The sequence below is a fragment of the Oryctolagus cuniculus genome, chromosome 7, assembly GCF_964237555.1.
Source record: "Oryctolagus cuniculus chromosome 7, mOryCun1.1, whole genome shotgun sequence".
Lineage (NCBI taxonomy): Eukaryota > Metazoa > Chordata > Mammalia > Lagomorpha > Leporidae > Oryctolagus > Oryctolagus cuniculus.
The window spans coordinates 35,449,681-35,593,859 of record NC_091438.1 but is presented as its reverse complement, the minus strand read 5'-3'; the positions used below and the strand labels follow the sequence as shown (position 1 = coordinate 35,593,859).

The 144,179-nt window shown below is 40.0% G+C and overlaps 1 protein-coding gene across 1 annotated transcript; it reads right to left on the bottom strand.

The window, feature by feature from the left end:
• Positions 1-68,213: 68,213 nt before the first annotated feature.
• RGS5 (regulator of G protein signaling 5) lies at positions 68,214-137,317 on the bottom strand. Its single transcript, XM_070077426.1, has 6 exons — positions 136,769-137,317; positions 98,248-98,358; positions 90,244-90,305; positions 78,677-78,843; positions 71,084-73,717; positions 68,214-70,722 (listed from the first exon to the last, which is right to left on the bottom strand). The coding sequence occupies exons 1-5, from the start codon at positions 136,810-136,812 to the stop codon at positions 73,556-73,558; spliced, it is 546 nt and encodes a 181-aa protein (XP_069933527.1). The 5' UTR covers positions 136,813-137,317; the 3' UTR covers positions 68,214-70,722; positions 71,084-73,555.
• Between the last annotated feature and the right edge of the window lie 6,862 nt (positions 137,318-144,179).

Genomic DNA, 144,179 nt, shown 5'->3' with positions numbered 1-144,179 from the left:
CCAAGGGAGTGTCTGTGGTGGGCAGTTTGTTCCCTATCTGGAATGAGAGTAAAGAAACAGATCCCTCAGTACTTATCACTTCCGAGTTTGAGACATCTCTCAGGTATCTCTGGCTGCCTGTGGTGTCCACATGTGCACTGAAGCCCACAGGGAAAGGAGGGAGGTGAGTTTGGAATTAGCACATATTACCCACTCTTGTTCAGCCTTCCATGTCTGTAACTTAGGATATGTCAGAATAGCCCATCTGCTTCCATTACTGATGCTGTGCTAGAACTAGGCCACTGCCTGGCCAAATATATGCAATCTCTTGGCTTCCATACATAAAAAATGGCTATTCTACGCCTCTTAACCTTGAGTCTTATCTAACGGACCTGATTCCAACAATGAGCCTTCATGGCAAGAGCCTTAGCAAACAGAGATGTTTCGAGCTAGAGTTTGGAGGGAGAGTACCAGTTCTGGTTACCACTTAGGCTGGTGACTAGGCAGGTGAAGGGATAAAGAAACATGGTAAACTTCCCTAAGGGAGGTTCTACATAGGCAAGACCTGGCAGTGGGGACTCAAAAGAGCAGACTCGAGAAACAAGGTGGGGGATACCAGAGACGTGCTGAGACTTGTCTACACAAGTTCATGGTACATGAACTTGGTACACAAGTTGAGGTCACATGGGGAGCTGCATCTAATGGGATTCTAGATCAAAAAACTTGTCTCTCTGCAAATGGGATAATTAGACTTTAACCCAGAACTAATGAATGAAATACATAGGAAGTACCCAGGAAATTGAGTTTGTAGGAATTGAGAAAACCTGATGAGGTACAGAAACATTTAGAGGAGCAGAGAGAGAAGGAGATATTGTCATGACCTGGGGTAAAGTAAAAATTCACTGAGGTGTGGATGCTGAAGCCCATGGCCTTGCTCCAAGCTATGCCCAGTCCCTCCGACAAATTAATCTCCAAGGAAGGAAGAACAGAATGCAGTTTTTGGCCAACACCCTAACGGACCATCAGGGTCTGGAGTCTAGTCAGGGAGTCCCATTAAAATGCCAGAGAGTGGCCCTGGCCTGAATTTCAAGATTATTCCAAGCCCTTCTCCCAGTGCCGTGTTGTCAGGCTGATCCCTGAAAAAGGAAGCTGAGTTGGACCAGCCAACATTCTCAGAGCTGAGATGAGAAGTATGAAGTGTGGATCACTGGCTTTACAGCTCATGAGGACTCCAAAGGGGCAGCGGACTTGATCCCTGCGGGAAAGTGCATTTCCAGGCCCAACACCATTTTAGCTCTCAGGGTCTGGTTCCCAGCCAAGAGACCTCCCAGAAGCACTGGGGTGTAGAGCCAGCCAGAATCCATCAGTTGTCTCTAGGCCTTTTTCCAGTCCCACTCAAAGGGCCTACCACACTGGAGAAAAGAGGGGTTAGAATACAGTCTCAGCTCCAAGGGTTTTCTCTGGCCCTTAATCAGCAACCTTGCCCCTGAGTCTTAAGACCGGCAGCAGCACTCATTGCTTTTAACAGGGTGACAGTGAACCAGTGTTTTTGAAAAAAGAGTTGCTATGAAGGAAAGTAAAGCTCTCTGAGAAAAAAAAAAGCGAGAGCCATCCACATGCATGCCAGTCCTGCAGGATGATCTGATGCTGGCTGGAGCAGAATTCGAGTGGGATCTGTGTCATTTTGGAGTTACAGTCTGAGTCATGGCACCAAAATGTTACTGGTGGAGTGGCAGTGACAAAGAGAAAATCTTGGTTCTTTCTCTCATGCAAAAGAAAAAAAAATTATCATGTGGACAAGGCAGTGAAAAACAGGTAGGATTTGTTCAAGTTGGAAACCTTCTGCCAAGGCAGCAAAGAGGGGGTTTCCAAGGGAGCAAGACCTCAACACCTAAAATTAACAGTCATGATTTGTCAAAGTTGATTTTGCTTTCAAGAAAGATAGTATGTATGTGTATGCGTATAAGTGAATATGGGAAAATGTTAAAAATTGTTAAACTTGGGGCCAGTGCTGCAGAGCAGTTTAAAGCTCTGGCCTACAGGGCCAGCATCCCATATGGGCACCGGTTTCAGTCCTGGCTGCACCACTTCTGATCCAGCTCCCTGTTTATGCGCCTGGGAGAGCAGTAGAGATGGCCCAAGTCCTTGGGCCCCTGCACCTACGTGGGAAACCTGGAAGAAGCTCCTGGCTCCTGGCTTTGGATCTCCTCAGCTCCAGCAGTACTGACCCTTTGGGGAGTGAACCAGCGGATGGAAGATCTCTCTCTCTCTCTCTCGCTCTGTTTCTACCTCTCTCTGTAACTCTGTTTTTCAAATAAGTAAAATAAATCTTTAAAAAAATTGTTGAACCTAAAAATAAACAAATTTGAAAAATAGAAGTCACTGCTGATGATAACGTTTTCACTGGCAAAAATGTGTTCTCAGAGGAAATATCATAAGGTTCTCAAACTGTCTTTATATAGATTTCAAATATTCTCCTCACAACCTTCTGATTATGGATTTAATTGACTTTTCACTTGACCATTGACCCAGTTCTCCAGAATTTTAAAAATTTTCATTTGTTTCTATTATTACTCAGCTCTTGCTGTATAACAATCATTTTAAAGGTTGGGACTCAATGGCTTCAAATAATTATTCTCATTTGACTGCCTGCACAATGTGGAGGATCCTCTTATGTAAAGCAGGACTAATTGGGCTTGTCCTAAAACTGCAATATTGTGCTGAGGTCTTCTCCAGGTGCCTACTTCCTGTTCTTCCTGGCCAGCAGGATGCCATCCTATGCCTTGGGTATGGAGATGGCAGAACTGCAAGATGGCAACACCCATTGTCAAATGTGTTGCAAGTCTTTCCCACATCTCATCCACTAACATCACCCTAACCAAAGAATCACATGGCCAAAGTCATTATGGGAAACCTCCCTAGAAAATACACTTTGCCTATAGTGGAAGACAGAAGTGCTGATAGTTGCTAACACATTATATAAATCATCATATTCTACTCTCCATTTATATTGTCATATCCCTCCAATACATAAATGTGAGACTGGTGCTAAGATCCCTTGGGGGGATCAATCAATTCCAGCTCCAAGATCAAAGTCCATGAAACACTATCATCTACATCATGTTCAGATGAGGTTCTCATCTTTTTGTACACACCTAAAACTTGACAAGACCATCTGCCCTCTGCATACTCAATATACAATGGAATAGGGACAGAAAAACTGTGCTGTACATTCCTATTTGGAAATGGAAAGGATGAGAGGTCCACAGTTGTCACTGCACCGGTTGAGCAAATGTGGTCCATTATCCCTCCACTGAGGGTAGAAAAAAAAAACCCTTTGTTATTAGACATTAGTCCATTGTTCTCCACAGTTCTTGAGTCCAGCTTCTGAGAGCATCTTCTCTTTCCATCATCCCCTTGGCTGTTTCTGAAAAAGGCATAAGTGAACCCCACCTTCTTATCACAGAGCAGCTCTTTCTGTCCACTTTTGTCTGTAGAAATTCAGGAACAAGCAACTTACTTGATGTATCAAACAATATCATCATTTTTTAAAGATTTATTTCATTTATTTGAAAGACAGATTACAGGGACAAGTAGAGAGAGAAACAGAGGTCTTCCATTCACTGAAGGCATTCTAACTCCCCTTTCTCAGTGGCTGAATCCTTATTGTCTCATTTCAAAACTAGACGAGAGATTTGGGAGAAGGGTAATAAAATTCCACATGTAAGTATTCACTGTAGTACATGTCACACACTCAATGCTTCATAATTTAGCAGCATATTCTCATTTAATCTTGTTTTAAATCCATCTCTTATAAAGTTGGCTTAATATTAACAGGCATACTCTAAATAAAATTTTAGTTAGGGTCTAGTCACTCAAGAGACTTGATAAAAATAATGTTTATCTGTGGAGCTGAGAATTAGATCAGTGTTAAGGAAATGCACCAAGTTGCCACCTGAATATGAAGTCCTAAATACCTCTTAACACTTCTAAAAGTGAGCAAGATGTGTATGGAATAGTTTCATAGAAGATTTGCATTTTTGCACCTTCTTTGATTTCACACTTAGAAAATACATTCACAAGACTCTATACCCCTAAGCAACAAGGGTTGCTGACTTGTGCAACTGAAAAGAAGACACTGATACATTCTAGAAAAAGGCACAGATGACTTCATTATTGACTCTAGCCAAATCACTTTCTGAGGCTCCACTTCTTCTTCTTCAATTTAGTGAATGAAGAGTACCCACCATGAAGTGTTACTGAGACTGAGGAAGGCAAGGCAAGATGCTGAGCCCTCATAAACCACCTTCCAATTCTGCTGGCCAGGGCAACTAAAGAATTATGTTTCTTATAACACTTTGCAGAACTTTTTTGATTTTTAAAATTTATTTTTATTTATTTGAAAGCCAGAAAGAGAGAGAGAGAGAGAGAGAGAGAGAAAGAAATCTTCTATCTGCTTCACTCCCTAAATGCCCACAATATTTAGGGCTGGACCAGGCTGAAGCCAGGTGCCTGAATTTCCAACTGAGTCTCCCAAAATGATGACATGGACCACGGTACTATAGATACCAAATATGTACAAAATTGTACAATGTTGGAGTTCCACCAGTTAGACAGAATTTTGTGAGTCTATAATACTTAAAGAAAAGTAGGATGTGACACAGTTACTTTTTGTTGGCAAGGATCTGGCAATGTGGATAAAATTCTGGAACTAGCACCTGGATTCTGGATTCAGCACTTCCTATTTGGAGTGGAGATGGTCTTGCCATGAAACCAGAAACCATGAAAACTGCTTTCATGGTTCTTCAGTCCCTTGAAAATATAGGATAACAGCTCAATGCTTACCAGTGCTTGGATGTGATGTTGAAGTCAATTCAGCAAGATCAGCCTAAGTTTATTTCCTTACCCCTGCCAATGGCTCTGTGAACTCTCTGTTCACAGATATTAATATATTAATATATACATTTTTGCTTATTCTAGCTGCAGTGGGTTGTGTTTTTACAATTAGGAATTATGCCAAATATAGTAAACACTATAAATGTTAGTTATATCTGAAGATGTGTCTCATGGATAGGATCCTTTTAGGGAAAGAATTTGGTAAAATGGAAAAATCATGGCTTTGGAAGCATCATGTGTTCAAATTCAGATGCTTAGTGAGACAGAACATTAGAAAATAATTTCATTTTTGAGAAATTTGAGTTATTCACCTATAGAACATTGTTGCTAATATAAAATAAGGGATTTTTGCATCAATTAAAAATATATATTAGGGACAGGCATTGTGATGCAGCAGGTTGAGCCACCACTTGCAATGCCAACTTTCTCTCTTTCAGAGCCACTTTGAGTCCACAAAGCTCCACTCTGATCCAGCTCCCTTCTGATGCATCTGGGAAGCAGCAGAAGATGGTCCAAGTGATTGGGTCCCTTCCCTGCGTGGGAGACGCAGATGGAGTTCAGGGGTATTGATTTTGACCTGGTCCACCCTCTTTCTCTCTTTCTCTTTCTCTTTTCCTTTTCTCTCTATTCTTCTGACTTTCAAGTAGATTGAAATAAAAATCAATTAAAGTATTTATTAATATTTAATAAACATCAACTGTTAAATATTGTTATTTAATATTATAATATTTGTTAAAAATAGGCTAATGCCTGCTTTCATAGTGCTTATACTTTCTAGTAGGAAGTAGGAGACAATAAGATATATAAAATAAAAAAATGTGATATGTCAAGTGGGATTAAATATGGAGAGAAGAAAAGTAAGTCAGCAGGGGTGGGGGATGTTGAGTGTGATAGGAGGGCAAGTAGGTCCTATTTTATGTAGAGTGGTCAGGGAAGATTTCTTTGGGTTCAGACCTGAAGGATGTAAGGAAGAGAGACATGTGCACGTCTGAAATAAAAATTCTAAGCAGAGGAAAGGCATGCTTTGCACATTTCAGGACAAGCTAAAAAGTCAGTAAGTGATGGGAAGAATGGCTGGCAATGAGGCCACGTGATAGCAGACCATTGTGCTCAGGCCATCAAAAGATGTTTGCATTTTGTTGGGGTTGAAAATGAGATATAATTTGTGGGCCTTCTATCCTGGCAAGTTCCCTTTTCATCCCTCCACCAAGTGAGTTAGTTTATTGCCCATTACATGAGGCCAACCTAGTAGAATTTTCCAGTATGATTGCAGAGTTGGCTTTCTTTCTCTTACGCTTCTTTTATTTGATATCTCTTCCTTTCTTTTTTTTCTTTTGCATTGTTTTACTTTGCTTTGCTTTCACTCCCCTGTCTCCAGGAAGCTATAAAAAATACTAATTTCCACAGACTACCAATCTGTTGTTCTGAGAGCAGAGCAATCTTCAATTACCCAGTGAATATGGGTTGTGTAAAGTAAAAGCAGAGTAGAGAAAACAAACACAAAAATTAGAAGTTGATGTCATCCTCTGGGCTTACATCCTGACACCACAGGGAACAGCTTTGACAAATATTTGTAGCATGAGAGAAAAGTAATTTATCAGCTGTTCTGCTAAAGTCAACAGACTTCTCTGAACAGCACTTCTGACATAGAGCAGGCCCAGCTGTCTTCTCTCCTTGCCTCTACCATCAGACCATCTTGGGAAGCCTTTCTACCACGCCTGGTGTCCCTTCTGTCCGAATGACCCGTCCCCGTTTTTGACAGGCAGACTTTTTCTTTTCTTTTTTAAATGAGGACCTAGTTTAGGTGCCACCTTCTCTGTGAAGCCTTCTCTGACTTTCCAGGGCAGAGCTGGTTAACTTTGCCAGCTCCCACAGCACTTCATTATCTTTATTGTTACATTTAAATGGGTTTTCCTGTCGATCCCACTATGCTGTGAGCAATCCACAACATATTAGGTCTCATTCATATTTATTTACTCATAATTTAAAATGATCATTTTTTAGTATTTTTATTATTAAATTCATTTTTTTCATTTTTCAAAATGTTGACAAATGGAGGAAAGGAAGTAAGAATGAAAGGAAGGGAAAGAGGAAGGAAATTATATTCTTCAGTGTCTGTCTCTCAAATATTTTTGAAAGAGACAGAATGTTTGAAATATTTAAACATAAAACCTTTCAAAAATTAAAACTTATGTGAGTCTTTGGTGTTGATGACAAGTAAGGATTCAGAGACAGAATGTTTTAGGTAGGATCACACTTTCAATAAGGAATAATACTTATTTTCGAAAAATCTTAAAATTCTTAACTGACTCTGCCTGGACTTATGCTAAATTCCTTACGTTGGAAAAGAACAGCAGATCTGCATGTTTTCTGTATGATGAACAGGGATTTTCTACTTCATTCAAATAAAACATTGATTTGAATGGTCTGATTTGCCAAATGAAAAATTGCATGCTAGATAACCTCATTACTTGATATTCTGGCAAATGTCAAAGAAAATTTCTATTTTCCAAGCTGTTTTGTCTTTTCTGAGCTTTATTTTTTAAAAAAATTGAACTGTCTGAACATGGCTAATGACAATAAAACTTGTGTTTACGAAGACCTTTCTTTTTAAAGATTAGTAGATTGAGTATTATCCTCTGATTTTCCCCCAGAAATCTTTTATTTAAGGAATACAAAGTTCATATATTTCATAATTACAACTTTAGGAACATGGTGGTTCTTCTGACCATATCCACCCTCCATCCTACTGCCCCACCCCTCTTCCTCCTCTCCTATTTCCATTCTTATGTTTTACTAAGATCTATTTTTAATTAACTTTAAACACATATGATTAACTCTATGTCAAGTAAAGAGTTTAACAAATAATATGAAAAGAAACTGTTCCTCAACAGTTGAGACAAGGGCTGTTCAAAGTCATTGCTTCTCAAAGTGTCAGTTTCACTTCTATAGATGGCTTTTTAGGTGCTCTATTAGTTATCACAGGTTAGGGAGACTATATGGTATTTGTCCTTTTGGGACTGGCTTATTTCACTAAATATGATGTTTTCCAGTTTCATGTGTTAGGTTACAAATGACCAGATTTCATTACTTTTTACTGTTATGTAGTATTCCACAGTGTACATATCCAGTAACTTTTTCATCCAGTCTTCAGTTGATCAACATTTAGGTTGATTCCATATCTTAGCTATGGTGAATTGAGCGGCAATAAACGTGGGGGTACATATAACTCTTTCATATGCTGGTTTCATTTCCCTTGGGTAGGTTTTATGGTAGGTCTATATTCAATTTTCTGAGGTATCTCCCAACTGACTTCCATAGTTGCTGTACCAGTTTACATTCCCACCAACAGTGGATTAGGGTAACTTTCCCCCACATCCTCACCAGCATTTGTTGTTTCTTGATTTCTGTATGAAAGCCATTCTAACAGGGGTAAGGCAAAACCTCATTGTGGTTTTGATTTGCAATTCCCTGATGGCTAGTGATCCTGAGCATTTTTTCATGTGTCTGTTGGCCATTTGTATTTCCTCTTTTGAGAAATTGCCCATTTCTTCACTGGGTTGTTTGTTTAGATGTGGAGTTTCTTCATCTCTTTTGTAATCCTTTATCAGTTGCATAGTTTGCAAATAATTTATCCCATTCTGTCGGTTGTCTCTTCACTTTCCTGACTATTTCTTTTGCCATACAGAAGCTTCTCAATTTGAAGTAATTCCATTTGTCAATATTGTCTTTCATTGCCTGTGCCTCTGAGCTCTTTTCCAAGAACTCTTTGCTTATGCCATTGTCTTGCAGGGTTTCCCCAATGTTCTCAATTAATTTGATGCTATTGGGTCATATATTTAGGTCTTTAATCCATTTTGAGTGGATTTTTGTGTAAGGTGTAAGGTAGGGGGTCTTGCTTCATACTTCTGCATGGGGAGATCCAGTTTTCCCAGAAAGATTTGTTGAAGAGACTGTCCTTGCACCAGGGGTTGATTTTAGCTCCTTTGTCAAAGATAAGTTGATTGTAGGTGCATGGATAGATTTCTGGTGTTTATATTCTGTTCCACTGGTCTACCCATCTGTTTTTGTTCCAGTACCAAGCTGTTTTGTTTATAACTGCTCTATAGTATGTCTTGAAATCTGATGAAATGTGATGCCTCAGCTTTGTTTTTGTTGTATAAGATTTCTTTAGCTATCCAGGATATCCTGTGTTTTCAGATGAATTTCAGAAACACTTTTTCTGTATCTGAGAACAATGTCCTTGGTATTTTGATTGATATCACATTGAATCTCTGTACTGCTTTCAGAAGAATAGACATTTTGATGATATTGATTCTTCCAATCCATGAACATGGAAAATTTTTCCATTTTTTATATCTTCTACTTCTTTAATTTTTTTTGCTTTGTAATTCTCATCATAGAGGTTTTTGACATCCTTAGTTAAATTTATTCCAAGCTATTCAATTTTTTGTAGCAATGATGAACGGGATTGATCTTAGAAGTTCTGGGGCTGGCACCGTGGCTCACTTGGTTAATCCTCCACCTGCGGTGCCGGCATCTCATATGGGCACCTGGTTCTAGTCCCGGTTGCTTCTCTTGCAGTCCAGCTCTCTGCTGTGGCCCGGGAGGGCAGTGGAGGATGGCCCAAGTGCTTGGGCCCCTGCACCCACATGGGAGACCAAGAAGAAGCACCTGGCTTCGGATTGGTGCAGCACCGGCCATGGCAGCCATTTGGGGAATGAACCAACGGAAAAGGAAGACCTTTCTCTCTGTCTCTTTCACTGTCTAACTCTGTCAAATAAATTTTAAAAAGTTCTTTCTCAGCCTTGGAATTGTTTGTGTATACAAAGGGTGTTATTTTTTGTGTTGGTTTTATATCCTGCCACTTTACCAAATTCTTCTATGAATTCCTATAGTCTCTTAGTGGAGTCTTTTGGATCCCATATATATAAAATCATGTCATCTGCAAATAGGGATAGTTTGACTTCCTCTTTCCCAATTTGTATCTCTTTGATTTCTTTTTCTTGCCTAATGACTCTGGCTAAAACTTCAAAGACTATATTAAAGAGCAAATGTGAGAGTGGATGTCCTTGTCTGGTTCTGGATCTCAGTGGGAATGCTTCCAACTTTTTCACATTCAATAGGATGCTGGTCATGGATTTGTCATAAACTGCCTTGATTGTGTTAAGGCATGTTCTCTCTATACTGAATTTGCTTAGAGTTTTCATCATGAAAGAGTGTTGTATTTTGTCAAATGCTGTCTCTGCATCTATTGATATAATCATATGGTTTTTGTTCATCAGTTTGTGGATGAGTTGTATTACATTGATTAATTTGCAAATATTTTTTAAATTTTATTCTATAAAGAAACTCAACTACATTCTAGCTCTCTAGTTTCAGATATTTCAGAACACATCCTGGAAGCCTTGACACTTGGCAGCCATACATTTTAGAGTGAGATACCACAGGCACTGGAATGGGTGATCTTTCACAATGTCCTCATTGATGCCATTTGGTCTCTCTCTTTTTTTTGCCAGGCAGAGTTAGACAGTGAGAGAGAGAAAGAGAGACAGAGAGAGAATTATAGACAGTGAGAGAGAGACAGAGAGAAAAGTCTTCCTTCCATTGGTTCACCCCCCAAATGGCTGCTATGGCCAGCACGCTGTGCCGATCTGAAGCCAGGAGCCAGGTGCTTCCTCCTGGTCTCCCATGCGGGTACAGGGTCCAAGCACTTGGGCCATCCTTCACTGCCTTCCTGGGCCACAGCAGAGAGCTGGACTGGAAGAGGAGCAACCAGGACAGAATCTGGCACCCTGACCAGCACTAGAATCCAGGGTGCTGGTGCCGCAGGCAGAGGATTAGCCTAGTGAGCCACGGCACCAGACTGATTTGCAAATATTGAACCATCCCTGCATACCAGTGAAATCCCACTTGTTCTGCTCTATTGGCGTAGTCTCATGCTCACCTTCTCTCATCAAAAAAGACAAGTGCCTGTGCACTAGCCCAAGTGGATATAATATTCATATGTGCTGCCACAAGAACCACACAAAGGATCTATGGAGTCCTTTGTGTAAGCATGGATCCCAAAGCAATGACCCTCACTGAATTAGGGATCCCTGAGCATGTGAAGTCACCCACAGTAGCTGCCCAAAGTCCCAACCACACTCAGCACCCTACCACTCAGCCAGTGTTTTCACAGTCCCAGCACACAAGTCTCCCTAGTAATGAGCACCCAGTCACCTGACGATTTTCCCAGCCAGGCTCAGACATCACTGCTGGGCTGGTTTCTGGGCACATGGACGTAGCTGGCACAGTGTTATGTATGTCCAGAATTGTGCCTGCCCTCTATTGGCTTGTTACAGGTAGCTGATGCAGGGTGGTTGGGGAGAGAGAAATGTGCCCCCTTTTTTTCTCCTCTGGTTTGGCAGGTACACTGTCCCTCAGAGGGCTGCAAGCTGGGCCAGTGGCAGATTCTTCCTATGGCTTTATCACGGGTGGCTTGGGCTGCTGTAGACTGGTCTCACCTCACTCTCCAAAGCTGGTGCTGAGGATCTTGGCTGCTGGGGTCTTGAATTGTGCATGTTCACACCCTCCATGTAGATTCACAGTATCCTTCTAATTTGCATGAAGTTTTCTCCACCATTTTCTCCCTGACTCTTCCTGAGACTGCACTCTCCACTTTTTTTTTAAACTATCTTCCTCTAGACTAGAGCAGTAAGCTCCCTTTCTATTCCACCATCTTATATTATTTTTTAAAAAGAGTAAACAGAGGTTCACTAAGTAATTATTTGGTGTGTCTCACTAGTATAGGCATTCATGCAACATTACTGTGAATCTACAATTTTTGTTGCCTTGTAATTATTAGTTCTGTAGTTATGCACCCTGACATATGACAAGGTCTTCTAGGAATGAAAAAATAAGTTCTAAAAAATTCTAATTGTGACATTTATCTAGCTGATTTCAAGCCAGTTTAAACCCTGCCTACCAATATCTAAAAATTGATAAGATGTTACTACAAAACATAAGGCTCTGTTTTCTCTCTCCTTTTCTGATTTGTTGTAGTTCATCACTTATTCTGAATGTTGTTCAGCCATATCAATAACCTCATTTTTTAAATGTGCTAAATAGAAACAGTTGTTTTTTTTCAGGATACTTATAATTATCACCAACATAATTAGTAGATTATGCAATTTTTGTAGAAAACTAACAAGAGCTAAGAGTCACAAAGACTGAGTTCAAGAAATCAGAAGAGATGTGTCATTCAGCCTGAAGTGTCAGAGTTGATAATGTATCTTTCTGCCATGACAGCAGTCCTACTGTAGAGAAAAACACCACTGAAGTTAAGAAAGAACTCCTTGGTGACTGATGTCATTAGAACCCTAAATAATAAGATGAATGGGAAATATTTTAAGCCCTTCCTAGATTCCTGGAAAAGTGTGAAGCACTTTGACAAGCAAGATGTCGTTTAATCAACACTGTTTTAATGAAGCTAATATTATCTATACTTTGTGGAAGTTACAGCTCAGAGTAAGACTCAATAAATTGGCTGATATCACAGGCAGGGAAACAACCCTTGGCATAGTCAGATTCGGGAGCTTCAGCTGGAGAAAGAACATGATACATGCTCCAAAGGACAAGTCAGGATGATTTAATGAGCCAGACGTTTCTAAAAATAAATGTAAAATTACTCAAAAAAAAAAAAAAAAGACTAAGCAAGTAATTGGAGTATTCTCTTCCCATAGACAAGGAAAGTTCAAAATACGAAAGGCAGAGAGCAACTGAAGTCTCCTGTCACCCCCATCTCCATTTTCCTGTGCATTTTAGCAGACTTATAGTTTATAAGTGCTGCACCATGGTTTGTTCTTTCTTTGGTTTCTTATGTCACTGTTATAACTCTTCCTTTGTCATGTACAACCAAGTCAAAATGGAATACAACTTCTTATTTTTTAACCACACACACATACACAGCATTCTGAAGGACACTCTACTGAAGATGTTGGGGAGAATAAGGTTTTCAATGCAAGAATACATGAAATTAAAATTCTATATGTGATATTTCTGTTCTTTTAAAAAATTTTATTAATAAAAACAGAACAGATTTTATGTACTTCATAGCTACAGTTCCAAGAAGATAACCACAATTCCCTCACTTTCTTGCTCCCTCCGATCCCCCTCCCACCCTGCCTTTTCTTTGTAAATGTTTTAAGGACATGTTTTTAATCCACTCTATATAAAAAAGCTTAATTACTCACTAATTGTAACATTCAACAAGTAGCATGTAGAAAGACCACAGTTCCATGAGAGCATAAACAAAGCTAAAAATGATAATCATATCACAAAGTGACCATTTCACACCTAAACATTTTTTGTATTCTATATTAACTGCCACATGTCAGAAAAAACATATTTGTCTTTTTGAGACTGGCTTATTTTACTAAGAATAATGGTTTCCAATTGCATCCATTTTGTTGCAAAAGACATAATTTCATTCTTTTTATGGTTGAGTAGTATTGCACAGGGTGTGTTTGTGTGTGTGTGTGTGTGTGTGTGTATCACATTTTCTTTATCCAGCCATCACTTAATGGACTTCAAGGTTGATTCCAAATCTTAGCTATTATGAATTGAGCTGCAATAAACATGGAGGTGCAGATAACTCTTTAATATGTTGATTTCATTTTGTTTGGGTAAATTTCAAGGAATGAGATGGCTGTATCATATGATAGATCTATTTTGAGATATCTGAGGAATCTCCATACTATCTTCCACAATGGCTTCTAACAATGGATTAGGGTACCTTTAGCCACACAATCTCACAAGTATTCAATAGTTTTTGATTTTTGGAAGACAGTCATTCTAATTGGGTGAGGTGAAACCTCACTGTGACTTTCATTTGCATTTCCCTGATGGCTGGTGATCCTGAGCATTTTTTTCATGTATCTTTTGGCTATTTGAATTTAATCCTTTGAAAAATGCCTGTTCATATCCTTTGCCCATTTCTTAACTGGATTTTTTGTTTTGTTGTTGTTGAATTTCTTGAGCTCTTTATATATTCTGGATATTAAACCTTTATCAGTTGCATAGTTTGCAAATATTTTCTCCCATTCTATCAAGTTCTCTTCACTTTGTTGAATACTTCTGTTGCAATTTAGAAGTTTCTTAGCTTGATGCAGTCCCATTTGCTTACGTTTGCTTTAATTGCCTGTGCTTGTTGAGTCTTTTCCAAGATCTCTTTGGCAGCACCAATGTCTTACAGTTTCTCTGATATTTTCCTCTAGTAATTTGATAGTATCAGGTCATAGATTTAGATCCTTGGTCCATTTTCATTGATTTTTGTATAAAGTGTAAGGTAGGAGTCTTGTTTCATGATTCTGCTCTTGGAGATCTGGTTCTCCCAACACCATTTGTTAAAGAGACTGTGTTTTTTCCAGGAATTGATTTTAGCTTTTTTTTTGCCAAAAATTAGTTGGTTTTAGATGTGTGGATTAATTTCTGGGGTTTCTATTTTCTTCCATTGGTTTACATGTCTGTTTTTGTGCCAGTACCAGGATGTTTTGGTTATAATTGCCCTGTAATATGACATGAAGTCTGGAATTGTGAAGCCTCCAGCTTTGTATTTGTTGTTTAAGTTTGCTTTAGCAATTTAGGGTCTCTTGTGTTTCTCTATGAATTTTAGCATCATTTTTTCCAGACTGAAAAGAATTTCATCGGTTTTTTGGTTGGAATCAAATGGAATCTATAACTTACTTTCAGAAGTATGGACATTTTGATGATATCAAATCATCCAATCCACAAACATGAAATATTTTCCATGTTTTCATGCCTTCTTCTATTTCTCTCTTTATTACTTTTTAGTTTTCATTATAAAGAACATTATTCTCCTTGAGTAAATTTATTCCAATGTCTTTAAATTTTCTGTAGCTACTGTAAATAGAGCTGAACTTACAAGTCTTTTTCAGCCATAATATTGTGTGTGTATACAAAAATTATTGATCTTTGTGTATTGATTTTATATCCTGCAACTTTACCAAACACTCTTACAAGTTCCAATGGTTTCTTAGTGGAATCTTTTGGGTCTCATATACATAGGATAATGTCATCTGAAAACAGGGATAATTTGACTTCCTCTTTTCTAATTTATGACCATTTGATTTCTTTTTCTTTCCTGATGGCTCCAAATAAAACTTTGAAGACTATCTGGAATAGCAATGGTGAGAGTGGGCATCCTTGTCTGTTTCCAGATCTTAGTGAAAATGCTTCCAAATTTCCCCCATTCAATGTGATGCTGGCTGTGGGTTTGTTATATATTTGCTTGATTGTGTTGAGAAATGTTCCCTTTATACTCAGATTCCTTAAGGTTTATCATGTTGTATTTTAACAAATGCTTTCTCTACACCTATTGAGATAACCATGTGGTTTTTATCTTCAATTTGTTAAATGTGATGTATCTCATTTATTGATTTGTGAATGTTGAACCATCCCTACATGACCATGGATAGATCCCACTTTGTCTGGTGAATGATCTTTCTGATATATTGTTGGATTAAACTACCTAGTACTTTGTTGAGCATTTTTGTATCTATGTTCATCAGTGATATTGGTCTATATTTCTCTCATTGTTGTGCCTTTTTCTGGTTTTGGAATTAAAGTGATGCTGGCCATATAGAAGGAGTTTAGGAGGATTTCCACCATTTGTACTGTTTTGATAGTTTGAGAAGAATTGAAATATTGAAATTATTTTTTTAAAAGATTTTATTTATTTATTTGAAAGGCAGAGGCAGAGAGAGAGAGAGAGAGAGAGAGAGAGAGGTCCTCCATCTGCTGGTTCACTCCCCAGATGGCTGCAACAGACGGAGCTACACCAACCCAAAGCCAGGAGCCAGGGGCCTCTTCTGGGTCTCCCACATGGGTATAGGGCCCAAGGACTTGAGCCATCTTCTATTGATTTCCCGGGCCACAACAGATATCTGGATTGGAAGTGGTGCAGCCAGGAATTAAACTGGGGCCTATATGGGATGCTGGCACTGTACTTGGTGGCCTTACCCACTACACAACAGTGCTGGCCCCAGAATTCTTCTTTAAAAGTCTGGTAGAATTCAGCAGTGAAACCATCCAATCCTGGACTTTTCTTTGTTGGGAAGACCTTTTTTATATATTCAATCTCCATCTTGATATTGATCTGTGTAGGTTTTTTTTTTTTTATATCTTCATGACTCAATTTAGGTGAATTGTATGTGTCTGGGAATCTATCCATTGCTTCTAGATTTTTCAATTTGTTGGCATAGAGTTGTCTGCAGTCATTCCTAAAGATTTTAATTTCTGTGGTATTTGTCATCACATCCACTTTTTCATCACTGATTTTATTAATTTGGGTGATCTCCCTCTTTTTTTGGTTAGATGTACCAATGCTGTATCAATATTATTTTTTCAAAAACCCAGTTCTTCATTTCACTGATCATTTGTGTTGTTTAGGTTTCAATTTTGTTCATTTATTCTCTAATTTTAATTATTTATTTCCTCCTACAAATTTTGGCTTTGATTTGTTGTTGTTTATCTTTTAGATTAATAGATATACCATTTATTTGATGAATTTCCAATTTCCTGGTGTAGGTATTAATTGCTAAAAACTTACCTCTTAACAGTGCTTTTGCTGTATCCTCTAAGTTTTGATATGATTTATGTCATCTTCATTCATTTACAGAAATTTTCTCATTGCCCTTTTGACTTCTTTTTCTTTTTCTGGTTTCAGTTGTTAATTTTTCAAACACATGTACAAGCATTAGAATGAAGTGGTTGGAATTTGGCAAAAGTTTACTATATATTGTTTATATTTTTCCCAAAGAAACTTCTTATTCAATGAATACAAATTTCATAAGTATAACTTTAGGAATATAGTGATTTTCCCCACCAATCCTTCCCTCTCACCCCCACTTCCACCCTACCTCCTCCTCCCTCTCCCATTCCCAGTCCCATTCTGCATTAAGGAAAAAAACCTGTTTCTTGACAGTCAAGACAAGGACAGTTCAAGTCATTCTTCTTAAAGTGTCAGTTTCACTTCTACAAGATTGCCTTTTAGGTGCTCTATTAGTTACCACCGTTCAGGGAAAATATATGGTATTTGTCCTTTTGGGGCTGGCTTATTTCACTAAGCATGATGTTTTCCAGATTCATCCATCTTGTTGCAAAAGACTGGATTTCTTTTTAAAAGATTTATTTATTTTACTTGAAAGTCAGAATTACACAGAAAGAAGGAGTAGCAGAGAGAGAGAGAGAGAGAGAGAGAGAGAGGTCTGCTATCTGCTGGTTCACTCTGCAACTAGCCACAACAGCCGGAGCTATGCCAATCCAAAGCCAACAACCAGGAGATTCTACTGGGTCTCTCATTTGGGTTCAGAGGCCCAAGGACCTGGGCCATCCTCTACTGCTTTTTCAGGCCATAGCAGAAAGCTGGATTGGAACTGAAGCAGCCGGGACTTGAATCGGCGCCCATATGGATTGCCGGCACTGCAGATGGAGACTTTACCCATTACGCCACAGCGCCAGCCCCTAAATTTCATTTTTTTTACTGCTGTGTGGTATTCCATAGAGTATATATCCCATAATTTCTTTATCCAGTCTTCAGTTGATGTGCATTGAGGCTGATTCCATGTCTTGGCTATTGTGAATTGAGCTGAAATGAATATAGAGGTGATTTCATTTCCCTTGGATAAATTCCCAATATTGGGATGGCTGAGTCCTATGGTAGGTCTGTATTCAGTTTTCTGAGGTATCTCCAAACTGACTTCCATAGTGGTTTTACTAGTTTACATTCCCACCAACAGTGAATTAGGGTACCTTATTCCTTCCGCATTCTGGCCAGCATTTATTGATTCTTGATTTCTGTATGAATGCCATTTTATCTGGAGTGTGGTGAAACTCACTGTGGTTTTGATTTGCATTTCCCTGACTACTAGTGATCCTGAACATTTTTCATGTGTCTGTTGGCCATTTGGATTTCCTCTTTTGAGAAATATCTGTTTAAGTGTTTGGCCCATCTCTTAACTGGGTTGTTTGTTTTATTGTTGTGGAGTTCCTTAATCTCTTTGTAGATTCTGGTTATTAATCCTTTATCAGTTGCATAGTTTGCAAATAATTTCTCCCATTCTGTCAGTTGCCTCTTCACTTTAATTGTTTGAATAACTTGAGAAGAGTTGGAGTTAGTTTTCTTTAAATATCTAGTAGAATTCAGCAGTGAAGCAATCTGGTCCTGGGCTTTTCTTTGTTGGGGGGGGGGGTCTTTATTACTGATTCAATTTCCATCTTGGTAGTGAGTCTGTTTAGGTTTTCTACGGCTTCATGGCTCAATTTAGGTAGGTTGTACATGACCAGAAGTCTATCCATTCCTTCTAGTATCCCTAGTTTGTTGGCATAAAGCTCTTTGTAGTTATTTCTGATGATTCTTTTAATTTCTCTGGTGTCTGTTGTTACATTTCCTTTTTCGTCTCTAATTTTATTGATTTGGGTCTTCTCTCTCCTTTTGTTGGTAGGTTTGCCATTTTTTCCTCCAAAAACCACCCATTTGTTTTGCTGATCTTTTGTATTTTTTTGTTTCAATTTTGTTGATTTCTCCTCTAATTTTAATTATTTCTTTTCTCCTAATAGTTTTGGGTTTGGATTGCTGTTGTTTTTCTAGATCTCTGGGATGTATCAATAGCTCATTTATTTGGCACTTTTTCAATTTCTTAATGTAGGCATCAATTGCTATACACTTTCCTCTTAACACTGCTTTGCTGTATTCCATACATTTTGATATGTTGTATTGTCATCTTCATTTGCTCCCAGAAATTTTTTGATTTCTCTTTTGATTTCTTCTATGACTCACTTTATTTAGGAGCATGTTGTTCAATCTCCATGTGTTTGCATATGTTCTAGAGCTTCCTGAGTTGCTGATTTCCAGCTTCATTGCATTGTTAATCTGAGAAGATACATGGTATGATTTCGATTTTTTTGAATTTACTGAGACTTGCTTTATGATGTAGCATGTGGTCCATCCTGGAGATGATTCCATGTGCTGGTGAGAAGAATGTGTATGGTGTAACTGTAGGATGAAAAGTTCTGTAAATATCCATTAGGTCCATTTGGTCTATAGTGTCAATTAACTCTGCTGTTTCCTTGCTGAATTTCGGCCTGGTTAATCTATCCTTTGCTAATAGTGGGGTACTGAAATACCCCCATTTCTATTGTATTTGAGTCTATGCTTCCCTTTAGATCTCTTATATTTCTTTTAAATAGTCAGGTGCCCTGTAATTAGATACATATACATTTATAATAGTTACATCTTCCTGTTGAATTGATCCCTTACTCATGACATAGTGTCCTTCTTTGTCTCAACAGTTTTTGGGTTAAAGTCTATTTTGTCTCATATTAGGAAGTCTACCCCAACTCTTTTGTTTTCTCTTAGCATGGACTCTTTTTCTACCTTTTCACTTTCAGTCTGCCTGCATATTTGTTGGTGAGAAGTGTTTCTTGTAGGCAGCAAATAGATGAGTTTTGTTTTTTAATCCATTTAGCCAATCTGTATCTTTTAACTGGAGAGTTAAAGCCATTTACATTCAAGGTGACTATTGATAAGTAACGACTTCGCTCTGCCATTTTCCTGTAAGTATTCTTATTTTTCACTTTGCATTGCCTTTGTACTTTTACTGGGAGCTTTCATTATTTTACCTTCTTTCATAGTGATGACCATGTTTCTGTGTTTCTGTGTGCATCATATCCTTAAGCATCTTCTATAGAGCTGGATGGATGGTGACAAATTCTTTCAGTTTCTGTTTGCTATGAAAGGTCTTTCTTTCACCTTTGTTCATAAACAAAAGTTTGCAGGGTATAGTATTCTGGGTTGACAGTTTTTTTTTTTCTCTTAAGACTTCGAATATATCTCGCCATTTTTTCCTAGACTGTAGGGTTTCTGATGAGATGTCCACTGTGAGTCTAATTGGAGAACCTCTGAAAGTAATTTAGAATTTTTCTTGTGAACATTTTACAATATTTTCTTTATATTTTACTGTGGAGAGTTTGATTCCAATGTGTCATGATAAAGATCTTTTCCAGTCATGTCTATTAGGAGTTCTATGTGCTTCCTGTACTTGGATGTCCATTTCTTTCTCCAAATTGGGGAAATGTTCTGTTGTTATTTCACTAAAAAGGCCTTCTAATCCTTTATCTCCTCTGTGCCTTCAGGAACTCCTAGAAGCCATATGTTAAGTCATTTTCTAGTATCTTGTAGATTCTATTCAGTGTTTCTTAGTTTTCTAATTTTTTTTTCTTGTGTTTGGCCTGACCGTATAATCTCCTGTGCTCTGCTTTCTAAGTCAGATATTCTTTCTTCTGCTTCACCTATTCTGTTGTTAAGGCTTTCCACTGTATTTTTTATTTGTTCTATTGAATTTTTCATTTCTAAGATTTCATTTTGATTTCTCTTCAATTTGCTGGGAGAAATTTTCTTTCATGTCATGTATGGATTTCATTAGTTTGTGCACTTGCTTCTGATTACTTCTAACTACTAGTATGATCAATATTTTAAATTTCATTTCTGAAATTTCTTCAATCTTATCATCTTCACAATCTAGTATTGAAGCATTGTGTTTGTTTTGGGGATGTCATGTTGTCTTCCTTATTCTTGTTTCCTGAATTGGTGCGTTTGTTATTCAACATTTGTGGAGATATTCTTCTTTTTTCTTTTTTTCTATTGTGGCTTTTATCTTTGGACTATGTCTGAATGGATTAGTGGAGTGTCTGCTTTCATGGGGCACTTAGAGATGTGTGGTGTGTGTGGCCAAGGAGCTCTGTTCAGTACTCCAGGGTGAAGGGCATCTCTGAGGTGACACACCCAGGTTTGGTTTGATAAATCTCTTTTTTTTTTTTTTTTTTTTTACTGGGTGGGGGTCTTTCTGTCAGTTGGTGTAGACTCAGTTGAGTGCCTCTCCTCAAAGGAGATCAGTGCCTGGGCTCCAGCCCCAGTAAGTATGTTATTCGTCCACCCTGCCACAAGGACCAGACAAAAGATCTGTGCAGTCCTCATTGTAAGCTTGAATTCCCCAGCAATGTCCCTCACCAGGTAACCAGGGATCCCTAATCATGAGGAGCCTCCCACAGTGACTTACCAATGTCCTAGCCACACCCTGAGTCTTCCCGCGAAGCCTCAGTGGTTTCACAGTTCCTGCACACAAGACTCCCACACCCCCCGTCTGTTCTCCCCACCAGACTCAGGAGTCTCCGCTTGGCTGGTTGCTGGGCATAGATACAAGGTGGTGCAGCTATTACGTATGTCCAAAATGGCACCTGATTTCTGTCAGCTTGTTACAGGATGCCTTTGCATGATGACTGGGGAGAGAGAAAATGTGCCCCTCTTTGTTTTCTCTCCTCTAGTTTGGTGGGTACACTCTCCCCCATGGAGCTCCAATTCAGATTTCCTCTAGGTTCTTCCTGAAGCTTTTTCATCAATGGCTTGGGCTGCTGCAGTCTGATTTTACCTCACTCTCCAATGCTGGTGTGGAGGCTCTCAGCTCCTGGGGTCCTAAGTTGTGTGCATCCTTGCCTTCCTCATAAGTCCACTGTACGCTTCCAATTTGGGTAGAATTTCCTCTGCTGTTTTCTCCCTAACTCTTCCCTGAGATTGCACTCTTTCCACTTTAAAAAAAAACAAAAACTGTCTTTTGGTTTCTTCTATAACCTACTGTTCAATCAGGGGCAAGTTGTTCAGTCTCCATGTGTTTGCATATTTTCTAGAGTTTTTTAAGTTGTTAATTTCTAGCTTCACTCCATTGTGGTCAGAAAAGACACATGGTATTATATCTTTTTTTTTTTTTTTGGGTTTTCTGAGACCTACTTTATGGCCTAAGCATATGTCTGCCCTAGAAAGAATTGCATGTACTGATGAAAAGTATGTGTATTCTTCAACTATGGAACAAAATGTTCTGTAGATATCAGGTCCATTTGGTCCAAAATGTAGATTAGCTCTGTTGAGTCTTTGTTAATTTTCTATCTAGTTGATGTGTCCATTGATGAAAGGTGAGGTGTGAAGTCCCCCATTATTTTGGCATTGGAGCCCATGTCCCAATTAGATCAATTAACATTTGTTTTTAAATAGCCAGGCTTCCTAGAATTGGATGCATATACATTTTATATAATCACATCTTCCTGTTGAATTGACCTCTTAATCATTACATAATGCCCTGCTTGATCTTTGTTAACAGTTTTTGTGTTAAAGTCCATTTTGCCATATATTTGGGTGGCTACATTTGCTCATTTTTGCTTTCCATTATCATGGGCTAACTTTTTCTATCCTTTCACTTTCAGTGTGCATATAAATTTGTTGATGAGATGTGTTTCTTGTAGGTGGAAAATAGACAGGTCTTGTATTTAATTCATTCAGCCAGTCTGTTTCTTTTTTTAGATTTATTTATTTGAATGGTAGTGATACAGAGAGAGGAAGAGAAGGGGGAGGAGGAAGAGGCAGAACAGGAGAAGAAGGGAGAGAAAAGAAGAGGAGAGGAGAGGAGAGGAGAGGAGAGGAGAGGAGAGGAGAGGAGAGGAAAGGAAAGGAAATGAGAGGAGAGGAGAGGAGAGGAGAGGAGAGGAGAGGAGAGGAGAAAGGAGTTATCTTCCTTCTGCTGGTTCATTCCCCGAGTGGCCAGTATGGCTGGGGCTGTGCTGGGCTGAAACCCAGAGCCAGGAACTTATTCTGGGCCTCTCACATGAGTGCAGTAGCCCAAGTGCTTGGTCCTCTCCCACTGCTTTCCCTGGCACATTAGTAGGGAGATGGACTGGAACTGGAACAGCCAGGACTCAATTGGTCCCATACATGATGCTGCACTACAGGAGGAGGCTTAACCTTCAACATCACAGTGCTAGCCACCAGTCTGTATCTTTTAATTGGAGATTTTTTTTACCATTTACATTGAAGGTTATTATTGATAATTAACAATTTTCCCATAAATATTCCTATTGCTTGATTTGGGTTTCCTTTGTATTTTTACTAGGATTTTTTTTGCCTTCACATTATTTCATAATGATGACTATCATTCTCTGTTTCTGTGTGTAGAGCATACTTAAGAATCACTTGTAAGGCTGGACAAGTGGTGACAAATTCTTTCAATTTCTGTTTGTTTTGGAAGGTCTTTATTTCACCTTCATTTATGAATGAGACTTTGCTGAATAGTATTCTGGGTTGACAGTTTTTTTCTTTTAAGACTTGGACTATGTCTCTCCATTCTCTCCTATTATCTAGGGTTTCTGATGAGAGATCAGCTGTTAATCTAATTGAGAATCCTGTGAAGGTAATCTGGGAGTTGTCTCGTGCACATTTGAGAATCTTATTTTTATGTTTTACTGTTGAAAGTTTGACTATAATGTGTAGTGGTGAAGATCTTTTCTGGTCATTTGTATTGCAAGTTCTATGTGCTTCCTGCACTTGAATATTCCTTTATTTCTCCAAATTAGGGAAATTTTCTGCTATTATGTCACTGAAAAGGCTTTCTAATCAATTCTCTATTTCCACATGTTTAGGAACTCCTAAGACCTATATGTCGTGTCATTTAATAGTATCCCATAAATCCCAAACACTATTTTCAGTTTTTCTAATTTTTCTTCTTTTTTCTTTTTGTCTGGCTGAGACATTTCCAAGAATTTCTTTTCTAATTCAGGTATTCTTTCTTCTGTCTCATCAAGTTTATTGTTGAGGCTTTCCACTGTATTTTCTACTTGACATTGAATTCTTCATTTCTAATATTTTTCAGCTTGATTTCTCTTTAATATCTCAATCTCTTGGCAAAATATTTTATCCATATCATGTATGGATTTCTTTATCTCATGAATGTTTTCTTTGTGTTTCTGAGTAATTTTATGATCATTGCTTTGGCTTCATTTTCAAGAGTTTCATCAGTCTCTTCATTTTCACATCTTATATTGAAGTCCTTCTGTGCTCCTTTTTGGGAATCATATTGTCTTCCTTATTCTTGTTTCTTGTATTTCTGCATTTTTAGGCATTTGTGGAAATGCTTGTTGGTTTTTCTCCTCTGATGAGTTATATCTTTGAACTATGCCTCTGTGGCTTAGGAGAGTGTCTGCTCCTTTAGTGGATATCCAGAGCCATATGCCAGGTGGGGCAGAGAGCTCTGTCAGTGCTCAAGAGTGGTGGTAGGGGGAAGAATCCAGGGTGACTTCCAAGCTAGGTGTGGTGTGGGGAGCAACTCAGACTAGACTAAGTTACTGGAATTAAGACTTATTCTATGCATCTGCTCTCCCACAATATGGCGCTGAGAAGGGAGAAACAGCTTCTACACAGCTGCCTCCAGTTCAACCAATAAACAGCAGGACCTACTCCTGATTGGAGGAGAGCAGCGTACTCGGCGTGTGGGTAGCAGAGTTGGGATTGGCGGAAGAGGACTATAAAGGAGGAGAGAGACAACATGCACCAGGAACATCTAAGAGGAACATCTATCTGAAGGAACACCTGTGCAGCCCCCGAGAGAGCCGGCCGGCGGTGTGCCGCTCCCCTGCGGAAGTGGGGAAAGTGGCCAGGGGGAACCGCCCTTCCACGGAGGTGGAAGAGACAGTAGCCAACCCGGGAAGAACCAGCAGCAAACCCGGGGAAGGCCGAGCAGACGAAAGAACAGCGCAGGGTCCTGTGTCGTTCCTCCACGAAGAGGGGGAGCGACAGTGTGGTAGATCCCCTCGATGGTCACCAGGCAAAAGGGTATGATCATGACTGTTGGCATAATCACAACCTCACCTCCTCTCTTTCAAGGTGATCATTGCTTATAGTTAGGCCACAGTTGGTACAACCCCCATCCACACAAGCATATGAACTTCACATAGTATCTGTGCAGTCCTCAGTGTGAACATAGAACCCTCTGCAATGACCCATCCCTAGGCACTCAGGGAGCTCTGAGCCTCTGAACCCAGATACAGTGATTGCCCAGAGACCCAGTTATACCCCATAGCCTATTTTGTAGTCACAAGATTCCCACAGTCACAGTGCACCAGGCTCCCACAGTCACAGGGTGCAAGTGATCCCCTCTCAGCCCCGTGAACCTGCCCAATTCACAAAGAGAGCAGAGGCATTCCCAGAGCCAGCTGCCTGTGGGTGCTCTGCTTTGGCAATTTGAGCCCTGGAACCTGTGATGGGTTGAGGAGATGGGGGCACCTAACTGTCCTAACTGAATGTGCAGCCCCCTGCCAATCTTCTCGGCCAGACTCAAGATCAGTGAAGAACTCAGGGTTTTCCTTCAATAAAAGCCCCCAGATGCGCATGCATGTGTGAGCCACTGTAGCTTCTAGGCTTTGAGATGCTTTCTCCCTGCTGGTTGCCAGGCACCACTGTGGGGAGATAGGGGAAAGAAATGTGCTTTTCTTTTACTGGATTAGGTGCGTACCCTGCCCCAGCTAGGGATCCAGGCTGGACTCAAAGTTAGTGTGGTTTGCAAGGTGCTCCTCAGGCAATATCAACAGTGGCATAGGCTGCCACAGATTGCTCTCACCTCACTTGCAGAAGCTGGTATCTCCTTTGGCCCCCAGCTGTGGGTGTTGTGAGTGGTGTCCCTGCTTGCTACTGGTGTTTGTACTTTCCACACTGCTACATGGCATCTCTCTTTCCACTGGAAACTTCTTTCAAATTCTCCCTTGAGAAAGCACTTACTCCATTTTTTCTTTGTAATTTTGCCCTGGTCAAAATCACCATGTCTTTTCCCTATCCATCCATCTTGATATCCCCTATTTTGTGTTTGTTTAAAATACTTATTTATTTGAGAGACGGAAAAATAGAGCTCTTATCCACTAGTTCACTCTCCACGTGCCTGAGATGAATGGGACCAGGGATGATGTTTGAATCCAGGGACTCCGTCTAGGTCTTACATGTGGTTGTCAGGAACGCAATTATTTGAGCCTTCATCGCCATCTCCCAGGATCTGAATTAGAAAGAAGCTGGAGTCAAGAACCAGAGCGTTACTGAAACCAGGTACTCCAAAGTGAGACATAGGTATCTTCACTGATGTCTTGAACCATTAGCTAAATACTCATCCTGTTTTTAACAAACTCCCTGTTCTTAAATGTACTTTGGCCTGCTACCAAGCTATCTAATAGTATTGTGTCTCCTGTACTCTCCTTTCTTCCCTGATTTCTTCTGAGCCCAAGTCTTAGATTTCTATTTGTTTTGTTGATGCTAATTTTAATCAATTTTTACTTTTTCACAAGTGGCACATTAAGACAGTACTTTTGAAAACAATAGAACATTAGCAATGAAGTTATCTCCAAACCCCAAATATTTTACTTTACTTTACTCTCTAATTCTTGAGCGGAGAATTTTCTCTCTCTATATTTTATTCATTCATTCATTTGTTTATTTTGGTCAACCCATGTTTTCAAGATCTTACCTTTAACTCAACCATATCAAGGTATTTTCTAAGCAATGGCAGTTTTTTCCTAAAGAGAAGCTACAGTAGCAGATCTAAGGATAATTTTCTAAGCCATGTGGTAATCAGAAGGTGTTAGGTGAGCATGAAATCAAAACACAAAGAAGTTTTTTTTTAGTGGCTTAAAAAAGGGTAGATTTATTCTCAGAATTCTGAGGAATCACACAGAGTCATTTATATATTCAAGAATAAATTGAGTTACGTTTTTAAACATACAATAGACATTATCGAAGTTGTCCTCACCTGGCCATTACACCTGCCTTTATCATTCTTCTTTTTTTGCTTCTATTGTATTAATGCTATTCTCCCAAATGAGTTCAAGTCTTTGCGCACAAGGAAATTATAGAGAGTACTGAAAAGTTAGAATCATAGCCAATAGTTCTTCAAAATTAAAGGGAATGGAAGAAATACCAAAAACTGAATACTCTCAAATGTTTATATTATCCAAACAAAAGAAAAGGAGGCTTATCCATGCTTGAAACTACTGAGCATAATACTAAGCCTCAAAAATGTTAAGAATTTCATTAAGCAGATGACGTGGTAAGATCATGCAATAAAAGTAGTCATTACTTAAAGAAAGCCTGGGTTTATAAGAAAGAGGTCATGCAAATAGATCTCATTCTTTTTTTTTTTTTTTTTTTGAAAGATTTGCTGGACCGTATATCAGAAAATGTCAAAGGCATTATATTTGGATTTCAGCAGAATGTTTAATATCATTTTTAAAAATATCTCTGGATACCAGATGAAAAAAATGTGGAAAAAAAAAAACATCAGTTTTAGTTGGTGCCACGGCTCACTAGGCTAATCCTCTGCCTGCGGCGCCGGCACCCCAGGTTCTAGACCCGGTTGGGGCGCTGGATTCTGTCCCAGTTGCTCCTCTTCCAGTCCAGCTCTCTGCTGTGGCCTGGGAAGGCAGTGGATGATGGCCCAAGTCCTTGGGCCCTGCACCTGCATGGGAGACCAGGAGGAAGCACCTGGCTCCTGGCTTCGGATCGGCGCAGCGCGCCAGCCGTAGCAGCCATTTGGGGGGTGAACCAACTGAAGGAAGACCTTTCTCTCTGTCTCTCTCTCTCACTGTCCAACTCTGCCTGTCAAAAAATAAAAATAAAAAATAAATAAAAAAGCATCAATTTAGTTAAGTGAATGTGTAGCTAATTGAAGAGAAAAAAATATATATATATAATTTTGTGTAATATATATATTTATATATAATTTTGGGTGAGAGGGAAAAAATAAATCACAGTAAGTGAATAGGAAGTAACAAGGGTAATTTTTTAGATACAGTAACAAGAAGCCTTACAACTAAGGAAAGGGCATTTGAAGCAATATTTGAAGTGACCTAAGGATTTGAGCCACATGACTATCTGACAGAGAAAAGAAGTAGCTAAAAAAATTAGCAAATTCAAAAGCCTAGAGAAAAGAATGTGGAATCTTTATGAAAGCACAGACAGTTAATAAAGAATGAGTAGGAGAGGAGTGGGAGAAAGAGTTCAGAAAGTGAGCGTTAAATCATCTATGACCATGATAAACATTCGTATTCTATTCTAAATATGATGGAAGCCATTAGAAGTCTCTGAGTTGAATTGTATTTCAGAAAATCTCAGGCTGCAGTGCGAAGAATAAAAATGATGGTTTAAGGAAACAAGGACAAAGATGGAGGCACAAGGGGCACTAAAGAAACTATTTGGGGAGCTCAGAAGAACATATTGGTGTCCTGAACAGAAAACTGTGGAAGTAGTGATAGGTGGTCATATCCTGCGTACATTTTTGAATGCATCATAATAGAATTTATAGAAGGAATGAATATGGAGTTCAGAGAAAAGGGTGCATTTAAGGTTTTGGTCTAAATAATTGTGTGAATTATAAAATTGAAACGAGAAACACTGGAGGAGGGTCAGTAGAGGGATGAATCTGAGAACGAAACTTCTGACAGAGATCTTAATTACATTTATCTGAAACCAATATTGTAAATGACAAAAGCCAACATCTCAAATTAGCATCAAGGGTTGATTATTAAATAAGTGATTTGGAGACAAATGGATGGCCATATGGCAAGAAGCAAGTCTGTCATGGACCATATGCTAGGGTAAATTTCAAATGAATGAGAGTTTTAGTGAAAAGAGGGACTAAAAGTGTGGTCAAAAAATCTGGAAAATTACATCATGAACTTAATTTAGACAAAATCTTTTTAACCATGACACAGTTTTTTAAAATATCAACACTGTCAGTCTCTGCCTTAGCAGATGCAAGATACATTTTTGCTTAGTTTTTGGCCTTATTCCATGCATGTGCACCATAGAAACCTAATGTTGACATGGGAAAAATTCCATTCAGGATTTTAGGATTTTTTGCCTTCAACTTTCTTCCCCCTTAGTGATACTGGCTCCTTTGAGTACTGGTTGTCTCAAGATTTTATCTCTCAGCCAGCGATATTGCTTCAAGTTCTAAGCCACCACTCTCTTTTCAGAATGCATATTCTACGGTAGAATTTCAGAATGTATATTCTATGAATAAAAAAGCAGTAGATGAATATAGGGATTATTTTCCTTCATTGTTATCATTCAATTTCTTATTGGTTTTTAGGGCTTTTTGATGATTCCATACAGCTAATTTTTTTAAATCACTTCCACATTTTCTAATTATTCTCAGCAAGAGGTTTGTATGATACAGGTGATTCATGGATGACTGTATCTTAGTGTTCAATTGATCCCACAAACAACAAAGCAGCAAGGATTTACATGATCTAAATGCAACAATTTATACATTTGAACATTTATAAAATTAACATTAAGGCCAACAACTACATAACTCATATTCTTTTCAGATCATGTTGGAAAATTATCAAGTATTTTGCCTGCACTAGGATATAAGGTAATTCCTCTGAAGTTTTGATGAATTATTTTTAAGGAGACTAGCAACTAAACAACATATTTAAGTTACAAATCAAAAACAAGGATGAAAAATACACTTTTTAGCCATACTTCTAAATAATTATTCACATGCAAAATTATAATTGCAGTGTATAATCTACTTTGAATTAAATGTTATGATAATATTATGTAAGACAATTAAATAATGGATCTAAGCAACAGTTAGCATGTGTATTTTTTAAAAGCTTGCAATACAAAGAAAACTCTAAAAAATTGAGCTAAACATACAACTCCACACATTAAAGGAGGAGAACCAGATAGACCACAAAAAAAATCATAAAGATAGGAGCAGAAACTAACCAAAAAGAGAATAGTTATATCACAATCAATAAGATCAAGTATTTGTCTCTGAAAGACTAGTAAAGTAGACCAAACTTTGGATGGTTGCTTATCTAGAGAAATCACTGTTGAATAGTATTTAGAAAAAGTGTGGATCTTGTGTCTGTTTTGGCATCAAGCAGCAGCTTAACCCTCTAGGCCATAACACCAGCCCCTGTTTGTTTTTCTTAGTAAAATCTGATATACTATTTTCAAAGCTTAAGTGGAAGAATAAGAAGCCCAGAGTAACCACTAAATATCCTTTAATAATTAATTAATTTAAGAGTCAGAGAGAGAGAGAGAGAGGATGTTTTGATCCCTTGATTCATACCTCAAATGCCCACAACAACCCAGATTGGGTCAGGTTCAGAAACAGGAGTCAGTAATACAAACCAGCTCTTTCACATGAGTAGCAATGATTTAATCATTTGAGCCATCACCACTTCCTCCCAGCATTTGCATTAGAAGGAAGCTAGAGTCACAAATGCAACTGGGTACTGAATTCAGGTACCCCAATATTGAACATGGACATCTTTTTTTTTTTTTTTTTTTTTTTTTTTTTTTTTTTGGTCACAGGCAGAGTGAACATGGACATCTTAACGTGACCCTATCTACTAGGTCAAACACTCACCCCTCCATACACTTAGAAGGGAAAAGCTAAAAATAGGAAACTGTTCTGGGCCAGCGCCGCGGCTCACTAGGCTAATCCTCCGCCTTGCGGCGCCGGCACACTGGGTTCTAGTCCCGGTTGGGGCGCCGGATTCTGTCCCGGTTGCCCCTCTTCCAGGCCAGCTCTCTGCTGTGGCCAGGGAGTGCAGTGGAGGATGGCCCAAGTGCTTGGGCCCTGCACCCCATGGGAGACCAGGAGAAGTACCTGGCTCCTGCCATCGGATCAGCGCAGTGCGCCAGCCGCAGTGGCCATTGGAGGGTGACCCAACGGATAAGGAAGACCTTTCTCTCTGTCTCTCTCTCTCACTGTCCACTCTGCCTGTCAAAAAAATATATATATATAGGAAACTGTTCTATGAAGTATCAGTATTGGTTATCTTATTTCAGCAAATCTAGAGTGGCGTAGTTGTAAGCTGCAATATTATTTGCATGTCATTAAGAAAGGAAAAGCACTGTCATTCTAAGCTATGACACAGTATCTCAGTGAGTCTGCATAATGCATGAATTAGTCACACCACTTCATTGTTTTGAAATTTCTTTCATCTAGTTGAGATTAGACTATTTCTCCTGCCAGCAGATGAACTGCTTTGTTTGTAATAGGAAAATTTTTGCATGGATTTTAATAAATAAATGTAAATGGCATCATCTGTTTGTTACTATTTTAATTTATGAGGTTCTATTAAGCACTTGCTGTTGTCTTGAAAAAATAAAGTTGTAGTTATTATTTCAACAAGGAATATTTCTTTACTAATAACTACTTTTTGTACAACTCCTCTGTCTTTGTAATATTATGTATATTTAATAAATTTTCTTCCAAATGATAAATTAGAGTACGTATTTTGAAAAAATTGAAATAGCAGTTGTTAATGTCTATTAATAATGATATATATATAAAACTCAATATTGGTGACTATAACTGGAACATCTATAATTGAATTTGCATCTTTTTAAGAAAAGCAAACTATATTTTGACTCTTATAAAGTTGACAGTGATTACAAGGCATGGGATATCATCAGATGCACCAAACGTAAAATATAAAACTGCATATGCATCATTGAATTTATAAAATATAACATAAGGCTCTAATAATTAATACAACATAGTACTAGCACAGGAGATAAAAGTAGACAAATAAGGCATGAATATAGACTTACTCACGTACAGAAACATAAGAAGATATTAGTGGATTCAGACCAACGGAAATGAGAAACTAATCGATAAATGGTGCTGGGGTAATCAAATGTCCAAATAAGGGCGAGGGGGTCAAAATCAATTCCAACATTCAAATGACACAAGATAAAGTTTTCATATCCATAAATAAAAATACTGTATTTTAAAAAATACATAAAAATACATTAAAAGTATTTTAATGTTTGGGATATCTGTTATATTATGTAAGGGAGACATCAAAAAACAAGTTGAATAAATAAGGAGGGTTCAAAACATTCATGGAAAAGGAATTAAGAAGCGTTTTATTTTGGTGCCAATATCTTTAAATGTATGCATGAATTTTTCATAATACACATTTTCCATGAACTTTTCAAGATCCCTTGTGTGTATTTTTAATAGATCACAGACAGAGATAAAACTTTTTGGAGTTGTTCATATATAGATTGTATTTAAAGTCATGTGAATGCATTATAATCCCATAAGGTAGAGAAGAAGTCCAAGAATGGAGCATTGAGCACTTACTTATTCAAAGGAAAGTTCAAGGCCAAAGGATGCTGAGAAGTGGAGAGTAGAAGCAAAGTTGGTAATATGGCCTAGAAACTAAGTAAACAAAGTGACTGACTGTGTCAAAGGTGTTAACTTTGATTACAGCAATGTCTAAGAACTCACAGTTAGATCTGGCCATGTGGGGATTAGGGGATGATGTTAACAAAATTATTTCAGTGGGGCTGTTAAAATGAAAGCTTGATTGGAATTGTTTCAAAAGAGAATGAAAATAAGTTTGTGGAGACTGAAAATGCTTTTCATGCAGGATGTCATATCTTAAGGAAGATATATGTGGGGCTCCATGGAATGCACAGCCATGGAGCCCCCACGTCAAAGTCGGTCTGATAGCTGTTGCTGTGTCTTTATCACAAGGCGAATGTTGCTAGTTTCGGTTAGGACAATGCTTTCCCACGGTCGGAACTTTCCAGAGGAGTTGAGAATGTCATAAACAACAAGATGGCGCTGAGGACTATGTGGTGAGCCTGCCTGCTGCGTGACACCTCATCTGATTGGCCCGAGGACGCGTGCACACTGCGTGAACAGACAGCGGATTGGAGTGTTCCGTGCATGGACTTGAGCCCACTTGCAATTGGCCAGATTTTGTATATAAGCTATGTGCTGAGGAAGGAGGGGGCTTTCCTGTTCACTCTCCTCCTTTCATTCTTTCTCTGTCCCTGTTATTTTCCCATTAAAAGTCTGCTGAAGACCGATAAGCTGCGAACAGTGTCGTTCCTTTGCGGACAAGGGAGCGGCAATATAGCTCAAAGGAGGATAGTTGTTTTAATTTTTGGTGCTGCCTTTTTAAAAAACATATTTATTTGAAAAGCAGAGTGACAGAGACGGAGACAGAGAGATCTTCCATCCACTGGTTCCCTCCTCCGATGGCCACAATAGCCAGGTCTGGGCCAGGCCAATTCCAACCAGGTCTCCTTTTGAGATAGTAGGGACCCATGTATTTAGGCCATCTGCTGCTGCCTACCATGGAGGTAGTTCAGGGAGCTGGTTCAGAAGCAGAGCAGCTGGGATCCGAATCTTCACTCCAACATAAGATACAGTTGTTTAACCTGCTGTGCCACCACACTGTCCCCAGTGTTGCTGTTATGAAGAAAGGGAGTTGTGCCTTCATTTTTTTTAAGATTTATGTATTTATGTGAAAGTCAGAGTTACACAGAGAGAAGAGAGGCAGAGAGAGAGAGAGAGAGAGAGAGAGAGAGGCCTTCCACCCGCTGGTTCACTCCCCAGTTGGCCACAGTGGCCGGAGCTGTGCCAATCTAAAGCCAGAAGCCAGGTGCTTCTTCCAGGTCTCCCATGTGTGTGCGGGGGCCCAAGGACTAGGGCCATCTTCTACTGCTTTCCCAGGCCATAGCAGAGAGCTGGATCAGAAGAGGAGCAGCCAGGACTAGAACCAGTACCCACATGTGATGGTGGCTCTTCAGGCCAGGGTGTTAACCTGCTGTGCCACTGTGCTGGCCCTGTGCCTTCATTTTTGAGTGCTGATGGAACTGTCCAGACAAAAGGTAAAAATTAATAACATAGGAGAGCTGGGGTATAACTTGAAGGTGAAAGCTGATGATTAAATGCTGCCCAGTCTGATAATTTTCTTAAAGCAAATTTGGCAAAATTAAGAGATGTGGTATTCAAAATTAAGAAGCTGTCTCACTGCTTATGTGATCAGACCTGCGATTCCCACCTGGAGCATTGTGTAGTGGACAGCACCTCTTCCTATTACTGTGAGGGGGACAGGGCACCTCCAAGGTAACATTAAAAATGCTAAGAGCAGGATGGAAATGAATCTAAAAAAATGAGGCACACAACAGTTGATCCTGGAGGAATGAAAACATGATAGAAAAGATGACAGTGACCTTCAAAGAAATTCCATGTGGAAAAAAGTGTGCCGTGGTTTTATAAACATGTCCCTGGGAAGAAAATTAGGAAGAACAAAGCAGAATCACAAAGAGGTAGGTTTGCACCAATTACTTTATTTTTCAAAAGTGTGTCTGCATGGATTTTAAATGTATGAATTCTTAACTATGTAAATTCTTAACTATGTAAATATGTTGTAAATAGAAATACAAAAGTATAGTCATTATTTTCTTCAGTTTTCATTGCATTTTTGTTCTATTATTGCAATATTTTAGTATTATTTATATATTCTGATATATTCTACATCAGATATTTGATTTGCAAACATTTCCTCTCCATCTGTGTCTTGTCACTTCTCTCTCATGTTCATTTTATTGTCTATGTCAGTGTATATTTATTCCTTTCTAATTTTAGTTTTCTGCCTTTCTTGTTCAGTCGTATTAGTCTTTGCAAATAACAAGCCTCTAACATTCTTGATTTTTTCTATTTTACTGTCATTTCTTATTTCATTATTTTCCGTACCAATTTTTATTTTACTTACTTCCATCTATTTTTATTAGGTTTCGAATGTGATATCTTCCTAATCCACTGTTATTTTTGGACATTCTTGCATTCCAGTATAAGCAGCCATTCTGTAAATTATTCTCTAAGGATAAACTTTGCTACATTTCATAAATTTTATATGTCATAGTTTGATAAATATTCAACTGAAGTATTTTCTAATTTTAGCTAGGTTTCTTTTTGATACATGAATTATTCAGAGATACATTGCTTAACTTCCTACAATTCAGGAATTTTACAATTATCATTACTGATTTCTAAATTATTTGTGTGTAACTATATGTTTTAATATTATTGAGGCTTGATATTGTTACCATTTAGGGCAAACTTTGCTGAATGGCCCATGCACACTTGAAAAGACTGTACTCATATGCTTTGGTTTGGGGTGCATCTCTGATTGTGGCAGTTTTATCACATTTATCCCATATATATTCATGGCAAATAGGCACCTGAAAAGATATAAAAACCACAAATTGAAACAACATTGAGGTAACACTAAATACTTTTTAGAATGGCTTAATTTAAAACACCAAATTATGATACCAAATGTTGTTAAGAATATAGAGAATTCATTTATGACTGGTGGGAAATGCAAAATGGCATAGTCATTTTGGAAAAAGTTTAACTGTTAACAGACTAAATTGTAGTTGTTATCCAACATCCTATTGCTATGTATTTACCCAACTGAATTATAACCATACTAAGACCTGTATATGGATATATATAGCAATTTTATTCATAATTGTCCCAATTGAAAATAGCCAAGATTATTTCCAATAGGCAGATAGACAAAGAATTTGTGATCCAGCCATACAATGGAACATTATTCAACAATAAAAAAGACTGAACTATTGGCTCATAACAATATGGATAAACCTTTAATTCATTTTGCCAAGGGAAAAAAAGAAGATACAACAGGCTATATATTGGATAATTCTATGAATGTGTGATTCAGAGGGAGATAGGACAGTGGGGGTAGAAAACAGAGCAGTGGTTGCCAAGATTGGAGAAGGATGAAAAAGTGACTTACAAAGGGATCACATCGGAGAATATTTAGGTCTGTATGGTACAGACACACATGCATTTATCAAGTCATGGAGTGCCAGGGAACCAAGATGATGGATGAGTAAGAAACTCTGGCAACCACCTCCTATCAGCAACATCAATTTAAGTGGCTATGCACACACCAAGTCACCTTCACAAAAGCTCCAGAAGCCATGAGAGGCCACAGTGCTTCATTTTGCTATAAAAAGAATCACATTGGCAAAAGCAAGAAAGAAAAAGTCCCCCACATCACCCATCCTCCGATTTCAAGCAGCACAGGGGGAGAGATGCCTCATGCTTGGAAGAGGGAGAGTGAATTGAATTCCAGTGCCAGGCCTACAAGTGGGTATCTGGAGCCTCCACAGCCAGGCTGCCTCCATCACCACTCAGTGAAATTCCAGCCATGTGGAGGAGCCAGTATAGGGAGAGACCTGCACTCTGGTGAGACAGACTTGTTTGAGTGTGTATCACTGTCAGGCACTTGTGGACCTAGTGTGTTCTCCCAAGACTGTACTGAGCTTGGTGACTGTCAGACTCAGATAGGACCTACCAAGGGCCTACCTGTGATGTGACCCATCTAGGGCTTGCTTTTGCAGCTGAGGCATTGCTTCTAGCATCCCTTCTGCAACCTTGAGGAAACAGCAAGGAATCATAGGACTGTTTTGGGATTCAGTGCCAGGCTGATAAAATCCAGCATTTAGCAGATCCTAATGGTTGCTTTCTCCAGGCCAGTACCTGGAGATAGGAACTCTGGATCTGCTTCAGTGCCTAGTGAAGTTCTCATGGTCCTGGGTGAGTAGCTTTATGCTCCAACCCACACCACCAATGGCTGAAAAGTGCAATATCAGCCAGTAGGCTCATAGCAGCAGACAGACGATAGCAGGGTGGGCTTTGGGCCTACCTTTAGGCTGCACTGGTTTTGGTGGGCTGTGAGTTCAGGATATGATCTTGCATTGAGACATTGGTGGACACAGGAAAAGGAGTCTGGACCTGCCATAGGCCCAGGAAGAAGCTTTTAGGGATGGATTACATTTTTAGGTACTTCTCCAGTTCATACTAAACAATATATCAGCTACAGATTTGGGACAAATTTGAGTTTGGGAAGTGTTATAAGACTGAGTCAATAAAAGCATCAACAGCAGACCTGGAGTACCACCTAGAGCTGAAATCACAGGAGGATCCACATAAACAAATAAAAAGGGTGCCTAGAATTTCTGAAAGGATAGCCATAAATAGTTCCAGATTACTATAAGTAATCTTTCAATGTGCAGATGATGTTATACACCAACAAATGTCAACAACTTCCAGGAACCTATGACCTCATGTAAATAGAAAAAAAAAAAGATGCCAAAAGCCAACCATCTAGGAAGTAAGACTTACAAATGCTAAGGCTAGGATTTCAAAATACCTCTTTTAAAGAAATTCAGTAGAATTCCAAGAACACAGCAAAACAATTCAATGCTGCAACAGAGAGATGTGATAGAGAGATGGAAGTAATTAAACAAAATCTAGCAGAAATTTTCAAACTGAGAAGTACACTAGGTCTAATTTAAAACATGGTAGAAACCAACAGTAGCAAAAGAGATCAAACAGAAGAGATGTGTTCCATCTGGAAAATGGAAATAACAGTTATAAACATATGCACTCAATATAAGAGCACCCAAATGCATAAAGCAAACATTAATAAACCTGAAGTTAGGGATAGACTTGAATACAATAATAGGGGGGACTTTAACACTCAACTTTTAAGAGTGAAGAGATCATCCTGACAAAAAAATCATCAAAGAAACAGCAGAGTTAAATTTCATCCTAGATCAACTGGACCTAACGGACACTACAAAACTTTCCATCAACTGGACCTAACGGACACTACAAAACTTTCCATCCAACAACTGCAGAATACATATTCTTCTTAATAGCACGTGAAACATTTGTTTCCAGAATAATTCAAGTGGTAAGTCATATATCAGGTTTCAACACATTTAAAAGAATAAAAATAATATTGAGTAATTTTCTTACTGCAATGCAAATAAAACTAGAAAATGTCAGTAAATGGGATTTTATGAAACTCCTAAGGAGTTTTTGTACAGCTGAAGAAACAATCAACAGAGTGAAAAGACAAACTATAGGGGAAAATATTTGCAAGCTGTACACAAAACAAAGGGTTAATATCCAGAATATATAAGGAACTCAACTCAATAGCACAAATATCAAATAATCCAATTAAAAAATAGTAAGTCCATACAGACATTTGGCAAAGAAAGACACATGAATGGCCAATAGATACATGAAAAAAATGCTCAACATTATCAATTTACAGGAAAATGAAAATCAGAAACACAGTGAGGTATCACCTCACTCCAGTAAGATTGGCTATTTTTAAAAAGACAAAAGATAAAAAAAGATTGGTGAGAATGTAGAAGACAGAACAGTTGCACACTATTGGTGGGAATGTAAATTAGTATAGCCATTATGGAAACAGTATGGATATTCCTTTAAAAAATTAAAATAGAACTAGCATATTATTCAGTAATCCCACTACTAGGTATATATCTAAGGGAAATGAGATCCATCTGTCAGAGACATCTGTACTCCCATATTTATTGAAACACTATTCATAATAGTTCAAAAATAGATACAATCTAGGTTTCCAGCTACTGATGAATGAATAAAGAAAAATGTGGTACATTTACATAGTGGACTATTACTCAGCCACAAAAAGGATGGCATCTTGTCATTTGCATCATCATGGATGGAACCAGAGGTCATTATGTTACGTGAAACCAGCCAAGCACAGAAGGACAAAAACCACATGATCTCACTTATATGTGGAGTCTAAAAATCTGTTATTTCATAGAGGGTAAAAATATAGTGGTGGTTACCAGACGCCAGGGAGAGAGTGATGAGGAAAGTTTGATTGCCAGGTACTAGATTATAGCTAGAGAGCAGTAAGAAGTTCTGGGATACTGTTGAGCAGTAGAGTGACTGTAAATAGTGTTAATGTACTGTGTATCTCTCTGAAAAAAAGATAGAATTTTGATGTTTTCACTATAAAGAAATGTTAAGTGTTTGAAGGAGTAAATGTGTTTACCCAGATTGAACATTATACATTATACACATGTAATAAAATATCACACAGTACCCCATAAATACATACAATTTAAAAACTTCTGAAGTAATACAACCCGAAGAATAAACTTAATTGTATACAAATTTAAGAAAATTTAATCAGACTTTTAAAATGTAATAGAGGTTTTCTAGTTTACAAAAGTCTGGAAAAGCAAGTACCAGATTTATCTCCCTATCTTAAATAAATGCTAAACAGGATAAAATGTATGAGACACGTATTTTCAGACATTGGACATGGACAGTGATCCTACTATCTTGAAGAAAGTAAAAACACACAAATTAACCTCCACTTTTACCCCAAGTTTCTGCTTAAGAGTATTTTTTCAAACAGCAGCTCTGAAAAGTAGAATCAGAACAGAATGCAGTAATTACAAGGAAGAAAGCAAACAGAATTTGAGATCTCCTCAGAGGCAGGTATTTGCCAAACATGATACTCAAGAGTAGAGAATTGTCCAAAAGAAGCCCCCCCCCCCAAGTATGTAAAGTAGTCTTATAGAGTCCTCAGTGAATTTTGAAGTTTAGCATGCACAAGGGAATGCCCCGTGGGGCTGGTAGAGGTCAGCCACTGGGGGGCCGTGAGCTGGACAGGGTATTGTAGAGTCACACAGCTCTGTGGTTATTAGAGTTTTGAAGACTTGAAAATTCATAGCACAACATGTAGGATACACAGCAAAGACTGTGGAGGGCTACAATTTACAAATACACCTGATGTAGTTCAAAGTATGGAATATGGGGACGAATGTTTTGCTCAGCAGTTAAGAAGAACCCATATCAACATGCCTGAGTTCAGTCTCTGGCTACTGACTCCAGCTTCCTGCCAATACAGACACTAAGAGGCAGTGGCGACAGCTCCAGTGACTGTGTTCCTGCTACTCATGTGGTAGACCCTGACTGATTCCAGGTTTGGTCCTGAGCTGTTGAAGGCATCTGGGGAGAAAACCAATGGATAGGAGCTTTCTGACTCTGTATGTCTCAAATAAACACATTAATTTTTAAGAGATAAAGATGGTATTTTTAAGCCCCTAAGAAAGCTCCAAATAATCCTATATAAAAGAAAGTCAATCTGACAACAAATTCACTGCCTCTCAATAAAATCACAAGACTTTAAAAGAAGAAAATATAATTCAGACTCTCAAAAATGTGACATTTACAATGCTAAGCAAAAAACATAGAAAAAATAGCTGTAAAAGACGCCATGGTAATTTGTACACAAGAGAACGAAGATAAGATTGACTACTTGCCTTTTATAAGAAGAAATTCAAACCAAAGGACAATGCAAAAATTAAAAAAAAAATTTCAGAGAAAACATCTATCAAAAGTGAAGGAAAAATAGGCCGGCGCCGCGGCTCACTAGGCTATTCCTCCGCCTGCGGCGCCAGCACAGCGGGTTCTAGTCCCGGTCAGGGAGCCGGATTCTTTCCCGGTTGCCCCTCTTCCAGGCCAGCTCTCTGCTATGGCCAGGGAATGCAGTGGAGGATGGCCCAAGTGCTTGGGCCCTGCACCCCATGGGAGACCAGGAGAAGCACCTGGCTCCTGCCATCGGATCATTGGAGGGTGAACCAACGGCACAGGAAGACCTTTCTCTCTGTCTCTCTCTCTCACTGTCCACTCTGCCTGTAAAAAAAAAAAAAAAAAAAAAGTGAAGGAAAAATAAAGATATTTTTTATATATATATACACATATAGTTTAACTTCTTTTTTAAAGATTTATTTTATTTATTTGAGAGGTAAAGTTACAGTCAGAGAGAGAGAGGGAAAGAGAGAAAGAGAGAAAGAGAGAGAGAGAGAGAGAGAGAGGTGCATCTGCTGGTTTACTCCCCAGATGGCTGCAAGGGCCAGAGCTGAGCTGATCTGAAACCAGGAGCAAGGAACTTCTGGGGCTCCCACATGGGTACACTTGGGCCATCTTCCACTGCTTTCCAAGGCACATTAGCAGGGAGCTGGATCAGAAGTGGAGCAGCTAGGACTTGAACTGGCACCCTTATGGGGTGCTAATGCTGAAGGCAGAGGCTTAACCTACTACACCGCAGCCAGCCTCAATAAAGAAATTTTAATACAAAAGCTGATAGATTTATTTTTAGCAAGTATCCACTTCAAGAGATGCTAATAGCAGTTCTTCAGATAACTCATATCTAAATTAAGGATGCAGAGTACCGAAAAAGGTGAATATGTGGGCAAATGTAAAAATGAAAGCAGAAAAAAACATGAAACCCTAATCATAAGAAAGCTAGGATTTCTATGCGATAAAGCAGGCACCAAGAGAAAAAGTATTACTAGAAATAAGGAAGGACATTTCATGCAAATACAGAGGTCAGCATTTCAAGAAGACATTCAATCCCAAACATGTGGATACCCAGGAACAAGGATTTCAACACATGCACCAAAAAAAAATGACAGAGTATAGACAAATACAATTTGAATTTGTGACACTCATCAGCCTTAACTGATAGCATAAACAGCCTGTGACTTGGTCCTTGCTTATTTTAGATACAATCTGGGACCAATCCTATCCTCCTGTGCACTTGCCCAGTGACCTGGTAGGAAGTAGGAAGGATGCACAATGGGGAAAGGACAGTTTTTAACAAATGGCTTTAGGAAAACTGGATATCCACACTCAAAAGAATGAAGTTGGAACCTTATTGATACCATAAACAAAAATTAACTCAAAAGGGATTAAAGACTTAAATATAAGTTGTAAAACTTATAAAGAGAAACACAGGGAGAAGCCTCCTTCACGTTGGTCTTGGCAATGATCTTTTGGATATAGCATCAGAAGCACATGCAACAGAAGCAAAGGTAAACAAGTTAGGCTACATCAAACTAGCAAGTTCCCGCACAACATAGGAAAAAAATCAAGTAAATTAAAAGGCAGCCTATTGAATACAAAAATATTTGTGATCCATAAATCTGATGAGATTAATATCCAAAAACATATAAGGAATTAATAAAACTCATAAAAAAACAGACTGAAAAATGTCTAAACCAACATTTCTCCAAAGAATCTAAACCAACATTTCTCCAAAGAAGGCATACAAATGGCTAACAAATAAATGAAAGGATGTGAAACTTCACTAATTATCAGGAAAATGAAACTCAAACTACAGTGAAGTATTACTGTGCACTTCTTAGGATGCCCATCATAAAATAGATAAAATGTAACAAGTGTTGCCAAGGCCTTGGGGAAAAGGAACCCTAGCAGGAATATAAACTGTTATAACTATTATAGAAAACAACATAGAAGCTCCTAAAATTTGAAAAAGAGAAATTACTATATAATCTAGCAATACCTTCCAGATCTATATCCAAACTAAATATAATCATTATGTTGAAGAGATACCAGCATTCTTATGTTCACTGTAACATTATTTATAACAGCCAAGATATGGTAACCACTTAATATCTGTTGGCAGATAAATATATAAAGAAAATGGGGCCGGTGCTGTGCTGGTTCGAGTCCTGGCTGCTCCACTTCTGATCCAGTTCTCTGCTATGGCCTGGGAGGGCAGTGGAGGATAACCCAAGTTACTGGACTCCTGCTCCCGCCTGGGAGACCCAGAGGAGGCTCCTGGCTCCTGGCTTCGGATCGGTACAGATCCGCCCATTGTAGCCATCTGGGGAGTGAACCAGTGGATGGAAGATCTCTCTCTCTGCCTCTCCTTCTCTCTCTGTGTAGCTCTGACTTTCAAATAAATAAGTAAATCTTTAAAAAAATGTATAAAGAAAATGAGGCATATGCATGTAATGAAACATTCAGCTGTTAAAAAAAGAAATTCTGTCATTTGAGACAACATAGATGAACATGGAAGACATTATGTTTGGTGAAATAAGTCAGACATAGAAATGTAATCTCATTTATATGTGGAATCTAAAAAGTTGAAGTTACAAAAGAAGAGAATGGAATGGTGGTTACCAAAGGTGGTGTATAGAGGGTAGGGAGATTGCAGAGATGTGGGTCAAAAGTACAAACTTTTCATTTAAGAAGGAAATGTTCTGAGATCTAATGGACAGCACAGTGATCATATTTAATAATACTGTATTATATACTTAGAAATTTGCTGAGAGAGTAGATCTTGTTTTCTTACCATAAAAACAAACAAAACAACCTGATAACTAAGTGAAGTGACTGAGGTATTAATTATCTTGATTGTGATAATTATTTAACAATGCATTTGTATTTCAAATCATTAAGATGCACATCATTTTGTAAAATATTTATGTATTTATTTATTTAATTTGTTTATGAGGAGGGAAGGTCTGCAATAGTGGACCTTGAAGTTGAAGCTGTGAGCCAGAACCATAATCTGGGTATCTCATGTGGGTGGAAAGGACCTGGTCATTTAAGCTATCACCTGCTGACTTCCAAGGTGTGCATTAGCAGGAAGCTGGAATTGGGAGTGGAGCCAGGACAGGAAGCCAGTCACTCCAAGATGGGATGTGGACTTCCCAAACAGCTTCTTAGCCACCAAGCCAAACATCTGCTCCAAGTCTGCACAGCTTTTATGTATATAATATTTAGATGACAATTATGCTACAATGGAGATAGAGGAATTCTTTTAAATAAAATAGATCAGATTATAAATATAGAAGTGATAACTGTAATTCATATAAAAGTAACTATAAATTAAGCTAATTCTCACTGATTTCTCTTATGAACCTGAAAATTGCCAGAATATGGTTATAAAACACTAGAACAGTGCTAGGGATACTGAGATCTGGGCAAAATTTTCCATTAATTATACTGTATTGTGTTTTTAGTTAGCATAATTAAATTTCAATAAAAATTTAAATAATAAATAAAGCAAGGAAAGGAAGAGAGTAATTGTGCCAATTAATTTGTGAGATCAGGATAACCTGACACTAAATCCAGGCAAAGATAGTGCCAGGAAAGATTACAAAAATATTCTTATGAAAATAGTTGTAAAATTATTAGCAAAATGAGTAATCAAATTTAGTAATACATAAGGAGTTCTCAAAATGTTCATGGAAAGTGCATGTTATGAAAAACTATGCTTAGATTTCAAAAGTATCTTGTACCAAAATAAGTTTAACTTTTAATTCCATTTTTTCTCAAACCTTTTGAAGTTGTCATGTATTAAAATAGCACATCAAAGACAGGCATTTTCCTTAGCAGTTAAAACACCACCTGGGATGCCCACATTCAATATTGGAGTGCCCAAGTTTAAGTTCAAGCTCTGCTCCCAATTACAGCTTCCTGTTAATGTACACATTGGGAAGCAGTAAATGGTAGCTCAAGTGGTTGGGTTTCTGCCATTCACATATAAGACCTAGATTGAGTCTCTGGCTCCTGGCTTCCACCTGGTCCAGCCTCAGCTGCTGTGAGCTGTGAGCATTTGGGAAGTGAACCAGCAAATGGACATATTTCTCTCTCTCCTCTCTCTCTCTCTCTTTGTTTTTCTGCCTCTCAAATAAATAAATCTATAAAACAATAAAATGAAACTTCAGAGTTCTGCTACAAATATAAGATCAGGTGGGTATTTTAATGTAATGTAATTCAAGACATTAACAGAGTAAAAAAAACCACCAATACAATTAATAAAAATTATTTGACAGAAGTGAACTTGCAAATAAAATTAAAAAATCTTATAAATAAGAAATTGCAAAGGAATTACCTACTCTGATAAACAGCATCAATGAAAATCTGTAGTTAACATCTTAATCATCATTAGTATCATTTAATGATAAAAAAAAATCCTGAAGCTGGGATTGAGGCAAGGTGAATGCTCTTCTGACTTGTAGTCAAATATTTTTTCTAGTTAATAGCATGTTCAACAAATCTTCAGTGTCCTTTGAGAGCTTTATAGCAATTCTTTCCCTATGTCAAAATTTACAGTGCAAACTGCTACCATCAGAGAAGGACCCTAACATACAAAGAACATAATGGAATCCCAGAATTTTAGGAACCAAGTGGTGGTATTTACTCTTCAAAAATAAGGTGGATAAAATTATCAAAACAGTGGAACCAAAGCAGCAAGCAGAATATCTAATTTGCATGTATCATTGGAGCTGGCCTGTTGATCAGAGTGTGCCAACAATTGAAATAACTGGACTACCTATTAAAGAATTGCTTAATCTGTATAAAATGGAATTCTAGTGAGCAGGTGTCTGACCTGAATCACCAGAACGGAGAATCCATCTCACAGTGGGCTCAGTGGATCTCTGAACTCAATACATGTTTGTTTTTTAACACTTTAATTTATACTCAACAACTGATGCATTCCTGCATTGATTCCGTAACCCATGATGTAAGGACTATCATGATAGAAGAAGCCAAGACAATTGAACTTCTTTTACTACAAAAAAATAGTAAATCATGAGCAATATGTTTATATTGCCGTTCTAAAGGTATTGAAAAAAGTAGTGCCAATATAAAAAGCTTGAAATATGCAGGGGTGGCAATTTGTAACACACCCCCATTCAATTTGTGCATTTGGTCCATGAAGCAAATGGACATTACTGTAGAATAGCAGGGGATTATCACAAACTTAATAAAGTAATGACTCAAATTGGCAGGCACTATGCCAGACATGGTTTCAATGAGGAAGAAAAATCGACACATCCTCGGGAAGCTGTTATGCAGCAGTTATGTTATGCTATTTTCTATATACCTATAAGTAAAAATGATTAAAGCAGTTTGCTTTCAGCTGGAAATCCCAGCAGTAAATATTCACTGTCTTGCAACAGTGGTATATCAACTCTTTAGTACTATGTCATAATCTAGTTTTAAGGGACATTTATAGATCTTAATTCCATAGGAGATCATGCTTGTATATTACATTGATGTTACTATACTGACTGGCTCTGTTGAGCAGGACGAATTAGCTCCCCTAGACAAGTGATCAGAAAACAGTGGCCTATAGGCTTAATTTTCCCAAATATTTGTGTTTGGAAATAAAGTTTTATTGGAATGCAGCTGCACTCATTTCTTTCCGTATTGTCTATGACTGCTTTCTTACTACATTCAAAGAGTTGAGTAGCTGTGAGAGGAGTTACAGGGTCCAAAAAGCCTTAACTCTTCACTATATAACCTTTTACAGAAAAGGCTTGTTAATTCTTGCCTTGGATGCATTATAAGGATAACACTTATATTTTAAAGGGTGGGAAATAAATTATTCTAAAATTGAGAGGCCTCTATAGTTAAATTGATTTTCTGAGGTCCATTGAGATATTGCTTCAAGAGATACCTTTCTCTGAAGGGAGGAGAGAACTTCCATTTTGATTATGGCCTTGTCTAAATAATGTCAGTTTGTGAACTCAAGAGGCTTCCATAGCTTTGGAAGCTCATGACAAGAGCCTTGGGTAGTTACTGACGGCATAAATAAGAGTGTCAATTGTTAAATCAACAACAGGAGTCACTGTGCATTTGCCTCACATGTAGGACTTCTGTCCTTAAGGTGTTGTGCTATGAGAATTAACGGTAAAATTAGTCTTCAAACAGTACTTTATACTTTGTGTGTCTGTGTGGGTGCAAACTGTTGAAATCTTTACTTAGTATAGAGTTGGTCTTCTGTATATAAAGATAATTAAAAATGAATCTTAATGAAGAATGGGATGGAAGAGGGAGTAGGAGGTGGGATGGTTTGCAGGTGGCAGGGTGGTTATGGGGGGAAGAACTGCTATAATCCAAAAGTTGTACTTTTGAAGTTTATTAAGTAAAAGTTTTCTATAAAAAAGAAGAAACTGTTGAGTGAGTCACGAATGGTTTCTGTTACAGCTGAACTCAATAAAAAAAAAAAAACTCAGTAATACAAAAAAAGAGACATCTGCTTCAAGATGAAGGATAATCTGCTTCATCTGATCATGCTACTACTAAGAAAAAGCATCATGCTTAGTAAGTTCATTCAGATTATAGAAGTACCTGCACTCTACTGATGTGTGTTACTATAACCCTTTCACTTATCAATCCAGAAACCTTTCTGTTGCTATGGAGACTGAGAACCAGAGAAGGTTCTACAATGGCTACTATGAATACCAACTATGAAGCTTTGGAACCACCTCAGATAGCTAGGAAACACAACAAACTTATAGACGGCAGAAAGAATGAAAAATGGATTGTGAAAGAATATAGTTAAAAATACCAAGAAAACCATGTGACTAGTCTGCTACATGGTTGCCTTCAGTCCTTGTCAATAGGTACCAATTGACAATTGCTTGAAGTGTGAGAGGTAGATAAGAATGGTCTTCAGAAACCAGGGCAGTAAAAGATGGCCCAAGTCCTTGGGCCCCTGCACCCTTGTGGGAGACCCAGAAAAAGCTCCTGACTCCTGGCTTTGGATTGGCCCAGCTCTGGCTGTTGTGGCTATTTGGGGACTGAACAAGCAGAAGGAAGACCTATCTCTCTCTCTGCCTCTGACTCTCTGTAACTCTGCCTTTCAAACAAATAAATAAATCTTTAAAAAAAATAAAAATGTCTTTGGAGCCTTTCTCAGTCCTTTATAGATTAATCACAGATAAGACTCTTGAAATTTTGATACAAAGTCATTTCATCCTCTGTGAATAGCTACTCCTTTTGAGAAACAGATTTGGGCTTTTTGCTTGGCCTTGGGCACTAGCTTGTCATGTGACTTAAGCTTCCCACCAATGAACTGAGAGTTATCTGACCTACGAAAGAGTAAAGTTCAACATGCATAGAAACATTTTATCATCAAATGGAAGTGATAAGAAAAATGAGGATCAAGAAGACCCTGGAGGCACAAATGAGTTATGCCAGCAAGTGGCTCAGATAATTGTGGCCCCTGTTCTCACTCAGTTCTTAGTGATGGTCTTAAGGGGCTCTACCTATAACCAGTTGACTGAGGGGGAAAATGGAGTGCAGTTCATAGATGTTTATACATAATATTAAGGTGCCACCTCAAAGACAAACAGTTGTAAAACTGCAGCCCCAGTGTGTAAAAAACAATGGGTAAAGGAAATCACCCTGTGGGCAGGATTTTAAGCAATGAATGAACTGTGGGTAATGGGTAGGTTGAATACTCAGGGTCTTGGAAGTAATATGACTGGAAAATTGGTGACAAGGAGATCTGGTGGGAGAGGTATTTAAATATACACCTCCAAATTGGCATTGGGTGGAGAGATATTTGGATCCCATGAACCTTCATGAAAGGTTGCCCTCAGCAAAGGAGGAAATAAGAATCCGATATTTAAGATGACCTATTCTGTGGACATTAGCCTCCTTCCCCAGTCATCCCATCATTGCCAATTGAACTCATGACCAAATTAGTCATTGTGGCTTGAATGGATAGTATACATGAGCTCAGCAGCCTAAGCTATCATTCACCAAAACTAACCTGGAAAGTCCATTGCTCAGTGCCAACAGTAGAGATTAGTTCTGAGTCCCAGTATGGTAACATTCCCTTGCAGAATTAGTTAGTTGGTAACAGGATCTATATATTGGGATGCTTCCACAGTTGAAAGGACAATTTTGTTTTTGTTTTAAGGAGTAAATTTAATTGGAGTACACATCTACTCTTGATAAGAATTTTCCTTTCTTGCACGTAGCACTGACAAAGCTACCATTCATGGAGTTCAGCATTGTGGCATAATAAGTTAAGTGCTATTTGTGACAGGAGCACCAGTTCAAGTTCCAGCTGCCTTGCTTCTTTTCCAGCTCTCTGCGAATGCCCCTGGAAGGCAGTGGGAGACCTCCAAAGTACTTGGGTGCCAGACACCCACATGAGAGAACAGGATGGAACACTAGCTGTTGCAGCCATTTGGGGGTAAAGCAGCAGATAAAAATTGTCTCTGTCTCTTCCTCTTTCTCTCTTCCTTTCAAATAAATAAAATAAATCTTTAAAAACAACCCTACTATTCATGGACTTGATACTTTATCCATCATCATGGTATTCCGTACAACATTATTTCCACAAAAGAATTCACAGCAAATGGAGTATGACCAGGAAATTTACTGGTCTTACCAAGCAGTTGACTTGATAAAATGGCCTTGTCAGGATCACCTTTAGAAAATTCAATTATAGTATTCAGTTATAATGGCACTAAGGCTTGTAGAACTGGGACAATGTCACACAATTTGAAATATGTACTCTGACTCAGTGACCAATATACGGTCTGTGTCTCCCATAACTTGGTTACATGGTTCCTGAAATTAAAATATGGAAATAGATCCAGTGCCTCTCACTATTATTTCTATTGATGAACTGATTCACTAGCAAAATATTTGCTTGTTGTCTCTACAACTTCATTTTTTAAAAAATACTTATTTTTAACTCAGGTTGTGAAAAATCACTTTATTGACTTATGAAAAAATCTGTACGTATTTAAGACACGTACTCAGTGAATTTGGAGATGAGTTTACATCCATGAGACAATCAGTAGTCTAAAACATAGCCATAACCATTACCATTATATTTGCTCCCACTCTTTTCTATTATTTTTGTGACGTGAACACAATACAAAATCTACACTCCTTAGCAAAATCTTAAGTGTACAACACAAAATTGTTAACTATAGGCAATATGCTGAAAAGTATATTTCTAAGATAGTCAATTTCCATAACTGAAACTTCGTGCCCTTTGGCTAACACTTCCTTATTTTCCTCTCCCTTCAACCCCAGAAACCATTATTTGAATCTATGCTTCTATTGGTTTGACTATTGTGATCCATCAAATGAGTATATTGGTATTATACCAAATTTGTCCTTCTGTGGCTGGCTTCCTGCCCATGGCATAATGTCTTTCATTTTGCATGTTGTCATAAATGTCAAAATTTTCTCCTTTTAAAAGGATGAATAACTGCTATGTTTCCTTTATCTATTTTTTCCAATTATGGACATACAAGTTGTTTTCCTTTCTGGGCTATTATGAATAATGTTGCAATAAATGTGAGAGTGCAGACATTCCTTTGAGATCCCGATTTAAGTTCCTTTAAATCTACCCAGATATGGGATTGTTGGATTATCTGGTAGTTTCATTTTTAATTTTTTGAGAAATTTCTCCACTGATCTCCATAGTACATTCTCACCATGTACAAAGCTTTATTTTATTCACAGGTTTGAAAATATTTGTTATATTTCATTTTTTATAAAGGCATACTAATAAGTGTAAGATAATAGTTCCCTGTGGTTTTGATTTTTATTTTTATGATACCTAGTGCTATTGAGCACCTTTTTATATACCTGTGGGACATTTGCATGTCTTCCTTGAAGAGTGTCTATTTAGATCCTTTATGCAATTTTTAAAATTAGAGAGGCAGATGGATGGATGGGGGGTGACAGAAAAACAGCACTCTTATTTGCTACTTGTTTCTCCAAATAACCTTGGGCCATGACCTTTTTAATATTTTGTAGAGAATTTTTCCATTCATGTTCATCAGGGATTTCTTTTCTTGTATTTGGGTCTGGCTCTGGTATTAGAAAGATGTGGACCTTATAAACAGATTTTGTAACTATTCCTTTTTTCCTATTTTTAGGAGAATTTGAAAAGAAGTGTCATTAATTTTTCTTTACATGTTTGGTATAGTATAGTGAAGCTATTTGGTCCTGAACTTTTCCATCTTGGAAGGTTTTTGATTACTGTTCAATATCCTCAATTGCTTTTGTTCTGTTTAGACTTTTAATTTATTTTTGATTCAAGCTTCATAGATTGCATGCTTCTAGGAATTTCTCCATGACATATAATTATATGTAATAGTCTCTTGTGATCTCTTTTATTTCTGTGACACTAGTTGTAAATGTCTTCTTTGATTTCTAATATCATTTATTTGAGTTTTTTTTCTTTTTCTTGAGTTAGCCTAGGTCAGAGAGTGTTGATTTTTCACTATTGTTTAAAGAACTCTTGTGAATGTTTATTCTACTTAATGGAATGAAGTGTCTCCCAATTTTAAAATAAAAATTAAACTAAGTAAGATCTTTAAAAGAAAAAACTAACAATTATTACAGTCTTTTTTTCTTTTTTCTTTTTAAGATTTATTTTCTTTATTTGAAAGTGTTACAGAGAGAGGTAAAGACACACAGAGAGAGGTCTTCTATCCGCTGGTTCACTTCCCAATTGGCCGCAATGGCCAGAGCTGTGCCAATCCGAAGCCAGGATCCAGGATATTCCTCCAGGTCTCTCAATAGGGTGCAGGAGCCAAAGAACTTGGGCTATCTTCTACTGCTTTCCCAGGCCATAGCAGAGAGCTGGATTGGAAGTGGAGCAACCAGGACTTGAACGGTGCCTATATGGGATGCTGGCATTGCAGATGGTGGTTTAACCCGCTATGCCACTGTGCCAGCCCATCTTTCTGTTTTAATATTTGGTCTGTGACCCTAGTTGCTGGATGATAGTGGCATCCGACACAGTTTTATTCCCTTGGAATTTCCTGGATGATTAACCATCCTTTTTTCTAATGAGAAAACTCTTGCAGGTTCCTGGATGGCCTCATGACAGGGGCTAGTTGACATAAGAATGAATCCTGTGTTTGGAGGGTCAGAATTTTTGACCCCACTCCTCACCTTCAACCTACAGGAAGGGGAAAGGGGCTGAAGGGGTTGAGTTGATCACCGATAGCCAATGCTTTATTTTTTTAAGTTTTTATTTAATGAATGCATTTTTTATAGATGCAACTTTAGGAATATAGTGTTTTTTTCCCCCATAACCACCCTTCCACCCCAACTCCTATTCCACCTCCCTGTCCCTCTCCCATCTCCTTCTTCATTATGGTTCATTTTTAGTTTGATTTTATCTACAAAGGACCAACTCCATGTTAATCCTTTATTTCAACAGTTTGCACCCATATACACACACAACATATAGAGTACAGTTTGAGAACAAGATTTGCAGTCAATTCTCGTAGTACAACTCATTAAGGATGGAGGTCCTACATGGGGAGTAAGTGCACAATGACTTCTGTTGTTCCTTTAACAATTAACACTCTTATTTATGATGTCAGTGATCACCCAATCACCCAAGGCTCTTGCCATGGGCTGCCAAGGCTATGGAAGCCTTTTGTGACCACAGACTCCATCTGTATTTGGACAGGGCCATAAACAAAGTGGATGTTTTCTCCTCCCTTCAGAGAAAAGTACATCCTTCTTTGATGGTCCCTCCTTTCCACTGACAGTGACCAATGCTTTAATCAGTTATGCTTACATAATGAAGCATCCCTAAAACTCCAAAGGTTATGTTTGGAGAGCTCTGGATTAATGAACACATGGAGGTTCTGAGAGCACAGCACACCGAAAGATAGCGTGGAAGCTCCTTGTCTTTGTCCATGCTTTGCCCTGTGTATCTCTTCCAGCTAGCTATTCATCCTTTGTAACATGTAAAATTTTGTTTCCTTGAGTTCTGGGAGCCATTTTAGCAAATTACTGAAGCTAACAAAGAAGAGGGTGGGTAATAACTTGCAGCTTGCAACTGCATATGAAATGGCGGCAGTATAGTTGGATTGAGCTCTTAATTTGGGAGATTTGATGTTATTGCTATGTACATATTGTCAGAAAGGCGAAAAATTGTAGGACACCCAGATGGCATTCATTGGAGAACTGCTCAATGTCCATACATCAGGCCACAGAAATGTTGTGTGTTGAGTATGAGAGTAAAGAGAAAAAGCTTGTTTTTTCCTTTATATGTATGTATTTACATGTGTGCATTTTATTATTATTAATGTTATTATTTTAGAAAAATGTTCCAATGAAAAGACTTTGGAGAGTGTGGGTAGAATATCTCTTTAAATAAATAATTCCAGCTGCATCTTAAAAGAATGGCAGAGATAGATTGGGGGTGGACCAAATTCATGCAGATAAAGAGAAGACACAACGCGAGGGTGAGGAGGTGGATACTGTTGTCTTTGGTGCAGGTAGGAGGTAAATGGTAGAGCTCTGGCCACTTTTCACATTTGTGGGGGAGTTGGGGAACTCTACTGCACATGTCATCTCACTAAATGCCAAGCTCCTTGGAGAATAAAGGCTAGAATTTACTTTATGTCTGTATTCCTAACTAGGATAGAATCTGGCACATTGTCAGGACTCAATATCAAACAGTTATGATGCATGCTGTATAGTCAAGTTTGGAACACATATGACAATGCAGAGAAGTAGAGAGACACTGACTTTGTTGAGTGCTGGCAAAGGTTTCATAAGCAGTAATATCCATCAGGATCAGACTGGGGTCTTTGTGTTTATCTTATTACACTGCCACTTTCTAGGAGAACATTTTTTAAGTATAATGTGACTTGTTCCAGTGATCCTTCAGGATCTAGAAAATTCAGCTATTTATCTTTTGAGTCTGAGGAATGTGTGTTTTTATAGCTGCTGATTTATTAACATAACTATGGTTATATAAGCCTGATCTGCCTGGACTGAGTTACAGCTTAGCTGGAAAATTATATTCTCTAAACTGGACACCAGAACACATAGTCTGACAAGTGTACTTATGGAAAAAACAGAATAGGATATTTGAAACAGCAGCTGCTCTGGGAAAATCTCTGTATTCTCTGATTGTTATTCTCCTTGCCTTGTACTGCTTTAGGTTCTGAGAGTATGTGGTACTCTGTGGTCAACAAGGGTGGATTTGAAGGCAGGTAGGGTTTCATGAAGTTCTACAAAGATGACACACTAATGAAAAATGTATTACTAGAGGGTAGAGAAAACAGATGAGGCACTCGGAACATGGAAAGCATACACCACTGAATAAGTAAAAGAGAAAATTCATGCCTTCTTCAGAGTAAAACAACCTAGTTTGAAGTTCAAAAAGGAGGGGAAAGAGAGTTGAGGGAGGAAGGGAAATGAAAAAAACAACCTTGGTGTCACTGCCTTCCCGGGATCCAAGCTTGGCTCTGTTCTACCTTCATGAACTTGTTGTCATCCCTGGCTTTCTTTGAGTCTTTCTTTCTCATGAAAAATGGAGTTAGAATCCTCATGTCATAAAATCACGTGTGTAAAACACTTGGAACGGCATTGAGCAAGAATATAAGCAAATTAAATATGAATAAGAAGGAAACTCTAGAAACAAAAAGGAAATAATAGAAAGGAAGCAAAAGAACAGGAAAAGTATACTCAACAAAAGATAAGAAACACTGTAAGAACAGATGATATTAGCACACACCCAAATGAGATTCTGAAACACCAGAATCAGAGAAGTTACAAAGACTCTGAGGGAAGGCGAACTGGACATGAGAAGCCAATGCAATAATGTGTAGAAATGATTTGAAAATCTCAAGGACATGTCCAGATGTAAGAAGTCATTAATGTGAAAGGAATATGACAAGAGAATCAGCTTTCACCAGGCTGTCATAAGTGGACACAAAAGCATAACTTTACATGGTAGCCAAGAGCTGCAGACCCAGAAACAAGAGTGACAGATGGCCCAGATGTTGTAATCTGAGAACAAACACCTTTTTAAACAAAGAAATGAGCCGGGGCTTAAGACAGTATTCATGTCTGTGCTCCTTCATCCTATTATTTTTCTCACCTGCTTAAATGTACTGTGAATCTATCCATGTCAACTTCCAATGATAAGTATTTAAAAAGAAAAAAAAAACATTTGTTTATATATAAACACATACACTTTCACACCTTGGATTTTCAGTACAGAGCTTACAGGTATTATTCAAGGTCCACCCTTTCTGTTGCCAACCTTGTAATGATGCTATAGTGCTGAGTTTGCTAGCAGCACACTACAGAGAAAGGAGCTCTAGAAACAGAGCAATAAAATTGTGGGGAGCAACCCGGACTAGACTAAGTTACTGGAATTAAGACTTATTCTATGCATCTGCTCTCCCACAATATGGCGCTGAGAAGGGAGAAACAGCTTCTATACAGCTGCCTCCAGTTCAACCAATAAACTGTAGGACCTGCTCCTGATTGGAGGAGAGCAGCGTACTCGGCGTGTGGGTAGCAGAGTTGGGATTGGTGGAAGAGGACTATAAAGGAGGAGAGAGACAACATGCACCAGGAACATCTAAGGGGAACATCTGAGGGAACACCTGTGCAGCCCCCGAGAGAGCCGGCCGGCGGTGTGCCGCTCCCCCGCGGAAGTGGAAGGGTCAGTAGCCAACCTGGGAAGAACCAGCAGCAAACCCGGGGAGGGCCGAGCAGACAAAAGAACAGCGCAGGGTCCTGTGTCGTTCCTCCACGAAGACGGGGAGCGACATAATGGTGCCGTGACTCGGATAGGAAGCCTAGGCAGGGTTTAGTGTCGTTCCTCCATGAAGAGGGGGAGCGACAAAAATGACCTACAGGAAAGATCTCTGTGAGTGATATCCCAGTGGAAAGAAGGGCCATCAAAGAAGGAGGTACCTTTCTCTGAAGGGAGGAGAGAAACCTCCACTTTGGTTATGGCCTTGTCTAAATAATGTCAGAGTTTGTGGACTCAAGAGGCTTCCATAGCCTTAGCAGCTCATGACAAGAGCCTCAGGTGATCACTGATGTCATAAATAAGAGTGTCAATTGTTAAACCAACAACAGGAGTCACCATGCACTTTCTCCCCATGTAAGACCTCTGTCCTTAATGTGTTGTACTATGCAAATTAACAGTAAAACTAGTCTTCAAACAGTATTTTATACTTTGTGTGTCTGTGTGGGTGCAAACTGTTGAAATCTTTACTTTGTACTAAGTTGATCTTCCCTATATAAAGATAATTAAAAATGAATCTTAATGAAGAGTGGGATGGGAGAGGGAGTAGGAGGTGGGACGGTATGGGGGTGTGAGGGCGGGTATGGGGGAAGAACCGTTATAATCCAAAAGTTGTACTTATGAAATTTATATTTATTAAATGAAGCTTTCTATAAAAACAAAACAAAACAAAAGAAATAGAGCCAAAAGCCCCTTCCTTTAAGCTTAGCTTTACTGATACTAATTGTGTGACCTTGCCAACTCCTTCAGATTTTCTGAGCTCCAGGCACTTATGTGTGAGATGGACATTTTAATCTCACCTATTTTGAACACTCTCACCGAGTTATGGCCATGATCAAGCAAAATAAAATAGAGTAAAGCTCTACAAACATCAGGTAGGATTAGGTCTCTTGGTGGACAAGGGTGGTGGAAGAGTCCAAAGGATCCCAGATGTCTGCTAGACCAGTTAGCTTATAAGTCTGTACCAGCTGGTGTGATTATCGTCTGTGTTCTCAGAACACAAGGGCACACTAAGAAATAAAGCATAGCCCCAGACTTTTAAGCTCACAGTTAGGAATAGCTTGAAGAGAGGAGAAAATGTTGTGGAAATTATGACATATCACTGCTTTCTCTCCTGGTGATGCCTACTGAAGTATTTTCTCTGATTGTGCCCTAATGATTCACACTAGGAACACAATGAAAAGAAGAAAATTGTCTGGATGCAGATCTGAGAAACCAGTCTCATTTTACAGGTTATAAAACTTCTTATATAATTTTATTTCATTTATTCCTCATCACCTGTCTGTGTTATAGAAAATCTAGGTAGCCCTGTTTCTAATGATAAGAAAAAGAGGCTCAAGGTTATTTGTGCTGCAAGAATCTAATTACAGTTCAATGTGACTCTGAGCCACGTAACCCTGAGTCAACTGGAGTGAGACTAAGTTTTAACTAGAAAAGCCATTCTCCTTGCCCTAAAGCCCAATACTACCTACACTGCACTTTTCTGATGTCTGCACTTATAGTTCAAAGAGTCATAGATTTAGATTTTACCAAAATATGCCATTTGTATCTTTGAGATGTCTTTTAAATCTGTTGCCTGTCTTGAGGAGCCAAGATCTGAAATAAATGGTATCATTTGGGTTTCAATTACCTTTATTCTGAGATGCAGACACTTTTGTAGACCGCTGATTAATAAAATAGAAAGCCCCTCACACAAACTAAAAATACATACACTTTGTTTCATCTGTCTGTGCTTAGTCATTCGAAAAGACTAGGCTGAGAAGATATGGCAAGATGAGAGTCATGCAATTCCCTAATGCCTTTAAACTTTTTTAGAAGAATAAAGTGCAGTGCAGTTTCAATGGGGTAGGATTAGCCCTCTATTCCTGCTTACCTCCTACAGTAAAATAGGAATGTATTACTGCAAAAAGACAAATGCTGCCCGCCAGGACATCACCAAGAAAGTTCATTTATTTTCTCCATGTTTTAAGTAGGAAAATGTCTTGGGATGTGCAAAAGTAAAGACCCTGACAGACGTCTGACCTGCTTGTCCAGAAAAACAGCAAAGTCACAGAACCAACAAAATCCAAAGCACAGCTAATTTAAAGGAGATAGAGTGAGTGGCTATTTGCCTGGAGGGATTTGAGTTTATTGGTAGTCCCATCAGCCTCCCATCTGCCTTGGTACTAGTCTCCCGACTTCTCTGGCTTGGTATTTATGACACTGGACAACATCAAGATGTGGGAGGAATATTGCTTCCTGAGGGCATAGTTAGAAGCCATGGCAGTTCCAATTTCCTCGCTTAGCCTATCTTCCTAGCCATTTAGGGAGAGCTTGGTATCTGGAAATTTTTGTGTCCAGACTGTTTTAACAGCGAAAACTGCCAGACCTTAAAAGGGTATCCCTTAACTCTCCCACACAATTATTCTATCTAATTGGCATATCGTTAGTGGAGTCACACCAAACTAGAGGAATGCTCCCATTTTTATTCCATGGGCTCTGATGAGTGGGCAGGAAGTTTCCCTGGAGAGGAGGGTATCTGGCTGCTACTTCTTAAAACCTGTGTAGGTGTAATCCAGGTGAAATGGAGGGAATGTAGTGAAAGGAACTGCTCCATGCTAGCTCTAGAATATGAAAAAGCATGATGCATTCAGAATTCCGCAAGCAGTTGCATGTCACTTGCTGGTTGAGAAATTTCTGTGCATTGGACTATGCTACAGGAGAGTGGCAATCAAAATTCTTGAAGTCAAATAATTTTTTTTATATTTCAGAGTGATTTTTAGGAGATTTATATGAAACAGACTCTACTATTAGCATCTGTTAATTTACAATATTCAAAATGGAAAGATAATATAATTTTTAATATTGTTCATCAGTGTCGGTCTGCTAAACTATATTATCATCATTGTATCTAATATAGTTTTTGAAGTGAATTTGATTTGTGCTATTAATAACAGCACCTGAGTGAGTTTAAAGCAATGAATGGCTTATCAGCTGGCTTTTCATTACTTGAGCTAAAAGACCTGAGATAAGCTCATAGTTTAGAGATTCACAGTTCAGGATCGGGTGGTCCTATAAGTCTGGTGTATAGTAGATGCTGGCCGTGGTGGAGTGGATGCGGAGGAATGATCACAAGGTGATCCACAAAGCAGAGAGAGAGAAACTGGGCAGAACTTGGCTAAAACAACCAAGTCTCTTGCAACACCACTTTCTGTGGTCAGGCCCCCAATGACCTAAAGACCTCCCAGCAAGCTGACCTCTGAGACACCATAATTAGATCAAGTCTTCATCTACAATCCATCAGCTCTTCAAATTGAGACTTCAAATTTTAAACATCTGCATGAGTTTGGGGAGCCAAGTCCTGGTCAACCCACAGCACATGGATATGGGAGGTGTTATTCAGTGAATATGATGCCCATGTAGATTTAAAGACTCCTCTATTCCCTAGGTTTAGAGCCTAGAAAGAGAGAGCAGAAGCCTGGAAAGCCATCAAAAGTTTTAAAGAGAGCCGGCGCCGTGGCTCAATAGGCTAATCCTCCACCTTGCGGCGCCGGCACACCGGGTTCTAGTCCCGGTCGGGGCGCCGGATTCTGTCCTGGTTGCCCCTCTTCCAGGCCAGCTCTCTGCTATGGCCAGGGAGTGCAGTGGAGGATGGCCCAGGTGCTTGGGCCCTGCACCCCATGGGAGACCAGGAAAAGCACCTGGATCCTGGCTCCTGCCATCGGATCAGTGCGGTGCGCCGGCTGCAGCGGCGGCCATTGGAGGGTGAACCAACGGCAAAGGAAGACCTTTCTCTCTGTCTCTCTCTCACTGTCCACTCTGCCTGTCAAAAAAAAAAAAAATTAAAGAAAAGAATAATAAGATTCCGGCAAGATGGCGGAATAGGAAGGGAGCACACTGATAGTCTGGGGAGAGATAGTTTAATAAAAGTGGAGATACTGCAAGTTCAAGGAAGAGTAGGGGAGGAAACAGCAGAAGAAACCCTTCCGGAATGCGTGACTCACAGCGGACCTGCGTGGAGAGTGTGGGAGCCCACAGTTCGGGACACCAGCGGCAGACTCAACACACCAGCGCTGGAACGCGAGGTGAGCCGAACCTCAATAGCCCGAGACACTTGCAGGCAAGCGGAGAGAGACTAGAGGGAACGACCCGCGGGGGGGGGGAGTTCACAAGGCTAACTGGAAGAGAGAGAGAGAGAGAAAAAAAAAAGGGTGACTAGTACGGACACGGGTTTCTCTCTCTCCGCTCACCTCTCAAGGGCGAGCAAGACAAAGAGCAGGCGCCATCTTGGACATACGTCACAAGCAGAGCAACCTCAGGTCTGCACCGGCCCTGAGCCTAGCAGAAAAACCTGACTCTGGGTGGGGCGAATTAACAGGAGATTAGGACCTAGTAAATTTGTGGTGCTACTGAACTGAGACTGTGAAAAAAGAGACGGTGGGGGAGAGAACTCACGGAATTCACGTGAGTACTCTCCAGAGACGCTACAATTCCGTAACTTTGGCAACCCAGTGGGAGGCTGAAGGAGAATTTGAGCCCACTCTGAGGGCCGAACAGATTCCCTGTGGGGTTCTTGGGAAAGAGCTTCTGATCTCTGGCTCCTGTGGGTATATCATTTGCCTGCTAACTACCTCCAACTTCGTTCAGCTGTGCGGAATTACTTCCCTTTTGAATCAAAAAAAAAAAAAAAAGAAAGAGAGAGAGAGAGAGAGATTTACCACGCCTAACCTGGGAGTGTCACCTTTGGCACACCAAACAGAGCTCTCAGGCCACACCCATCTCAAGCCCTAAGGCTCCATCAAAAACAGATAGTCCACTTAATCTAGAGTCATAGTATAACAAGAAAAAGCACCACAGTGAAGAAACCAAATATCTCCAATATGCCAAATAACAAACGCAAAAACCGAGGTAATAAAAACAAGGAAGTCACCATGATGCCCTCAAATGAAAAAGACACCCCAATTCAAGATTATGAAGATGATGAGATAGAAGAAATGCAAGAAGCAGATCTCAAAAAATTGATAAGAACATTAAGAAGTTCTCAAAAACAAATTCTTGAACTACACAAATCCTTAATGGACAAGATAGAAAATCTCTCTCGTGAAAATGAAATATTAAGGAGGAATCAAAATGAAACGAAACAACTAGTACAACAGGAAACTGTGATAGTGACTGAAGTGAAGAATTCAATAGATCAAATGAAAAACACAATAGAGAGCCTTACAAACAGAATGGGTGAAGCAGAAGAGAGAATATCGGACTTAGAAGACAGAGAACAGGAAAGGATACAGTCAGACCAAAGAAAAGAAGAGGAAATTAGAAATCTAAGAGAGAACAACTGCCAGCCCAGAATATTATATCCTGCAAAGCTATCATTTGTGAATGAAGGTGAAATAAAGACTTTTCATTGCAAACAGAAATTGAAAGAATTTGTTGCCACTCGTCCAGCCCTGCAAAAGATACTTAAAGATGTGTTACACACAGAAACACAGAAACACGGCCATCAATATGAAAGAAGGTAAAGGAAGGAAACCAAGGAAGGAAACCTCACAGCAAAAGATCACAGGGAATTCAAAGCATATAGTAGAACTTATCTTTGGCAAATGGCAGGGCAAAGTTACCACTTATCATTAGTCACATTGAACGTGAATGGCCTGAACTGTCCAGTTAAAAGACACCGATTGGCTGATTGGGTTAAGGAACAAAACCCATCTATTTGCTGCTTACAAGAAACACATCTTTCCAACAAAGATCCATACAGACTGAAAGTGAAAGGCTGGAAAAAGATATACCATGGCAACAGAAATGAAAAAAGAGCAGGCGTAGCCATCTTAATATCGGACAACATCAACTTTACCACAAAAACTGTTAAGAGAGACAAAGAGGGACACTATATCATGATTAAGGGATCAATTCAACAGGAAGATATAACAATTATCAATGTATATGCACCTAACTACAGGGCACCAGTTTATCTAAAAGATTTATTAACGGACTTAAAGAGAGACTTAGACCCCAATACAGTAGTACTGGGGGACTTCAATACTCCACTCTCAGAAATAGACAGATCATCCGGTCAGAAGATCAACAAGGATACAGTAGATTTAAACGACACTATAGCCCAAATGGATCTAACAGATATATACAGAACTTTCAATCCTACAGCTAAAGATTTTACATTCTTCTCAGCAGTACATGGAACCTTCTCTAGGATTGACCACATACTAGGCCATAAAGCAAGTCTCAGCAAATTCAAAAGAATTAGAATCATACCATGCAGCTTCTCAGACCATAAAGGAATGAAGTTGGAAATTAGCAACTCAGGAATCCCTAGAGCATACGCAAACACATGGAGATTGAACAACATGCTCCTGAATGAACAATGGGTCATAGAAGAAATCAAAAGAGAAATCAAAAACTTTCTGGAAGTAAATGAGGATAACAGCACAACATACCAAAACTTATGGGACGCAGCAAAAGCAGTGTTAAGAGGAAAGTTTATATCAATAGGTGCCTACATCAAGAAATTGGAAAGACACCAAATAGATGAGCTTTCAATTCACCTCAAGGATCTAGAAAACCTACAGCAAACCAGACCCAAATCTAGTAGGAGAAGAGAAATAATTAAAATCAGAGAAGAAATCAACAGGATTGAATCAAGAAAAACATTACAAAAAATCAGCCAAACGAAGAGCTGGTTTTTTGAAAAAATAAACAAAATTGACACCCCATTGGCCCAACTAACTAAAAAAAGAAGAGAAAAGACCCAAATCAATAAAATCAGAGATGAAAAAGGAAATGTAACAACAGACACCACAGAAATAAAAAGAATCATCAGAAACTACTACAAGGACTTGTATGCCAGCAAACAGGGAAACCTATCAGAAATGGATAGATTCCTGGACACATGCAACCTGCCTAAATTGAACCAGGAAGACATCGAAAACCTAAACAGACCCATAACTGAGACAGAAATTGAAACAGTAATAAAGGCCCTCCCAACAAAGAAAAGCCCAGGACCAGATGGATTCACTGCTGAATTCTACCAGACGTTTAAAGAAGAACTAACTCCAATTCTTCTCAAACTATTCAGAACAATCGAAGAAGAGGGAATCCTCCCAAATTCTTTCTATGAAGCCAGCATCACCTTAATTCCTAAGCCAGAGAAAGATGCAGCACTGAAAGAGAATTACAGACCAATATCCCTGATGAACATAGATGCAAAAATCCTCAATAAAATTCTGGCCAATAGAATGCAACAACACATCAGAAAGATCATCCACCCAGACCAAGTGGGATTTATCCCTGGTATGCAGGGATGGTTTAGTGTGCACAAGACAATCAATGTGATACACCACATTAACAGACTGCAGAAGAAAAACCATATGATTATCTCAATAGATGCCGAGAAAGCATTTGATAAAATACAACACCCGTTCATGATGAAAACTCTAAGCAAACTGGGTTTGGAAGGAACATTCCTCAATACAATCAAAGCAATCTATGAAAAACCCACAGCCAACATCCTATTGAATGGGGAAAAGTTGGAAGCATTTCCACTGAGATCTGGTACCAGACAGGGATGCCCACTCTCACCACTGCTATTCAATATAGTTCTGGAGGTTCTAGCCAGAGCTATTAGGCAAGAAAAAGAAATTAAAGGGATACAAATTGGGAAGGAAGAACTCAAACTATCCCTCTTTGCAGATGACATGATTCTGTATTTAGGGGACCCAAAGAACTCTACTAAGAGACTATTGGAACTCATAGAAGAGTTTGGCAAAGTAGCAGGGTATAAAATCAATGCACAAAAATCAACAGCCTTTGTATACACAGACAATGCCATGGCTGAGGAAGAACTTCTAAGATCAATCCCATTCACAATAGCTACAAAAACAATCAAATACCTTGGAATAAACTTAACCAAGGACGTTAAAGATCTCTACGATGAAAATTACAAAACCTTAAAGAAAGAAATAGAAGAGGATACCAAGAAATGGAAAAATCTTCCATGCTCATGGATTGGAAGAATCAATATCATCAAAATGTCCATTCTCCCAAAAGCAATTTATAGATTCAATGCAATACCAATCAAGATACCGAAGACCTTCTTCTCAGATCTGGAAAAAAATGGTGCTGAAATTTATATGGAGGCACAAGAGACCTCGAATAGCTAAAGCAATCTTGTACAACAAAAACAAAGCCGGAGGCATCACAATACCAGATTTCAGGACATACTACAGGGCAGTTGTAATCAAAACAGCATGGTACTGGTACAGAAACAGATGGATAGACCAATGGAACAGAATTGAAACACCAGAAATCAACCCAAACATCTACAGCCAACTTATATTTGATCAAGGATCTAAAACTAATACCTGGAGCAAGGACAGTCTATTCAATAAATGGTGCTGGGAAAATTGGATTTCCACGTGCAGACTCATGAAGCAAGACCCCTACCTTACACCTTACACAAAAATCCACTCAACATGGATTAAAGACCTAAATCTACGACCTGACACCATCAAGTTACTAGAGAACATTGGAGAAACCCTTCAAGATATTGGCACAGGCAAAGAATTTCTGGAAAAGACCCGGGAGGCACAGGCAGTCAAAGCCAAAATCAACTATTGGGATTGCATCAAATTGAGAAGTTTCTGTACTGCAAAAGAAACAGTCAGAAGAGTGAAGAGACAACCGACAGAATGGGAAAAAATATTTGCAAACTATGCAACAGATAAAGGGTTAATAACCAGAATCTACAAAGAGATCAAGAAACTCCACAAAAACAAAACCAACAACCCACTTAAGAGATGGGCCAAGGACCTCAATAGACATTTTTCAAAAGAGGAAATCCAAATGGCCAACAGGCACATGAAAAAATGTTCAAGGTCATTAGCAATCAGGGAAATGCAAATCAAAACCACAATGAGGTTTCACCTCACCCCGGTTAGAATGGCTCACATGCAGAAATCTACCAACAACAGATGCTGGCGAGGATGTGGGGAAAAAGGGACACTAACCCACTGTTGGTGGGAATGCAAACTGGTCAAGCCACTATGGAAGTCAGTCTGGAGATTCCTCAGAAACCTGAAGATAACCCTACCGTTCGACCCAGCCATCCCACTCCTTGGAATTTACCCAAAGGAATTTAAATTGGCAAACAAAAAAGAGGTCTGCACCCTAATGTTTATTGCAGCTCAATTCACAATAGCTAAGACCTGGAACCAACCTAAATGCCCATCAACGATAGACTGGATAAAGAAATTATGGGATATGTACTCTTTAGAATACTATACCGCAGTAAGAAACAACGAAATCCAGTCATTTGCAACAAAATGGAGGAATCTGGAACACATCATGCTGAGTGAAATAAGCCAGTCCCAAAGGGACAAATACCATATGTTCTCCCTGATCAGTGACGACTGACTGAACACCAAGAGGGAAACCTTTTGGAGTGAGGTGGACACTATGGGAAACGGTGGCTTGATCAGCATAGCCCTGACTGTTAATGAACAACTTAATACATTATCCCTCTTAGTAGTTTTTTTATCTGTTCTACTTAATATGACTGGTTTAGTTCTGTAATTGATGCACAGTTATTCTTAAGTGTTGAAAATTAACTGAAATGTGGTCCCTGTTGAACATGGGAGTGGGAATGGGAGAGGGAAGAGATGTATAATTTGGGACATGCTCAGGCTGACTTGCCCCAAGTGGTGGAGTTGGAAGCATACCAGGGGATTCCAATTCAATCCCATCGAGGTGGCATGTACCAATGCCATCTCACTGTTCCAGGTGATCAATTTCAGTTCACAGTTGGTCATGGTGGAGGGACTGGGAGTCAAAGGGAGCACATAGACAAGTCTAGTACCTGCTAACGCTAACCGATGGAGTAAATAAAGGGGAGAGTGATCCAACATGGGAAGTGAGATACTCAGCAGACTCATAGAATGGCAGATGTCCTAAATAGCACTCTGGCCTCAGAATCAGCCCTAAAGGCATTCGGATCTGGCTGAAAAGCCCATGAGAGTATTTCAGGCATGGAAAGCCAAGACACTCTGGCAAAAGATCTCTGTGAGTGAGATCCCAGTGGAAAGAACAGGTCATCAAAGAAGGAGGTACCTTTCTCTGAAGGGAGGAGAGAACCTCCACTTTGACTATGACCTTGTCTAAACAAGATAAGAGTCGGAGAACTCAGAGGGCTTCCATAGCCTTGGAAACTCATGACTGGAGCATAGGGAGATTACTGATGCCATAGACAGGAGTGTCAATTGGTAAAGTCAACAACAGGAGTCACTGTGCACTTACTCCTCATGTAGGATCTCTATCCTTAATGTGCTGTACATGGAGATTTAATGCTATAACGAGTACTCAAACAATATATTTCACTTTGTGTTTCTATGGGGGTGCAAACTGTTGAAATCCTTACTTAATGCATACTAAACTGATCCTCTGTAAAAAAAAAAAAAAAAGAAATTATCAATTCCCAACTTGACTCTCACTGGGATGAAACATGACAATAGGTCTGCTCTGATTTCATCATCATTTTAAAAAAATCATCTATTATTTTTCACTTTATGTTTCTGTGTGGGAGCAAACTGTTGAAATCCATACTTAATGTATACTAAGCTGATCTTCTGTATATTAAGATAATCGAAAATGAATCTTGATGTGAATGGAAGGGGAGAGGGAGTGGGAAAGGGGAGGGTTGTGGGTGGGAGGGACGGTATGGGGGGGAAGCCATTGTAATCCATAAGCCGTACTTTGGAAATTTATATTCATTAAATAAAAGTTTAAAAAAAAAGAAAAGAATAATAAGATTGGGGTTGGCATTGTGGCATAGTAGGCTAAGCCTGAACCTGTGACAACAGCATCTCCAACAGGTAAAGGTTTATGTCCCGGCTCTCCTTTTATGATCCAGCTCCCTGCTAATGGCCTGGGAAATCAGTGGAAGATGGCCCAAATGTTTGGGCCCCTTCACCCATGTGGGAGACCTGGAAGAAGCTCCTGGCTCCTGGCTTCAGACAGGCTCAGCTCCGACTGCTGTGGCCGGTTAGTAAATCACCTGAGAGGGGAGTGAACCAGCTGATGGAAGACCTTTCTCTCTGTCTCTCCCTCTCTTTGTCCATAACTCTACCTCTCAAATAAATAAATAAAATCAGAAAAAAAAGGAAAGAGAAAGTGTTCTACACTAGGAATCAGATCATCTATAAGAATTAGGACATCACCCAGATGTATAACTTAGGGTAAATCTTTTCAGCTCAGTGGGCCTCAATTCCCTCATCAGTAAAATGGATCTTGAATGCAATAATAATTTAGGATGAAAGAGTGACATTGTGTGTGTCATGATGGCTACCAGCTGCTCACCAGGGACCATTTGGCTGTTCTGCTGGGCCAGGCAAATAGGTGTCTCCTCGCTCCCCAGATTTCAAGTTTTTGTGTCCTGCAAGGGAGCACATCTCGGGTGTGAAGAACCTTTCACAAGAGGTCAAGTGAATCATCCAGGGCCTACTTGACCATCTGTAAAGTCTGTTCCAGCTCTGACATTTTTCTGAATCTTTTTTTTTTTTCTTTATCACCTCTCTCCCTGCTTATTGTCAGCCAAATTGTTAGAGAAAATCAACTTGGCACAGAAGTTAAGCATTCTTTGCTGTATTAAGAAAGAATCAAAATAAATGTTTAGTTAAAAGAAGTAAGAGGACATCCATCTCCCCTCACGCTGGTTCACTGACGCCTCTGGGCTCCGGTTCCACTCTAATTGTCATTTATATTTTCCAAGAAGTTTGCTTGGAAGCAAAGAGGCTTTGGGCATTTAGCAGTACACACAAGGCAGGCATCTATTTCAGTCATGTCACAGAAAGTTCCCTCCAAGGGCAATCATAAGATGTTGGTTTTTCAAGACACAACTAAGGCTTCCAGAGTCACCCAGGAGCATATACACCCCTTCAGGCTTGTGATAAGCAGTATTCTCCAGCAATGGCTGTGACTTGGAAGTGCAAACTTCTTAACAGAGACCCGGCTCCCTGGCAATAAGACCTGACTGCCAAAGCTGGGGCATAGAGTTCCTGCTCATCAGCTTTGCTTTTTTGTAAAATTTTCATCCACATCTCTTTTTATTTTAACAAATTTAAACAGAAAGTGGTAGAGTTTGACTGAAAAGTGGAAACTCATGAGGAGTGCCAGCTGAGATTAACTCATACACAGAATGCTCTGGCAATGGTAGGAAGTCATCTGAAAAAAATAACATATTCAGAAAATGGTTGTGGACAATATAATTTTCAACATACTGCTGATTTAGAAAATATGAAACTAGCAAAGTGTGCTTTAGCAATCTTAATGCTTGGAGAATGTCACTCATCTAACCAAAAGATGATAAGACAGGAGCTCATTTAGCCCATTTTCTCAAGTAAGAGCCAGTAATGCTCATGGCTTGGGCACCACATGTGGTTTCTCTGCCTGGTATAGACAGTCAATGTGATCTCTAACCTCCATTCTGCCACTAACCTGCTTAATCAACCTGAGGATATCACTTCTTCATGGGGGATGGAGAGCAGCGCCAAAGATCTTTGCTCAGGTAGTACTTGTTGGTGGAAACTCAGGGTCTCATCAAAGACATAGTAATTAGAATAAAGAGGAGAGTAGGTGGTACTGAAAGGATTTATGGGCATTGTATCTATACTAACTACAGTTGGGCTTCATGGGAACAGAGAGAGAACTAGGAAACTTGTCAGAGACCAACTCTCTTTCCCTCTCTCTTTACAAAAAAAAAAAATCCATTTTATTTGAAAGACAACGAGATTAAAATATAGAGAGACCTTCCATTTCCATTCACTGGTTCACTCCCCAAAGACCTGCCAACTGCAGGGGTGAACTTAGTCTGAAGCTGGGAGCTCACAGTTCGATTTGGGTGACCCACCAGGGTGGCAGGGACACATGAGCCATGACCTGCTGCCTCCTGGGCAGTAAGTTGGAATTGGAAACATAGTCAGACCTTGAATCCAGGCACTCCAACATGGGATGCAACCATCCAAATTTGGATTATATCTGCTTCACCAAATTCTTGACCCCCTAGCAGTGTTTATATCTATCTCCATCTCCACATGGGTTCTCATCACCATTTCTCCCTGTAAATCTGCTCTTATATATGCTTCCTCTTGTATTCAAGTTTTCCCACTAGTTCTATGATCCAAACACATTGTCTGAATTACTCTAGTATTGAATCTAAGGTCATAGAATTAAGCTGTTTACAGAGGGATCCAGATTTCCTATCTCTCACCATGCAGGAGAAGAACGGAATTAGTATGATCACTGAATATTGTAGGATCCAAATGATATAATGTGCTCAGCCAGTTCCTAGAAGTGGTGGCAACTGGGTCAATGAATTATTGTCACCTGAATCCAAGAGAAAGTCATCGGAGTATGAAAATGGGCACTTTGTATCTCTCTTTCTGAATTTTGCATGCCATGCCCTGTTCAAATGGGCGCTTATTAAACATCCTCTCACCTGATTAGGGTTCATCTGGTCTAAGAAGCATGTTGAAGAAACAAATGCACGTGCAGGAAGAACTCAGCATGTTAAAAATGCTTGGGAGTCAAGAAAGACTCAAATGAGGCTGTTACATAGTGATACAGATTTATATTTAATACAACATATGTGATCATGGTTGTAGATACATATTTGGTGCTTTATTTATCACAAAGCATGAGTTGCATAGTACAAATGTATTGAATACAAAAAATCAGAAGAGGAATATAGTTATCTCTAATTTAAAATTATGAAATAAATGCTGGCAAATGTATCCATAGACCTTTCATTTCTCCTTGCTGTCTTCTGATAGCAAATTACAAGTTGTTTCCCAAATTCTGATACTATATAGCAAAAAACAAGAAGTTTCCCCAAGTTCTAGTACTGCATAGCATAAAAAGAACTTCTGGCAAGAGTTACTTCGATCACAGTCTCCACTGGCAAATTTCTCAGCATTTCTCTTTTTTAATTTTGATGCCTTAACCTCTACATTTTCCTACATAAGAAGCAAATGTTTCTAATGTGCTTATTGCAATTATAATTCAAACTATATAGAGAATATTGTAATTAAAATGATATTTAGACTCATCTATTGTAAATACTCCCTACTGCAGAGAAGAGGAAGAGAGGTAGAGAGGTGAGATGGAAGGAAAAACATCTCAGGTAAGAGAGTAAGTAACTCGGCAATGCTTATTAAGCTAGATATGAATGTTAAGAGGTTGATTTGCAGCTACTCTACTAGAAAAATAAGATTATTATTAAACTGTGATTTGAGGATAATAGCCTAAACAATTTTATCTATCACTCTGCTATGCATTTCTATTTAAAGCTATGCATACCTCCTCAGTTGGAAGGATTGGTCTTCTCATTTCTAGGATGGTTAACTGATCCTGGGGAAATTCTTTTTGGATAAATTTTGGTCTGGTGAAATGTGTGTTTAACACAAGAAACAGATGCTAAATTGTTAACTGAAGAGCCTTTCACCAAGCAAATAAAAAAAAAAAACATGTTTGTGTAATACAGTATTCAGAAATCCAGAGAGATCTACAAGTCATTCCGTTGAGATGTACTAAGACTTTATGTCCGAAACCCACATAGAGTTGCCTAGCCCTTGGGTTTGGATGGGTGAGTGTTCTCTCTGCTTCCTGGCACATGCAATCCAAGTGGGAGAAAGAAGATCCCCTTCCCCCAGTTCTTTCTTTTCTCTAGCCAAGACTCTCCAGGACACTAACACAAAATTTTTCATTTAGCCACATTGTGAGTCAAGAGATACTTTGCAAGTCTGGAAGACGACAGCACAAAGAAGTGTGATTTCCAACCAGGCTGAGCTGCTCCCCTAGCAAGTGGATTAATTTCACAGGTCTGAGTACTTGCTCCCTCACCACTTCTCTCCTTTCTCTTCTTTCTCATGACCCACTTTCTCCCAACCCTGCCAACTTCCCAAACAACAGGGGAAGTGACCTACTAATGGGAGCAGTTTCAAGAGTAAAAATCATGTCCCTGAACTCTAACTATCCTTTCCAACGAATCTCAAACTATCAAATTTGTGATGATATAAATGGTTTTGCAAAGCATTAGAACATAATGCTTATTAATTTATCCACTGATCTGTGAATGGTCGTTTGTTTTGAAACTTCTAGATACCTAATATTCCTTCAGGGAAAATTCATAGGTTTGTCGTATTCAAATGGATTTTGTACAAAGTGGAGAAAAAAACCTCACCAACCAAGTAAAATGCATAGCTTTGTAGATTCCAAAAATAAAATAGTGTTTTTTATTAAGTGCTTTCCTTTATGCATTAAAAGCTAAAATCTACTCAGAGCATAATTTATATAACAGAGTGTAGGGAAGGGGACACAAAATGTTTCCATACATTAGACTCTATTGATTTGAAAGCATAGTCTCAATTCTGCATTTCAAAAAGTGACATCTGGGAAGAAGTTATCTGTGTGTGTGTGTGTGTGTCTGTGTGTGTGTGTTTGAGAGAGAGAGAGAGAAAGAGAGGATGAGAAAGAAAGTGAGCGAGCAAGGGAGTGCAGGAAAGCTGTTCCCATGGATTATCACTGCTTTAACAAATGAACATGAGACAAAACTTGCTAGTTTATTCTAGAGTTGCTACTCTCTTTGTCCTGGTCTATTTTAAATCTTCACTTGAGCCCAGTCCCACCTATATTAAACTCAGGTAGAAAATCTTAGGTTATGGGTCAGTCCTTGGGCTAAGCTCTCATAAGTGAGAAGCATAAACTCCTGTTTTCATTTACCACAGTTTGGTTTCACCGCCTCTACTTCCGAAGTCCACTTACAACTGTAGTTACATTTACACAAGGGAGGAAAATGCAAGCACCCCAGGGCCCTTACAGTAGGTTTCATATTTTCCCAGGCCATTTACTCAAGGGAAAGAAGAGATGAAGCGGGAAGAGGGGAAGGGAGTGATAAATAAATAGACATTATAAACTTTTTCCTGGAAGATCACCCCACATTTTCTGATTTCCCAGAATTAAAGAAATGCTATTTTCTTTGTGTTAACCTAGAAATTACTAGCAATTTAGGTTTTTTTCCTTTTCTCTTTTTGTTAAGTTTCAACACACTTTCAAAGAAATTTTCTAGGACAATTTTTTTTTAATAAATGCTTTTCTTTTTTTTTTATTTTTTGACAGGCAGAGTGGACAGTGAGAGAGAGAGACAGAGAGAAAGGTCTTCCTTTGCCGTTGGTTCACCCTCCAAGGCCGCCGCAGCTGGCACACCACGCTGATCCAATGGCAGGAGCCAGGTGCTTTTCCTGGTCTCCCATGGGGTGCAGGGCCCAAGCACTTGGGCCATCCTCCACTGCACTCCCGGGCCACAGCAGAGAGCTGGCCTGGAAGAGGGGCAACCGGGACAGAATCCGGCGCCCCAACCCTGACTAGAACCAGGTGTGCCGGCGCCGCTAGGGGCAGGATTAGCCTAGTGAGCCGCGGCGCCGGCCTTGGACAATTTTAATACATTTACTTTCTTATTGGGGGCTGGAATGTTTGCATTTCTTTGGATTTCAGAATTTCTTGTTTGAGTAGTTTATAGGATATGTATACTTCAAATATAAAATTATAGATGATAGGGGATAGATAGACAATATAGATGATAGATTGGTTGATATATGATAGGTTGATTGATAGATGATAGATAATACAATGTCACCCCCTGGAAGGCATTGCTTCTTACATTCTTTTTGCAGCCTTCACAGCACTGTTCTCATAATTCCCTTGCCTGCCATTGACCTCCTGGATTCAGCTCACGTGAAGGTGAAGGCTCTTGTTACCCTCCCCTGACAAGTCTACTCACTTACTTAGGGTGTGCAGTCAATTTGTGAAGAGCTAGCTGGAGTCTTTGCAGAATCAACTATCTGGAGATACGTGGTATCTACTTACCTCTGTGGACACTTTCAAATATCTATGAATTTCAAATAATGTGAACAAAGTATTTGACTTTTAATTAATCTTGAAAAATGTTTTGGCATTCAAAGAAAAATGAATCACCTAGATTCCAGAGTTCCTACCATTTCCGACTGCTTTAGGAAGTCAAGAACTGGCACTTTTTTGTTGTTTTTACTGATTTTGGGCACAATAGATAGATGCTGAGGGAGATGATGCCCAGAGCGTTTTCATTGTTTTTATCTGAGTTCCTTGTCAACCTAACACAAACGCATTCAATGAGAATGTTTTCACGTTTACAATTTTGATGGAGCCTAGCTGTGGACTGCTTGATGAAGGAGCTTATTTAAAATAGGCAATAGTGACAAATCTGAGTCAATTAAGATGTCTTGTCATTGCTGGCAGCATACACAGTCATTTCAATCTGCTTTCAGAAGGTGAAATGGTGAGTATTCAGGAAGGGAGCATTATCCTTTGAAATCACAAAAATGGGCAAAATCAGCACAAGCCCAAAGAAGAGCAACATGGCTGCTTTGCTGCTGATATGCCTAGGAAATGGCTAAATAAATGAGCTATACATGTGGAAAACCAGGAGCATGTGAATTAAAAAGGGAAACAAAAGAAGGAAATTCGAGACTAAGCAATGTTGTCTTCTACTTAAATGTTTTGGATTTTTATTAATACTGTTTTAAAAATATCCTCTTTCTCCTCCAATAACCCCACATCCTAACATTGACTACTTTCATACATGGTTCGGTTTGATTCTGTGTATAGCTAAGTTGTGTAAATCACTACTTTAATCAAATGTACGAAAGACAAGGAAAATTTTCTAAGACTTATAACAGTGAAACACAGAATTAAAAGTTTAAAACTATTAGAAATACCATGACTTATCCATAGTTGTGCATGAGGTGTGTCAGGAATATAAATCTGTGCTTTTCATTTTAGGTACAATTTACTAATGCATAAAGCAAAATAGTGAGGGAACATAGCATTGCAAAAGATCATATTATATTGCAAAAAGCAGAATTCCTTAAAATTTTGTCTCATTTAGAAAGCCTCTACGTATAACCACATTAATTTTTCCAAAAGTAATTTTGCATCTTGAAGGCAATTGTCATTTACAAAAACAATAATAGAGGGATTCATGGAATAATCATTTTAACCTTGACAGTATTTTTCCACTTTAGTATGCAATCCTGATATTGAATATCTCCATGGATACTTTTATTTTATATAATCAGAGTTAGAAATCTGGGGGTTTTATGTTCACAAGGATATCAAATATCTTGATAATTAAAACTTTGGTTTATACCCTAGGGCCATAGATATATTTGTTATGTAGTCCATTGTTGGTCTTAGATCATTGATTTAAAACAACTTGGTAACTTTCTTGTGGGAATAAGGGCAGGAGGTAAAAAGACACAATGAATATGAATGGTGTTTAGTTGATTTTGTATCAACACAATAAATTTGTGATTGTATCTCATTTATAATATCCAAGCTAACATGAAGATGCTCTAAGGGAAAGATTGTATTTTAAACAATGAATTTGCTTTAAAAAGTAAATAGTGGCTTCTTTAAAAATAGAGGGATGATCTTCCTTGGTCAGAAGTAAAACAAGTGAGATCAATCAGGCCCCTTTGAATCTGATGTTTTCACATCCGTATTCTTTTTCAGATTAGTGTAAATTGAGATTTATTTCCTAAATCCAGAGATATAATATTACTGCCTTGTATTTCTTTGCCTTAGCATGGTTTTTCTGTGATTCAGATTGAGTTTGACAAAATTGTGTGGAATCCAATTAACAATGGGGCAGGAAGGAGAAAGGAAGGAAGATGAAGGAATTCGGACCCTGTGTAAGCCTCCAAGACAAGGTTGGCAAAAGAATGGGCAACATTCCTTGGGAATTTTCCTGTTTGGGTATCTGAGCAAAGCTGCTATGGGAAGATATGTAGGTTACTGGAAAACACAGGGTTATTATGGAGGAAGAAACTCACTGAGTGCCTTTCATAGCCTGACCAAATTACTACTTGATTAACTCCAGATAAAATTCAGAGCGCACGAAGCGAGGCAGGGAATCTTTCTCCATCAGAGCATGGATTCTCTTCTGGGCCACATCAAAGCTGCTCAGGGAAGGCTCCACCAGGTTCTTCACTGTGATGTCCTTAGTGAAGTGGTCAATATTCACCTGTGGACCAGGAAACAGGGTTACTGAGTCACAGGCAGCAGGAGTTGATGAGGGGGGTGAGGGGAGGCAGAATTCCTTACTAGTAACAGATATGGAGGAAATTCCCCAAAAGTGAGAAATGTTGCGTCCATTGTATGTGAAATTGGGGATGGTAACTGATGCTCCAATAAATAAATAAATAACTCAGATTATATAATCACATGAATGTCAGACACCCACCAGGTATCAGATGGTTCACCAGTAACTTACTCATATATATCTTATTTAATCCTGACTACATTAAGATTCTTTCCTCACACACACACACACACACACACGTATGTATACAGAGAATTAAGTGGTTTCTTCAAGATCATAGATTCAATAACTGAATTTGAACCCAGAGATCAGATTTCGAATCCAGGTGTAATGATGCCTGTTTTGACAATCTGTACCATGCGTTTGGTTTCATGCCCAGTGGAGGGAATGGAGAGGGAAAAAGATTCTGCCCAGCAGTTCACGACCTTTAATCTGACTGCAGAGGAGCATGCACATTCTATCTTTCCTAAAACAAACCAAGAAACAATATATCTGCAGGAAAATTAATATAACAGCTAGTGGATACTCATATTTATTAAGCATTTAGTTTGCATCAGGTGCTGGGCTGAAGCCTTTACAAGGATGAACTCACTTAATCTTACAAATCTGTGAAGTTGACACCATCCTCCACATTTCCAAGTTGAGGAAACAGAGGCACGGACATGTCATGTGATTCACCCAAAATCCTTAGAGGGAGACAGAGGGTTCAGAAGCCCCACGATGTATCTCCAGAACCTGAGCTTTCAATCTGTGTTGGAAGGCACTGTGTCTTCTGGGTCCTGAGTGCTGGACTGCTACATGGCACAATCCCCTGGAGCTGGCTGGCTACACCCTGAAGGAGTTTGCCTGACTGATTTGGAAGGAATATTTATACCCCCCAGTGTATGCTTTCATGACTGTCAAGGAGTCTGAGTATAAAAGATGAAGAAAGAGAATTCAAGCAAGACAATGATTTTAAATCAGAACATTAGAAAATGTGCCAGTTCTCTCCTGAACTGTTAAAGGTCCCTGGCATTGAAAATAGCTATTTGGCTCAGATAATTATGGAACAGTTGAATGTTTATCTATCATCTATCTATACATATATATATATACATATACATATATATATATGAGAGGTAAAGGAAAAAAACAGATCGTGGGGGAGATTGAGGATTGAGAGAGAGACAGACAGAGAGAGAGAGAGAGAGAGAGAGAGTTCTTATCTGCTAGTTCACTTCTCAAATAACCAACAATGATTGGGGCTGGGCCAGGACTGAGCCTGCAGTCAGAAACTGGGAATTCAATCCAGGTCTCCCCCATGGTTGGCAGGGATCCAACAGCTTGAGCTATTACTCTGCTGTCTTCTAGGTTCTGTCAGCAAGAAGGCTGAATGAGGATCTGGGGCTGAGAAGCAGACCCTGGCACTGCAAAGTGCCACATGCCCTGCTCCTGCCATTTCATGTTAGGGTCAAAGACAAAGGCATGGCTGGGGAGTTCCAGCAAGACTGAGCTGTCTTTGAAAGCCCAGGGCGTGTGCTTCAAGCAGGCAGGGTGGAAGACCAGACTGTCAGGCTTGAGAGCAGCTTCAGAGCTGATGAAGTCCAAGGCCCGCCTGTCCTGGTGAAGACTCTAAGGTCCGACAAGATCGAGGTATCCGCCCAGAAACAGATAGTGTGGGGCAGAGGTGAGGCTGTGATATAGACTTCTGTATTCTCAATTCTATTTTTCTTCCTATTAGATGAAGATAATGCTTCTTCTTTCTCTTAAATAATTATGTATACTAAGCCAGCTAGGCAATTTTACTCCAAATGAATGCATTCCTAAAAATTATAAAAGTATCTTCTAATCTCACTTTTTAAAAGAAGCAATGTATTTAAAGCCCTCCAACACCGAGTGCCCACCAGCAAATAGCAGCTGCTTCTCTTATTGTTTTTATATGCACAGGCCTCTTCTAATGAGTCATTCTGATATATATGCATCTGTTGCTTGAGCCAGGAAAATATGATTTCATTATCTTTAAATACAGCCAAATGATAATTTGAAATGTATAAATTATCTACTTATTGAGCTACACATGATCATGTCCCTTTGTGAATCTTGATTACAATTCTTTCCACCATATCTCTCTGTCAGTTCTGGTAGTAAGGAGCTCAGGTAAATATTCAAAGGAAAAAATAAAAACCTTTAGATTCCTGGTTAAATTTGCTACATAGGTCAATACCCTTGAAATGAAATAGGAAATACTTAAGTCAGCACAAGAGTTGGAAAAATTGTAGATATACTGCAGGTGTACATCTAAGTACATACTGATAGGTGGGAAATACTTAGAATTAAGAGAACACAGGATTAGAAAGATTTAATTGAAGACTTGTCCAGAGTCACACACCTAGGATGGTCTGGATATAGATGTTTGCACTCATTTATCTCACAAGTGTTATTGAAGTCTTATTATATGCCATCAGCAGGATTCACCTTCTCTCTGAGGCCAAGCTTAGGCTCAGTACCCTGGCCTTTCTGCATTTGGAGGGCTTATGTATATGATTATACTCCTGCACAAGCAGGCATTATTTAGAATGGAGACCAAGCCTGTTTTATTACAGCATTGCAATTGATGGCCAGAATTTAATTGATCTAAAATCTCATTTAGAGAGAGTTTTATTTTGAAATTCTATTTTTCAAATATTCTATTTTTATAATTGCTAAGGATGTTTTAATAAGGAACACTGAGAACAATGCTTTCCTAAACTCAGAGCAACTAATAAGTGGATGGGTCTCCATTATGCAGATATTTCAACAAATCCTAGAATCCAGCAAGAAGGAGGAAGGTAGGTTAGGAATAGGAATTCACATGAAATAGGACATGCGTGTCCAACTTAATACTAAATTAATATCCTTGTTAACATATCCAGGAGAAACGCAAAAGAAAGGGTTGCTAAGCACAATGGCATCAAAAATAGGGAAAAGCTAACATGTGCTTGGGCTGGGAGATTAAGAAGTACAAGGGAAGATCTGTAGATAATTCTGAAATTAATGTCCATAGCAAGACTAAACCTAGTTCCACTTTATGACCTTTTCATTTTCTCAACTTTGACCCCAAGCACCTGCACACTCTTATACTCCTAATCTCTGGCCTGTGAGTCCTGAAGGGAACATATTTGTTGGTATCAAGGTATATAATATTCACTAAAATATATTTACTCTTTCAAAAAGGTTAATGAGGGATAATTCTCAACCAAAGGAAGAAATGGTAGAAATCCAGGAGTCTAGCACACCTATGGGAGAAGAGGTAGTGGGAATTCTCTCCTCTCTATGTATCTTAAGTAGATCAATGCCTACCCACAAGGTTTCCTCAGACCACACTTGTGCTTGACTGCAAACCTTGATGAAACATACAGTGTTCAGATCAGATTAAGGGGGACAATGTGTAACTAAGGTGCCTTGGCCAGAACATGGTGAACACATCCGGCTATGACTCTCCCAAATGCTACAATTTGGTTTCAAAAATGTCCAAGAAATGAGCTTATAATGCTCTCCAAATCTTTTTGAAGTCAACACATCTGGCCTTTAGTAGTCTCTCAGTGGTATATTGGTTTTAAACATCCCTAGTATTGCTATCATGTAATATTTTATTTTCATGAGTAGATGTCCTGTTGCCCCAACTAAACTGTAAATGGCAGAGACTAGAATGAGGGGGAATGCAGGTTAGAAGAGAGTAGAGGGGACAAGCAGTGTGCCATAGTGGGCTAAGCCACCGTCTGTGATGCCGGCATCTCACATGGTGCTGATTCAACTCTGGGCTGCTCCACTTCTGTGGCAGATCCCTGCTAATGTGCCTGGGAAAGCAGTGAAGGATGACTCAAGTCCTTTGGTCCCTGCCTCCAACATGGGAGACACAGATGGAGTTCCAGGCTCCTGGCTTTGGGTCGGCCCAGACCTGGCTGTTGCAGCCATTTAGGAAGTATCAGCAGATGGAAGATCTCTCTGTCTCTCTTCCCCTTTCTCTCTTTCTCTTTCTCTGTTTCTCTCTCTCTAATTCTTCCTTTCATATAAATAAATATATCTTTAAAAGAGAGAGAGAGAGAAATTAGAGGAGGGAGAGAAGAAAGAGGAGTTTGAAGGAAAGAAAAGAGAAATGTAGTGAAAGTACAGGGGAACAAAGAAAAGTGGTAAGAATATTGTAGGCATTGCTTAGTTGAGACAAATGCATGCTTTGAAATCCACTCTGCTTAATTTAACCTTCACAGCATCTGGACAAAATAGTCTCCATTATTCTCATTTTTATGAAAAAGAAACTAGCATCAGAGACTCAACAATTCACCCAAGATCAGACAGGTATCCGTCCCACATGAAGTTATGAACTAGTGGCGTGGAACCCATGTAACAAGTATGTGGTCTGAATGGGATTCAAATTCATATCTGCTTTGTACTCAGCAGGTGCTCAGACAGGAGTAGCTGTTATCTCAAATGCTTAACTTTTTATTTTTTATTTATTTATTTTTTATTTGACAGGTAGAGTTAAAGACAGTGAGAGAGAGAAGAGTGAGAAAGGTCTTCCTTCCATTGGTTCACTCCCCAAATGGCTGCCACGGCAAATGGCTGCCATGGCCGGCACTGCGCCGATCCGAAGCCAGGAGCCAGGTGCTTCCTCCTGGTCTCCCATGGGGTGCAGGGACCCAAGCACTTGGGCCATCCTCCACTGCACTCCCAGGCCACAACAGAGAGCTGGACTGGAAGAGGAGTAACTGGGACTAGAACCTGGCACCCATATGGGATGCCACTGCCGCAGGCGGAGGATTAACCAAGTGAGCCATGGCGCCGGCCCCTCAAATGCTTACTTTTCCTCCAGATTTATCAAGCTGACCCTTGGTTCACCACACCCACCCACCCAGCAGAACCAACCTCTTTAGGGGCCTCCGTTTGGATGAATTCCTCATAAATCTGTTTTGCCTTCTCCGCCATCTTGGCAGGGGACTTGATCTTCTTGTACTCCTCACAAGCAATCCAGAACTCAAGGTTTTCCTCACTGAATTCGGACTTCAGGAAACTTTTGAAACTGGCAAGTCCATCTAGCAAGGAAAAAAGGCAATTGAGGAAATGTGCTAACTTACGTAACAAATACTACACCCACTGTACAGCCTCAGCTTACTTACTATACAAGTATATCTCAGTAATTCACTTACAAACCTGTGAACTCATTTCACCTTCATTACAAACCTAAGAGGCAGGTTAATATCGATATCCCATATTGCAAATGAGATCAGAGAGGTCAGAGACTTGCCCATATATTACCAACTGGTGTCAGAGCTGGGATTCAAACCCAGGCAGTCTGACTCAAGAGCCCATGCTTTTATCCATCATCCTAAACTGCTTCTCAACAGAGGTATGATTCAGCTTCTTGGAACAGAAGCTTTCCAGGAATGGCTGCCTGATTTACTGCACCTGCACAGAGAGGAAAACACAGGCTAGCACAAATGTCATGTTCATGAGAGAACAGAAAAAGACTTACCAATGTCGACCTATGGCAGACTTAGTTAACTTTATTCATGACTGCATTCCCCTTACCCCTTAGTTCTGGTGGAGGAGGGACAGGAGAGAGATGTGGGGAAATGGCAGAGACTCCAGAGCTGCAGCCCTGCTTGTCATTAAGAATCAGAGATCCTGGCCCTGGGCAGAGGGTTTGCCGCATTGTCTTTTTTTTTTTTTTTTTTTTTTCCTTTTTTTCCCCCCCCACAGATAGAGAGAGAGAGAAAGAGAGAGAGAGAGAGAGAGAGAGAAAGGTCTTCCTTCTGCTGGTTCACCCCCCAAATGGCCGCTACGGCTGGCGCTGCGCCGATCTGAATCCAGGAGCCAGGTGCTTCTCCTGGTCTCCCATGCGGGTACAGGGCCCAAGCACTTGGGCCATCCTCCACTGCCTTCCTGGCACACCGGGTTCTAATCCGGTTAGATTAGAACCTGGTATGCCGGCACCACAGGCCGATAATTAGCCAAGTGAGCCACAGCGGCGCCAGCTGCCACATTGTCTTTTAAAACACCTTAATATATTTAGGTGATGAATGTTTACCTAGTTATGTGTCAAGGAACGCTACTCACACCAACACTTTCCTGTACATTCACCAACTACTGAAGAGGGAAATACACATTTAAAACTTGCATTGTCTGTGTACGCAGTAGTGACATCAAGAATCACGCACACATTCCAAACAGGTGTTTTTATTTTTCTTCTATGGGTGATTTTTGAACAACTACTATGTTTCAGGCACTATGAAAAGGAAAACAGATGGTTCTGTCCTGATGGAGCTTATGGATTCTGAGGGAAGTAGAGAGAAAATGAAGAGACACACAGAAGATTTACAAATACACAAAGAAGGGAAAACTATTTGAAAGACAGTCATAGATTCATTGGGGAAGAGGGAGTCCTAACTTCATTTTAGGCTTGAGGAGAGTGAGGAAGTAACATTCAACTTGAGACCTGAAGGGGGAGTAGGAAGGCATTAATGAAATCAGCATGTGAGGGTGCTTGCTATGTACATCAGCTGCACACCAGGGTTTTTTTTTTTTTTTTAATTAATTTATTAACTTGAAAGGCTGAGTTACAGAGACACAGAAGCAGAGAAACAGAGAGGTCTCCCATCTGCTGGTTCGCTCCCCAGTTGGCCACAATGGCCAGAGCTGTGCCAATCGGAAGCGAGGAGCTTCCTCCACATCTCCCATGTAGGTGCAAGGGTCCAAGGACTTGGGCCATCTTCTACTGCTTTCCCAGGCCTTGGCAGAGAGCTGGATTGGAAGAGGAGCAGCCGGGACTTGTAGCAGCACTCATATGGGATGCCGGCACTGCAGGCAGCAGCTTTACCTGCTATGCCACAGCCCTGGTCCCTGCACATCAGTTTTTAGAACATCAGATTTACTACAACTGTTGTGATTCTGTTTTCCGTGTGTTATTACTCACACATAGAGACTTCAGTTAATAGAATAGCTAACGGTAATCGGTAGGAGTGAAATTAACATTTTGAGACTCAATGATTACATCCCTTGCCTCAACTGTTGAGGGACAGCGTGTTTTTCTTCATGCCATTTGTTGAACTCTTTACTTAGCCTAGAGTTAATTTTTTGTCATTATTCTTATTAATTTGTTTTTAAAAGTTTTGATTAGCATGAGATAATTTTGGGGTACAGTGTGACATTTCAACTGATATGCACAGCGTAATCCAAAAACCATCCTAGGCGATTGGCCCTTCACTTTTTTCATTGTGAGCTATCATTACTCTACTCTCCTGTGGAACACCAGAACCCATTGCTTGCACCCAAGTACAGTGCTGACTGCCTCTGAATGAAGTTAGAAGGAACATCCAGATAGCCTTGGCTTGCTTCTTCCCCTTAAGGTAATCTACTTCTCCATGAAGTAGCCCCTTTCTGTTCTTTTTTTTTCTTCTCTTTTAAAATTTTATTTTAGTTACACAACTTTCATATAAGGTTAATCTTATGAGTATAAAGCAAACTGAAAATAGATCTTTGTAAAAATTAAGAATGAGAATAGGAGTGGGAGGAGGAAAAGGGGGAAGGTTGCAGTGGGAAGTATTACTATGCTTCCTGAATATGTATATAGGAAATACATAAAATCTGTATACATTAAATAAAATTTTAAAAAGGAAACTTCAGTTAATCATTTTAAGAAACAGAGCCAGTGTTGTGGCATAGCGGGTAAAACAGGTGCCTGTAGTGCTGCCATCCCATATGAGTGCCTGTTTGAGTTCCTGCTGCCCTACTTCCAATCCAGCTCCTACTAACATGACTAGGAAAGTAGCAGAAGATGGTCCAAGTGCTTGGGCCCCTGCACCCACGTGGGAGACCCAGAAGAAGCTTTTAGCTTCTGGCTTGAGATCAGTCCAGCCCTGGCTGTTGTGGCTATTTGGGGAGTAAACCAGAGGCTCGAAAATGGATCTCTTTCTCTCTCTCTCTCTCTCTCCCCACTCTGTGTGTGTGTGTATGTGCCCCTGCCTCTCCTTTTCTGTAACTCTTTCAAAAAAATCTTAAAAAATAATAATAATCTTACAAAGCATATATATAATTTGTATACATATTATATATATGTATATATATAAAATATGAAGATTCTTGGCCCTGATCCTTTTGCTTTTTTTTTTCTTTTCTACTCTTCTAGAACTGACTCTCTGAAGTGTGGATGAGTAAAAAGACTTTGAAGATAAATAAAAGGAAATACCTTAATCTACACTATTTTCCTGCTATTTAATACTGACCATATACATCTTTTTATACAAAAACCCTAACAAATGTGCATTAATATGGAGATAATCCACATCAGTCATCTAAGGAAAGAAAGGATTTGTAAAGGGAGGAGAGAGAACAAGTAGTTTTCCACAGGCTGCATCAAAATCACAGGCCTCCCCTCAGTAACAGTGCTGGTTGGCCACTTTGCCTCCCGCGGCAGAAGACAGGACTGGCTGTCACCTGGATATAAGGGCTTCGTTTCCCTCTGAATTGCTCCCACCAGGAGACACTTCTGCAATATATTAAGTTCTGCTTAGGGAACATATTCATGTTCTGAATTCATTTTCTTTGACCTAATTTCAATCTATTTCTGTTTTTCTTGAACATTTCTCCCTGAGCCTTTTTACAGACAAACTTTTCATCATTGGTCATTGCCTGATATCTGGATTTCATGCAACAGGCACAAAACAGATGTAAAGATTAAATTGGGTATATGCCTTCCGTTTTCAATTTACCCTCTATACTTTTTTTATTTATTTTATGCTCTTCATGGTACCCTGCAATAATATTTAATTCTGGAGAAAAACAATGGCCAAGTGATAATTAGCTTAGATTAAGGTTACCATGGCTCAGGATACAAATGAGACAATTCATAATTTAATCTAATTTAATCTTCTTTCCTTGCATTTTTACCCTAAAAACATTTCAATTGATCAACAACTAAAAACATATCTCGGAACAATGATAAGCCTGATAAGCAATTATCTCTAGAAGACTGAGTGGAGGACTGCTTATGGAGGGGGGTGCAGTATTGTGCTGCATCAGGTTAAGCCTGCACTTACAATGCTGACATCCATGCACTTCTGATCCAGCTCCCTGCTAATATGCTTGGGAAATCAGCAGAAGATGGCCCAAATGCTTGGGCCCCTGCCATCCCTGTAGGAGACCTGGATGGAGTTCCAGGCTTCCACTTGGCCCAGCTCCAGCCTTTGAGGACATTTTGGGTGTGAATCAGCAGATGGAAGATCTCTTTCTCACTTTTTCTCTCTTGTGCTGTCTGTAACTCTGCCTTTCCAATAAACAAATAAAGATTTTTTAAAAAATTTATTTGACAGATAGAGTTAGACAGTGAGAGAGAGAGGCAGAGAGAAAGGTCTTCCTTCCGCTGGTTCACCCCTCCAAATGGCCACTACAGACGAAGCTACGGGGATCCAAAAAATAAAGATTTTTTTTTAAATTGATAATATGGACCTGGATAAAATCAGCTATAACTTATTTTTCTTGCTACCCATATTTCTACTCTATTTCTAGCACTATCTGTCATAATTTGATGAGGCAGGAATCAACATATATGTTGGAAAAAGAAATAAGGTCAATTTTTCTTTCTGTTATGGTTAAAGTTTTCATTGTTTCTTAACCAAAATGTATCAGGCAGTCCCTGTTGAAATGGAAAAATTCTCAGGCCCTTTCTAGTTGCTAGGAGGTGAATCCTTTGGGTTCTCATACAGCTGGCTTGAAGACTGTAGAGGAAGAAATAATTCCACAGAGCAATTGCTTGGAAAATGTATTCTCATTAGCCCCATATTCCTACAATCTGCGCAATACCCTGAATCACTCATGCTGTATCTTCATAAAATATAATGGTAAAATCCTAGTCCTCCAAGCATTACTTATGATATGAGGACTCGTGCCAATATTCCACAACAATATTAGCATTTCCTACCTATCTATGTCATGATCTTGGAAAACAACTTCCCAGCAGTACAGTGAGCCCATTTCCTGGGAACTGGTTTCATCAATCTCATTGAATTCCACACTATTATTTCAGGGCTTTTTTTAATGTATACTTTTTAAGCCAAGACTCATAACATTACTTCATTGGTCTGAATGATTTTTTATAAAGACTTATTTATTTATTTGAAAAGTAGATTTAGAGAGAGAGAGAGAGAGTGAGAGAGAGAGAGAGAGAGATCTTCTATCTGCTGGTTCACTCCCCAGATGGCCACAACAGCTGGGCCTGGGCCAGGCTGAAGCCAGGAGCTTCCTCTGAGTCTTCTACTTGGGTGCAGGGGTCCAAACGTTGGGCTATCCTCCACTGCTTTCCCAGGTGCATTAACAGAGAGATGGATTGGAAGTGGAGCAGCCAAGACTTGAACCTGTGTTAAAATGGGATGCTGGCATTGTAGGCACCAGCCCAACTTGCTATGCCAGAGCATGGGGTCCCGAGTGATGTTTAACACCATTCTTTCTCTACCCTGGCTTTTGAGCATGCTCTGTGCTTCACTGGGATCCCCTCAAACCACTCTGGAGTCACTTTCTCCTCCTTAGCCTCTGCTCTTCTATGGGTCCATCACTCAGAGACCTTCTTGATTGACTTCCCATTACTCCTTAGAAGGTCCTGTTGGGTGAAAGCCAGAGGACAGGGCAATTGCCTATTAAGGGCAAATGTCTCTATTCTGCAAAGAGCACACATTTCTCCTTTGCCCTACCCCAATTCTGCTCATCACACACCCAGAAGAGCCCCGGCACGTATCTGTCATGAATCACCATGTTCTTCTCTGCTAAGCCTGTATGAAGCCCCAGAATACCTTTCAACATACATTTCCAGGCATCCACTACTTAGAAGGCAGAGGAAACTCACCTGATCCTCTGTCCTTGTAGAAATACTCGGGTCATGACCCTCATTGTAATCCTGGAGCTGGCTCTATTGCATGGTATCCTTTTTAACATCCGTGTAAAATATAAGAAAATATCAAAAAATTTATAAGGGCTGGCATTGAGGCTATAGTGGGTGGAGCTACTGCCTGCAGCACCAGCATCTCGTGACATCCCATATGGGAGCCAATTTGTATCCTGGCTGCTCCAATTGCAATCCAACTCCCTGGTAATGGCCTGGGAAAGGCAGTGGAAGGTGGCTCAGGTGTTGGGCCCCTGCCACCTCCATGGGAGACCTGGGTGAAGCTCCTGGCTCCTGGCTTTGTCCTGGCTAAGCCCTAACTGTGGAGGTTATTTGGGGAGTGAATCAACGGATAGAAGATCTCCCTCTATATGTCTCTACATCTCTCTCTCTATAAATCTGACTTTCAAATAAATAGATAAATCTTTTCAAAAATTTGTAGTAGCATGAAATTAAAAGATAAGTTTATTTTGGTGCAAAACACAATTTTATAAATCCATGCACAGTTTTTCATAAAACGCAGTTCCTATGAACTTTTTTAAAAAAGATTTTATTTATTTCTTTGAGAGGTGGAGTTACAGATAGAGAGAGACAGACAGGCCGAAAGGTCTTCCATCCACTGGCTCACTCCCCAAATGGCCTCAATGGCTGGAGCTGAGCTGATCGGAATCCAAGAGTCAGGAGCTTCATCTGGGTCTCCCACGTGGGAGCAGAGGTCCAAGCACTTGAACCATCTTCTACTGCTTTCCCAGGCCTAAAGCAGAGAGCTAGATTGGAAGAGAAGCATCCAGGATACGTACCAGCACTGCAGGCCAAGGCTTAGTCTACTATACTGCAGTGCCAGCCCCACTATAAACTATTTGAAGACCTTTCACAGAGTGGCAGCCCTAACATGAGAACATTATGAAACCACTTTGAAAATAAAGGGAATAATAGGGGCTGGTGTTGTAGAGTAGCTGGTAGAGCTGCAGCTTATGATGCCGGTATCCCCTGTGGGCTCCGGTTGGAGTCCCACTGTCCCACCTCTGATCAATGCTCACTAATAATAGCCTGGGAAAAACAGCAGCAGATGGCCCAAGTGTTTGTGCCCTTGCCATCCACGTGGGAGAACTGGATGAAGCTCGTGGCTGCCGGCTTCAGCCTGGTACACCACTGGCCATTGAAGTCATTTGAAGAGTGAACCAGAGGATGGAAAAACTCTCTGTGTGTGTCTCTCCCTCTCTCTCTGTAACGCTGACATTCAAATAAATAAATAAACAAACAAAAAAAACCAAACTCAATAAAGAATATTAGACAAATCTAAATCAATTTGGTATAAAAATATAGTGAAAACCAGACTAGCGTGAATCTCTTCAACCAGTGTTTGAGGGTGGAGAACATGAAATGACTTTGTTAGTTGATGAGCATCATTATATAACTTGCTGATTCAAAGCACAAGGTCTAGAGCTAAAACTGCTTGGGGAGATTCCTAGCACAGCATGTTACTGCAATGTTTGAGCAAGTTATCTAACTTCTCTCAGCCTCTGTAGCCCCATCTGTTAAATAGGAATAAAAATGGAACGTACCTTATAGGATTGTGTTAAAGATTAAATAATTCATATAAAGCTTCAGCATGTTGCCAAACAAACCTAATTATCACTTTGTAGCTCAGTACATGCTATCATCACTATTATTCATAACAACTTTTAAATCATCTTTGTTGTCATTCAAAATCCAATTCAAGTGCTCCTCCATCTGCAAGGTAGTCCTTACCTACAATGAACTACTTGTTCTTGAGCATCTTTTTTCTTCTTTTAAAAAAAAAATCACTTTGCATTTTGTTGGGATTTTTTTCTTCAATAACTATATTTTTCATGAAGCTATTAATTCTTTGAATTCAAAGTCTAAGTTGCATTTATCTTTGCCTTCCTTTTACATCCTACTTCCTAGCCTCAATCTCTACACACATTTTTTTTATAGAGATTTCCACTGAATTAAATAAACTACATTAAGGGAAATCTTTCCTTTCAAGTCCCAAACTGAATAACGCAAACCATAAAAAAAAAGTTAATTGGGGCCTGCACTGTGGAATAGTGGGTAAAGCCACTGCCTGTAGTGCCGGCATCTCATATGGGGGTCAGTTTGAGACCTGACTGCTCCACTTCCGATCCAGCTCTCTGCTATGGCCTGGGAAAGCAGCAGAAATTGGCCCAAGTCCTTGGGCCCCTCCACCCACATTGGAGACCTGGAAGAAGCTCCTGGTTCCTGGCTTCTGATCAGCGCAGCTCTGGCAGTTGTGACCAATTGGGGAATAAACCAGAAGACGGAAGACCTCTCTCTCTCTCTCTCTGCCTCTTCTTCTCTCTCTGAGTAACTCTGACTTTCAAATAAATAAATAAATTTTTAAAAAAATGTTAATCTACCAGCTTTTCCATTGCTGTGTATTTTATTTCATGGGCATATTATATATCCTCTCTGCATCTCATTTTTCTTTTTGAAAACATAGGAATTGCTATTGTATTTAAGTCCTAAAATTATTTCAATCTTCAAATCAACTAATTTATGCAAAGTGCTTTGGATGATGCTTGTCCTATGATAATAATTGTTAGTTATTGCTTTCCTAAGTATTGTAATTGTCTTAAAGGAAATTGCAGTTTCCAGGGAGGAAAACATTGTTAAATGTGAGCCAGTAAAGAGAAGAAAAAATTTGGAAACCAAGGAGATAGAAGCAAAAAGAGAATGCAAAGATGGAAACTAAACCATGGGCCTGGATCCAGGCTACTCCACTCCCCGTGGAAGAGTTCTAACCTCAAGTGTTTCTCAAGGAAATGTGCTGACCTTTCAGGACTTCTGGGAAAGGGGATCCTTATAAACTCCTGTTACTCTTGGACTGTGTTTCATTTTGCTCTACTCTTTTTCTGAAAAAGATTTATTTATTTATTTGAAAGTCAGAGTTACACAGAAGGAGAGGCAAAGAGAGGCAGAGAAATAGAGGGGGGGAGACTGTCATATTGACCCATGGTTTTACCTCCCTTGGGGGATGCCTTGCCTTGGTTTCTCTGCAATCTCTACAACTATCCCATCCTTGTCTTTTATACTTGGCCAGTTATAATATACATTACATACTATTAAATAAAATATTATGACTCTTACTTAAACATATATATGACAAACAAACACAAAGATATCCATATAGATGAATGATCTTCAAACGTTCATGGAGAGGCTGGCATTTGGCACAGCAGTTAAGAACCTATCTGGAACACCCACATGCAGTATCAGAAAAACGTGTGAGTTCAAGACCTTGCTCCACCTATAATAGTTTCCTGCTAATACACACCCTGGGGAGGCAACAAATGATGGCTCAAGTAGTTGAGTTACTTCCAACCATGTGGGAGACCAGGATTGTGTTCCAAGTTCCTGGCCTTGGCCTGGCCCAGCCCTGGCTGTTGAAGCATTATAGGACTGAACCATTGGTTCGCTATCTCTGTTTCGGTTTGTTTTTCTCTCCCATTCCAATAAACAAAAATAAAATAATAAAATTACTTAAAGTTCCTGGAGTTGTAAAATATGGAAGAAATACATGGATTTCAGAAGTTTTTTACACTAAAATAAAAATCTTTTAATTTTATTTTCCATGAACTTTTTAAAGCCTCCTCCTGTTTTCCTCTCTGTGAGAATCTCCAGCCTCAAGGTAACAACAGGGCAATCATCAGCTTGCAAGCCGAAAGACTGAAGTCCTTCAACCAATGCTAATTTAGGGTTAGCACTAACTGCCTGCAGCTGAACTCCTCTTCCCTCTAGTTTTCCTTTCCTAGGAGCTCTCTGTTCCCTAAAAAGCCTGAAACATAACAGCACATGGCTCCAAACACTATTATGACTGAAAAAGATTGTATCTGGCACATGGATATTTATCCACCTCTTTAATGGCTTTGAAAACATGAAAGTAGCTCTGTTAACTCAGATTTCTTGTCAGCAGCAATAAATACCCATACCCAGAGTAGTTAGCATCTGTAATTTTTCAATATGTCATCTGTCAAACTGCTTTGGCGCCAAGACTACTAGGGTAAAACAATAAATCAATTGATAAACATAAATATTTTTCCTCTAGGTGACTTCATGGAATTTCTAGCCCCAGCAAGCAAAATTAATTACTTAATTCAAGAAATGTTTATTGAATATATATGTATCAGGACAAGGAACTCTGTTTAGAGTACAAGAAGTAAAAAGAGAGTCAGAAATGAGTAAGGTTGCATGAAAGATCTCTTGTGAGTGAGCTCCCAGTGGAAAGAGGTACCTCTCTCTGAAGGGAGGAGAGAACTTCCACTTTAAGGCCCCGTGTAAAGACTGACGGAGTTTGTGGACTCAAGAGGCTTCCATAGCCTTAGCAGCTCATGACAAAAGCCTCAGGTAATCACTGACATCATAAATAAGAGTGTCGATTGTTAAATCAACAACAGGAGTCACTGTGCACTTACTCCCCATGTAGGACCTCTGTCCTTAATGTGTTGTACTATGAGAATCAACAGTAAAACTAGTCTTCAAATAGTGCTTTATACTTTGTGTGTCTGTGTGGGTGCAAACTGCTGAAATCTTTACTTTGTACTAAGTTGGTCTTCTGTATATAAAGATAATTAAAAATGAATCTTAATGAAGAGTGGGATGGGAGAGGGAACAGGAGGTGGGACTAGTTAGCACCTTTGCATGTCTTGAATGAAGATGTGAAAGGCACATTCCTCAAAGAGGAAATGAAGACTGGAGGAGACAAAAATCTATTCCGAGTGACAGGAGCAATTGCTAGCACTTTGAACTACGACATACTAACTCATGGCTTGCTCAGTGATCTCTACATTGCTATGTCCAACCCTGTCCATACTAATTTTCCTGGCTGAGCCAAGAAAGGAAGCTTCTCTGTTTTCCTGATGAGAATACACAGAAGCACATGACTCAAGCTGTTTGTTCTGGCTCACACGTTAAGTGGGACAGTTAGGAACACAACCTAAAAGACAACTCTTCAGGACACCTTATTTTCTTTCTCCACAGTGTGTGGACCTCCCTCTTCTAGTGATCTCGATAACCACATTTCCATGGTATGCTTTCCTTGCTGAGATCACGTTGAAAAATAGAAGAAATGTCAAAATTGGGGAAGAAAAGGCCGGCGCCGCGGCTCACTAGGCTAATCCTCCCCCTTGCGGCGCGGGCACACTGGGTTCTAGTCCCAGTCGGGGCGCCGGATTCTGTCCCGGTTGCCCCTCTTCCAGGCCAGCTCTCTGCTGTGGCCTGGGAAGGCAGTGGAGGATGGCCCAAGTACTTGGGCCCTGCACCCCATAGGAGACCAGGATAAGTACCTGGCTCCTGCCATCAGATCAGCGCGGTGCGCCGGCTGCAGCGCGCCGGCCGTGGCAGCCATTGGAGGGTGAACCAACGGCAAAGGAAGACCTTTCTCTCTGTCTCTCTCTCTCACTGTCCACTCTGCCTGTCAAAAAAAAAAAAAAAAAAATTGGGGAAGAAAGACATGGGCAACACAAGGTGTTTCGTGTCTCTGTCCCTCCCCTGGGCCTTACAGAAAACAGGACAAACTTACAATTGTTCTGCAGGAGCTTGTCCAGAGAATCACGCCACTGCAGGGCCTCCTCCGGCAAGGGTCTAGATCAAAGAAGAAAGAAAGAGAAGGGTAATGGCATAAACAGAGAGTTAGCCACATATACCAACAATGACAGGGTCCTGCTTTTCTTGAATGGAAACAATGTGAACAATGGCCTGTGCTCAGGACAGGGAGGTTAGATATTTTCTTTCTTATAACTGGGTTGTATAAGCTGTTTGATTTCATACATCTATATTGCATAGCTTCATCAATTTTTGAATAATTTGGTTAAGTCTGTCCTACTTTCAAAGTGGGGGCTATTTGTCATGAAGCAATGTCTTGATATTTTTCCAAATATAACTTAGTGAAATCCAGTTTTCCCATTATGGGGATTGAACTCATGTTCTCTGCCTCACCAACGCCACACTTAACCACATGATTTAATCAGCAGAAGCCATTTGGTTCCACATTCACATTCCAAGGCCATCTCATTAAGGGCAGTGAAAGATGCTTCGTGCAATGCTGCCTCCTGTACCTGATGTAGGGAATGTGAACCAAGTGTGTACTAAAAACAATGAATAAATCTAGGCTCATTTTCCTGCCCAGCTAGGACAGGATTACACATACGTGGGTGGGTACATGTGTGTACCTTAAGTTTACTGGTTCTGAGAAAAAATGTACATGATTTCTCCTAAATAGAAATGTTGTACACAGCTATTTGAGATGCAGACTCAAAAAGAAGAAGGTAATAACCAACGTATAATTTCCCCTTAGGCAGTTTTTGTTTTCATATTTATGTATGCAGAAACCCAGCGGCTATTTCATTTCAACCACCAATTTTTCTGGCACAGCAGGATGTCTCAAGTGGAGCAGTTGTTGTCTGGGACAATGGCTGACTGAAATCTCCCCGGCTCACCCTGCTTGAACTTTTGCATTATGAGCTGAGTTCTTCACTGTCAAATCCAAATAGACTGACAAGGCATTCATGAGAATATTAAGGCCAAGAGGAATGTTTGTCCTGTATCAGAATTTCCTTAGCTCTTAGATTGTTTATTAATAACTCAGACAATCCAGGAACATTCCTGCTTCCAGTTTTTATAAAACAATGTTTGAAGACTTTTAGTTATTCAGGTTAGCAGCTGTGATTGATTATCGTATTTTTCATTTTTTTTGTCCCAGGCTCAGATTCAGCCTCATTTTATTTATGTAAACATGTAAATAAATTCACTTTCTGTATGTAAGGAGCCCAACGGTCAGTAGATTGTTTGGCTAAAGTATTATGAATAATACCCTCACTTCTCTATTCTAGGTTCAAATTGTGAGTTTCGCATATATGATCTTTCGTAAAGTTTTATGTGTTCATTCTTTTTTTTTTTTTTTTTTTTTTTTTGACAGGCAGAGTGGACAGTGAGAGAGAGAGACAGAGAGAAAGGTCTTCCTTTGCCGTTGGTTCACCCTCCAATGGCCGCCGCGGCCGGCGCGCTGTGGCCGGCGCACTGCGCTGATCCGATGGCAGGAGCCAGGAGCCAGGTGCTTTTCCTGGTCTCCCATGGGGTGCAGGGCCCAAGCACTTGGGCCATCCTCCACTGTACTCCCTGGCCACAGCAGAGGGCTGGCCTGGAAGAGGGGCAACCGGGACAGAATCCGGCGCCCCGACTGGGACTAGAACCCGGTGTGCCGGCGCCGCTAGGCGGAGGATTAGCCTAGTGAGCCGCGGCGCCAATGTGTTCATTCTTTAAAAGTCAACTCTGGCCGGCGCCGCGGCTCACTAGGCTAATCCTCCGCCTGTGGCACCGGCACCCCCCCCCCCCGGGTTCTAGTCCCAATCAGGGTGCCAGATTCTGTCCTGGTTGCTCCTCTGCCAGTCCAGCTCTCTGCTATGGCCCTGGAAGCCAGTGGAGGATGGCCCAAGTTCTTGAGCCCTGTACCCACATGGGAGACCAGGAGGAGGCACCTGGCTCCTGGCTTCTGATTGATGCAGTGTGCTGGCCACAGCGCGCCGGCCATAGTGGCCATTTGGGGGGTGAACCAACAGAAGGAAGACCTTTCTCTCTGTCTCTCTTTCTCACTAACTCTGCCTGTCAAAAAAAAAAAGTCAACTCTACCAAAAGTTAAGACAACAAACCTTGTAAAACAATCTTAGTTGTTTGTTTTCTGTTTTCCTGTCTAGAAACATGGGTATCATAGACTGAAAATATCCAAATTGCTTGGAAACTTATTTCTAACAAATGAACTACCTTCCCTCTCCCTTCTTCTCTAATACACAGAGTACAGGAAGGAGAAATGGCATGCATGAACAGGAGATTACACATGTGCCCCTATATTTCCTGCTTTATTTTTGTAAACAATTTATTATTTGAAAGAATTACAGAGAGAGACTTTCCATCTATTGGTTCATTCCCCAAATGGCCACAAGGGCCAGTGCTGGATGAGGCCAAAGCAAGGAGCTAACAGCTTCTTCTAGGTCTCCCACATGGATGCAGGGGCCAAATACTTGGGCCATTTTCTGCTGCTTTTTTCCAGGCAATTAGCAGGGAGCTGGATCGAAAGTGGAGCAGTTGGCATATGAACCAGAGCTCATACGGGATGCTGGAGCTGTAAGTGGCAGCTTTACTGGCTGTGCCACATTCTCATTATTTCTAATGATAGAAGGTTCTATTTTCTAGAGATCAATAACTCCTTTTGGATCTTCCATATTACCTCATTTTGAGATCTTTTCCTATAGCCATACTATTTCATACCTACATATTTAAGACAAGGCCTTATATGTCTTCATGTTCTATTATCATAGGTTCAGTATTTTGCACACAATAGGTACCCACCCAAGTTCCCATTAATTGTTAACAGAAAGAGTCAGACACAAAGTTTCTGGTTAAAAAACAACAACAACAACAACAACAACAACAACAACAAAACTGGTTCAGAGCAAGGTGAAGGTCTAGTTCATTCACTGAATCTCCCAATTTTAAAAATATTCTCATAAAATGAAATCACCTTCCACTCTCCACTCATTTCCTCTGATTTGCTCAGAGGAGCTAGGAAGAAGAAATGACATGAGCAGGTGCATCAAACTTTTGTTACGAGATCCAATTTGTCCCAAATGGTCTTATTAGAACAAGGCTAATGGTCAACATCAACAGGACATCACAGTGGAGATTAAATTCCTGAAAAGGAAATGTGCAGATCCTGCTTGGGGGTGAAGTTAGAACAAATTGACTTACGGGCACAGTCAAGCAGGATACTTCTCCCACAGCACGAATCCCAGTGTTCTGATTACCAGCCTAGGAGTTAGCAAAGGTTCATCCTGTCCTTATTCTCAGAATTTGCCAGCCCTCATTAAGTCTGACTTCTTTGGAAACAAAATAGATGCAGATCTAAATGACCAGAAAGCATTCTGGTTTGCAAGGTCAAAGCTGGCCACCAAGGATGGGCACTCTCTCTCTATGTGGGTGTGTGTGGGAGGGAGAGGAAGCTGGTTCAAGCGAAAGGCAAAATAGACATTCACAGAGACGATTAAGTGTATGTTTTATAATGCCTGGTGTAAATGCCACCTGGCTCAGGAAGTGACCACATTAGCTGGAAGCTCTTCCTCCCTTCACTCTGTCACCACATTTACTCACCGAGTCTCACATGGCAATGATCTACTCACCCCCTACAGGTGTATCTTGTAACTCATGGAGAATTTTGGCCATTCTACTCTACCCTCTGCCATATCCTATACTTATACAGGATAAAAATGTATTATTGAGAAATGTAGTTGCCCTTATTTGAACATTTCTGTTATGTTTTCACATGTTCTTACCCTTGAAAAGGAAAATGAAACTCAAGTTATTTATTGGCACCTGTAAGAGCCTATTCTGTTGTCCCTTCTTGCACTACAGTACCATCTGCTCATGACCAGTCTCAAGTCCAGGAACATTTATTGAGCCCCTTTGCGTGGCTAACAGTGACTTAGGCAGCAGGGATGGAAATATAGATTAGAAAAACCTGCTGGGGCCAGCACTGTGGCATAGTAGGCTAAGCCTCTGCCTGTAGCACCAGCATCCTATATGGGCCCTGGTTCATGTCCCAGCTGCTCTTCCTCCAATCCAGATCTCCACTATGGCCTGGGAAAGCAGCAGAAGATGGCCCAAGTGCTTGGGCCCCTGTACCTGCATGGGAGACCTGGAAGAAGCTCCTGGTTCCTGGCATTGGATTGGCCCAGCTGCAGCTGCAGCGGGTATTTAGGAAGTGAACCACAGGATGGAGGACCTTTCTCTCTGCGTCTCCCTCTCTCTGTCTGTAACTCTACCTCTCAAATAAATAAACAAAATATTAAAAAGAAAAACTGCCACTTTTTGATGTCCATATGTGGCCCCAAAATTGTACATCCATCCCTAATCCTCACCATAAGCCTCACTTTGCAGTAAGCAGGTGAGAACACACATGTGACAGCCTCTGGAACTGCTTTCAGTTGGCACAGGCTAGGTGTGGAGGTCATTCTGTAGTTATAGGGTGATGAACACCACAACAGCAACCAAATCTGGTTAAAAGTTGGTGACATAGGGACAAAAAGGGCATTTAGAAATATAAAATTACCTTTGAGAATGTCTATATTACTTCCTGATATGTTGCAACTCATTATATGAGGGTACCTCAAAAATATCACGGAAATAGAATTGAAAGTTTATGTTGGTGCAAAAAAGTTTGAAATCAATGTATTTTTCATAACTTACATTTTTCATGAACTTTTTGGAGACCTTTCATATGCATGGATTGCAAACTCCTTTTGCAGCAAAGTAAATTTATCTTTTCATTCTATTTCCACAAACTTTCAAAGTATGAGCATGATATTGGCTCAAACAAAATCAACCTCTGTTGTTTACTAATTTTGTGTGTCGTTATTCTGAGTACCTGTGGCAGAACCTAAAGGGCCACTCATCGTTAGAGGGTGGATAAAAGCAGAAACACTTAGACAAAGAGAAGGCACAGGAAGGACCCAAGATGAGAAGTAAAGGAACAAAGTTTTAGGAAGGAAATCAATTGGTGAACAGGTAAGTGCTGCAGATAAGCTGAAGTTGAGGCCTTGAGACAACTGTTTCAATGAGGTAGTAAGGTTTAAACTGGACAAGAAGGAAATAAGAAAATACTTGAAGCACTGAGTATATACTCCTATTTCCAGAGTCAGTCGATGAAAGTAAGAGAACAGTGTGGAAGCAGAAAGGATGAAGGGCTGGGAGAATATTTTTCAGTGAAACCTGGATTTGTTTGCTCCTTGTTTGAAGGTCCAGAGGGAAAAAAGTGATAGAGGATACTGAAAGAGCCACAGAAGATGGCTCGGAGGTATAAGCAGCTTTTCTCTATTTTTTATTTTTTCTCAAGCGTCTGATTTTTTTCCAAATGAAAATTTCAAATCATATTAAAAAATAGAAAGCACTCTTTGAAATAGGCATTCTACTGATGTTCAATAACTCCAAGAAGATGAGAGAGCTTAAAAATACCCTCAGTCGAGAAGCTTTATTTTGTTCTCTGAGAAAAGAACATGTTTCGTTTTGTTTTAAAAAAAGTCGCAGAGAAATTTTAAAGTAGAGACAAAGACATAGATCAAATGCATGCACAACATGATATTTTCCCGTCAAGTAAAAAATCACAGAAATTTGCCAAAGAATGAAGAGGTGGGATGAGGCTTATGGGTTTGGAAGAGAGTGGGAAACATTTTTAGTGATCACTGCTAAAAATGCAATAGAGATACACAAGACACACAAATGTTCTCTTGAGATACGAAGGACTTTTCCAAAAACTTTCGACTTCTGGAAGGAGAAAAGGGATGGCAGAAAAGAGAAGCAAGTAATCCAATAAATGCAAGCCCCAGGTTTTCTTCCAAAACAGATTTTCTCTGAATCCCATTAAGCCAAATAGTTCAAGTGTCTATGTGGGATATTAAAGCAGAGAATCAAAGCAGGAAATGTAGTACTACGTTTCTCCAAGTTAATTCAAACAGATCAATAATTACCACATTGTTTTCTTCAAAACAGACTTTTTGATCTGTGACTGCTGTGAAATGTGGTTCTATTCTCCACTAGTGCTTGGTGCCTGCTGCTCCACATTGAATTAGCTTCCTCTTTTTAAATGCAGAAAACTCAATTATGCCTCACTTCCGGTTTGAGATCACTTTGAAGTATTAAAAGCAGGAGAATGGAAATATCCACTTAGGTTGATGGAAAAAGAGTTTTTAAAAAGGCATGACCCATCTCTCTATCTAATCCAGCTACATTAAGTTGAAAGTCATCTGAACACAGGATGGGTTGGCCAATTGATACAAATGTTAAATTTTGAAAGAAATAGAGGTTTAAAGGGACCCCTGTATTTATTTTAACCACATTTCTGTGACCTCCTTTTTATGTAGCAGAGTGAAAAATTTTGAACACACTTGACTTTTCCTCCTTCATTTTTATGTTTTGATTTTTCTCAGGCATCCCTGTTTTAATGGAAGACATGAATGAGCATCTGGTCTAGAGGGTAAGACGCTGCTTGGACCACCTACATCCCACATCAGAATACTGACGTTCAAGTCCCAGCTCCTCCGCTGATTCCAGCTTCCTGCTAAGGGGCACCCTGGGAGGCAGCAGCCATGGCTCAGATGGTCATGTCTCTTCCATCCCTATGGGACACAGAGATTGAGTTCCAGCACCCAGCTTCAGTCTAATCCAGCCTTGGCCTTTTATGGGCTTTGGGGGAGTGAACCAATAGGTTGAATCCTGTCTCTTTCTCTCTCACTTGATACTTCTCAAATGAATAAATTTTTGAAGGTGGAGGAGGGATGGGAAGCTGGTTTGTCTTTCAAGGCCATGATGGTCTGGGTAGCTGGTGCAACCAACATAAACAATGAGAATGTTGTGAGTAGGCTTGTTAAGTTAGGGCCAATATAAACTGTAGGAGCTGGGTTCACTGTCTGAGCATTTCATTTCCTTGGAAGTACAGTGTCCTCACCACTGCTGCCTGAATCAGAGGTGAGAGTAAGAGAGGGAAGACTACAGAGACCCAGTCAACAATGATAGTCTATGGATGGGGAACAATATTTGGTATGCAATAGATAGAAATAGCTGGTCAAATAGTCACTCTGTTTTTTTGTTGTTGTTGTTGTTGTTCTTGTTCTTGTGTTGTTAAGGTTTGTTTATTTATTTGAAACAGAGTAAAAGATAGAGGGAGAGAAAGAGATGGAGAGAAATTCTCTAACTGCTGGGTCACTCCCTAACTGGACACAATAGCCAGGGCTGATTCAGCCAAAGTCAGGTGCCTGGAACTCCTTCTGGGACAGTCATGTAGTTGGCAGGGACTCAAGTATCTCAGCCATCATCTGCTGCTTTCCAGATGCATGGGTAAGGAGCTGGATTGTCAGTGGAGCAGCCGGAACTCCGACTGGCATTCTGTTAGGAGATGTAGGCCTCCTAAGAGGCAGCTTCACCCACTGAACCACAGCACCTGCTCCAGTGACAGTGTTCTGTTCCTCTGTGGGACCTGGAAGAGATACTGTCTTGGAGACCAATCTATAAATTACGTGCCTCATCTTTAGCATCTTCGAGGGAAGTATTCTCACCTACATCTCCCTGCTGAGACTGCAGCTTTGGGTAGTTCCTGGGAAGATGAACAGCCTTGAATTGAATCAGAGATGTTTGCCTGACCGAGGGCAGTAGACAACAGTAAGGTCTTTTGACTACACGGTGCTGTAAATGATGGAGACAGTGGTCCGTGTCATCTTATAGCATGATCCATCTTCCCAAAGACAGAACAAGATCTTGTTTTCTTCCTTTCACGGATTCTGCCAGTATTCTGCCCCAGACATGGGATAGTAAACTAATAATGCTATTTTTTAAAAAAATACTTCTTTACAAACCAACTCCCCAGGGGCTCTCGTGGCCCTTGAGAGTAATTGAAGGGGCTAGTTGTGCAGACATGGAATGGCGCTGTGCACTTGAAAAGCAGCCACCCTCTACAGGGAGCAACAGCTCCCTAATCATGACTCACCTCTGCGGCTTGGCTGGCTTCTCCGGCTTCTCATTGTAAGGGATGACAAGGTCCGTGGCCGAGTCTGGCTTCTGCAGGAGAATTCCCAACTTAATCTTAATCTCCTTGGCCCTGAGAGGACAGAAGTAAGGCAGCATGAGAACACCACCCAAGCACTCAGATCTCAAAGAAAGGTTTCATTCTGTGTCACCGACACCAAAATGTTAGATCAGAAAAAAGATTAAGGGAACTGGGATGCATGCATTCTAATAATGAGTGTTTACCAAACTCTTATTGTGGCCCCCTCCTGTTAATTTGTGTAACCTTATTTTCATCTCAATTATTGTTTTATACTTTATTCAATTTAGAGATGGAGGATGCTACAATAAACAGTGATCATTTTTTACTGTCAAATCTCAGCTCTGTCATCTACAACATAGATGACATCTCTGTCATCTAGACATTTTCTTCAGCCTTCCCAACTGTAATATTAAATTATTCTACTTGATGATGTATATTTGTTAAGTTTTCTTTTCCAACCCTTTGCCGTTGTTCTATCATGGAAGCTGGACAACCTCACGCACAGGAAATATTCCACTGATGAGTAATATTCGCCAATTCACTGATGCTAGCCACATTTACTCTGTATGTTCAACATTTTAGTGAGTGGATGTGATCAGAATTCTGGGTACTTTAGAGTCTAGTGTTGTGGCATAGTGGGTAAAGCTGATGTCTGTCATGCCGGCATCCCATATGGGCACCGGTTCGTGTCCCGGCTGCTCCATTTCTGATCCAGCTCCCTGCCAATGTACCTGGGAAAGAAGAGAAAGATGGCGCAAGTGTTTGGAGCCCTGTACCCACTTGGGAGACCTGGAAGAAGCTCCTGGCTCCTGGTTCCTGCCTTGCCCAGCCCCAGTTGTTGCCGTCATCTGGGAAGGTGAACCAGGGGAAGGATGATCTTTCTCTTCTCTCTTTCTCTACCCCCCCCCCCAGCTCTGCCTTTCAAATAAGTAGAATAAATTTAAAAAACAAAATAAGAAACCTAGAGGGGGGCGGCACTGTGGCACAGTGGGTTAACGCCCTGGCCTGAGGCACTGGCATCCCATATGGGCGCCGGTTCTAGTCCCAGCTGCTCCTCTTCCGGTCCAGCTCTCTGCTATGGCCTGGGAAAGCAGTGGAGGATGGCCTGGGTCCTTGGGCCCCCGTACCCACATGGGAGAACTGGGGGAGGCTCCTGACTCCTGGCTTCGGATCAGCACAGCTCCGGCCGTTGCGGCCATCTGGGGAGTGAACCAGCGGATGGAGGACCTCTCTCTCTCTCTCTGCCTCTCCTCTCTCTGTATAACTCTGACTTTCAAATAAATAAAATCAATCTTAAAAAAAAAAGAAAGGAAAAAAAAAGAAATCTAGGTACTCCTCCATCATAGAATGCAGTTTCACTCATGCTCAGTTTTAAAACTAACCTTTTAGATTCTCCATCACTTTAACATGATTCTGAATTTAAAACAGCACCATGGAAATCTCAAATATTAATCCATAGCATAAACTGTTGTATATTGGGAAACTCAAAGAACTGTCATTTCCTTGTTACACTGGCACTTTATAAGGCTCTAAAGATAGAGTTTATTATATTACATTATAGCTATTGATTTATGTTTCTGTTTTCCAAGCTAGATACTACATTCCAGAAAGGAATGGAGTCTTGAAAACCTTTTAACCCCTGTTCCTAGGGCAACGCTTGGCAACATAGTAAACATTAAAAAATATTTGTCATCCTGAACTAAAAATATCTTGATTTTATTCCTTGCAGGTCTATCTGCTAACATCTATCTCCCAGTTGATGCTAATCAAAACCAAAGTCTTATGGAACTGTGATGGGAAGATTTTGCTCTTCTAAACCCCAGTTTTCCATTTATTCACAGGGAGACCATAAGGAGGAAATTTAAGTAAATAAAATGCCTATGGTTAGCCATAATGGTATTAGAGATGAAACGATAGGGAAATCTGTGGAAACTTTCAGAAACTTCAAAAATATCTAATTATCATATATTTTCTTACAGTATAGTAAATATGACCTTGAAACCAGGACTTAGAATCAGCCACCTGCACACTGACTTTTCACTTATTTCTGCTTCCATTTTCTCCCTAGGACTAAAGCCAGCACAGGCCCCACACGACATCTGATTAGCACAGCAATATGGCAGAAACTGGCTGGGTTCCAAGGAGGAACTTATATGACACATAAGGAAGCATAAGGCTCAGCAGGTTACTTAAATTATCCAGTGTTTAGATTTTTATCATAGAAACTGGGACTAACAAAATAGTACATCCTAAAACTTTGGTGATGATTAAATATGATAATGTCTGTGAGTCACCTGGCCCAGAATTTAGGATATAATACTCATTTTTTCCAAAGTAAGTTTTAACTGCACAGTAATTCTTTCCACTAAATCCAACCCATGTTCGAGCACCAAATCAGAATATCCAAAAAACTTTCCACAAGTTATTAAGAGATTACTACATCCATCACCTTCCATATCCCACCTCTGAAGACAAGAATTGTCAATTTTATATTATCTGAAATACAAAGTCAATATTAGGGAAGGGAGGAGAAAATACAAGCAAACATTTCTGACTGCCCTCTACTGGTAAATGTGTAGTACTACAGTTGCAGGTGCACATTCCATCTTTTCCTTATGGAAGGACCGTAAGGACCCACAGTCCCTCACAGCTCAGGCAGAACGTCATCCACAATACCCCTCTTCCTGGCTCCCTCCGTTCCTCACCTCCCATCCATGAGGGGATGACGTGCAGCACGGGTCTTCAGTTTCTGTCTTGATCCCAGAGAGATTTAGATAAAGACTGTCTCGTATGTTTGGTGCTTTAGGCTTTATTTTGACTTCCCCACTCTCACATTCTGCTTCTTTGTCCTTACTCCCTTTGGCTCCACTTGAGCCACCTGCTTTTGTAAAAAGCTGTTTGTGTTTGACAGGTGCAAGCGTGATAGTTGAATGATAAGGGTAATTAGAATAAAGGCAGTGAATGTTTTTTTAAGTGAGTGTTTTCATTTGTTTACACCTAATGTCCTCATTGTCCATATGTTATGTGTCAGGTAGTATACAATAAACACACAAACACTCACAGGGTGTGAGGCTTAGAAATAATCATATGGGGCCAGCATTGTGGTGTAACAAGTAAAGCTGCAGCCTGTGACACCAGCATTCCATATAGGTGACAGTCTGAGTCCCGGCTGCTCCACTTTTGATCCAGCTCCCTGCTAATGCGCCTGAGGAAGCAGTGGATGATGGCCCAAGTGCTTGGGCCCCTGCATTCATGGGGGAGACCTGGATGAAACCCCTGGCTCCTGGCTTCAGCCTTGCCCAGCCCTGGCTGTGCTGGCCATTTGAGGAGTGAACCAGAGGATGGAAGATCTCTCCCTCTTTCTCTCTCTGTTACTCTGTCTTTCAAATTAAATATACATGTATATAATTTTTTAAAAATGAGAAAAACTAATTTAAAAAAGAATTACACAAGTAGCAGCATAAGGAGAGACTATCTACAAAGCAGCAAAGAGCGGATCAGGGCTAACTCCCAGAGGATGCCAAAGTGCAGCTGGAGAATGAACAATAGTCAGGGGGAGAAGAAAGGGCTGGGCCTACCAGGCAGAGAGAAGGATATGCACATGTTGCTTTAAAGGGTGCAAAAGCAGTCTGTGCTGTTTGAGTGCGAGGTGTGGCTGGGAGAATAGAAAGCTGTGTTATATGATGCCAACTCACCGGGCTACACCTTCCTAAGTGCAGTACCTAGCCTGCCGCAAAATTGGCATTAAAGCAAGAAAACAGGCAATACTATTTTGAGGGAATTGGAACTGTAGTGTAAATTTTTTGTTTTGTTTTGTGGTTCTTTTTTATCTTTTTGTTTTTACATATAATTTTTATAAAAGAAATAAATTTCATATATTTCATATATACATTTTTAAGAGCATGATGGTACTTCCCACCCTATTGAAAGATGCCTTGAAAGACTCTACAGGTAATGCCATGGCATCCTGTCTTATGAACTCAGTGTGTTTCAAACATTCTTTTGCTATTTCAGGATGTGCTTTTCCACAAAATGCTATTTGCAAATGTTGGTTAAGTTCTTAAGACATCTCACAAAAACCTTAAAACTGGCGTGAGTCAGAACTCTAGTACTGCTGTATCTATGCCACTGGCATGTACAGAACCCTAGTACTGCTATATCTATGTCCCTGGTTACATGGGTATGGTTGCACAGTGATCTGGAGTCAACCACCATTTATAATATTGCTGGAGGAAAACCATATTCCACTTCCTTGGAGCACAAACATTCTGGAACACCAGGTTCCTCTCTTCCTTATTTCTGCGCTGGGCATGTAAGGGAGACAGGAAAAGCAGAGCTTTAGGAAACACTAATTTCCTGGGTGAAGGACATTAAACAGAGTATATGAGTTGGGAAGTCCATTTGATTTAAACAGGAGATTGGAATCATTCACAAAATGAGTAGTAGTATTGCAGCAGCTCTGCTTGTGCTAGGAGTCTTCAAATAGTTCATGGATAATCTCCATAATGAAAGAAGACAATGTATGGGTCTCGAAAACTTTTGCATGAAAAGACTTTATTTTAAAATCAATTTTCCCAGAAACTTTGTACAGGCACTCTTATAAAACAATAGTATTTCAAAGGCTGAAGAGTTAACAAATGCTAAAGTGCAAACCACGTGTTCATTGTACATCTGTAAGCCTGCAAAAGTTATTGTCTTAAGATGGGTTGGTGTGACTAATCCACTGATGGTGGGAATGCAAACTGGTAAAGCCACTATGGAAGACAGTTTGGAGATTCCTTAGAAACTTGAATATAGCCCTACCACATGACCCAGCCATCTCACTCCTTGGCATTTACCCAGAGGAAATTAAATTGGCAAATAAAAGAGCTGTCTGCACCTCAATGTTTATTGCAGCTCAATTCACAATAGCTAAGACATGGAATCAACCTAAATGCCATCAACAGAAGGCTGGATAAAGAAATTATGGGATATGTACTCTATAGAATGTTATACAGCAGTAAAAAAAATGAAGTCCTATCATTAGTAACAAAATGGAAGAATCTGGAAAACATCATGTTGAGTGAAATAAGCTAGTCCCAAAGGGACAAATATCATATGTTCTCCCTGATCGGTGACAACTAACTGAGTACCTAAAAGGAAACCTGTTGAAGTGAAATGGACACTATGAGAAACAATGACTTGATCAGCCCTTGTCCTCACTGTCAAGGAACAACTTAGTACTTTATTCCTTTTAGTATTTTTGTTCGACTTAATACCATTGGTTGAACACTTTAATTAACACACAATTATTGTTAGGTATTTAAATTTAACTGAAAAGTGATCCCTGCTAAATGTAAGAGTGGGAATAAGAGAGGGAGGAGATGTACAGTTTGGCACTCACTCTGTGAGTGAGATCCCAGTGGAAAGAACGGGCCATCAAAGAAGGAGGTACCTCTCTCTGAGGGAGGAGAGAACTTCCACTTTGTTATGACCTTGTCTAAATGCTGACAGGGTTTGTGGTCTCAAAAGGCTTCCATAGCCTTGGCAACTCATGAAAAGAGCCTCAGGTGATCACTGATGTCATAAATAAGAGTGTCAATTGTTAAATCAACAACAGGAGTCACTGTGCACTTACTCCCCATGTAGAATCTCTGTCCTTAATGTGCTGTACTACGTGAATTAACGGAATAACTAGTACTCAAACAGTACTTTATACTTTGTGTTTTTATGTGGGTGCAAACTGTTGAAATCTTTACTTAGTATATACTAAATTGATCTTCTGTATATAAAGATAATTGAAAATGAATCTTGATGAAGAATGGGATGGGAGAGGGAGTGGGAGATGGGATGGTTGCAGGTGGGAGGGTGGTTATGGGGGAGGGGAGCCGCTATAATCCAAAAATTGTACTTTGGGAATTTATATTTATTAAATACAAGTTTAAAAAAAAGATGGGTTGGTATGGAATACCAGCACAAGCAATCACTAAAAACAGAAACACAGTTGGATTTTTAGAAATAAAATTATATCTAGGGACTGGCACTGTGACGTAGTAGACTGAGCCTCCGTCTGCAGTGCCAGCATACCATATGGGCATTGGTTCCTGTCCCGGCTGCTCCTTTTCTAATCCAGCTCTCTGCTATGGTCTGGGAAAGCAGCAGAGGGTGACCCAAGTCCTTGAACCCCTGCACAGATATGGGAGACCCAGAAGAAGCTTCTGGCTCCTGGTTTCTTCTTGGCCCAGCCCTGGCTGGCTCTCTCTATATTTCTGCCTTTTAATAAATAAATAAATAAAATATTTTAAAAAATACAATTATATCCAAGAAGCTGTATGGAAAACCATATCTACGTGAGGAGTTCCAAGGGTTACAAAGATATTCTTTGCTGCAGAGACCCCTGGAACCAATGAACGTGGGACAGATGTTGATATGCTTACAGATGCCCATGTAAACTGTTCAGCAGGTATTCTTCCAATCGTGGATACAGGTGGGTGGGATATGACAAACGAACATAAAGAGCTCATGATATTGTGATGGGAGACACTGATATATACTGACAGCTGCCCCTGCTATATGAGCCCTCCTATTCTCAGAACCCTCTGTATTTTTCTTTCATGACCCTTGCCAATTTGCATTTATATTTGTGTATGTGTATTTGCATATTGTTTCTTTCTCTCATTATCAACTCAGGTTCCTAAAAGCAGGTAACTATTGTTTGTTCACAGTTATAGCCTCAGCACTTAACCCAAGATCAGGTATTCAATAAACATTTGCTACATAAGAAAATGAACGGGTGATGAACTGAATTGGTAGGTTACAGTAACACTGCATTTTGACATGGGGTGAAACATTGACTGTGGCCCAAAATGCAAAATTGAGAAGTAGGAAATCTCTAATTTGGGTCACTGGAGAGAGGTAAAGCCATTAAACACTAGGATACCATAAAGTAACAATTCAATTTCTGTATTTCAATGAGATTGAAAATAGACAATTAGGGTTCAGACTGAGCGTGCAGTCAGTTCCTCGCACCATAGAGGACATATTCTAACAAGGAGAGGCATGAAGGTTAATTGCAATCACTAGCAATTTGCAAAGGATCAGTTATGAGCCCATAGTTTATCAGGATTTTGGAGAAACAGTAGGACTTCCGAGGGGTAGTCTGGAACTAGGCTCGGGAGACTTTTGGCAATCACAGGTAGGTTAACTATAGACTGTGGGCATGCCACAAGTAGCCGAGAAGGAAGGAGAGCGGGAGGACAGTTGGGAACCACAGGGCACACTTTTTACAACACATTTCCCAAAGAGGTGTCCCGTCAAAGGCTTGGGCAATTTAAATTAAATCCGACTGAAATCTGTGTTGCAGATGCCCCCTGCTGGACGTGGGAAGGCATGAGCATTTGTCTTATCTGTTACAGGCTGCTTCGGCTTCCTTCTTTGAAGAAACCCTAAGATGCTTGTTTCTACATATAACAAAAAGTCATTTCTTGATTCCTAAAAATGTGATAATTTACAAGAAGAGTACAGGTTTCTAAAACACTTGTTAGGCACCACTCACCAGAGTTTGAGAGTGTGGGGTCAACCAGATCCACAAGCCAGGGTGAGGCATAGTTCTGAGTTCTGCCCAGAACTCTGAACAGCATAGACAGCGGCAGAGATGGGAGCCCAGACAGTGTGCACTGCCCTGGGCTCAGCGAAACGGAGTCATCGGGTTGAAGACCAGGAAAACCTGCCAGGTAACTTCTCACTTAAACTTAAGATCAATAGAGTTTGTTACTCGCAGTTGACTCATGAGAGAAAAACGTACTAAGTGATTTCGAAAGCCCTCAGCGGAGTGTAAGGGCACGTCTAGAAAAGTCAGGTCAGTTCTGGAACTGAAATTCTCATCAGGATTCTCTGAACATGTCCTCTCGGTCAAGACGAACTCTTGAGGGCAGGGAAAGGCATTTGGGTAAAAGGAGAATCTGTCACTTTGGCAACTACCCTTTTGCTAAATGAGTCTACTTCAGTTTGGAGTGAAACAAATCAGCTCACTGCTGAGCTACCAAAAAGCAGTCTATTGCTGCAAGGTGACTTGATGATTCAATTTATTACCTGATTAATATAATGAACACACTATACACTGTGGAAAATGACTCCCTGCTTAGTGAACATGAAATATTCCTCAGTGGTCCAAATAATAGATGAAGAAAACACTAAACAATATTTGCTATCATGGCCGGCGCTGCGGCTCACTAGGCTAATCCTCCGCCTGCAGTGTCAGCACACCGGGTTCTAGTCCCAGTCGGGGCACCGGATTCTATCCCGGTTGTTCCTCTTCCAGTCCAGCTCTCTGCTATGGCCCGGGAGTTCAGTGGAGGATGGCCCAAGTGCTTGGGCCCTGCACCCCATGGGAGACCAGGAGAAACACCTGGCTCCTGGCTACGGATCAGCGTGGTGCACTGGCTGCAGTACGCCGGCCACAGCGGCCACTGGGGGGTGAACCAATGGAAAAAGGAAGACCTTTCTCTCTGTCTCTCTCTCTCTCACTGTCCACTCTGCCTGTCAAAAATAAAAATAGGCCAGCGCTGCGGCTCAATAGGCTAATCCTCCACCTAGCGGCGCCGGCACACCGGGTTCTAGTCCCGGTCGGGGCGCCAGATTCTGTCCCGGTTGCCCCTCTTCCAGGCCAGCTCTCTGCTATGGCCCGGGAGTGCAGTGGAGGATGGCCCAAGTGCTTAGGCCCTGCACCCCATGGGAGACCAGGAGAAGCACCTGGCTCCTGCCTTTGGATCAGCGCGGTGCACTGGCCATTGGAGGGTGAACCAACGGCAAAGGAAGACCTTTCTCTCTGTCTCTCTCTCTGTCCACTCTGCCTGTCAAAAAAAAAAAAAAAAAAGAAAAAGAAAAAATATTTGCTATTACTAGTATTAATGTATTATAAGACTTCAGAAGTAACAGCTGTTTCCAATCACAAGCAAATCATTCTGCAGTAGTGCTTAAGGCTTTTGCTCAATTAATGATTAATCCATCATAAACCACTCAAACTATAAGATGGCTGAAAAGATGGAATTGATGTCAAGGACATCAAATGTGGAAAAGGTGTGTGGCGTAGTGGGTAATGCTGCTGCCTGCAGTGCCCGTGTCCCATTTAGAAGCTGGTTGATGTCCAGCTCTTTGCTAATCCCAGCAGAAGATAGCCCGAGGTATATGCCCCTGCCACCCATGTGGGAGATCTGGAAGAAGCTCCTGGCTCCTGGCTTTGACCTGCCCCAATCTGGCCATTGCAGCCATCTGGGGAATGAATCAGCAGATGGAAGATCTCTCATTCTTTCTCTCCTGCTCTCTCTGAAACTCTGACTTTCAAATAAATAAATATTTTTAATAAAAGTACATCATAGAAAGCACGTTTATCTGTTACAACTTTTCAGCTCTTATATTTCCTTGCAATAAATTCTTTTTTTATATTTATTTATTTACTTGAAAGGAAGAGTTAGAGGCAGAAAGAGAGAGGTCTTCCATCTGCTGATTCACTCCCCAGACGGCTGTGATGGCTGTAGCTACGCCGATCCAAAGCCAGGAGCCAGGAGCTTCTTCTCGGTCTCCCACGTGCATGCAGGGGCCCAAGCACTTGGACCATCTTCCACTGCTTTCCCAGGCCATAGCAGAGAGCTGGATTGGAAGTTGGGCGGCTGGGACTTGAACCAGCACTGATATGGGATGACAGCACTGCAGGCAGTGGCTTTACCTGCTACTCCTCAGTACCAGCAACCCCCTCCCTTATTTTTAGATTTATTAATTTATTTGAAAGTAATTTCTCTTAAAAATAGTGATTCCTTGTTGTGCCAGCTCTTAACCCAGATTATTTATTGTCAGTCAGAGCCATTCACAGGCAACTTACAAGAAAAGACTTGAGGGGCAGATGTTTGGAACAGTGGTTAAGCTTCCTCTTGCAATGGGTGAATCCTGTATCAGAGAGCCTGGGTTTGAGTCCCAGCTACTCCACTTCGAATTCCAGCTTCTTGCTAGTCAGCCTCCTGGGAAGAAACTCAAGGACTTGGGTTCCTGCCACCCATGTGGAAGAGCCTCACTGAGTTCTGGAGTCCTGGCTTAGATTTGGTCCAACTCTGGAGTTTGGAGCATTTGAGGAGTAAACTAGCAATAAGAGTGTGCTTGCTTTCTCTCTCTCTCTCTCTCTCTCTCTCTCTCTGCTTTTTCTGTCTTTATCTCTGTCTTTTTTAAAAAAATATTTATTTATTATTTATTTGAAAGGCCAAATCACAGAGAGACAGAGGCAGAGAGAGAGAGAGAAACAGAGAGAGAAAGAGATCTTTCATCCAGTGGTTCACTCCACAAATGACCAAAACAGCTGGAGCTGGGACTGTCTGAAGCTAGGAGCCAGGAGCTTTTCTGGGTCTCCCAAGTGGGTGCAGGGGCCTAAGCACTTGAGCCATCTTTTGTTATTCCAGGCTATCAGCAGAGAGCTGGATAAGAAGTGGAGCAGCCAGGACTCGAACCAGCACCCATATGGAATGCTGGCACGGCAGGCAGAGTTTACTGGCTACACCACAGCACCAGCACCTGTCCCTGTATTTAGAATAAGTAAAAATAAATTTAAAAGAATCTTTGAAAGAAAAGACTGGGGACTCTACCAGGGTACTTGCTTAAATAGGATGATTTATTTCATAGGATCACGGTGAAACCACTTGGCCTGTGTACCTTCTCCTTTTGTTCATTTCCTTACTCAATAAATTAAAGATAGGTTTATTGAATGTCTGCCATGTACCACGCACTGCTGTATGTTTTCAAATCCCTTGTGAAACAAATAGACAAGTTTCTCTCATGGAGACTCTGTTTTTTTTGGCTGAGATAGACTTTATTTTATTTTTTTTAAATACAATCTTTTTTTATTTTATTTTTATTTTTTGACAGGCAGAGTGGACAGTGAGAGAGAGAGACAGAGAGAAAGGTCTTCCTTTGCCGTTGGTTCACCCTCCAATGGCCGTTGCGGCCGGCGCACTGCGCTGATCCGATGTCAGGAGCCAGGTACTTATCCTGGTCTCCCATGGGGTGCAGGGCCCAAGGACTTGGGCCATCCTCCACTGCACTTCCCTGGCCACAGCAGAGAGCTGGCCTGGAAGAGGGGCGACCGGGACAGAATCCGGTGCCCCAACCAGGACTAGAACCCGGTGTGCCGGCGCCGCAAGGCAGAGGATTAGCCTAGTGACCCGCGGCGCCGGCCTGAGATAGACTTTAAAGCTAGGAATAAAAACAATGAAATGAACATTTTGGGCTTGTTATGATTTTAGCTGGTTGTGATTGCTACCCTGTGACATTGTGTAGCCAGAGAACTACAGACACCTGCCCTAGTCAGCAATTCACAATTCACATCTCAGTGGTGGCCAAGCTTTGCAGAAAGACCGTGTTCCAGAGGGGCTTCTGTGGGTGCCTTGGCTGTGTATCTGATATTGACCAGATGCTCTCCCGGGTAGCAGACATGTGTTAGAAATGGGTCCACTAGATAATGGCCTCTCTCCAGTCACCATCATGATGCTCAAGTCATCTGAACTGGGAGCACCGCTGCAGAAATTCCTGCCCATTCCATAGAAACGTTGTGAAAATGAAACGAGCTCTTTGCCCTCAGAGACGACACCTTTGGCTTAATCCCTACCTCATCCTCTATCCTGGTATGGATTCTGAGATTTCGTGTTGCCCAGTACCAATTACAACAGTCTCACCATCCCAATTCAGCATGCTATGTGACTTAGTGGACCTTTCATACAAGGTATGATCAGAGCACCAAGAACTGGGACTTTATTGAGATTACAGGATAACTTGTATAAACCTTTTACATCAGCTTGTTAATAAGTATTTGACCAAAAAATATGCATGGTGATCTTGCTTCCACAACTGAAGAGATGTAGAGAGATAACTGTCACTCACCAACAATCAGTTACAGTACAGTTCTCTATCAAAAAGAACCTAACTGTCAAATATGAATAAATTGGCCTAGGCTAGTTTTCAGTAGTAACTTACTACCTAAGTAACCTTATGCAAATTATGTAACCCTCTGGGCCTCACTTCCATCATTTGTAAAGTGGGGATAACATTAGTACCAGCTATAAGATGTTTCTATGAAGAGTACAGGAGATAATGCATATAAAAGCACAATGCCTGGCACATAAGTTATATGGAATTTATGATTAACAGTATTATTATTATCCTTTTCATCATCGTCATCACCACCACCACCTTCACTTATTTAACATCTAATACCACCAGTATTACAGTTCCCAGCAGTTTCCTTTAACTCTCGAGAAACTAATAATTCATTCATTTAACTCATTTTTTGTGGTTGAATGATTGGATTCATTACTTTCCTTGTTAAATAAGGAAAAAAGTGAGAGAAATAAGAAATATCAGAAGCAATTCCTGGTGATTCTGCACTGGGGAAGGCAGAAAGAAAGCTAATTATTAAAAACCAGGAGGCTGGCACCGCGGCTCACTAGGCTAATCCTCCGCCTGCAGCGCCGGCACACCGGGTTCTAGTCCTGGTCTGGGCACCAGATTCTGTCCTGGTTCCCCCTCTTCCAGGCCAGCTCTCTGCTGTGGCCCGGGAGTGCAGTAGATGATAGCCCAGGTCCTTGGGCCCTGCACCCCATGGGAGACCAGGAGAAGTACCTGGCTCCTGGCTTTGGATCAGCACGGTGCGCCAGCCGCAGCGCGCCGGCCACGGCGGCCATTGGAGGGTGAACCAATGGTAAAGGAAGACCTTTCTCTCTGTCTCTCTCTCTCTGTCACTGTCTACTCTGCCTGTCAAAAAAAAAAAAAAAACACAGGAAGGTATTGGATTGTAAACCAATTATTAAAAAGTGAAGTGAGAAAAAATGCAAGTGAAGACTACCACATTGGATACATGGATTTGATTCCTGGCCCTGTCTCCTGATCCCAGCTTGATGTCAGTGCACACCGTGGAGGCAGCAGTGAAGCCTTCAGTAACTGAGTTCCTGCAACCCATGTAGCACAACTTCATTGTGATCCCAACTCCCAGCTTCAGTTCCAACCCAGGCCCAACTGTTCCTGGTGTTGATGAACTAGCAAAGGGAGCTCTCTGTCTCTTAAATTAGTTAATTAATAAATTAAACCAATAATGAGGCCCTGATTGACTTCAAGGCTGTGTGGAAAGTTCTTTCTTTGAATTGCTCTTTGCTTACTACTGGCCAAATGCTGATAAAATGCAGGTTATAGTTGGCAGCTGGAAAAAAGTTTGGTCCTCCTTGCCCATGCATCCTCTTTCTTTACCACCACGGAAAAAGCATACTCTGTCTCCTCTCTTCCATTATGCAGTTGAGTGTGGAAGACCACTTGAGGTCATAGGATGTTCATTTTAGTCATAGAATCCTTGAATTTGGGTTCAAAGACTCCACCGCAGTTATGTAGTCACCACTTCTCACAGCAAACAGGTGCTCTGTGGCAACTCTTAAAGATAGAAGCAATAACTTCTATACCTGTTGGTTTACTGAGATGTTAATTCACATTTTTCCCTATGTAGCTGTCCCTGTTTCTGTACAGACAGCAGCCAGGCATTGGTGGTTTCTCACATCTGAGGGAGCTGTGCTATAGGGCCACATGCTGATGGTAACTGAAAGCAGCATCCTGTTTTGGCGTTTGTTTTCCAAAATCCTAAACTCTCAGAAGAGATATGTTGGCTTCTTCTCAAAGAACAGATTGGGTGATGACTGCTTTTTGAGCCCAGGTCAAGAGGACTGTGGTTTAGAGTGCTATAGCTCATCAAACTCTCACTCCTCCTGCCACACACACGTTTATAGGACCCCAGGGAGATTACAGGACCACAGTGGGGGACAGACATATGTGCCCACTGTGAGCCTTGACCCCGAACACCAGAAGCCCAAGTTCACACCAGGGGATCCCCACACTCCTGCAACAGGCCCTGGAGTGGCTTTGAGGTTCTGCAGAGATTCAAACATGAAACTGAATAGCAATGATGGAAACACTGCCACCTGTTAAGTGTGAGAAGATTCACTCATACACACTCAAAAGGATTGCTTCAATTAAAGTAGTAATCTCAGGAGAACTTGCTAACCAGGATTGTGATGAAACCATGGCAATAGTGGACAATAGATATGATGAAGATCCCAGTCCTGAAGAAAAGTCATCAAGAAAAGACTAGCAACCAGCTGTTTGGGGTACAAATCATATGACCACCTGGATGAGTTCAAATGAATCCAAGAGATATGTTCCAGATCTTGTATTCTATATTATAGTCAAAAATAACAGGTTGTATTGGCTTAAATCTCCTCCCTGCACTTGGCAAAGAAAATGGGGCCAACTTCTAACAGGGCAAAAATCCCATCTCATGTTATATAACTGGAAGAGCTTGTAAAGCAGCTGGTGTACATGTCAGAAGGGCTGTTCCTAGAGAGGAAGTCCAGGGGAGCACAGAGTGCTTACCTAGACAATGGAGGTGATAATGGCACCTACCCTGTAGGTCTCTTATAATGGCTAAATGAGTTACTACTGTAAAGCATTTAGATTCATTCCTGGTACACTGATAATGATACCCTATAAATGGAAGAATTTATTATTATTATTATTATTATTAATACTTCTAGAAAGTCTAGTGCTAATGAAGGAAAATGTCTAGCTTATCCATGGAGGGGTGGGGCAGGGAACAGCTCCATAGAACATAGAACATAACATAGAACATAGAACATAGATGTCTAGCTTATCCACGGAAGGGCGGGGCAGGGAACAGCTCTCATAGAACATAGAACATAACATAGATGTCTAGCTTGTCCACGGAGGGGTGAGGCAGGGAACAGCTCTCTACATAGAACATAGCAGTCAGAAACAGAGAAAGGTACAAGAGTATAGCGTTTGCTAGCTCAAATTGGGCAAGTTATTTGAATTCTCTCATCTTCAGTCAAAAAAAAAAAAAAGGAAAGAGAGAAAGGAAGGAAGGAGAGAAACAAGTGTAATGAGAAAACCTCTAGTATCCCCTCTAGATACAATAAATGAATATTTTAAGATTATCATAATCAAAACTCTTAGTAGATAAATGATGCAATCAAAAATCTAAGGTGTCCCATGACTGTGAATGGTGCCTTATATTCCTTTCTCACTCAATTGTTCTTCCCAACATTGCATTTTTGTGTGTAATCACAAATTTTTATTTAAATCTCATAACTTATACAGTCTGATTCACATTAAACTGCTTGTCTTCTTCACTCTGAATAGCTAAACTGTCACAAATGTTCTGTCTTCCTAGAAAATCTTTTAAACATGTGCTTCTTTTCCCCTCTACACCCTAAATTTACCACCTTTCTCTAGTCCTGGATTGTTGGACCATTTCTGTCTTCCTGCTTCAATACCTTCTGTATTCCTATCACATTTGCCTTTTGGAAACAATTTCCTACTTACTTATTTTATTTTTTAAAGATTATTGTTTTTCCCAAGAGTGGTTACTCCCTTCTCCAGGATTCCCATGGAAATTGAAATATTTCCCATGCTTTTATGGCCTGTCCCTGACATACTCATCACGCAGAGTAGGTTATTGGGGGTGATGAAAGAGACAGAGGCAGGACATCATGGACAGGACAGAAAGAGTTTATTTCCTTTTGACCTTCAATTCCCCATCTTATTCAAAATATTGTTGGCAGAATTGCTGGACTTTCGGCAATTCAGTTTGGAAGCCAGATAATGAATAGTGGGAAAATGGTCCTCAAGTTGAGAAAGACAGACATTTAAGTTTATTTTGAGTCCCAAAGGTGGAGGGGTCAGAAGGGATTCCCATGGGAGCATCTCTGAATAGTGGTTGTCACTCACAGCCTGTGAGCATCTCCAGGGCCTTCTGCTCTAAATTATAAAGCAGGACTTTCTGGACTCAAATCTCTTATTGTACATGTATCCTATTTTTAACTCATTTTATATGTCACAAGGGAAAGAAGTAAAAGAGGTAATAAAGAGTGCCAGCAAAAGAGGGAGAGCAAAAAGAAGAAAGTAAAATTAATTGCGATCCTAACACACATTAACATCTATTACATTATTTAGTAAAACCACAGCTCCCAGGACTGAATGTGCCGTCTCACAATGCATTTATGTGGTAGATACAAATTCATTATCTCCAGTAATCAGAACATTTGATCAATATTTATCTTTGCCAAATTTCTAAAAGGTTTTTAAGTAAAATAATGATGTATACATGATGACTAAGAGCACTGTTTTTGAAGCACAGAATTCTATCCCAATTGTTGTAACTGTAGGTCATATTCCCAATATTTTTATTTTAAATGTCCATTTATCGACTCATGCATTTTGTGTGTTTGCTTATTTGTCAGACTTTATAGAGCAGCTATAAAGACTGTGCACTAGATGCAAAAGAGATGTTTTAAGATATTAATAAAAGTTTATTCCTGACTCCAAGAAGCTTTTATTTTATAAAGGAAGTACAGATAGATAGTTTCATTGGGGTGTAGCTGTGATACGAGTACTTTGGGTTTAGCACACTGTGGTTGAACTCTGGTATTTAGAGTATGTCATCTGGCCTTAGGTTAGATGCATAAGCTATTCATTGGTAAAATATTGACAATATCTATCTTGCAAGATTATGATAAGAATTAAATGAGGTAGGGGCCAGAGTTGTGGTACTGTAATCTAAGCCATGGATTATAATGATAACATCCACATTGGAATTAATCAACGTCCCATATCATAGCTAATTACCTTTCTGCTAAAATGACTAGGAAGGCACCAGAAGATGACCCAGGTACTTGGGCCCCTGCCACCCATGTGGGAGACCAGGATGGAGTTCCTGGCTCCTGGCTTCAGCCTGGTCCAAACTTGGTGCTGCAGCCATCTGGGGAGTGAACCAGCAGATGGAAGTTCCCTCTCTCTCTCATTCTGTATTTCAAATAAAAAAACAGGTTTTTAAAGGAAGAATTAAATCAGGTAAAATCAATACCCAATCAACATTGAATCTGAGACAACAGAAACTTTAAGGAAGGAAAAAAAGTTCTGTGAGAGTTCAGAGATTGGAAGGATATCTTCTTCCTGAGGGAAAATTAGAAGAGGCATCCCAGAAGGGCTGACATCGGGGGGTGTGTGATTCAGCTGGGAGGCTGCATGCCAGAGAGACAGGGGATGCTGGTTTGGACGCCAAAGCCTGTGCTCTCCTTGAGTCTTTCTCCCAGATCCTCAGAACTTCCTACTAAAGTTTCATGTGGACGTTCATATCTTCCTAACTTGTTTTCTCAAAATTTCAAAGATATTTTGAAGGCCTGCGAATGTGCTGCAGGATCACACTCTTGGAAAATTCTCCCCATTGTTCTTAGAGCGTTCCCTCTCTTCCTTCCAGTGGCTCTCACACAGCAAGAACTGAAAAATGGAAACACCCCAAGTTATGTGGTTACTGAGATAGAAGCGTTTTAGGCGGTGATCTAGTCTTAGCGTGGGAACAGAATCCAAAAACCAAGCAGGTGGTCACCCAGTTACCACAAGACAGATGCCATACAGGAGGTTTTGGGCTGAGTAATTTCCTCTAGACTTAGACATGAGTCATCTTTGACAAATGGAAATGTAATTTTATATAATGAAAGGCAAGTCACCATTCATATAGGAGACCGTCACAAGCAAGAAAAAAAAAAAAGACTTGAAAACTTGAGGAAGGATGGCCAGTGACATCCCACAGGAAAAAAGAAAGGAAGAACTGTGGCTTCTCTGGGAAAGTATCTAGTCAAACCTTTGATAAAACATGGCCTACACCAGAGAAATTTCCACTTAAGATGACAGAATAGGGGTCAGTATTCTGGAGTAGTAGGTTAAGCCACCGTCTGCAACACCAGCATCACACATGGGCACCAGTTTGAGTCCCGGCTGCTCCACTTCTGATGCAGCTCCCTCCTAATGCACCTAAGAAAGCAGCAGAGGATAGTCTAGGTCCTTGGGTCCCTGCACCCACAGGGGAGACCCAGAAGAAGCTCCTGGTTTCTGGTTTTGGCCTGGCCTAGCCTGGCCATTGTGGCTATTTGGGGACTGAACCAGCAGATGGAAGATCTCTTTCTATCTCTCCCTCTCTGTAATTCTGCCTTTCAAATAAATAAAAATAAAATAGTTTAAAAAGATGACATAATAACAATTAACAAGGTAGAGAGGCAGACACGAAATGAGAAAAAGGAGTAGGTCACATGGCAAAAGTTACATTCTCAGGTTCGTGCTATGGAATAATGGGCTATCCCATATGGGCACTGGTTCAAGTCTCGGCTGCTCTTCTTCCAATACAGCTCTCTGCTATGGCATAGGAAAGCAGTGGAAGATGGCCCAAGTCCTTGGGCCCCTGTACCCACGTGGGAGACCAGGAAGAAGCCCCTGGCTCCTGGTTTCACATGGGCTCAGCTCCAGCCATCACAGTCATTTGGGGAGTCAACCAGCAGATTTCTCACTCTCTCTGCCTCTGCTTCTACCTCTCCCTCTCTGTAACTCCACCCACCTTTCAGGTAAAATAAATAAATCTTTTAAAAAAAAAGCCACATTCTCTCATCTCCTTCAATGGTAGGCTGAATAATGGTCCTCCAAAGATGTCTACGTGCTAATCACTGTGACGTGTGTGGAGATGTAAATTTGTGTGCAGAAGTATTGAGGCAGATGTGACAAAGTTAAGGATGCTGAGTTGAGATTATCCTGGGTTATCTGGATGGGCCCTTTGTAATCACAGGGTCCTTATAAGAAAAAAGCAAGAGGGTCAGAGGCTAGATGCTGTGTGACAGTGGAAGCAGAGAGCCAGATTGGAAATGCTGTGCTCCCAGTTTTGAAGATGAAGGATGGGGCCATGAGCAGAGGGATGCAGGGGATCTCCAGATGTTAGAAGAGGCATGAAAAGGGCTGCTTCCTAGGGTCTTCATAAGGAATGCAGCCCCACAACCTATTTTCAACTTCTGACCTCCAGAACCATGTAAGAATAAACCTGTGTGTTAAGCCACTAAGTTTGCAACAATTGTTACGGCAGCAATAAAAAGCTAACCCACTCTCACTTAGCTTTTGGTTTTTGAATTTGCTTGATTATAAAAGATTGACTTAAAACCAATCAGACCATTCTCTGAGCTTCATTCTACTGTCCTATTCTCAGTTAAGAGATAATCTTAGTTATTTTAACCTTGACTGAATGGTCTCCTTTTCAGTTTTTTGTTATCTAATCTACCTTCCCTGAACTAGCTACTTGTTCCAACATTACTCCTTCTCTCCTAAGCCCCAAAACTCAAAGCAAATATCATGTCCTGTAGGCTTAATTTTTACATATAAATATATGGGTTTCATTTTTATGTGCTATGTGTAAGTCATTCCCTATAAACGTATACATCATGCTCTATAAATCTTGCATATGGGAGGGACTCACAACTCTTTCTTTTATCAAATTGATACTAACTATTTAAATAGCAGTTTAGCAACTATTAAATTGTCCAGTGAAGTCAGAGAAGTGGGTTCTGATTTGATATCATCTAAGAATTCCTAAAAGAGAAGATCAGAGTTCAGAAGACCTATGTCTAGAAAGAGTTTCCCCTCCAGGCAACCCCGTTTCGACAGCAGCTCAATTATTCTCAGTTCAGCTGTTATCTCTGATCCTCCAGTCTCTTCTCCTCCAGTGGTCCCAGATACTTTCTAGCTTCTTCCATAGGCCCCTTCATTTGACTCTCATTCTCACACCTCTGGTTCAGCTCTGCTGGGAGATGAACAGAATTCCTCATACTTTTCATTTTCCTGTGCAAGACCTATTCTGAGAAATTGGCTCCATGTGCCTTGCAACCTGAAGATAACCAAGAAAAAGTACCCATTAGGAGAAACCAGACATTTGCCAGCTAGCAAAATGGTTCACTCAACACATGAAATGCACAGCCTTATTTGCTGTTCACAACAGCTTATGAGGGAGCTGTGACTGTCAATTCCATCTTGCAGCTAAAACTGAGATACAGAGAAATTGGGTTAGCAGCTCAAACTCAGCCAGTAAATGGCAGCGGTAGGATTCATAGCCAACCTCATTTCAGCATTTGATCTGTTAATTACTACACAAAAGCTGTCCTCTCAAGGTGCTCAGGTATTCTAAAGGGCAGTTATATGCATCTGATAAGTAGAAGTGGGGAAAAATAATTTATTTTTAAAGATTGCCATGTAGTGATAAAAAGCTTTTCAAATTTTAAAACCAAATTTATTTGTTTTTATTTATTTGAAAGATGAGGGAGGGGGTGCTTATATCAACTTGTTCATTCCCTTAATGCCTACAACAGTCAAGGCCCTGGGCCAGGCCAAAGCCAGGAGCTTTGCATTCATTCTAGATCACCTATATGGGTGGTAGGGCACCAAGCGCTTGAGATATCACCTGCTGCCTTCCAGGGTGAACATCAGCAGGACGCTGGTATCCAAAGTGGAGCTGGGACTCAAAGCCAGGCATCTCAAGCAGCATAGTAACTGCTGCACAAATGCCTACCCCACTCAAAACCTTTTGAAACATGTGTTGGTAAAAGAATAAATATTTTAAAAGCAAAGACACACAAAATTATGGTTATATATCCAAAATCAATTCTTAAAATTCAACAGATAAAATAAGAATAAAGCGATACAGAAAATCCAGAGACTTTTCAATGGCTCCAGCTCTAACTAGCTATGTAACCTTGGACAAGTTACCAAAACAGAGGCCGGCGCTGTGGCACAGTAGGTTAATCCTCCACCTGCGATGCTGGCATTCCATTTGGGTGCCAGTTCTAGTCCCAGAATCTCCTCTTCTGATCCAGCTCTCTGCTATGGCCTGGGAAAGCAGAAGAAGATGGCCCAAGTCCTTGGGCCCCTGCAACCGCATGGGAGACCAGAAAGAAACTCCTGAGCTTTAGATCAGCTCAGCTCCAGCAGTTGTAGCCATCTGGGGAGTGAACCAGCAGATAGGAGACCTTTCTCTCTGTCTCTCCCTCTCACTGTCTCTAACTCTACCTCTCAAAATAAATAATAAATAAAATCTCTTTTTAAAAAGTTACCAAAACAGTTTGGATCTCTTTTCTTATCTATAAAAGAAGAAGTTGATCTGGTACCCTAAATCACTCCTCCAACTTGTCATATATAGAGAAGGGGGAGAAATCACATCCCTTTAAAGGAAGATCTATCCACTCATTCTGAGACTTTGACCCTGATCCTCTATAAGATTGAATTGTATTTCGGCATTCATTCCTAGACTGTCACAATTGCCAGTTGTCTTTGGTATTCTCATGCTTTTCATGCCTTTAAGCTAGCAACCATTTAGTAAACTGTGCTGCATAAGTGGCAAATGAGTCCTGTATGAGTGTTTCCATTCCTGAGTTGCAGTGCAGACATGTGCACCCACATCTCAGCACAATTATAAACATCAGGGCCTGTCAGGACCAAAATGAGAGGTAAAAGCTGGGTTATATTTAGTAGATCTGGATAAAATATTATGGGGCAATTTAAAAAAAGAACCTAAAGATTTTTTGAATCCTCAGTTGAGAATTCTAAGGAAATCCCAACCCGCATTTTTCTCAGTGTCATCAGATAAGAGAAAGTATCTGGCTACCTAGTCTTGCATCATATGAAACTGCAGCTACACTGTATCAATTACTAAAGGTCAACACTGCCAATGGAGTTTAGAAATGATAGCCTCATCTCCTGAGGAACTGTTTCATTGATACGTGAAAAAACAATAAGCATGCTAACCACACATTCCTTGGTTTTTGTAATCTGCACTTGCTATTAACCAAAAGACCAAGAAGCAATGTTTTTGTTTTCTTTAATAGCTTGAATGAAAGAAAGTGCTCCTTGGAGTTGAGCCAGCCACCTGCAAAGAGAAAAATTATGCCAACAATAGAAAGTTCCTCTAAGACCTCTGATCATCAAGAAGGTAATGGGGGCAGCAGTGTGGCATAGCTGGTGCCATATGACACCATATAGATGTCAGTTCAAGTCCCAGTTGCTCCACTTCTGATCCAGCTCTCTGTTAATGTGCCTGGGAATGAAGCAGAACATGGGGCAAGGGCTTGAGCCCCTGCACTCATGTGGGAGACTCAGAAGGAGCTCCTGGCTCCTCTCTTTGGTCTGGCTAATCTGGCTGTTGCCATCATTTGGGGAGTGAACCAGAGAATGGAAGATCTCTCTCTCCTCTTTCCCTCCCTCTGTCTCTTTCTCTATATATAACTCTGCCTTTCAAGTAAAATAAATAAATCTTTAAAAGAATGTAGTTAACATTCTACAAAAGCAAAACCAAGAAAGTACTGAAACCATGGGGTATGGCATGAAGTTGTTTCATTTTGTAGATTTTTTTTTTTTTGACAGACAGTTAGACAGTGAGAGAGAAAGAGACAGAGAGAAAGGTCTTCCTTTTTCCATTGGTTTACTTCCCAAATGGCTGCTATGGCCGGCGTGCTGTGGCCAGTGAGCTGTGCCAATCCGAAGCCAGGAGCCAGGTGTTTCCTCCTGGTCTCCCATGCAAGTGCAGGGCCCAAGCACGTGGCCATCCTCCACTGCCTTCCAGGGCCACAGCAGAGAGCTGGACTGGAAGAGGAGCAACCGGGACAGAATCCGGCACCCCAACCAGGACTACAACCCGGTGCCAGCGCCGCAGGTGGAGGATTAGCCAAGTGAGCCACAGTGCCGGCCATTTTGTAGATTTCTATCATTAGCTCTCAGAAGAACTTTTTCTCAAATGGATTCCTGTTTGATGCAGGAACCACATCTCACTGTGGAATCATGGATGTCTATAGATGCTCCACACATACAGGAGGCTATTACTGATGGAGAAAACCTGATGGACTGGATATAAGCCACTGCACTGACTGCTTGTACTGAGAAATGTGCTGCTCCTTTTCCGATATAAAGGTCAAGTAGAACACTACAGGTGAAGTGGCTGATGTGCTTAGTACACAATCATATGCAACTGACTCTATGATAACTAGGATTGTCACCCACTGAATATACCTGCTACCCATGTCATGTAAATGCTGTAGGTAAGGGACCCCTTTTGCCTGGGCACCCCCTACAGTCTTACTATTATGAAATCCAACAATGGGAAGTCTTATTGAATTTACTGCCTTGGCTTCCTCTCATGATTCTTAGAGACGCTAATCAAAACAGTGGATTTTTTAGCAAGAGGATAGTAAAATGTTGGGGGTGGGGGAATAGAACTGAAGGAACACCTCTAAACAAAGTGGAAAAGTTTAAACAGCTACTGAGAAATAAAGTGAATCAAAGAAACACTGGTAGAGCAAAACAAAGATCAGAAAAAAAAGAGATGTATCAAGGACTCATTCAAACAGGATGAAACCTTTAAAATATTAAGAAATGGAACGAATGAATTTGGACATTGATGTGGTTATAACAAGCCTCTTAACATACTATCAAACACTGAATTGGCCCAAGAGAACTGCATTGATTCCTCAACATTAAAGGCTGTTAAACACTTCTCTTCTATTTATGCCAGTTAGGAGAGAAAAAAAATCCAGAAGACAAAACAATGACCTGCAATGCTTGGAGCAAAAGTTAGGTCACTCAATCCACACAAATATTGAAAAGAGGGCCATCATCCTCTGTCCCATGCTCTGATGGGAACCCAAGACTTTGGCATATGATTAAGCAAACTGATTAAAAGTGGAGAAGAAAAGTTTCTGGACTCCTTGTTCTTGGAGCCCCATTCACTGTGATACCAAAGCTCATTGGTAAAATCTTAACTGGAGCCACAATTAGATTCAGAAAACATAAAATTTAGAGTTAACAGGATTATGAAAGCTGGAATATTTAAACAGGCTCCAAGCAAAGTGGTTGTATCTCTTTTACTATATCGTGCTTTGGGACTTATCATTGTATCTGACTGGGAAATGTTCACTTTCCCTAGTATTGTGAAACAGAAGACATGCAAATCTGCCCTCCAAGTAAAGCTAATTGAGTATGTTGGAAACCAGTAAGTTGAAACTGGGGTGCTGGCATGGACAGATTATCAGTTTGATGGACCTGTGTAGAGCATAGACTAGGGTTTATAATAAAGCCTGTGAATGCCTCCAACTGACCACTACCTGGATGTAGGGCTAGGGAGTTTCCATTTGAGGGGCAATTATTAGCTGGCTGCAGGGCATTAGCTGAAGCTGCCTCTATTACTACTCAAGGACAAAAATTTATCTTGAAATCTAAAACACCACTATGCCTTGGTGATGTCAGAGAAAACAGCCCAGTGGAGATGTCAGTACCCAGAAGAATCCCATGATGAAATGGAAATGGCTTATACAGGGCCATGCTGCACAGGGGATGCAAGGGAAATGAGCAGGGAGCCTTCTTTTCTCTAGAACAGACCCTGAAACTGTGTGAAGAGCTCCTGGACACTATCATCATTTGTGTAGTGACAAGTAAACAGTGCTCAACTGACAAAGGCTTGCTTGTTTATGGAGGGCGGTTCCAAGGTGGATGGACAGCATCCTGTCAGAAGGCTGCTTGCCATCCAGATCAAAGAAGATAAAAACAGATCAAGCCACAGGGATGAATTGCACTCTGTTTTCCTAGCAATGGTGGAAGAACTGAATGATGATAAAAGTCCATATGTTTTGGTTGTTACTGACTTATTCGTAGGCAGTGGCTAATGGCTTGTCTATATGGTCAAGTGGTCAATCGAAGCCACACCTATTGATGAGGTGACTATAGGTTACAGACTCATGGACATTTGAGAGGTGCTTGAGGGCATGTCAATGGCTGTCAGAACTTCCTTTTCCAGGTTGGGAAAGTGAGTGGAATCAACAAATAGATACCCCAGCTTGCTTGCTTGTGGTGGCTACTTGGACCCATGAAATGAACAGATATGGGGATGCTGTAACAATCAAGATATGGAATGAATCTGGACATATTCCTCCTACACATTCTAACACACAAAATGCAAATATGAATTGTTCAATTTGTGAGCAAGAAAGAGCCTGTCAATGACTATGTGGCAAATTCTCTGCTAGGAAGGCCCAGAACATAACTGACAAGTTAGAATGATGCTGGAAGCCTTGGGGTGGGTGGACAACTACAAATAGGTCTTGACTTGAATAGACACTAACTTTGGACTGCGCTTAGTTTACCAAGTGTTAGGCACAAATGCTTAGAATTCTATAAAAGAACAGAAACAGAAGATATCATAGCCATTTGGACAGCCAGGTGTCATTTCTTCAGACTAAGGAACACATTTCCAGTTCACAGTGTCCAGCAAATGACAGAGATATAATCCTCAGAACAGTTTGATAGAGAAGTGGAACAGTCAATTGAAACACTGATTGTCTAAAACAGGGAGAGATGGAGGCATGAAGAGTTAGCATTTATACCTCCCTGAGTGTGTGTTCGTACTCAGAATGAAAGGGTCTAAGGAGTACACCCACTAGATAGCCCCCTGTTTTTCTGGTAGATCTTGGGAACAGCAGTGAGAGGAAGGATGCTAGTATGACTATGCAATTCTTGCCAAGGGGAAAGGATGCAGTTACAACTACCCTATAATTTCCTCCTTTCCAACATCACCTCAAATTTCTTTCCACCTACTCAATGCAGTGCTCACAGGACCATGGCAGCAACAATAAATACTGGGATAAGGATGATTCGTAAGGTCCCAGTGGAGAGACGATGCTCTCACCTCGTGCAGAAAAAAGCATGATGTTAATAGTGATTTTAACTATTTTGCCTAGTGGTGAAAAGAAAAGATAGCCGTTAGCTCTGCACCTGTGTAATGCAATTCTATATGAATAGGAATGGACTGGGGTTTGGAGGGTACTTGCCTGACTAGCATCACTGCCTGCAATCTAGAACAGCATTGTGGCCAAATAAACTGTCAATTTCAAAGGTGGGGAACTTCAGGAGTAAATGAAGAGAAGAAAAAGAAGAGAAGAGTAGCTGAGGACAATGGCATTAATAAGTGAGATAAAATGAAGGAAACCTAATATCACATTAACACTTCATAGAAGTCTCAGAACAAGACATGATATTATATCTGGGCTCACTACAGCAGATGTCTTAAAGGGTGAAGCCATATATTACAGAGAACGCTCCTGATTTTGTAACCTAACAACATCTAAGGGAAGCCTGCAAATCTGGATGGCCTTTCCCTAGGAGACATCTTCATATGGTACAACGATGAACTGCACTAATGATTCATGGCTGAATGGGAGTCTAGTAATGTGCCAAGGGCTTTTGACCTTCATGATCATTTTACTGCTAGGTGTTCATGTCTAGAAACCAGGGATTAGACCATGTCATCCCTACCCCCCTAGTTCCTGATGTGGACCTCCTAATATTCTACTAATTTCCTGAGCAATAGGGGTGATGGGAGCATCCTTTGTTCTAATATTTGCTTTTTAAACTTTAGTTCTTGGCACAGAGCTCCCAAATCCCTTGGAATTTCCTGGATGGGAAGAGTAATTTTTTGTCTGAAGAGGTGACTCTTGGTGGATTCCTGGATGGGGGCTGATCACCAGGAAGACCCAGCCATGATTAGACATTTGGAACTTTCAGCCCCACCCCCCATCTTCTGGGGAGGGGAGAAAGGCAGGAGATGAGTTAGTAATCAATCATGCCTACCTGATGAAGCCTCACAGAGGCTCCAGGTTGGTGAAAAACAACACACTGAGTTGCTGGGAGGGTGTGTGCTCTTGGAGGTCATGTCCTCTCTGCAGCTCTTCTCCTATACCTTGCTGTAGCTACTTCTTACTCTGACTCTTCTTCTGGGGTCTTTGCAATACTCTTTATGATAAACCAGTAGATGGAAGCAAATGGTTCCCTGAGTTTTGTGAGCCATTATATTGAATTACTTAACCCAAGAAAGGAGTTGGGGGAACCTCCAGTGCATAGCCAGACTTTGTTTCTTTCTTTCTTTCTTTTTTTCCAGGCAGAATGAACAGTGAGAGAGAGAGACGGAGAGAAAGGTCTTCCTTTTCCGTTGGTTTACCCTCCAATGGCCACTACAGCCAGCGCACCGCGGTGATCTGAAGCCAGGAGCCAGGTGCTTCCTCCTGGTCTCCTATGGGGTGCAGGCCCCAAGCACGTGGGCCATCCTCCACTACACTCCCTGGCCACAGCAGAGAGCTGGCCTGGAAGAGGGGCAACTGGAACAGAATCCGGCACCCCAACCGGGACTAGAACCCAGTGTGCTGGCACCGCAGGTGGAGGATTAGCCTATTGAGCTGCAGCGCCAGCCAGCCAGACTTCCAATTGCCATCTGAACTGGAGGAAATCTTGTGAGACTGAGCCCTTATCCTGTGGATGTGACACTAACTCCAAGTAGACAGTGTCAGAATTGAATTGAATTATAGATCACTGCTGTGGCATAATATACTTTGAATTTTCTGAAGCTCATGTTGAAATTTGGTCCCCAAAATGATAGTGTTAAGAGGTGGTGGAGAGCCAGCGCCATGGCTCACTAGGCTAATCCTCCACCTAGCGGCACCAGCACACCGGGTTCTAGTCCCGGTCATGGCGCCGGATTCTGTCCCGGTTGCCCCTCTTCCAGGCCAGCTCTCTGCTGTGGCCCGGGATGGCAGTGGAGGATGGCCTAAGTGCTTGGGCCCTGCACCTGCATGGGAGACCAGAAGGAAGCCCCTGGCTCCTGGCTTCAAATCAGAGCAACGCACCGGCCATAGCGGCCATTTTGGGGCTGAACCAACGGAAGGAAGACCTTTCTCTCTGTCTTTCTCTCTCACTGTCTAACTCTGCCTGTCAAAAAAAAAAGAGGTGGTGGAGCTTAAGAGGCTACTAGGTCATTAAGAGGGATCCATATGATAGCGATGGATTACAGCAAGAGCAGATTGTCATAAACAAGGCTACCACTGTGTTCTATGTCTTCCACCTGTGCTGCTGCTTTTCCACTTTTCCACACTTTAACAGCGCAGCATGGGGTATTTGTAAGAAACTGGTGTCATGCTCTTGAATCTCCTAGCATCCAAAACAGTGACCCAAAGTAAACCTCTCTCTTGCACAAATTACCTGAGCTCAGGTTTTATCTTATAACCACAGAAAATGGGCTAAGACAGATTGCCTCATTGGTGTCTGCAGAAAATCAGAGAACTTCTTGATGTGAAAAGATCCTCACATTTAGTATCAGAAATGACATATTGAGTGAGGAGAGAAAAAAAAAAGTTTGTTTATCTTTCCCACTTAGTACAAAATGCAAACCATGAAGGAAGGAAATAAGTACTTATCTGAGAAGGAAAAAACATAGCAGTCTGCATTCATCTTTGTGAAAGAAAAATTGCTTCTTCCTTCCAGCCTCTGCTATACATTCAGTTTGTCTGCACAGGCCTCTGAGTTTAATAAGCAATTCATCTTTTAATCAAGTCATAAAAAAGGCCAAGCATACATGTGTGTAAGTGTGCATACACATACATGCGTGTGTGTGTTCAAATGACACACTTGTTTTATACTTTGAGGATTCAGAAGCAAGATCTAAAATGCTAGAAAATCGTAATCCAGAAACATAAGACCACCAGACCTTTGAGAAAGTCTTCAGTGTGACCTCCACTGTTGACCTTGTCTCAAAGTCCCCATTTTGTCCCACACTCCCATTGACCCAGGTATCACTTGTAAACTATCACTTAAAATACGTTGTAGAGATACAGGAAGCTCTTTTTTTTTTAATGGAACATCTAGCTTATTTCTAAATTTTCCCATAGACAAGTGCCTCATCAAGGAACAGATGTTCTGAGAAGAAAATATCAAAAAGTTGTAGCTTGACCAAAACAGCTCCACATACTCTGCTACTACTAATAAACACTTGCAGAGTAGAGCACTTCACATTTTCATAATTACTTTGCTTTGTGATGGATCTCTTCTTCTGACGCTATTGTGATATGCATAAATCCAACATCTTTCTAGAATTTAGAATTTTAAAGCTCCAAGTGAGAATCTGTCCAGATGGGCTATGTGCTGTTTTGAGAAGTGTTTGGGGAAGCAGTTGGCAAGAAATAAATGGAGAATATAGCATAATGGCCTGAGCCTCATTTGCTATTCATGAAGCCAAAATGAACATCAAGTATCTGCTCTTCAAAGTATTCAAGAGCTGTTTGGCTGAATCCCTTAAACACTGAAACATTTCCTTTGAAGGAAAAAAAAAAAAACAGCTTAAGTTATTTTACCTTTACATTGACAGCAAATAGAATGCCTTGCTATGAAATAGACTATTTAGACTTTCCAAGAGCTCTATGTTAAGAGTTAAAAAAAAAAAAAACCTCAGACACATGTGTACTAACTGTGTTGATAACACATGCTTCCTGTAATTGGGTTGCCTCATCTGCAGATTTTCCAGGAAAGTCCCAATTTCTAATTTCTAGAGGCAAGCCATATGTTTACTCTCTAGCTTGAAATTACAGTTGCTATGCATGCGGTCAGAAGCAATCTTCGTGGCACTTCCAAGAATTTTCAGTTCTCAAGAATATACCCAGCTGGTGGGTAAAAGTTGCTTAATTATGTGAAGGCCTGGGAACCCTGACTCACCCAATCTCACTCTCAAGGATGGAAACTTTTCACTGTTAATGCAAAAGATGTGTCCCTCAGTGAGGCAGGGAGGTGGGGAGCACCTCCCATGGACTGGAGAAAAAACCACGACATGATGTGAAAGCACTCAAATGGTGCCACAACTCCAAATTTAGAAGTATCTGTGTCCTTGATTTAATTATTTTTCTCTCAGTCCCCAAAGAATCTATGCTCTTGATACAAGAGAGAATTAATAAACTGAGAACAAAATGAAGGAGCTATAGACTGTTAGAATCAGAGACTAGTAGATTCTATGTTATTCACCCTTGCATTGTACGAGAAACTACAACCATCATTTACCTTACCTATTTGGTGCAATTCACCAAAATAAAAATTTTCCACTGCATATAAATATACATTTTTCAAAAGTTGGGAGTTTAATCTGAATTTGTCACAAGTCTTTCAAAGAAATATGAGGTTCTTACAAAGTAAATTGAAAGTATATCATTGCACAAATTAAAAGAAAAATAAGAAAGGAAGCAGGAACAAGGGTGGAAGCAAGGGAGGGAGCAAGGGTAGGGTGTGGAATACCATTATGTTGTTAAAACTGTGTATATGAAATACATGAAATTTGTTCCCTTTACATCAATTTTAAAAACTTAAAAAGAAAAACAATAAATGAGAACAAAAGCCAACTGGCTGATTGACCACCAGGCTCCAAACTGACTGGCAGCAGAAGCCACATCTGACCTCATTCATTATTTTACTTGGGCATCTGGCACAATACCAAGGATACTCAATGTATGTCTGTTGAATGATCAGATTATGTCAAAAACAATATCATTTATTCATTGTTGGCTATATGCCATGCAAGCACTGTGCTTTGTGCTTGAGATACTTCACAAACCAAACATCATCAACAAAAATCCCTCCTGATGGAGTTTATCCTGTGAGACAATAAACAGAATAATTTTTTAAATGAGGTTCTTAATTGAGTCCATTGAGATCAAAAGTGGTAGGAAGACAATTACATATTTTTAATCAATTGCTCCCTTTAGCTACATCCTCTGGCCTTCCTATGTGACTTGAATGAGGTGCAAAATTACAGTGAAAATTGAATGTTTTCTTAATATACTAGGTGTTCAAATTCAGTATTAGAACAAGAATAACTCATGTAATCATGGAATTGCTCATACACTATTAAAAAGACAATACTAAGTGGGCATTGTGGCACAATGGGTTAAGCTGTCGCTATGCCACTTCTAATCCAGCTTCCTGATAAATGGATTCTGTGAGGTAGCAAAAAATGGTGCAAGGGTTTGGGCTGTTACCACCCATGTGAGTGAACTGGAGGGAGTTCTGGGCTCCTGATTTTGTCCTAAACTAGTTTTGGCTATTGTGGGGATTTGGGAATTGAACTCATGAATGGAAGATCTTTCTCTGTCTCTCTGTGTGTCATTCTGCCTTACAAGTAAATGAAAACAAATAAATAAACATTTGAAAAAACACATTAGAGCAATATAAATTTTTTTAATAAATGAAAATATACTAGCAATACTCCGAGAGGGAAAATGGCTCATGATTCCTCCTCCACTAGTTAGTAGAGGTCAGGATTACAACTCAGGGGGCCATCATTGTGGCTCTGTGGGTTAAGCCACTGACTGCAATGCCACCATCTCAAATGGTTTGAGTCCTGACAGTTCCACTTCTGATCCAGCTCCCTGTTAATGCAATTGGGAAAGCAGTGGAAGATGGCCAAATACTTGGACCCTGTACCATGGTGGGAGACCCAGATGAAACTCCTGGTTTCAGCCTGTTCCAGCCCTGGCTGTTGCAGCCATCTGGGAAGTGAACCAGCAAATGGAAGCTCTCTCTATCTGTCTCTATCTGTCTCTGCTTCTTCTCTCTCTCTCTCTCTCTCTGAATAAGTACATGAAAAAAAAAAAATCCTGTGCCCTACAAATAAGTTCCAAAGGGAGAAAAGGAGACGCCTATAAATAAAGTGAGATTCAAGAGAATCTCAAGCGATCTCAATGAGCATTTTTGGATCTTGACTCAAACAATCAACTACAAAGAGACCACTGGGGATATTTGGATACTTATTGGAATATTTACTGGCAAAGGAAGATTATTGTTAATTTTCAGTACTATCATGATTTTCAATGAGTAGTCCAATGTTTTGTAAAGAGTTGGTATGTTTTTTAAAGATTCACATGTTGAGAGAACTATGGTTGAAATGGTAAAAAAAAAAGCTAGACTATATTATAAACAGATCATTATTACTTGAAAATGATGTGCTATGATGAGAAAAGACAAAAACAAATGTTTTATTCAAGGCTTTGGCACACAATTATCAACCTAAATGATGTTTTCCTGACTATCTACAAAGAGGAAAAGAAAGATGGAGGAAAATTTGTTTAATAGAGGACTGACTATTAAAAAGTAGTCAGCTGGCCGGCGCCGTGGCTCACTAGGCTAATCCTCCGCCTAGCGGCGCCGGCACACCGGGTTCTAGTCCCGGTCGGGGTGCCGGATTCTGTCCCGGTTGCCCCTCTTCCAGGCCAGCCCTCTGCTGTGGCCCGGGAGTGCAGTGGAGGATGGCCCAGGTGCTTGGGCCCTGCACCCCATGGGAGACCAGGAAAAGCACCTGGCTCCTGGCTCCTGCCATCGGATCAGCGCGGTGCGCTGGCCGCAGCGCGCCGGCCGCGGCGGCCATTGGAGGGTGAACCAACGGCAAAAAGGAAGACCTTTCTCTCTGTCTCTCTCTCTCTCACTGTCCACTCTGCCTGTCAAAAAAAATAAAAATAAAAAAAAAAAATAAAATAAAAAAAAAAAAAGTAGTCAGCTTATATGCATTGTTTCATTTATTTGTTATGGCCCCTCATCCCAATAAGACAAATATCTTCATTTACAGATGAGGAAATGAGCTTCAGAGAGGTTTAGCGACTCCCAAGGCCATGCTACTAGAAAGTAACAGAGGGGCAGTTAACCACCCCTGCTCTTCCCATCCCACCATTCACTGCTTTAGTGCTAATGTTGTCAGGGGGCAGCCTCTGAATTTACATCTTTTCTTGCTTTGCACTTTCTTTTGTCATTTTTGGAATAACTTTCTCAGGCAGTCAGAAACAATCAGGCTTGCACAGTCTTTAGTCTCTGAGTGACTCAGCCTTTAAAATACAGTGCAGATCCAGTGTTATCTGAGAACTGATTGGAACTTGAAAGGAGGAAAGAGATAGGAACCTGTTATCTTCTGGCCTCCAGTCATATTCTGGTTCCTGTTAGCGATGATTGATCCTGAGTGAATTAATTAAAACTTAGTTCCTTTGCTCTCCCGCCAGCAGGACAGACAAAAGCCATTAACCCTAGCCCCAGAAACATAAATAAACTCCCTCCTTAGATCTCATCTATCCCATAATAGTCTGTAGTCTTTGCTGGAGAAGGAGAAACAAATTAGATAACCTTTCAGGGACCCTTAAAAATGTAAGCGTCTGGGACATAGCAGTGTTTTGAACTGATATCTAGTGATTAAACATAGCCAGAGTAGATGAAAGAAAGCACAGAAGGAGGCAACCAGTTAGAACATGGAATGTGATTCATTGGAGGGGATCCCACAGGAACTACGTGAGAAATAGCCCAAGCAGGACAACTTCCTGAAACTCACCAGTAGCCAAAGGCATATATCGCCATTAGAAACCAAAGACCTAACCTCTTTTAACAAACTTTTACTGATGAGATTCAGAAATACTGGAAGTTCTTTTCCACGCTTCCTTCTTCCCCACTTCCCCTCTTTCCAGCAAGAATCCCTCTTTATTTAGCAACATACCCTCTTTCTACCATGGTGACCTGCAATGTCATTACTGATGGGGTTCTTCTCCAGCCCCTTGCAAAGCAGGGAAAATGGCTGAAAACATTCATGTTTCCACTTGCTGTGAGTTCATTCATGCACACTCCAGGTGAGATATTTATTAGGTGCCTACCATGTGCTAAACATATTATCTTTTTAAATAATTAAGTTCTTTAGGTGAAGGGTAAAAATTATCTTAGCCTTTCAGTCCTTGAAGTGAGGAGTAAATGGGCACTGGGGAAGTTTCCTGGGGACCATATGTAGGATTTGCAACCCAGGGGTTAGCTGTGGTTGGAAACTCAGAGGATTGAAGTTAATAGAGATTTACTTAGATGACATAACAGCCAAACTTCTGCCCTCTAGCCTCTGTGTCTTTGCATTTGCAGACCTATCCCCATGGTCAAATCTTTTTTATTCCTATCTAGACTTAACTAACTCCTCTGTCCTTGGGATTCAGTTCAAGCAGCAATCCTGTAATTTCTTCCAAAGTCTTCCCTGACTGCCAAATGTCTAATGAGCCAATCACTCTTCCCCCTCCCCACTCTTGCACTTATTACCATTCCATACATTTATTTCTTCATAATGGATTGCAACATTGAGTATTAACTTTTTTTGCCCCATATTTATCCCCCAAACTGGGCTATAACTTCCTTGAGAGTAGGGCAAGTACTTTCATTCATAGGTGTAAGCCAAGTATACAGTTTTGAAAGCAATCCAGAAAAATCATCAATTTTATTTCATCAATAAAAAATCAGAAAGTTTTTCCTAGTTACCCTCTTCCAAATTTTATTAGTTCACTCACTTTCTTAACATTATAATGTTCCACAGTTTTAATTTCATCACTAGACTATCAGCTAAAGTGAACTTCAAGTTCCCACTTATTCCCAACAAGCCTGAGCCTAAACCCAGTGGGAGGCTCTGCCAACTATCTCTTCAGCCTTAGGCTGTGTTCATTCTGATGGAGCTATTGCCTGTTCTGTTCAATTTACTTATCATGGTCTTTAATTCACTTGGTGCTTGCATTTTCTCTGCAATAGGCCCACGGACAGACCCCTGCCTTTGGAAAAGGCTGCATTTAGTCAATCCTGCAGACCCAGGAACCTTGATCTGCTCTGTTTGATGCTGGTTCCAAAGGCTTAGCAATTTTGAAAGAAGATTGGCTGCTTAGTGGCTTTGTTTATTAGGTACCTTTCTACTCTAAATTGCCCACAATTGACCCACTGACATCAGAGAAGATCGGGGGTGGGGAGGGATTGGAATGCTTAACAATGTAATTATACATTTAAAAGAAAAATTATAAAAAAAACAATATAGATTTAAAAATAATACATCCTAGAAATTATTTTTCACATTTACTTTCTATGGCCCCTGAAGTCCTCAGCTTTGACACATACTTGAGAGGACCAGAAATCCCTTGTATGAACCGTGGACTAAACATTTTTTCACCATTAGAAGCCTTTAGAGTCTTAAGCAGAACCAGATTTATACCAGATACCAAGGGCTTGACACTTTATGATTCCACCACTGAAATGCTTTGTCAGCAGCTGAGCCAGTCCTCTAGACTTTCCCTTTCTTTGTTAGTTTATTAGAGACTGTGAACTTAGTACTAAAACTAGTCAACATTAATGGATGACCATTATGTTTGCTGTATATTGTGGGGAAAACTTTGGGGAGTTCATAATATACTTTTTTTTCTTTTCAGAATACTTTTTACTTCTTGCAAAGAGCAATATTTACTTAAGCATTAAACTTGTTTAAGGAAATTGAAGAGACTGTGAAAATAAAATGACTCCAAAAGAACTCTAAAATTGAAAGTTGAAAATCACTAGTAAAAAGGAGTCCTTCCATTGATGCAACTCCTTCCTTTTTCACTATCTAAAAGCCCCCATGTCTACAGTAGAGGCTTCAATATGCCAGAGAATAGAAATTGCATAGATGTGACCAATTATTCTTCAAGTGTTTGATTGTTTGTCTTTTTAAATATAAAAAATGAGATGTAGTTGGAGCTGTAATGAGCAATAGTCTTAAAAATCTAAATAAATAAAAACTGGTTCCTACAAATATGACAAAGCCGACTCTAGCTTAATGTTCCCTAGACATTAGGAAAGGAATATTTTCTGTGATTAATGTTCCCCTTACAAGAAGTAAAACATGCTTTATAAACCAGTATTAGAATCACTGAGTAGTTTGCTTCTGCCACAGTTCAGTGGCTTCAGGGTTGGGTTCTTGCTGATTGTTCATGAGTGGACTCCTCTCTGCTCCTAAATTTTTATAGAAAAAGAAATTAAGAAAAAATTACCTTTAATTACAGCTCTCACTGGTTACTGAAACCAAGTGCATCTCACTTCACTCACACTGTGTTGGAACTGCAAAGGATATCAGAGAACAACTAATCCAACTTTCACTTACTACATTCCAATGTCTTAGGAAGAAGGAGCTCGCTCAGGGATGCTCTGTGCTTTACTTTTAACTAGCATTCTTGCCACTATGACAAACAACAGTATGTTAATCAGAATTTTGTTAACTGAATTCTATTTCCAATATAATATAAAAATTGTAATTGAACTCTTCAGCTGAGCTTTCTATTAAAAACACATTTGTTTTATAATGCATATTTATTGCACCAATTTATTTTATGTGGATTTGGAAATCTCTTTAAGCATTGAAGCATACTCATATTTCTTTTGGAGCTTTTAGAGAAGAAATGAGCAGGCAGGAGCCTGTGCAGGTGAGGGAGGTGAGAGTCAGCAGAGAGCCATGGAAGGAAGATGTGAAAGCATTTATTCAAGTGTTTCTTCCCCTCAGAATGGTCAATTTTAGGTCTTTTGCATGGGTATACAACCAACAGGATCCCAGCACCACAATTTCCTTTTTTCTAGAACTTTTCTCTTAGGCTGCAATATAATTAGAAATATGACTCTACTTACAATAGTAACAGTTCATTGAAAATATAGGAGCATATAGTATTGAAGGACACTATCATATTACAGCAATGTAAAAGGTTTATTTTGTTAACACACACATGCAAAACTTGCTCCTTTGCCAATTTTTAATTCCCCACATGCACATTGGCTGTATGCTGGAGCATAAGAATTTACTGTGCTGTAAAAGATACATAAAATGATTCAATATTAAGGTTGATAGTGAATCAGATATGAAACAGTAATAGGAATCATTGAAAGAAATGTTTCATCTGTGTGTCTCAGTAAATATTATGCATATTTACAAGGATTTATGTAAACTCAATAACTATACCAAACTTTCAACACACACTTATTGATTACTCACTAAATACAAAACAAGGCACCACAGGATCATAAAATTCTTGGAAGACCCATGTTAGAATCATTCTAGAATGAATTGTTCACCAAATAATAAGATTCATCTACTATATGAGAATACACAATTTCAAATAAGTGGGCTAAAATCTCCTATTAAAGATGAAGAGAAAGTCAAGTTGTAATTCTCATAGTTGCAAAAATGGAAAAAGAAGTAATTATCCATTATCTCATACTTAAGGAACATCAGGTACCTTCCAGTTCCCTGCACTTTCCCTATTTTTCAGGCTTTCTATAAAGTAGATAAGAGGGATGGATACTCTGATTGCAGTAACTAGTATCCAGCATCAAACCCAATCCTACTCCCTAAGATTGGTCCCGGGACAATATTGAGCACCTGATCACGAGGTAATGCCTTCAACTTAAATGCTCCTAGTTTATCTTATGTGAATCTATTTAAATAGTCGGTGCTGGAGTGGGAGTTTAGCCTAGTGGTTGAGACACTTGTACCCCACATGAGGGTGCCTGGGTTCAATTCCTAGCTCTAGTTCCTGAGTCCAATTTCCTGACAACCTAGACAATGGGAGGCAAAGGTGGTGGCTCAAGTAGTTGGATTCCTTGCTCCTGGCTCTGGTTTGGCCCAGCCCTGGTCCAGATCTGACCATTGTGGGCATTTGAGGAGTGAACCAGCAGGTGGAAATACTCTTTCTCTCTCTACTCTCTCCACATCTCAAATAAATGAAAAATAAAAATTTAAATAACCTGTGCTTTTGATAGCAAGAAATAAGGCCCCCCACAAGCTTCATTTTTGGTCACCAGTATTGTTGGAAACAATTACTATGCTGCATTATTATTTCCTTAAAAACATCCCAAGGTTGTTTCTAGGGTAGAAATTATCAAAAAGAAAATCTGAGCTTTTAAATACACTAAAGACCTATGAAGCCCACTAAACAACACAATTCTCTTAGATGAAGATGGCCATTGCTTTTAGGGATAAAGGTAGATTGCCTAAGGATCATCTTCATTTCTTTTAACAATAAGGGATCAAATGAGAAGAAATTCCTAACAGGAAAAACACCCCTAATTCTCTGCATCAGGCAAGATTGTTGGATTGAAATTGCTAAGAAGTAAGATATTCATTCTTTTTCTATCTTCTTCAGAACATTGTCCAGCCTATAGGCAACCAGGGAGTCACAAAAATGTTGCTCAGTTTGTCTTGGAATGCTAGCTAACAAATAACCCCCACATCCCAAAGGCTTTCCTTCTTGTTATCTAATGAGGCCAAGGTGCAAGGAACAATGAGAAATTCTCTGACTCAGTGCAAACTTGCCTTCTTCTCCCAATCCTTGTACATTAATAAAGGTTAAAATTTATTCAGCTCTACTGTGTGTCAGACATTATTCTGGGCATTTTGTTTACAAGAATTCATTTGATCTTTATACCCAGCTGGTGTGGTAGATACTCTTAGTATTTCTCTTTTATGTAAAAAAAAAAAAAAAAAAGAACCTGACATACAGAGAAATCAAATAAATGGCTCAACATCACATGTACAGAAAGCAGTGCAGCCAGGATTCAAACCAGACAGTTTGGATTAAAATCTACATTCTTAACGATGCATTTTTTTTTACTCTGAATAAACACCTAGAAAATAAGCATCTCCTTAGAGAAAGTGATGTTCTGGATGTTAAATGATGTATACAATGTCTCACATTATATCAGTTCCCCAGCTCAGATCTTTCAAAATCTCTCTGTTGCAAACAGAGAAGAGACAATTCCCATTCACCTGTTTCACTTCAGTTTAGCCACAAACTACAAAGCCTCCTATATTGCCTCTGGCTTCCTCCCAGGAGTAAAGGCTCTCCATTCCATTTCTACATCTCTTAAACCAAAATAACTTGGTTCTCACCTTTCCAGGCATGAGTGGGGCAAAGCTGCAAGTCCTTTGCACATTTTGGCAAGTGGCTTAGCTCCTCAGCTTTGAGCAAAACTTCTTAAGGGCAGAATGAGTCTCTGGAAACTTCAAAACTGCCTGAGAAATATATAGAGGTTCTTTTCCAGCCCTCTGTCCCTCTTTGGACCAATCCAGAGCCGTGGAGGAAACTGCAGGCTGGAGTGCAGCAGCGGTGGCGCATAAAGGGGGAGGCTGGAATTCTTTCTCTGCTCCAGGCGCAGCTGCAGCATCAGGCTTTCAACAGCTCTTATCACAGCCCACTGTTGCTGCTCTGGCCAGGATAGGTTATTACTGTTTGAACTCTTAATCCGAGGCAACTGCAAGGAAGATTTGGGCTTTCTTGTGAAGCGGGGTGCCTTGGACTCCTGGATCTGAGTAATGAAGAAGATATTAATGTTTGTATAAATCAAAACACATATGAATGATGATTATACAGTCTATGAATTTCTAGGCTTGTGACTATTAGAAAAAAGATCTGCAAGACCACACATTAAAATCTTAATCAGGATCAAGTGTGAGGAAAGTGGAAAAAGAACTGATGATTCCAATCATATTAGAGATGACCCCCCCCCCAAACTCTCCTGTTTAAGGGGTCTTTTTATTATTCTTTAGTTTGATGGCTAGGTTAGGTAATTCCTAGGGACAACCTCAACCTATCCACCCACCTATTCGTGGTTAGGTTTGCCTTTCCTTCCCCCTTCAATTCTTTTCTAACTCCTATCATTATTATTCAAGGAGTATTTCCACCTAAATTATGTCTCATCCTAGAGGGCGTCCAGGGTGCTGGTAAGTTAACATGTAAATGTAAATGAGTAAGGAGTCTGCAAGATTCCAAGCTCAAAATAAGCAGCATTGCATAAGCTGCGGGAAAATATCTGAATTTGGAATTAAAAATTTTCATCATTTCCTGTTATCTGAAATCATTTGTCTTTAAACAACCCCTTCCACATATACTCTTTCATTCAAACTGTTAACCAAGAACTGCTCTGAGTTTTAAAGGTCAGTTCAGCTGATGTTTTAAATTATATAAATAAAATAGACAAATATCCAAGTACAAGTTCATAGACAAACAAGTATTGTTACTGAAATTTTACCTTTAATCATTAATATTTATGTATTCTCAGGGTCATTGAGTAAACTATATTTCTCTTTTAAAAAAATTTATTTGTTATACAAATGTCATGCATTTCATATATACAGATTTAATTCTTACTACAGGTTATAATAAACATTGTCTGAGGGCTAGGCATTGAGCCTAGCAATAAAGATACCTGTTTTATGCATGGGAGTACTTGAGTTCAATTCAGAACTCCAGTTCCTAACTTTAGCTTCCTGCTAGTGCACACCCTGGATTGAAGCAGTGAGTGATGGCTCAAGTAATTGAGCCATGGGGGACCTGGATTGCATTAATGGCTCTCAGCTTTGGTCCTGGCCCAAACTGGCCAGTGTGGGCATTTGGAGAGTAAAATAGAAGACAGGAGCTCTGACTGTCTGTATGTCTGTCTCTGTCTCTCTGCTTCTCATAATATTATTAATAATAATAAGCTTTGAAAGCCATATTCTCCCGTTCTTTTTCTCTCACCCTCTCTCATTTTATGCTCCTGGCACTAAGCACAATGTCAGGTCCATAGAAATTTATAAATATTCTTTGAACAATATGCAACAGTGTGGGTTCTGCCTTTCACCGTTGAATAAACCTCAGCAAATCAATCAATCATGACACTGTTATTGACTACTGAGCCTAATAGTGAAAACATAAAACTAGCAAAGGAGATTCCTTGGTAAAACAGTGTAAAATGATGTTTGATACTCAAGGGGCCTTGAGGCAATGATACAGAAAATAAGCAATCAAAGAAACCAGATTTAATGTAGACAATGGAGAGTGATGTCCTGGTCAGGGCTGAAAAATCAAAGCAGGTTTCTGAACGTCCCATAAGAATTCATGTGATGGACTATTTATCAATCAAAATTGTACCAAAAGATGCCCTGAGACTAAAAATGCAGAATTCAACATGAATAAATGCTAAGCTTAACATATATAAACTTCTGAAGCATGGGCTGGCCAGAGAGATGTAAAAGAACACATTTTAGAAGCAGAAGGTGGGGGCCAGCGCTGTGGCTCACTTGGTTAATCCTCCACCTGCGGCACCGGCATCCTATATGGGCGCCAGGTTCTAGTCCCGGTTGCTCCTGTTCCAGTCCAGCTCTCTGCTGTGGCCCAGGAGGGCAGCGGAGGATGGCCCAAGTGTTTGGGCCCCTGCACCCGTGTGGGAGACCAGGAGGAAGCACCTAGCTCCTGGCTTCGGGACGCCAGTCGCAGTGGCCATTTGGGGAGTGAAACAACGGAAGGAAGACCTTTCTCTCTGTCTCTCTCTCACTCACTGTCTATAACTCTAGATGAAATGATGGGGTGGCAGGAGAGAAAGAAATTGAGAGGCTGCTCTTCCACGGGCATAAAGGTCCAGTTATAAAAGATGAAAGTGGCGGAGATCTTCTGTTCTACATTGTGCCTGTAGGTAATACTGTATTGTATGCTTAAAAAACTTGCATAGATCTCATGTTATGTGTTTAGCACAATAAAAAAGGAACATACTCTTGTAAAATAAACTTTAAAACTGTTAAAAAGAACTTCCTAAAAATTGTCTTTACCTTCCATGTATCCCTGAAACTGATATCAAATGTATGAAAAGGTAAAAAGCTACAATGGTGAAGAAAGAAACAGACTATCACCACGTCTGAGTAACTTCAACCTCTTCCTGGAGGGTGAACAGGATGGGTGGAGTGGTAACTAATGAAGCAAGGGGCAACCCCAAGGCTGCCGCAAGAGGTACCCTCTGCTCTGGAGGATTCCTCAGGGTCAGGACTCCAAAATGCTAGAACAGAGCAGGCAGGAGGTGGCTATGGAGATGGAAGTACCAGAAGAACCTGAGTGATCATCATTCCCATGTTCATTGTAGCTCAACACACAATATCTAAGATATGGAATCAACCCAGTTGTCCATCAGTTGTCGACTGGATAAAGACATTATGGTATATATACACTATGGAGTATTACTCAGTGGGAAAAAAAATGAAATCCTGTCTTTTACAACAAAATAGACACAACTATAAACCACTATACTTAATTAAAGAAACCAGTCACAAAAGACAGGTACCATATGTTTTTCCTGATCCAAGGTAACTAAGAGAGTACCAAAAACATAATGTATTGGAGTGAAATGGACATTTTGAGATTTGATGATTGTTTACAGCCCTTGTCTCTTGCATTGAGAAACAATGTTTTATTTTTCTTCATACTATTTGTTGAACTCTTTTACTTAGTGTAGAATTAACTTCATGATCATTAAGTAAAGTGAAAGCCAATCTTTGTAAAAATTAAGAGGAGGAAGAAAGGTTGGAGCGTGGGTGGAAGGGAGAGTAGAGTGGGAATTATCACTATGTTCCTAAATCTGTATATATGAAATATATGAAACTAATATAACTTAGATAAAATTTTTAGAAAAAGACAAAAAAAAAAACACAGGGTTTTCATCGGATGGGAGGGTCTCCTGCCCATACATCTGCCTGATTTATTTCTAACATTTCTTAACTAAACCAAGTATCAATTTATTCAAACATGATTAGCAATATATTTATTAAGATGCGTTTTGTGACTTTGCAGGACTGTGTAAGCAGTGGTGAGCAGATTTATCTCCTCATTAATGATCTCCCTGATCGCTGCAGAGAGCTTCCCCAGGGGAGTGGGGGGAACACGGTGAACAGATGCAAAGTCTTCACCTTGTCACCTTACGGATTGCTTGTTTGCTTGCTTTTAAATATTTCTGATAATTTTTTTTTTTGGACAGGCAGAGTTAGACAGTGAGAGAGAGAGACAGAGAGAAAGGTATTCCGTCTGTTGGTTCACTCCCCAAATGGCCGCTATAGCCAGCTCGCTGCGCCGATCTGAAGCCAGGAGCCAGGTGCTTCCTCCTGGTCTCCCATGCAGGTGCAGGGCCCAAGCACCTGGGCCATCCTCCACTGCACTTCTGAGCCACAGCAGAGAGCTAGACTGGAAGAGGAGCAACCGGGACAGAACTGGCACCCCAACCTGGACTAGAACCCGGAGTACCGGCGCCGCAGTCAGAGGATTAGCCTGGTGAGCCGTGGCACCAGCCTTCTGATAAATATTTTAAACTACATACAAGCTCCGTTTATAATTCTGTAGGGTGTGTTGTTTGCTTATAGGCATTTGTTTCTTTTAAAGAAATAAATAAGCAACAGATGAAACCGATCACTCCCCATTTCCATTCTTTCGCGACGTCATCACACATAATTCCTGTTAAGGCTTTTGTGAGTTGTCTTCTAGATGATTTTAAATTCCTCCAGCAAAATCACGTGTTGAAACTTGATCACTAATGTCATAGTATTATGCAATAATTAAACCATAAAGTCGGAACTCTCTGGAATGGAATTAGGGCCCATACCATAGGGCTTAAGGAAGTAGACTCATTCTTTTCCACTGCTGCCACATGAGGACACAGCATTCACTTCTTCTGCTCTTCTACCATGTGAGAAAACAGCTGCAAGGTGTCATCTTGGAAATAGGGGGCAGCCGTCATCGAACTCTAAACCTACTGATTCCTTGTCTTGGATTTCCAAACCTTTAGAACTGTGAAGAATAAATTTATATTCTTTATAAATTAACCAATGTCAGATACTACTGTTAGCACAAATGAACTAAGACAATTGGGAATCATAAAAGATACCTACTAATTATTTGTATGTGTTTTGATTTATATGATTAGTAATATGATCTGCATCTTATCTTTTTGTGAAAAATTAATAATTTTACATGTTGTTCTTTGATTATAATAATAGCTAACATTATAAACATTTCCTACATGCCAGATAGTTTTCAAACCACTATTTACACACTTAACATATTTAATTTTCATAACAAAATCAAAAGATAAGTGATAAAATTCTTGCCATTTTTAAAACGAGGGAACATTGTGGTCTTTTAGATGAAGACAAACTTGTTGAGGGTTAAAAAGCATTGACATTCACACATTGAGTAGAGAGCCTAATCTTCCCCTCCACTTTATGCTTTTAAATTGCTGAAGAGAATCCTATCACCTGCAAATATAACTGCACTTTTCCATAGGCTCATTGTTGAATATTAAGTTAATTTGCAATTTTTTACTCCTAGCAAAAGTACTTACACTAATATCCCTGTATATGTCTCCTGGAGCAATTTCTCCATTAAGTAGTTCATAAACTGGAATTGCTGGATCATGAGGTCTAACACGACAACGTTATAAAGTTATCAGACCAGTTCAGGCTTGTGCAGCCAGCTTTTCATCACCATAATGAAATATCTAAGGCAATCTAGCTTTATAAATGGAGAAGATTTACTTGGCTCATGTTCTGCAGGCTCATTGTCCCAGACCTGGCAGTCCCATTGGTCTGGGACTTGAGTCGCCTACTGGCAGAGACTCAAGTTGGCACAGGGCATAGCATGGAAAGGAACAGGAAATATGCCTGGCTATGTGGCTCTTATTAAGCCATCAGGATTCAATCTAGGGCTCCACTATGATGACTCCAACTAATATAATTACTTCCCAAAGGCCTCACCTCCAAACACCATTATTAGATAAAGTTTCTGCCCTCTTAGTAATATTAATCTAAGACTCTGAGCTTTAAAATTCTGCAAGAGTTTGAAGGTCAAATGTTCAAACCATAACAACTCACAACAAAATTATTTCCTGCTCATTTTTGCCAGTACAAAACATTTGCCAGATTTTAAGTTTTGCTAGTGACAGGCAAAGGAAAAAACCATTCTGATTAGTGCCTTTATGATAACCTGTGACTTTAAGCACCTATTCAGATTTATGTTTGGCCTTTGGAATTCTTTTCTTCCATTAGATGCATGTTTCCATATTTAAACAATGCTATTTTGTTGTTTAGGTTTTCCATGTGAAGAATTATTTATATAAATACTTAAAATGAGACAAAGGAGAAAATAAAATTAGATCATTAAATATTGCATAGATATAGCTTAGAATTAAAGAAACCAAGAAAATCAGATAAATCAGATAATAACAGGTTAAATAAGAAAGCAGAAGAAAGGATAAAAGTATCATTAGAAGAAAATTATATGTCCTTTAAATAACAAACTAGAGCAAGAATAGAGTTTAAAGATCAAAAAACATACATTCCCTGTATAGCAAAAAATAACAAAATACAACTTAATTATATAATGTTATGATGGAGTTAAGACCAACCTGTGAACTATGTCAATAAATGTAAATGGCACAAATTACCTAATAAAAATTTTTATGAGACTTAATAGTTAGGATTAATATATTGTATATAAAAAGGACATACTTCAAAAAGAGTTATTTAGAAAAATTAAAATTATGAATGGTCAAGGGTATAATGGAAATGAATAATCAGAAAGCAAGAGAAATGATAAAGAAGAAAAAGTAAGAGATCCAGAATGAATTCAAACTAAAATGTATTAAACATAATAAAGGAAAAGATTTTTTAATGCTTAAAAGCTACAAATAACAATAGTAATATTAACTTACAAATGGTTTTGCACTAACACAGATACCACCTTTCTCATAAATAGAAATGCACTAATAATCAAAGACTAATACACTATTTTTAGTACAAAAGAAAGAACAAAAATCAGCATGAAGAGAGAAGACCAAAACTATAAAAGCTACAAGGTAGATGTATATCTATATTCTAATAATAAGGAATATACACTGTTTTCAAATACCTATGGAAATTTCACACAAAATATACTTATCATAATTTATAAGGAAAATTAGTAAGTTGCCTTAAATAGAAATATTACAAACAGTATATTCTATGATCATGAATAAATAAAATTAGAAGTGATCAACAAAACCAAAAATGTCCTTTCTCCCAGAAATTCAAACACTTTCTACTAAATAACTTTTTATTGAAAAGGATAAATCTAAATAGAAATTATAAATGTCTGAAAATAATGATAATTGAAACTTACATTGTCCTAATCTTTATGAGGTATACTTGGAGTAATGATTCAGAAAAGGAAATCACAGCACCAAATACTTTTATTGGTTAAAATGAAAATAGGTTAATTAAATGCTCAGTTCAGAAACCTACACAAAAGGAAATAACAAAGATTAAATCAATGGAGTAAAGAGAGAAAGATAGTAAACCTAAGTGATAAACAGATTCTGATTTTTTTTTAAAAATGAGCAAAAAATACCCACAAAATATCAGCAAACAATAAAAATTGGAGAAATCACAAATAAGCAAGTTAGGTATTTACTAGAAAGAAACAATAAAACAAAATTATTTTATTTTGTATTATTTTGTATTTGAGTGGCAG

Bases quoted from the DNA above. Each gene is read 5' to 3' on its own strand.
- RGS5 (XM_070077426.1), bottom strand. From the start codon at position 136,812: ATGTGCAAAGGACTTGCAGCTTTGCCCCACTCATGCCTGGAAAG. The intron at 90,306-98,247 runs GTGAGTCATGAT...TCTTTGATCTAG, and splicing joins AAGCCAGCCAAGCCGCAGAG to ACCCTTGCCGGAGGAGGCCC. The intron at 78,844-90,243 runs GTAAGTTTGTCC...TTTCCTTGCTAG, and splicing joins CAAGCTCCTGCAGAACAATT to ATGGACTTGCCAGTTTCAAA.